The sequence below is a fragment of the Uranotaenia lowii genome, chromosome 2 (assembly GCF_029784155.1).
Source record: "Uranotaenia lowii strain MFRU-FL chromosome 2, ASM2978415v1, whole genome shotgun sequence".
Classification (NCBI taxonomy): domain Eukaryota; kingdom Metazoa; phylum Arthropoda; class Insecta; order Diptera; family Culicidae; genus Uranotaenia; species Uranotaenia lowii.
Genome location: NC_073692.1, coordinates 429,394,604 through 429,519,208, shown reverse-complemented (window position 1 = coordinate 429,519,208; position 124,605 = coordinate 429,394,604). Strand labels below are relative to the sequence as shown.

General features: G+C 35.4%; 2 protein-coding genes across 3 annotated transcripts; one reads left to right on the top strand and one right to left on the bottom strand.

Annotated features, from left to right (window-relative positions):
• Positions 1–13,742: 13,742 nt before the first annotated feature.
• On the top strand, positions 13,743–124,023 carry LOC129743853 (sodium-dependent serotonin transporter). The gene is made up of 8 exons (XM_055736058.1): positions 13,743–14,254; positions 61,444–62,521; positions 96,974–97,415; positions 97,666–97,939; positions 106,808–107,281; positions 122,076–122,276; positions 122,344–122,511; positions 122,581–124,023. The coding sequence occupies exons 2-8, from the start codon at positions 61,975–61,977 to the stop codon at positions 122,659–122,661; spliced, it is 2,187 nt and encodes a 728-aa protein (XP_055592033.1). The 5' UTR covers positions 13,743–14,254; positions 61,444–61,974; the 3' UTR covers positions 122,662–124,023.
• On the bottom strand, positions 49,820–51,368 carry LOC129743859 (coiled-coil domain-containing protein 34-like). Of its 2 annotated transcripts, none has more exons than XM_055736071.1 (4): positions 51,238–51,368; positions 51,019–51,169; positions 50,546–50,939; positions 49,820–50,211 (listed from the first exon to the last, which is right to left on the bottom strand). In XM_055736071.1, exons 1-4 carry the CDS (start codon positions 51,282–51,284, stop codon positions 50,000–50,002), a joined length of 804 nt encoding a protein of 267 aa, XP_055592046.1. In that variant the 5' UTR covers positions 51,285–51,368; the 3' UTR covers positions 49,820–49,999. The 2 variants fall into 2 exon arrangements, with proteins under 2 accessions (XP_055592046.1, XP_055592047.1); XM_055736072.1 differs by having other exon boundaries at positions 50,555–50,939.
• Positions 124,024–124,605: the final 582 nt, after the last annotated feature.

Sequence of the window (124,605 nt, the reverse complement as noted above, 5' to 3'; positions counted from 1 at the left end):
AGTGTTGTGAGATCTGGCGAATGTGGGGTGCCCGAGAAATTGGAAAACGGTTGATATGTACCGAGTGAATTTTAGGAATTATGTTCATCAAGTTATGTTTCTATTCACCTCATCGATAGCTTCGATGAGACGAATCTCAACACTCCTCCTCAACACACGCATTCCGCACCTTCTAACTGCTTCCGGTGGACCCTCCTGAAGATGGGGCTACTCCTCTTAACGCACGCACCGGAATACACTCTAGCCCCTGTTGCAACTCGATGACCTTCCATGGCACCAGTTCGACGACCTCCATCGGGATCTGGCACGACGACCTTCCAGTGGTTTTCGGTCCGACGGCCTCCCAATGGCTCTGGCCCGACGACCTTCAATGACTCCTAGTCCGACAATCTTCCTTGGCTCCGGCTCGTTGTGGTTCCACCGGCTTTCTGGCTGAATAACTGTCCACTCTTGATTCCGATTCCACTTCTCCTCCTTTCCACCAGTGCTGGGCACATGACCTGTTGAAGAAGCACTTGGGCAGTGGAAAGAAGAGATCTTGTTTTGCTTGGAGGTAGAACTTGGAATACTTAATTTCTAATAAGCTTTAATACGAAACCATTTCCATGGTTACAATTACTAATTGTTTATTCATTATAAACAATCATCATGAGTGTGTGTTGCTATTCATCTTATCGATTGCTTCGCTGAGACGAATCTCAACACTTTTGTTCATCCAAATGTGTACTTAGAAGGCTCTTGTTTTAGATATGAAATTATTTTTGTACCTTGTGTTGAACGAATGCCTAAAAAATAACAAATGGCAGTAAGTAGGGACAAATTAAAAAATCCTTTGGAATGTGGTAAAATCAAGTTCACTGGTGTTAGGAGAAAGAGGTAGAAATTTTGACACTTTTGGCACATTTTGAACACTTCAGAGCAAGTTAACTGGTGTTGGGAAAAAGTGGTAGAAACTTCGACATTTTGAAAATTGTACCATGTAAAAACGTTTTCAAGATCTATGGATGTTGTATTTTTTTACAGCACTGTTTCTATTTCAGCCTAATGTGATAGAAATATTTCAATTCTTGCACCACAGCATGCGAAAATAGAACACGTGTAGTAAAAAAAACTGAAGGTTGAACTAAATTGGAGATATTGAAAATGTTTTTCATGGTAAAATTTTCGAAATGTGCCACAAGTGTCAAAATTTCTACCACTTTTTCCCAACACCAGTGAACTTGCTCTCACCATGCGAAAACATTTCAAGATCTGTGGCCTTCAAGAGTTTTTACAACACGTGTTGTATTCTCGCATGCTGTGATGCAAAAATAGCAATATTTCTATCACATACGACTGGAATAGAAACAATGCTGTTAAAAAAATACAACGACCAAAGATCTTAAAAACATTTTTGCAAGGTAAATTTTCAAAATGTGCCACAAGTGTCAAAATTTCTACCACTTTCCCCCAACACCAGTGAACTTGCTCTAAATGTTTAAAAAAAGCTTGTTTGAAATTCTTGTTAGGATTATCTAGCTCACACGTTTTAGGATATACAGGCAACTAAATTTTATTTCAAATTGAAATCCACTTCATCGAAAAATTGATTTATGAAATGGTTTTCGAGAAATATGAAAATCTTAGAATTTATTTTGAAATTTTTGAAGCTCATTTAGAGCAAGTTCACTGGTGTTGGGAAAAAGTGGTAGAAATTTTGTCACTTTAAGCACATTTTGAAAATTTTTCCATGCAAAAACATTTTCAAGATCTGTGGCCCTCAAGTTTTTTAACAACACGTGTTGTAGTTTCGCATGTTGTGATGCAAATCAATACGGCTGAAATAGAAACAGTGCTGTAAAAAATACAACGCCCAAAGATCTTGAAAACATTTTTGCTTGGTAAAATTTTCAAAATGCCAAAATTTCTACCACCTACCCAACACCAGTGAACTTGCTCTTAGAGAGAAATTGTTCCTGCACGTTTTTCGAGAGAAATCAGAGATATTTTATGAAATCGTTCCCCTATTGAATGCTAATTGATGTTTTAAAACAATACCAACTAATTCAAGATATAACTGTATTTTAATTTAGGTGTGAGATTATTTTATTTATTTACATTGTTTTCCATCTCATGACATAACCTGATGAACAGTATTCCTCCATGTGTAAGATATAAAAGGTCATATGAAACAAATGGCAAAAATCAAATTATTATTATTTTTTTAAAGTTATTTCGTAAATTGTTGTTATTACTATAGATTTGAAAATTCTAACAGATGTTGGGAATCTAAATGAATGAACAATGTTTGATAGAAATTTTCATACATTAATGAAATAAATAACAATTTAACAAAATATTCTTCAACTTTGATGAGTCATAATTACCATAAGACTCAAAAAAAAAAACGGTTACGAAATAGTTTTCTGATAAGCTATTTCATTCATCAGTTTTTTATTTATTTTTTTTTACTTTTTGGAATTTTCAGGTATTTTTTTTTTAAATTTCATTTTCGAATTTGGGATAAAATTATTGTAAGTGCAGCAAATTGAATTTCAATCAATTTGCTGCCCAACCAACAGATACGAACTGATTTAGGTTCAATCACCGTTAATCATTGAACTCATAAAACACTACGCCATTTTCATTACCATCATGAAAATCAACAGAAAGTTGCCCAAGATATTTACTCCTTTAAATGCCATTAATTTTTACTTCATCCAATCCATCCAAGTAGGCAGCCGGCCAAAAGTGGTTTCGGTTCGGGGCACTCATGAATATTGACGCATGAAAATGATACTCCTCTTTTCTCATTTGTGCCGAAACGAAATAGCTACAGTCATGATTCGTTGATTGGAAAACACCGCTTCCGGGTGGGATTATCTTGGTTGATGAACGGCATGCTGTAAATTTTGCTTGATGAGCTTCAGGATCTCGCAAATTTCAATTCCAATCAGCGATCCACGAGTGTAAAACCGAAGGAATAAAAACAGGGAAGGTATAAATCGAAGACTCGAGTGGCGATGAGAAGTAACAATTAACACAATATCCATCCCATCCATACTCGCTGACGGTGGTACTAACGTTTTTTCTTCCTTTCGTTGGCTCCTTCCGACATCACAAAATCCAAAGTCCTTTTTCCGCCGTTTTGCCAACCGTTTGTCAGCACATTTTCTCCAGATGCGTATACAGACACTATCGGAGCCTATAAGAATTGGTTTTCTCATCGTTGTTTAGCCTTTGGTTTGGTTTGGTATCCTTTGCTTGCTAGGTTAGGTACTTGCTAGGCTACAAAGTCAACCGATTGCGATTAGTGGAAAGATAGGGATCTAATTCTTCCTGCCATCACTCGGGCAGGATTCGAAACAAAACGAAGAGTAAAATGGGGGTGGTACGGAGGCTGGACGGTAGAACGTAGAAGGCCTTGCTGCTGCTGCTGCTGCTTTTCCCTTGTCTTGTCCGACTGATACGGGTGCCTGCTTTGATATGCTTGATGGCTTACAGCTGGAGACGACGACGCGGTGATGTGCAAACTGTTTTATGAATTTCTAGAGATGAAAAAGTATTTTTGAATTGAATCTTGTTGTAGAAATGTTGTCACTAGAATCTTCAATTTTCATTCTGTTCCAGTTTTTGAGTCAAATATTCCTCTGCATTCTAAGCATTTTAAATATCCGAATTCTTCTTTAAAGTCATTTTGGATTTATTTGGAATAAAGTTTCAATCAGAACTGAAAGTTTGAAGACTTGTAACCGTCTTCATAAATTTTTTATCGTATTTTGATTACATTACCTACTACGATTCGAAAACTACACATTTTATCCAGGTCAGTTGAAATTAATAAAAAAAAAACTTTCCGCTAAGTCCTCTACTCTCTGGAGCCACCACAAAATGTAGAACCGGAACGAAATCCGTACGTCAAATGTCTTGGTTATTTAGCACCACCTTTAGTTTTCCAGTATAGAGGTCACTAGGTTTATCCATCCAATTTGCTACGCCCACAACACTCAACATTCAAATATCGAACCTCCAAACATCCAAATTTCAATGTCTGTCTTAAAATTTTACTTGTAGGTTTATCGCGCCGCAATGCCATTAACGCATTATTATCAATGTAGTTAGTAGGACCAGCACTTAAATATCCAGATACCAATAGAAGCTTAGTATTCTGAGTTCCGGTATCTTTCCGCATTTTGTGGTGGCTCCAGAGAGGAGCGACCGTCCAAAATTCCACTGAAATTAAATTTTTTTGTTCTAATATTAACTTTTGATTCTACTAGTGGAACTTTCCTTAAATTTCCCAGATGCTAGCTTTATTCTTCAAAAATCAGCTTGCGAAATTTTGTCATCATTGGTTGCGTTATTTCTGAGATACTGCAGTTTGTATGGTAACTTAAAATTTGTTGATTTATCTTTTGTTGATAGTTTGCACAAAAAATATCAACAGAGTTGAAAGTTGTGTAGGTTCAAAATTGATGTAAAAGTGTACATTAGGGGGGCATTGGATGTATGTAAATTATTTCACCATCAAATTTCAAAAACCGATTGTTCTGATACGAAACAGGTTAAATTGAACCACCATATTGAACCAATAGGGGCTCAGTTGTGCATCGCCATGCTGCTAGCTTTAACGGCAGTTATGCGCGCCAAAAACATCAGGCATCATCGGCTACGAAGACGATTAATAATGGGTTGAGCCAAAAATGCCTTGGTTCGACCTCTTTTGCAATTATCGTAGTAAGACATCTCAAGTAGACATCAAATTTTTCAATATTTGACATCAAATTTTTTAATATTTTCCTCTCGTTCATATCAGGAACATACAGGTTAGACTTGTCAACGAAAAATTTTTAGCTGGAAATCCATGTGCCCGCTAGACAGTTCGTTTCGCTGTCTGCAAAATTTCAGCTCAATCGGACGTTATTTAGGGGTGCCTAAACGAGTTGAAAGTTACAATTTTTTTTAATATAAAAAATCACCCAAAGAGGGACCAAAGAAAATCAGGAAACTGCAGTTTTAATTTCAATACCAATTGGCTTAGAAATGTCTTAATCGTCTTAAATTTCGTAACCCCAATTTTCTTATTATCCTTCCAACATCTTATTTCAGGCTCGCTGTTATTGCTACAACTTTGGTAAGTATGATTCGGGTAAGTACTTCTATATTTATTTTCTCTATTTAAATTAATTATTTTTTACTTACTATTTTAAAAAGCGTGGCCTAATCTTTCAATTATTTACATAATTCTCTTCGACACCACCTAAAGGACAAAAAGGATTATAAATTATAAAAAAAGTATTAAAATGTCAAATACGATTGTCATACTCAAATAAAATCTTTGTTTTGTCATTGTATTTTTTATTCATTTTTGCCTTTTATTAAATTTTTTTGTCATTGTTTTTGTAATTTATGACCACAACATTTTTTTCGCCAACAAATGTTTTTTCATGATAATACCAGACATCTAGACATTCTTAGACGTTTTTAAGTCCATTAGCATTAGCAATTACCGTGTGCAAATTTCCATCTCAATCCAATGTATTTTAACGTTAATATCGCAAAAACGATTTAGTTAATATGAACGACCTCTTTGGCCGATTCTTTACCTTGAATTTCATAGGTATCTGTAATCGATTGCTCGTTCCTCGAAACACTCATGTGCAAGTTTTTATTACAATCCGACGTATAATAAGGCCAATATCGCTAAAACAATATTTGTCTTGTATGGACGACCCCGTTCAAAAGGGGTCATCCGAAAATCTGAAAACATTTTTCATAACACTGAGTAACAAAAAAAAATTTTTTGAAAATAGTCCAGGGTTTTCCAATTAAATTAGACTAATATTGACGCCCTGAGTCCGAAAATGACCATAGTTTTGTTCAATCAGGTCAGGATATTAGAATACATAAATTTTTAAAAGTCGATTTTTCGCCAAAAAATTCCTCAGCTGAGGACCCCCTGACGATTTTCTCGGTCTTAAGAAATAAAAGTCAACATATGCTAATTCTATCAGTTTTTATTTAATCTAAGAAATTTGATAAGCATATTAGCATAATATTAGTATAAGAATGAGCGTAACGAGACACAAAAGTTTAGAGTTTACGGCATAAATCGCCGTTTCTTCGATTCCCGTTTGTGAGCAGCTGCTGGGTTGTCTCTCTTCAGCGACCAGCAGTAGTCCGCCATCATGACTGCGTCCCACCTCCCCTGGTACCTCTCCTCCATTTGGCGCATATCTTGATGGAACCTTTCTCCCTGCTCGTCGCTCATCGCCCCTAGGTTTTCAGGAAACTTCTCCATATGTGAGAACAAGAAGTGCATCTTTATACTCATCAAACACCCCAGTTTTTGGAAGGCCTCTATCATGCTGCTGACGAGTGTGGCGTGGTTTGCTGCCTTCGTGTTCCCCAGGAAGTTGATCACCACCTGCACAAACGATTTCCACGCAGCGCGCTCTAGTGTGTTCATGGAGTTTTCAAACTCTGCGTCCTTCATCAGCTGCCGTATCTGTGGGCCATCGAAAATGCCTGCCTTCAGCTTCTCAATGGTCAGTCGAGGAAAGGCTTTGCACAGGTAGTTGAAGCATTTCCCATCCTTGTCCAGGGCGCGCCAATATCTTCTCCCGGTCAACAAGAGGTTCGTTTATGATGTTTCTCGCCCCAGGTACTAACTGCTCTCGTGTCGGCCACTCTTTCTTAACATAGTGGTGGGCTCTGTCTCGACTGTCCCACATACATATAAAGCATGGGTACTTCGTGAATCCGGACTGTTGACCAAGTAGAAAGTTCACCATCTTGAAGTCGATACAGATGATCCATTGGTGCTGCTCATATTGGATTTTGTCGAGCACGTACTTCACTGCTTCATAGGTTCCGAGTAGGCCTTGATTGGATGCGGACGCGTTTTCTGTTTTCTCGCTGCGCTGCAATTTTTTTCGGATTTTAGGTTTTTTTTCGGTTTAAGAAATTCATTAAAGTGGAATTTGCAAGAAATCGAGGAGTTGGTAGCTTGGAGTCTGGTCGATTGGTGATTTGTGTTAAAATCAAGCTGTTTTCAAATGAAATCGGGCTCAGCCTTGTTTTTTTTAAGAGCAGTGATTGATTAGTGAGAATCTGGGAGAGCAGAAAAATTCGGGGTTGATTACTTGAGTGAAGAACTTAATATGTGTGCAGGTGCGGAATGAAAATTGAATTAGAAGGAAATAGTTAAAACAAAAAATGGCGTACGTGTTATAAGCGGGCTGACACGAGAGAATGTTCGTGCGTTTTTTTTTTTTGCTGAGGCTATAAGGGTATATACGAACGATAGTTTTGGCGAAAAATTGGCCTCAGCCTTAACCTCAAACTTTGATTTGCTGGCGGCCTCACCAGTGATGCTAGGTGCGTTACTAAAATCAGTATTTGTTTGATTTCAATCAATTATAATATTTCTGAATTGATTAAATTTTTTAAATGTCAACAGCTAAACGTTTGAATTCATTATGAGGCGTCCCAAAATGGATGAAGATTAGCCATATTTTTCTAATGAATTTTCAAGGTGAAACATCTGAAATATGTTTTGCATATACTGCTTGATAGATTCAAAATTGGTTTCTATCTTCTAAACGAATGCCTAATCATTAACTGTTACAAAAAAAGTAATTTAATGAAAGCCCGTCTATGTTGGCTTTGAAAATAATATCCTGCATGCTCTGATTATTATAAACAAATCCACATAATTCGCTACATCGTTTAAGTGTGCGATACAGGCAGTTGTTCTTCCGTTCAGATAAATGTTGCAATCAATTTCTACGCATTTAATTGCATTTCATTTTTTTCTAGAAATCTACGGGAACATTGCAAATTCTCAGTACTTATGAAAAGGTTTTTCTATAACAATGCAATTAAAAAATATAATCATTTTCCAAATATCAATGCACTTGGCAACCTTGATCGCCCAAAAAAATCAAAACACGAACACCGTGTATCGTTTTTCCACAGGGTGAATTTGTCGATATGAGTACCGGAAAAAATGCGTTTATCGTGCGCCCTTCTCAAAAATCGTTTCTGTTCTCCCATGGTTTGAGGTTATGGCTGAGGCCTCCTGCTAAGGTGGTGTTCGTGTAAAACTGTCAATATATCCTAATACGCAGTGGGGGAGGGTTTGATAGCGAATATTTGTGCATTAAAGGACACCGGCTTTCATTAATTGGGACAGTTAAGAGGGTACATCGTGCTGCAGGTTTTGTTGAAACTTCACTTGGTGCAGTTTTTTTGAAGAAAAGGTTGTAAAAATATGGTTCAAAAGTCGAGCAGCTTCTGGAAAGGTGCGGTGAAAATTCGAACAGCCTACTTCGATTGACCGAGCAACACAAGCAACGTGTTCCTTCCTAGGTTTTGCGGTAGGCGGTACACGAGGGATGCGTTTGAGTACCAAGCGCTTGAAGACGGAAAACCACAGCTTAGTAGAAATTTACAATTATTCAAAAATATTCAATTCGCTTTCTATTTCGTTTGAATAGATTAATCTAATTTTAAATGTAGAGGTGTTCACAGTTTTATACAAACGAAGTCTCAGGTTGTATCAAGCTACATAACTCAAAAGGCTGCATTGCAGGTTACAAAGCCGATGGAATTAATATGCTTTGTGTTCCAACCGTTTACTGGAATTTTTCTGATCATTAACCCCTCATACTATCCACAGAGTAGACGGAAATATACGAAGGCAAAATAGCTGATCTACAGAAACCCAAATGTAATATTCTATATTCTAATTATTATTGCGGTGAGTATAATGTTGGTAGGTATCGTAATTTCCTAATTCCTTAACAGCATTTAATGCATCAATATTCCATATATACTTTCCTAAATGACATAAATTCATATTTAGGTATTTCCATATTCAAAATATTATATGAAGCGTTTGGTAGGGATCTCCACGCTTTATTCCGCTTCTGTATCCTGTATCTTTCGCGGTTTTCATCACATGGTTGGCCTGGCCGTAGTAATATCTGCAATGCATAGGAATATGTAACAGGTAATACGCTGAAAAGAAAAATGATAGACGCAAGTCTCCCATTTTCCAGGATGCCTACATGTTTTGGCCATGTTGATGTAAGAAGAAGAAGAAGAAGAAGCACGTACTTCACTGCTTCATATTTCTCTACAAGAGTTGTGGAGTGCGCAAGAGAGATTGAGGCGAACTGGTTCCCGTTGTGGAGGAGCACACACTTCAAAGAGCGCTTACAGCTGTCAATAAACAGTCGCCATTCTCTCGGATCGTAGTGAGGAGCCCCGAGTTTAACAAGAAGACCGGCGACATCTCGGCAGTACACTAGGTCTTCCTCCTGGCAGAAGTAGCCCATGTAGTCCTCATGCCTTCTACGAAAGTTAGTGATACGCGCGTCCTCGCCAAGTAGATTTTTCTCTTTGAGTCTGGAGGCCAACAGCTCGGAGGAAGTCTTTGACAAGCTGAGATCCCGAACAAGATCATTAAGCTCACATTGTGAAAAGGGCTGCGGACCATCTCGTGCTTCATACTCTTCTGCATATCATCCCCTCGTCTGTACTGGTAGTGGTGGCCTCGTCGTCGCTGTGAGGAAGCTCTGTGAACGATGGTACAGGAATTTCTTCGCAGTGAGCAATTGGACGGCGGGCAGATGGAAAGTCGGGGTACTGGAGGCTGTGCCGATTCTTCCGGTTGATACCAGTAGTATTGATTGCGCAGAAGTAACAATCCGATGCATGGTCAGACGGCTCCCTCCAAACCATCGGTATCCCGAACTTCAGTGAAGTTTTCGTGCCCTTCGTCCACCGCCGGAGGTATTCCACGCACGTCTTGCACACCTTGTGCGGTGCCCAGGACTTATCTTGGTCACCCAGCTTGACTGTAAAGTAAGCCTGGTAGGCGCTCTTCACAAAGCCTGTGATGTTCTTCCTGTCCGCTTCCAGCGTGTATTCTCCGCAGATGTAGCAGAAAACGTCAGGCTTATTCATGCATGAATGTCGAGCAGAAGCCATATTGATAACCTGAAATAGTAATAGAAATATGTAGCCTACTTTCAGATAATAAAATTTGTTAATTTTGTTAATAAGTTAATTTTATAATTACATAGATTGAACTCGAAACCCCTATTACTAGCATATTGAAGCGTATATAGCCATATGGCTGTATCTCAAAAAGTTGACCTGATACAGCAAAATCAATGTGATATTCTAACTCAGGACACAAAAATTAGTCTAAATCAGCTGAGAAACCCCAGACTATTTTTTGGCTGTCACCCAGTGTAATCAACTCATGCTTAAAGTAAAAAAAAATGAGCGAAATCAAAATTTAAGCAATGTATAGTTTTGTAGCCTTCGGTCGAAAACTTCGATTTCTATAGAATTTTTGACTAACTTTTCATGGGAAACTAATGTTTTCCAAAAAAAACAGTCTCAAAATTTTCGTTTAAAGTGAAAACGAAAAAAATGATTCGGTAATCGGTTCATTTGTGTTCTAATCAGGGTTACTGAAAATCGCTTCGTTTACTTCAAAATTTCAAATCGTTACCGATGCAACCACAGTAACGGCGCTGTTTAGCATTGACCCACGAACGAATAAAAACATGCAACAGAAGAACGCCGTCTTAGTGAACTATGTACAATGATTTTTCGTTCTGTTTCTGTTGCCTAGGGTTCCTTGTTGATTTTTTCCTCCAGATTTTCAGTCATTGTTTACTCCAGCAATCATTCACTTCGCAACAGAATCAATTCGTTAGCGAGTTGATTCGGCGCGAGTTGATGAAGATGTTGTTGATTCATGCCCAGACTTAGACCCTTAAGGAAGAATGCTACTAGGAGGACAATTCCCGAGATAACGACTAAGACCCATACAATTGACACAACTTGAGAGGAAAATAAGCCAATATTGGTCTAGATTCAGTTTTTGGGCACATCTTGTGTTCCTAGAATCGAATCATTTTGTTTCATGAAGCATTCGTGGTGAAGCATGATCGTCAGCGAGTCGAGACGGCGCCGAATGATACGACGCCGTATTCGCGCAATGTTTTCATCAAGAGCGAATGATGATTGTTTGATGGTTACCGATAGTAACTCAGAAAATAACTGATCACTAGAGATGGGAAGAAAAACAAACTAGGTATGCGTCGTTCGATGCTGAAAAGCGTCGTTTGTAAAGAACTTCTAATGTTTGAATTAAAGTATTTTTCCAAATGGTTTGCACACATTCGTTAACACTTCGATAGATTTAAAGATTTTTCGCTATCAGATTGTTCCTCGCATAACTTTTGATCCTGATCACAATGTTTTTTTTTTTGAAAATTTGCCATATGTTTGTTTTTATTATGTTCGGATAGGTGGCCGAAACTAATTTTCTGTAGCAGATCGGGTGTTTAACAGCCTAAAACAAAAAAGAGCATTTTATTAGTTTATTAGTTTATTAGTTATTTACATAACTCTTATGACTCAATTGAAATTTTCGTTTGATTTTGCAAATAGAGTGAGCAATCCTTGTCAAAATCCGGACAATCTGGTAAGCTTAGTCTAACTTCATTGGGATTCAATATTTGGGACTGAATTACTAACAACAATTGAGAAATTTTCAGAAAAATAGATGTAGAATTGTCGTCCTGGAATGAGATTTTGAGGTTTTGGAGTCGAGATTATTACACTATAGTTACTCATGAATAATTTAAGTTGTTCATCAAAATTTGATTAAAAATTTCAAATTTGTCTTGGAATTTTTAGACCTTTATGGGGGTGGGAGGGGAGGGAATGTTTAACGGTACAATCTACCTTTTTGCTCAGTGAAAACGAAAATTTACCTTTTTTCTAGGTGAAACGAAAAAAGATAGTATTTACTTTTTTCGAAGGTGAAAAAAGGTAAAATTAGCCTTTTCGCTAGATGAATAAAAAAAAGTAAAATTTAGCTCAAAGATGGGTGGAAAAAAATCACCTATGCTTCTCAGTTAAATTTTACCTTTTTTCCGTGTAGGGGTTTATAGTTTCATATGCAGATTTTTTTTTGTAATTCGTTTATTTGAAACGGCTCATACCTTGAGGCTTTAAGGAGCCAAACTCGTTTTTTTTTACAATTGTTTGCTTAGGTCTAGATCACTTTTTTAACACTTTTTGAAGAGAGTAGGAAATAGGGAAATATGAAAATAAAAAGAATTATAGACGGAGATCAATAGCTTTTAGGAAAAGGTATATTTCGAACATATAGTCCAAGTCCATCACAGCTAACACATCCCTCACTGGAACGTCGGGTGGTTTTCCTCGGGCCCGAAGGGAATCTATGAAGTTCGTTCTAGCGACAAGGTGGTCCTCACACGACCAAACAATATGCTCGATGTCATGGTAACCTAGGCCGCAACCGCATAAATTGCTGCCAGCAATATTTATACGATAGAGTACCGCATTCAAGGAATAATGATTGGACATGAGACGGGAAAATAAACGAATAAAATCCCGACTCAAGTCCAATCTATTAAACCAGGGTTTAAGGCTTACCTTTGGGATAATCGAGTGGAGCCACCGACCCAACTCATCCTCATCCCATTTGCGCTGCCAGTTGACAAGAGAGTTTCTCCGAGCCAAGAAGTAGAATTCGTTGAACAGGATTTCACGCTGATAAATGTTGCCTTCCATCGCACCCACCTTTGCAAGGGAATCTGCCCTCTCATTGCCTACTATTGAGCAATGTGAGGGGACCCAGACAAAAGTGATGGTAAAGCAACGTCTTGATAAAGTAGTCAACATATCACTTATCTTCTCGAGGAAGTACGGCGTGTATTTTCCTGGTCTTATTGAACGGATTGCTTCAACAGAGCTGAGACTGTCTGTTATAATATAAAAGTGTTCAATAGATCGTGTGGCGATCAGATTTTTTTTTTAAATTAAAATTGAAAAAAAAATAAAAATAAAAAATAAAAATTGCAATTTCAATGTTAGCTAAATTTTGTTCAAAAACTTCGATATAAACTTGTAGTCACTATATAAGGAGTGTTCTATTGATCGTTCCGAACAACCCAGACCTATACTACCATTACTAGGGTCAGAGACGTCCAGTCTAGGTCTTAAGACAGCTGAGCCTATAGAGGACAAACAAACAAACTCACAGAAATTGCTTTTATATACCTAGATTTTATAAGATTTTGAGAATTTGCAGAAATATTTTTAAACTTTCTCTTTATTCTCAACCATCCTGAGCGCCACTGCCCATTACTGTTTGCTTAGATGTTTTACGCCGGTCGATGGTTGGTTGGTTGATGGCGCCAAGGGACAACAACGGACGAGCCTCCTTCGATTTGTTAAACGAAGGAAGCAATGACGAAAAAAAAATCTCTAGAACAAGTAGCTTCAGAAGAACCCAACCAACAACCAACATGGCCTACTGTTGCGTTGCTTGCCGCCATTAGTATTATCAACCCGTACAGCAGAGCTCCGATGATTTGCCGATGGTGGTTGATGGGTGGGTTTTTCCTCTGGTTCGGTTTGGTTTTTGGTTCACACTTCTTTCGTCGTCGTCGTTTTCCTGATGAGTGGGTGGTGGGACATTCTGCCTGCTGTTGCGCCTCCTGATACGCCCAGAACAGAAGCAACAAGCGACGACTGTGTGGTTGTGTGGACTTCTTTTTCTCTTGTTGCTCCCGGCAGCAGCAGCAGCATCCAGAATAAACGATCCTCTTTTGATGGTACTACCTTCTACAACCTATCAAAGCAAGAGGCCGGAGCTTTTAAGTCAACGTTTGGCACAGATTTCAGTCAGTCGTCGTTGTGCAGCCAGCCGGGTGAGGTCTTGGCTTTTCCTCTTTTGGCGGAAGCAGAAGCTTCTTTCCTATTTTGGCCCTCAGTCCAGAGGGAGCTTTTTAGTTTCTTGGGATGAAAGTGATCTTGAGGACTGTTTGGAAAATTAGTGATCTCAAAGGCTATCCTAAGACTGGGACAGAAATTGTTCAGTTAAAGTGAAATCATTAGAGACTACAACGTTGTTTGGAGTAACCAGATTAGTAGCGATTCGGTGTCGCACGGTTTGATTTGTTGTTTGCATAGTCGGAAATTAATAGTTCCTTCGAAGTGCTCCGGTGCTCGTTTTAATGACCCCGGGTTGGTTAAAATGTGGACATAAATCACTCCCTTAAACTGTGTGTGGTGGCAAAACCGTTCGATAAATCCGCAGACAGAGTGTTTGTGCGTTAGCTAAATGTTTGACTAACTACCGTCAGCGAAGGTGCTACTGACATTCAACAGGGCAACGGTTTTTTTTCCGGTGAGCGATTCCTCTGCCGATAAAGTAAATATCATTTGAATTTTCGCACGATTTGATACCATATTATATTTTAAATCTATTTGATCTGAACTCAGCCGCTTCAAGAAATTTCAAATTTGGATAATCACACGAGATTCAAAATTGAAAATATGATAGCTTGTTTAACCGACGGGGTTTTCATGATTCGTTTCTTCGATTTATGTTACGTTTGAAATAAGTTTCTTAAAGCGATTTTAATTCACTATTACTAGAACTATTTTTTTTTTGGAAACAAAGTTCAATACATTTTTAACCCTTTTTTCACCTTTGAGTGAATCTTGTGGCTTGTGTAACTGTTTATTTTCAGCTGTTTTTTGTACGTGACTGAAGATAATTTGCTCATGTTGCCACCGCATATTTAAATTGACGTCTGGTTTACATTGATTGTATTTCTAAACACAACTTACATCTCCTCTAAACAATCTAATTGTGATAAGCTTGGATTTTTGTTTGTTCAGGTGGAAAACATGCCAAAGCTTTCCCATCCATACTAAATATTATGCTTGAATTTTTATTGACACATCTGTGAAATTAGGAATCAACACTTTTTCCGGATCTAAGTGTGCTGGAAATAGTCTAATTATGAATATTCATCAGTAGTGGAAAACTTTACTCAAAACACTTGATCTAACATAGCCATTAGCCATCATCAGGGAAGAATGAGCATTTGACTCAGTCCATAAGTTCAAAAAAAAAAGAAGCTAAAATTTCAATAAAGTTTTAATCTACTTTTATTTTTAAATAGGTCTTGATTCAAACATCCAGTCAGCGAAACTTTTTGTGGAAAAATGAATTCAACTGTGTAATTTGAAATTTTAGGGAATAAATAGATTAGATGAAATTTGATGTTGAAAAACATGCGAAAAAAATTCGTCTTTTCTCCCGGAGTTTTGTGAAGAAACATGATTTTTTAAATTTTAGCTATTTTTTAGATTTTTAATTATAATCATAAAAATCAGGAAATCATCTGCTTGAATTTAGGAAAGACAGATTTCTTCAGATCAGTATGTTGCTCATTCCAGCTAGATGTATGATCACAGATATGACCTCGATTTCATCATTACTCGAAACTTGAAAAAGGAAATACATTCCGTCCATATGAAGTCCCAAACAAAATTATCTTATATATAAAAATGGAGGCGTTTTCTTTGTAACAACATCACGTATGAATGGTCGGTCGGAATGAAGTGAAATTTGGTATCCGAGGGTTTTTTGGGTCAGAGATGGTTTGTATAACAGTTTCAAGGATCTGCCTTTTTATGGAAGGTGGTCCCAATACAAATTCAACTTTATTTGTTACGATTCCCATAAGAATCTATTCGCGAGCACGTGTAGATGAAATTAAACATTTATTACGATTTATACTTTAGAAGGTAAAACGAAGTTTACCGGGTCAGCTAGTTACACATAAATAACGAACTAAGACAAGGTAGGCATCACACACCCTTAAAAATATTTCGTATAGGTACAATTGATCTCTCAACTCAATCAATATTTTTTCTCGTAAATGACTTGTGATTTTCGCTAAGAAAAACAACTCAGGGGAACAAAAAAAAATCACAAATCTGGCGTCAGTTTTTTTTTCGTCAGTTCTAGTTTCGGTGGTATGGCGTTACAAAATTTAGAAATTTGTCGGTTTAGAGTTAAATTAATCATGAATAACACAAAGCAACAAAAATCATGCTTTTCCGAGATGTAAAACTTTGAGGAGCTCATTATTACTAATTTGGTTGGAAGTGTGGAATTCAAATATGCAATGTGCGTTTTTAGGATAATCTTTGAAATAAGTATAAATTCATTTAAGAAATTTGTGCACTTTTTGGCAAAATTTAAGAACAATACAAAGATTTTGAAAATAATAGCGTCAATTTACGGAGCTTCATTCAGTTTTTTCTTCAGTTTCACTGTGAGATGACATAACTATGGGATTTCAGGTGGGCCTAAATCGAAAAACTGAATGTCATTTTTTTCTATATTTTTTCAAAAAGAAGACATTCAGAGATTTGAAGAATTTTGAAGCTTTAGGAGGTACCATGATCAAGATATCGATAATGAAAATGGCCAGAAAATGATAATTTTTTGGAATTTATTTTTTTAAATATCTTATTTTAAATATTCAGAAACACTTATAACAAAATAAGATATAAGTGTTATACATAGTTGTAAATGTGTTGAATCAAGCTTTCCAATACAAACAGTTTTGTGTGACTGTGGAGTTTAGAAAAAGAAAATATCGCATGGAAAGCAAGAAAATCGAAAATCAAATGGAAATTTCAAATTTTTGGACGCTCTTTTTTGAAGTACTTACTAACACGTTCTGAAGAGTTGAGTTGCGACGAGGAAATTCAGAACGCTTTGAAAGTTGTACCGTATTCGAGTTTTTGCTTCATTTAGGAGAAATAAGCTAAAAAAAATTTTCTTAGCTCTGTGAAAAAAAAAATCTTATATGCACCAAGTTTAAGTCTTTTCTGTGATTGTAGAAAAGATTTACATGAGTATTTGAAATTACATGAAAAATAATCGTTGAAAGTTTTACTGTGATCTGGAGAAAAATGGGGAAGCTAGACCAGTCTTAGCACCAGTGTACGGGCATTTTTAACACTAATTTAGAGGACTAATAAAGCTTAGTTCTTTTAGATATGGGACACTTTCTTTTGCTAATAGCTCATTTCCTAGTAATCAGACATTCAAATTTTTGGTTACATTTTGCTGCCTGCGAAAAGAACTATTCGAACTATTTTTTTTCCAAAATTTAGAATTCACGCGTTTTTGAGATATTTACGATGTAAGAGAAAAAGAAAAATACAATTTTGCACAGTTTCCTTCAAAATCCGTCATTATTAAATCGATAGCTGACAAAACCGTTGAATATTCAAAGAATTACCGTGTGTGAGTGGTGGAAAAGTTTGCCAATGCGGTGAAAAAGTTCAAATCAAGCATTGGAGTGAAGCACATGATCGACAACTACGGTTAAGGGTCATCAGGGAAGTCAAGTCTTATACCAGCATTTTTAATATTGAATAAGCGAAAAACTAAGTGTAGTGAAATGTACAAAAAAAATTCTCCGATAAGCTGAAAAAGTTGCCTAGTTATGAGTCTTTCATACCTAACTTCGACCAACAAAGTTTTGCTTGTTCCAGAGCTCGTACGCTGATTAGCCGGTACCGAAGCTATCTGACAGATGATTTTTGATAAACGACAAAAACCATAATACTAACCGATTTTACTTTAAGTTCAATCTCATGATGGTTTTGCTTCGTTATTGTCAGATTTTGCCAGCAGAAATTTCATTAAAAACGCTTCAAGGGGCTCAAAAATAATCAAGTTTTGTTGATTTCGAAACAGCTATATCCACTAAATTGCCCTCAGTTTCTTTTAAATGAAAAGTATTGTGCCGACCGATAGGAAGTACCAAGAATAAAGTAGAAAAATTCTTCAAAAAAACGGTAAATATTTTTTTCATGAATTGTCATAAGATTACCTACATTTCCTTCATAGAAAGTATTTAGATCAAACGAATGGTTTTTGAGATACACGCATTCGTTACTGTCCCATTTCTAAAAGAACTAAGCTTTAGCATACCTGAATATTATATGAACGCATCCACCGAATCAGAGTTGACAATTGTCGAGACGACTCTAGCTGCTGGCCTCTCTCAGATGTGCTCAAGAAAAAACGTAAACGGTAGAATTCTTGACTTGATCTTTACAAACAGACCTGAAATAGCCGAGATTGTGGATCCCTCGAATTTTATCTTGCCAACTGACCGCCATCACCGACCACATGTTGTTTCACTCGATTGCTTTGAAGAAAATGCTGTAATCGAAGACGAATATCGTCTCGACCTCGATTTTAGAAGATGAAGTTTTCCCCTAATAGTAAAAAGACTAGCATCCATAGATTGGTTACAGCTTATTGGCAGCCTCTATCCCGACGAAGCTATTTAAATTTTATTTGAACAGCTGCTAAGAATGCGCTTCACACTCCAAAGAATTCTTTTCAGGAGATATAGCAATGGTATGGAGAAGGAAGTAAAAGGAAATCCTTCTGGATTCTGGAAATTTATCAAGTCTCGACGTCGTGCCAGCAGTTTTCCGCCGCGAGTATCATTTAACGGGCGACCCTCTGAAACTACCTGTGAGTCTGCAAACCTCTTTGCAGATTTTTTCAAGAGCGTTTATTCAACACAAATGCCACCTGCTACCAGCGAAACCTTCGAAACTCTGCCTGCATTTGACATTAACCTGCACCAACCGCTTCTAACCCAGCTTGAAGTCTTGACAGCTCTGAAAATTATCGATCCGTCGAAAGGACCAGGCCCAGATGGAATCCCACCGTGTACTGGGCATTGCTGGGCATTGCGGAATCACTTGCCGAACCACTGCGAATCATCTTCAATCGATCACTTAACGAAGGTATTTTCTCTAGCATTTGGAAGAGTAGCAATATCCTACTTTCTCGAAATGTGCAATTCAAAACGAAAGAAAAGTAATAAAAGTAAATAGATCCCACTAGTCATAGTTTCCGTTCGTTGTTCATTATTTTTTGAAAGTGTTTTTTCAAGAGTTCGGTTGTGTTTATCCCAACAACGAATTGTTGTTTCTGAATTGCTACTAATGCAGTAGCAAATGTGATTTAAATTGTTTAAATCACATGAAGAATGAAAAAATTTAATTGGTGTTAACTGTTCAGTGAAAACATGAAAACTGATAGTTAATGGATGGTTCGTTGAAAGTAGATAGTAAGATGTTCGTAAAAATTTCTCCACCAGAGCATATTTTTTCCGATTGTGACTTACGGGTTATTGGCGAAAAGTGTGATGATGCATGGTCTACTGCGATCGTAGACATGAGAAAAAACCTACTCCAATAGGAAAGTGATTATTTGCCAAAACTTGTTAATGAAGAAATATAGCTACGTTCAAATTTCAATTGACAAATTCATCAAGATTGTCCGAACGACAGATAATGGCAAAAGCTAAGTATAGCCCAATCTTTCAGTATAGATATTTCATTTATTCAATTTAACATCGAAAAATATGATATTGAGGGTTCTACCGTATAACTATTCCATTTTTTTTTTCAAACCTTTTGAATCCTACCCAGGTTTGAAAGGGTTGTGTGCTGCTAACGTTATTTTTTTTTGTATTTCTTTTCAAAAGCGAGTAAAGGCGCTATAACCTTGGTCGTTGAACTGAAATGGCAGTATACAAGAATCTTAGAATAAATATACAATCATTATACCATTCCATGGAATCCGTAAAGTTGAAAATTCTAATTATTTTTCAAATGTTACTAACTATTTTTTGTAGAGAAATGAATCTTTCAAGTTCTTGCGGTAGAAAATTCAAGAAATTTAAAATAAATTATGAAAATATTAAGTTATTTTTAAACTGCGACCCAGAGATGGGTCTTGACTCAAACATTAAGTAAGCGAAACTTTTTTTTTGTAGAGAAATGAATCCAACTGTGTTAGATGAAATTTCAGGGACTAGATAAGAGAAAATCGATGTTGAAAAACATGCGAAAAAAATTCGCCTTGTCTCCCGGTGAGACTTGAACCCACATCTTGCGCCTCTCCGGGGCCCATGTATTAACATTCTACTACAGGAGACCAACCTGGCGTATGAATATTATACTGGTTGAGTGTCGATGTCTATCGGAATGAAGGGAATAGTTCTCCCATGTGATCATAATCATTTTTCTTGGTTTATTTCTATTCCCATCATTTCATCTTACGGTAGTTGGAATCAAGTTTGGACATTTTTAAGCACGGCAAGATTTGCATTGCCTTCTCATATCCTGCACGGGTTGTCAGTTATGATGAGAAATAATGCGTTTGCCGTATTTGGATATCCAGCCAATTTCGGTGTTTGGCACCGCCTTATTTCTATTTTCAAATTGCGACCCAGAGATGGGTCTTGACTCAAACATTCAGTCAGCGAAACTTTTTTTGTAGAGAAATGAATCCAACTTAGATGAAATTTCAGGGACTAGATAAGAGAAAATCGATGTTGAAAAACGCTGGCTGCAAAATATGTCATTTTCTACCGTTCGAGGATGGCGATTTAAAAGTTTATCATCAAGAAGCAAACTATCTAAGCTCATGCTTCCAACGAAAATTCCCTCGGGAGCGTATGGTACTGGTGGCCCACGCTTCTTCTCTTTCTTTGTTCCTGACGTCTCTGCATTCTCTGCTCCACAGTGGGCCCGGCCGGTTTATGGTTCTATTTTTTTTTAAATATTTTTATGTTAACATAATGGAAAACATGAGCAAAGACAAGAAGAATAATAACAAGCTTATATTATTCTCCGGGATCAGACATAAGTTCTGGCTGTGGAAGTGCGATTAGTGATTAGTGAGTATTTTCTCTAGCATTTGGAAGACGGCCGCTATAACATCAATACACAAATCGTGAAACAGTCATAGCGTGAAGAACTACAGGCCTATCTCGATTCTCTGTTGCTTGTCAAAGGTCTTTGAGTCAATAATCTACGAAAGACTTTACAACGCTGCTAAACCAATAATAACCGAAAACCAACATGGTTTCATGAAAAAAAAAAAAATATCAACGGTTTCAAATCTCATGAGCTACTCTACTCTACCGCACTCCATACTGCTATAAGCAAGAAGCAAGAAGTACATTTACATAGATTTTTCTAAAGCCTTTGATAAAGTTCCGCATGACATCGCAATCAGTAAAACAGAACGCTATGGCTTTCCGCCATGGTCTACAAAATGACTCTACTCCTATTTACTTGACAAGCCGACGAGCATTTGTGAATCTACGAGGAATCAAATCTTGGCCATTTGACGTCCCTTCCGGTGTTCCCCAGGGCAGCCATAAGGACGACTAATCTTTATCCTTTTTGTTTACGATCTTGCTTGTTTACTGCAATCCTCAAAATTGATATACGCAGATGACCTCAAGATTTACCGGATCATCGAATCATCAGTGGACATCTCGACACTTTTGGAGTGGTACAAGTCTCATGGGATAGAAGCTTAATTCAGTAAATGCCGGTGTATAACTTTCTGCAGAACAAGAACTCTGTAAGATTCTGATAAATCCCAGTAGGCTGAGCTTCTTTCCAAGGAACCATAGCAACCCACTACTACCCATTTTCCCCTCATTGTAACCATAGCAATCATTTAGTTACCATAGCTACCTCTAGCAATCGTCGAAGTAGCCTGCGTGTGAATCGCGGGAAATGCGCTCTCTTTCTCTACGAACCAGCGACCGGAACGCACGTACTTTCAATATAGTCGTAAAGGTGAATCAAACTCCATTCCGTTTTGCCTACAAAATGGACCCAGCAGAAATGGAACGAGTAGTTTTGATCAGAAACTAAACCGCAAAAGCCTTTGCCATTTTCGGCTTCATTCGTAGAAACACTGTTGAGTTTGAGGATGTATATTGTCTTAAAGCGGTTTACGGTAAAGAAGTTCCTACGATTTGCACTCCGTTGTCTGCCGTGAAATGATGCCGACTGCAACACGCTCCTTTTTTTAAACTCAAAATTAGGTAGTTTTGGTTCAAAACAGCACTTCAGTGGCAGCCCTCAACTTTGAGTTTGACTAGGCAATCGCAAAACTAAGTTCTGGTAGGCATACTCAATACTAAGTTCGACAGCTGAACTTAAATTGATCCGTTTTATTCGAGATTTGCTTATTTTCAGGGAATTAAACGAAGGTTAAAGTTTTTGTACCTGCATGTTGCTGTTCCGGTACATTGCATTGCAATTACAGAGCGGTGGAAAGTTTTGACACTCCCGGTCAAAGAAAACTTCCGGATGTTACTTCCCACGGGAAGTAAATAACATCCGGAAGTTTCCGGACATTAGAAGCCGCTTACCATATGATGGCAATGACGGACAGAAACACGGTGGACATTCCATTATGAAGTTCCTCATAGTCTTCCGGTAATTGTTCCGGAACGACCAAATTTTGCGTCGTGTTCGTTGGTTGCTGTTCCGGCTCGAACGGAACTCGCTAAGTGTTTTCAGGCCAACAAAGAGAGTTCAATTTTTAGTTCATAAAGTCGAACTCTGCTTTGCTCCCTTGCCGGGGGAAAAAAAGGTCAATCTTGAATCCTCAGTTCGAACTCCGTTTTGAACCATCGCAAGGAGAAAAAGGGTTAACTTTAACTTTAAGTTCATAGAATCGAACTATGTTTTGAACGTCGGTCAAACATAATTTTGAGTTAAAATAAAGGAGCGAGCACCGTATGCCTAAAGCCTAGTCCACACTAGGCAACATGAACTGCGATTTTTGTTATGAGACGAACTTTGTTGTCTGTTGTTGTTGTTGGAAACCTGATCCAGTCTCAGTGTCTCCCGAAGAAAATGGGAGACGCTGAGACCGTCTCGAGACGAACCGTTTCCTAGTGTGGACTAGGCTTAACGATGCAATCTAATAAGTATTGAGACCCTGCGACACAGACGAACATACATACAAAGAATCTTTGTTTTTGATTTGTTAATGAACAACATTGACTGTCCGCCTCTCAACCGACGGGTCGAGGTTTGAATCTCCTGGCTGTACCCAAACTTTTCAAGAGTTGTTCCAGTTGGAAACAATACCTACTTTAAAGTTTAAGAACAAGGCAGGAGGCAATACAACCATGCATACAACAAGTACTTGTGTCCAAAGCAAACATTGCATGAAAGCTTGTATGCAGGACTCCAATTTTTATTCTTTTGGTGATCAGTATCCTATCTGATTGAGATATAATCTTGATATAATGCTATCAAAGGGTGATATAATTTAGTTATTCTTGCATGTCCTTTTTGAAAAAATTTGAGATATTTTAACATCCTACGAGTACTAAACTATATCTCATTTAGATAGGAAAAATTGAATTTCAAAATATCTCATCTTGATATAATTTTGTAACTCACTTCTGATCAGGTTGGAATGAAAGCTTCCAATAAAATCTTTTTCCAAGTAAAAAAATTGAGGCATTAAAAATAACTGTTTGTATCAAATGTGATATAAATTTTTTTTTTCGAAAAAACTTTAACGAAGTTTTTGATATCAAAGCTGAATAAGATAATAATATCTTATTGAGATGGTGATAATGAGCTTAATAGCTTAAGCCCAGAAGCTTTTGGAGAGAAAATCTGTCTAAGTCACTTAGGTCTTTTAGATATCGTTCATCCATGTTGATTAGAGCTTCAGAGGAGTCGGGAATATTCCTATTATTAGGCTGGAACAAATATCAATTTCTTCTTTTGTCAGCCCCCCCCCCTTCGAAATATCCAAAATCCCGAAGGGGGAAATAAATAAAGTTTGAAATATTTAGTGTAAATTTCAAAAAAAATTCAAGAATCCAAAAGATTATAAGACGAAAAAAAAAACAAATTTTGGAAGATGGAAATTATTTCACCTTTTGTATTCTTGATTTTATTGAATTTTTCGATAAAAAATTACTTGTTTTTTAGGTTTTGTGTAATAATATTGTATGCAACTTTGTTGCATACAAGCTTTCGTGAAATTTATTCCAATTTATTTGTTTTTCACATTATTTTTTATTGTCCCCCTCCTCGCGATGCTCCAACTCCGAGTGACAAAAGAAGGATTTGAAATTTTTCCCGGCCTTATTGTATTTGTAACGATATGGTGCTGCAATGTCCTTTATAAAATTTTTGGTGATAAAAGTAGCTCTGTAGGATTTTTTTTTAAAACAATATTTTGTCACACAAGCCTTTATGAAGAAAATTTAAACAAAAAATAATGTCTATAATTTTGTTCAACGCTAGAATAAACTGCAGATTTCAAGAAAATTCATTCCTAAAATAAAAAGTGGAAAATTAAAAAAAAAACAAATATTCTGCATGCTGCCAAAATATTTCTTTCAACAAAATTTTTTTTGAAGTCCATAACAGTGCAAAATGTTAGGTAGGGGAAAAGTGGGCTATATGCGCCTATTAAGCAGGATACTGATTTAATCAAATATTTCATCGAATATGTGTGCAAAAACTATATACACATGAGCAAACATCTGTTTTCTATATATTGGAGTAATTTTTATGTTGAAATCTTCTTTAGTTTTTGAGAAATCGATTTTTTTCTAACTGTTGTCAAAATTGCCGAACCTCAAATCGTGCGGGCTAAATGCTCCTATTTTTTTTTTAAACAATATTTCTATTTTTTTTAAGCAATATTTCAGTATAATTTCATTGGAAATGCTAGAAACTGATGACTTTCATACGACAAAGCTTAAGTTTTATAAAAAAATCTATTTCTTTTATTGTTTTATAGAATTAAACAAAAGTTAGGGTTGCCATATTATGGAGGCAATTCATCCATCAAAAAAACTTTATCAAATCAATTTTCTAGTGGTGTTATTTAGAGCTTAAATTCGAAATTTGAATGATAAAAATCATATTTCTTTTTCTTCTTAACCTGTTATTTTAGGATAGCGGCATTTTACAAACATGATGAGGGCATACAAAAACACTATTTTATTCCACTTTAAAATCATTATGAAACGATCATAAAAGCTTACTTCAAAGGTTCATTTGAATAAGAAACAAAAACCACCCAAGTTTTTGTTTTGAGCTTCTCTACGTATAATTCTTAAAGGTCAAAATATTACATCAAAAGGTATCAAAATCTTGTATGAATTTTTAAATTTTTTCGAGTTGGTTTATTCATAAATTCTTTTTTGCCTTATGTTCAAAGCGTATTGCCTCAAAATGCATTACTTAGATATGTTGTCTTGATAGTCATTTCGTCAAACGGCCGTAGGCGCATTATACTCGATAGGCCCATTTAGGAAACATTTCCCCTACCATTACTTTGATATTGAATAAACATTGAACATTTTCATAGAGTAAAACTCAAGTAAAGAAATTTCAAAGTTGATACAGTTAATCATTAAATAAAAAAACTGACAAAATTAAGTTTCGACGATTTTAGTCAAGAACTTTCGATAGATTTCGCCAAAAAAATGTTTTTCTACAAAATTTCAATTTCCGGCAAAAAAGTTTCTTGTTCATATCTGAATACCTGAACCTTTCCAAAATTTATTCCTCCCATCACTTTTTAGTAATATATACAGTGCCGTTCATAATTGTATAGAAATTGGAAGCACACACACTGTCACTTCGACTTTGAACTTCCATAACTTTTTACTCTGATCTCGAAATTGGTTAAGCGGTTCAAATTCCTTATTTTCATCAAGTGTTTCTTAATGTCCCAGGTTTTTCATTATTCTGATTAAATTCTTCAGGATAGAACATATTTCAAGTCAATCTTCTTTTATTTTTTAAAATTTAATCTCTAATCTCCAGCTTATAAGTGAGTTTGTTTGTTGACAGTGTATGTACCTTTAACTGCTAACTTTGCGACATGTGATAGTAAATCTTCTAAAATATCAACTAGACGTGTCTTACTGGTTGTTCTTATCGTTTCCGGTAAAACAAATGATTTGTGTGATGTGAATCAGAGGCACGTGTTTCCTGACCGCGTGAAAAACAGGCATCCCCAATTTAATAGAGCTATAAATTATGCTTAGGTATCTTTAACGGTGTTAAACTTACTTTTATCTCATTACGCCAAATGTCTGAATTGTTCTATTCAATCGCAAGCCATTTTTAAGCAAAGACAGAAAACATTATCTTGAGATTAAAGTTCCTACCGTTTAAAGTAGTTTTATCGATACACCAACTTTCTAATTTGAATGCGGTTTGCATTGATTCCGGTTTAAAATAGTCACGCCGAATGCGTCTGGACGACTTTTTATGCATGGAGTATGGAGTGAGCAAAAGGTGGCCGACGACGCCGTTCCAGGCAATGATTGTGGCGAGGATTGGCGGGGAGACCTACTATAAGTGAAAATGGCGGAAGGGACATTTCGTTAGTCGGACGTTAGCCAAGTGGTCGTCTGTCGAGCCACCTAATAGTTTAGCTATTAAGGGGGTGCTTGTCTGAGATAAATGGGGGCTTGAATTGAAGGAATTATTTTTAAACTTAAATTTTAGTTGATTTTTAACTTAAATATCTATATGTTAAAATTCAAACTATATTTTTTAACTTTAAAAACCACATGTTTATTCCGAATTTTTGAAAGATAACCTGATACCGCACAACCTTACCGAAAGCAGCTATCGGCCAAATAAGTGGAAGAGTTTATGAACCTGCGTTAATTGAACGGATGCATTTCGTGCTGATTGCTCTCGGAGTTTTGTGTGCATCGGTTTGGCTTTGGGGTGTTGGGTTGGGGGTTGGTGTTGTGTTGTGACGAATGAACTTTATCGACCAAAAACGTCTAATGGCAGTTTTAGTTTTTGCGATTTAAAAAATATAGATTTTGTTCCGGTTCGATGGCGTAGCTGTGCCATGCCGTTGGCTCTCATTTTAAACTAGGGCTTTTCAGCTGTCGCCTTTTCTGTTTACTTTATTGGTTGAAGGAGTAACTGATGCTGATCTCAATTAAATCCTAAGTAAAATCAGGTTTTTGAAGTTAGATTGTAATGACTCAGGTCGCCAGAGCGAGAGGCATTCTAGAACAACTAAATTTATTCATTTTGACTACAAGGGTGCTTAATCGCTTAGCGCACGGCACCCTTCCAAATAAACGCATTTACTCAATCGTTTTGACTAGATAATGCCAAACCATTTCTATGTCTTTGGCTGCTTTTCATAATCAATCTTAATTGAAAATAAAATTGCATTTCTCTCTCTGCATAAACAGTTCTTCAAAACATAAAATTATTGTGATGTTTTATGATGAATTGCAATGCTACTGGAAAGTGGCTCCAGAGAGTTTCCTTTTTTTCTCAGGGATTTTAAACCAAGTTGGTTTATTTATCCCGAATTCCAGAGAGTTTCTTCCTGAGAAAATGTACATTAGAATTCAGTAATTTTCAAATTACGGAAAATATTTTTCAATTGCTCGGGACCTGAGTTCCAAAATGCTTTGTTTTTGTGTTTGGAACGAATAATCGAACGAGTCAAAAATTTTCACTTACGAATATTTGTTTCAAACTTTTTTGAATGTGAAAAAAAAGGTATGAAATACTTTTCCAGAAGTACACCGTTATTAATTCTTCAGAAATAGGATTTGCGCATTGAAACCACTTGACATTTCCATTTTGATTTCTGTAAAATTTTCGATTGTATTTTTTTTATCAGTTTTCTTCAAATGCTGGATCAACTAACAAACGATTATCTCACAAAATTTACAATTTCTGAAATATGTATCCTGAGCATGGCCGTAGGAAGGAGGGGAGGGGGGGTTTGGGCGTTAAACTCCCTCTCCCCATGAGGATCTAAAAAAAAAACAAACGAGGTATTCTTCTCTACACTAAGATTAAGATTAAGATTAACAGTTACAATCTAGACTAAAAACTATTTCCAAAAACTCATGCCAAATTCAAAATTCTCCTACAGGTGTTCCAAATTTTTCACTTGTCCATAGAAATTCAGGTCTGAAAAATAAATTTTAATTTTAATCAAACCCATTTTGGAGGTTCTGATTCCATAATTCCGATAACTATATAAAATTGTAATTTATGTTACTTTGATTTATCGGCCTAGCGGTGAAAAGTGATGTCCTTTTTAGTAGGGACATCTAAAGATTATGAAATTTTTATACAGATGGATAGAAGGTTAGAAGAAATGAAAGATGGTGAAAATGAGCGGGTAGAATTTGTCTAGAAGCATTACCATCACATACCAAATTTTTGTTCCTCACGAGCCTACTACCATGAAGTGGTAGATACAGATAGAGTTGCATCTACCACCACACATTAGTAGGCTTAGCGTGGTCCGCCCCACAAGCGAGAACTTGTAGTGCGGACGAACAAAAAGATGGTATGTGATCGCTCAGATAAGCTCCCTTTAACTCAGAAACGCATCTATCGATGTTTAAGTCTTCTCAGTTTGTTATCTTCGCATTCGTTACATGCGGGGTTTGCATGCGAAACGGTACGGTCGATAGTCTGATAGTGACCAACCACCGATGCTATGATGTCGTGTTTTTTATTTCTTTTTGGCCAAAGTTATTTAATTTTATGAAGAGATTAACCACCGTAATTTTTGTTTGTTACTTTGATTTATCGGCCTAGCGGTGAAAAGTGATGTCCTTTTTAGTAGGGACATCTAAAGATTATGAAATTTTTATACAGATGGATAGAAGGTTAGAAGAAATGAAAGATGGTGAAAATGAGCGGGTAGAATTTGTCTAGAAGCATTACCATCACATACCAAATTTTTGTTCCTCACGAGCAGGCTTGGCAAAACTCATCGTCATGAGGCGTGAAGCTGTGACTGTGAAGCCTCTTGGTCCGTCAAACTCAATTGACTGTTCCTTAACGACCAGTCACTTCGTTTGCCAGTCATTCAACCCCCAGTCGTTTGAAGCTGAAAAAAATTCATAGTCAGCATTTACCAATCGCATTCGAACGAGTCGTCGACCGAGCTGAAGATCGAAAAAGAAACGCATTTATTATTATTGTTGCTCCTGCCAGCAAGCCGAAGACGACCGAAAAGGAACAAGAAAAGCATTTATTATTATTGTTGCTCCTGCCAGCAAGCTCGTTTTCAGTTTTTTATTGCTATTGTTGCTCTCTGCCAGCAAGTCGTTCAATTAGTTGTACCTGCCGTCAGCAGCCGATCGAAGTGTGATGAGATTTGCCAGTCACTCTCAGGAGAAATGTTGACCATGTGTAAGAGCTTCGCCAGTCGATGATGGAGAAATGTTGATTGTTGTCGTGCTTTATCCGTCATGCGAAAAGTGAGGCTCCGTCAATTGAGAACGGTGCCAGTCGTTTGATGAAACAAAACTAGTCGGGTCAAGCGTGACGGGCGAAATTTACCAACACTGCTCACGAGCCTACTACCATGAAGTGGTAGATACAGATAGAGTTGCATCTACCACCACACATTAGTAGGCTTAGCGTGGTCCGCCCCACAAGCGAGAACTTGTAGTGCGGACGAACAAAAAGATGGTATGTGATCGCTCAGATAAGCTCCCTTTAACTCAGAAACGCATCTATCGATGTTTAAGTCTTCTCAGTTTGTTATCTTCGCATTCGTTACATGCGGGGTTTGCATGCGAAACGGTACGGTCGATAGTCTGATAGTGACCAACCACCGATGCTATGATGTCGTGTTTTTTATTTCTTTTTGGCCAAAGTTATTTAATTTTATGAAGAGATTAACCACCGTAATTTTTGTTTGTTACTTTGATTTATCGGCCTAGCGGTGAAAAGTGATGTCCTTTTTAGTAGGGACATCTAAAGATTATGAAATTTTTATACAGATGGATAGAAGGTTAGAAGAAATGAAAGCCTACGAGCCTACTTCATGGTAGTAGGCTCGTGAGGAACAAAAATTTGGTATGTGATGGTAATGCTTCTAGACAAATTCTACCCGCTCATTTTCACCATCTTTCATTTCTTCTAACCTTCTATCCATCTGTATAAAAATTTCATAATCTTTAGATGTCCCTACTAAAAAGGACATCACTTTTCACCGCTAGGCCGATAAATCAAAGTAACAAACAAAAATTACGGTGGTTAATCTCTTCATAAAATTAAATAACTGTGGCCAAAAAGAAATAAAAAACACGACATCATAGCATCGGTGGTTGGTCACTATCAGACTATCGACCGTACCGTTTCGCATGCAAACCCCGCATGTAACGAATGCGAAGATAACAAACTGAGAAGACTTAAACATCGATAGATGCGTTTCTGAGTTAAAGGGAGCTTATCTGAGCGATCACATACCATCTTTTTGTTCGTCCGCACTACAAGTTCTCGCTTGTGGGGCGGACCACGCTAAGCCTACTAATGTGTGGTGGTAGATGCAACTCTATCTGTATCTACCACTTCATGGTAGTAGGCTCGTGAGGAACAAAAATTTGGTATGTGATGGTAATGCTTCTAGACAAATTCTACCCGCTCATTTTCACCATCTTTCATTTCTTCTAACCTTCTATCCATCTGTATAAAAATTTCATAATCTTTAGATGTCCCTACTAAAAAGGACATCACTTTTCACCGCTAGGCCGATAAATCAAAGTAACAAACAAAAATTACGGTGGTTAATCTCTTCATAAAATTAAATAACTTTGGCCAAAAAGAAATAAAAAACACGACATCATAGCATCGGTGGTTGGTCACTATCAGACTATCGACCGTACCGTTTCGCATGCAAACCCCGCATGTAACGAATGCGAAGATAACAAACTGAGAAGACTTAAACATCGATAGATGCGTTTCTGAGTTAAAGGGAGCTTATCTGAGCGATCACATACCATCTTTTTGTTCGTCCGCACTACAAGTTCTCGCTTGTGGGGCGGACCACGCTAAGCCTACTAATGTGTGGTGGTAGATGCAACTCTATCTGTATCTACCACTTCATGGTAGTAGGCTCGTGAGGAACAAAAATTTGGTATGTGATGGTAATGCTTCTAGACAAATTCTACCCGCTCATTTTCACCATCTTTCATTTCTTCTAACCTTCTATCCATCTGTATAAAAATTTCATAATCTTTAGATGTCCCTACTAAAAAGGACATCACTTTTCACCGCTAGGCCGATAAATCAAAGTAACAAACAAAAATTACGGTGGTTAATCTCTTCATAATATTGTAATTTATTTTTCGTATTTTGGATTGTGTATCCAGTTGCAGATTCTTGATTTTCTGGTCGAAGAATCATAAGAAATTATGATTGAAAAGCTGCTTTTATAACCTGGTTCAAATTTTGTTTTGCATTCCATTAAAAGAGACGTCATTTTAATAGTGAATTTAGATTACACAAGAGCTACAAAATTTGAATAATATATTCATGAATGAGGGCTCTAAAACTAGTTCAAAATATTCTGATCTGGAATTAGGATTGTGAAATCGGATTTTTGTACATTTCAGAAATCGTGTAGAAATTCGGATACAGATTCAAAGCTCAATTTTTGAATTCAGATTCAGAATGCAGATCAAAAATCGAGAAAAATATTTAGCCTGTAAATAATTTTTAAATTCTACAGAAATTATTGACGAATTCAAGAGGTCATGAGCTTAAGGTTGCTTGTAAATTAATTTTCCAGATTTTGAAAATTTTATTCAAAGGAAGTTTGTACACACAATTCAGCGGAAAATCACGGAATTGAAGCTCATTTGATATTAATTCAAATCTAAATATTTATTTTGTGTTATGCAAAAAACTCAAATTTCATTTAAAAATCATCCACAGGATTTTTGCTTTGGAATTGATTCTTTATGAAAAATCTTTGCTGTTTAAGAAACATGAACTTGATCTTCACCTAAAAAATCTTCACTAAATTTTATATTTTCTCTCGGTGTCTTGTTTAACATTATTAACACATTAAGGATCGCGAGAATTGTTGAATTTTGTAGAATGAGATATTATTATTAGATTCATTATGAATTCTATTCATAACATATGAATTATGCTTTTTAATGGAGTGTAAAACGAATTTTCTCGTTTTTTTAAAGCCAAATTTCAAACTAAAATCATAATTGGGTACATGTTTGCTTAAAGCAAATTTGATCCGAAATAATTTTATCTCTTATTTTTGTTTTTGAAAGTTTGGTTTATTCTCATCAAAGGTTAAAATCTTTGAATTTGCGAAAGATCTGGGAAGATTTGGCTTATATGATTTGAGTATGTTTTAAAATAAAAGTTATTGAAAATGAAAAATCATTTAGATACAAACATAATTTTTTTTAAATTTATTGTTGCATTCGTGCATTGTTGGCCAAAAAATATAAGTAAAAGTCAGTCACCAACACCCACCCTATGAGTCGGTTCTTCCTACGGCCCTGGTCCTGAGATACAACAGCAGTTCTACCAAAACCGGACTTTTTTTTTACTTTTACCATTTAAATTGAAATATGTCAGAAATTACGCAACGCCTATCATAGAAATAATTTATAGTGATTTCTTAAATATGAAAGATCTATCAAATATTACGCCCGGTAAAATCTTCCAGGCAAAATACGATTTTAAGAGAACTTTGGACGATTGTTTGGATATGTTTGGTGGAGTGAAAATATATTGTTACCAGGATTACACCAATAACTTTTTTTTTCAAAAATTTTACATTATGTAAACTTTGTTTTCCAGAAATTATCATGGAGCCACGCAGAGAGATAGGGCAATAAATATCAATTTGACAAAGTTCATGTATCAGAGTTACACCGTTGAAGAAAAAGTTTAGATTGATGTGATGAGGGTTTTCGAAAACTTTGAACTCTTTGAGGCACCCCTAAATAAAGTTTGATTTAGCTAAAATTTTGCACAATTCAGCTGTTTCAGCCAATCTTCAAAATGTATTATGGTCGGTTTTCGAAATTTTGTCATGACATTTTTCTCATACATGCATTGCCACCCTACTATGCATACTGTAAAAGTGGCTCCACAGAGGCTTCTAAACCATAATTCGCATACAAGTCTATTGTTTCTGCGATATTTGTGCGACTTGGTACTTTTTGGTTACACTTGATATGCAAAACCTCACCAGCACAAGAATATACCCCCTCCAAAGTATAAGCTCATCTTAAATCCGAGTCCCTAAGACTCGAATGAGCACTCAGTGTTTTCAAAAGTCTCTAAAAAAAGTACAAAAAACTACCGAGACAAACTCAAATCATGAGAATAATACTGCTAGCCATCCATCTCATCGAGTTTTATCGAAAATAGAACATTATTGGGTAGCATTTTCTGCGAATTTCTTCTTATTTACTTTAGTTATCTTTGAATTTCCAAGCATGGCTACCTTGATGCCTTTTATAGAACAACCAGTAAATATGTGTCATATGCAAAGCAAGCTTTCTATATTAGAAGCCTCACTCATGGTTGCTTGAATCTTCATAGTAAATCCGGTTGCTTTGATGCATCATATGCTGCAGTATTCAAGAGCTGGAATTATTCTGAAATAATGTCTATCGTTAGAAAAAACAAATTTTGGAACGCAATGAAAATATGTTAAAGAAATATATACCTAACATTTATGGTTGAATCTATGATACATTTATCAAAAAGCAGGAACGGGATGCCATAGTCAAGTCATGAACCAAAAATTGCGACTAGTGACAAATTTTTTTCCTCACATGTCGTTAGTTTGAGATTCTTCGAAATGAAAGCATGCTATGAATTGATTGTTTTGTTGAAGAACGATTTTTCCATCATGTCATTGATCATTCTGATCTAGAATATCTCGGTCATGACATGATGGTTTATTTGGATCATGAGAAAGATCACCAGTGCGATTTTTGGCAATTCAAGGATCTTTTGATTGTCAAGTATTTTATCAACATGCTATACTATCACAAAGCTAGCAATAGTACCTAGCTATATCTATATATAGGGGAGAGTAAGGTAACGTGGGCCACTCTAAATATCACAGCTGTGTGTTGAGATAAAAATCTCAATCCAACTGTCATCGTCGTCGCTTTGAGTAAGCATGTTTTTCTATATGTTGTTTACTTATGTACGTATCATATGCTTCTTTTATTTAACTAGCCTAGAAAAAAGTACTTACATTATTAAACAAGTACCCGAAAAATTGCATCCGTCGTGGGAGACCTAAAGTACATAACAAAAATATGCTCATACCTTTATGATCTTAGTTTAGTCATTTTCTTTCACGTAGAAAAGGAATTTTTTAAGAAACATCAATAAGTCACATAAATGCAGCTTGTGGGGAATCGTGGGCTACATTTTGTGGGGTATCTTAGGCCATCTTTATTTTGGTGTATTTATACACATTCAGAATTCAAAATACGTTTTTCCTACCTGTATAATTTTCTCATCCGAAATAAAGGGTTGTGAAAAATATTTTGTCCATTTTTTCCAATGCGATAGAGACGAACATAATCTTATATATGTATATATATAAGGAATTTTGCCGAAACGTTCGCGAGCTAGCAATTAGTTTTAAATATTCGATTATACACAACTCATCAACTTTGCACATTATCTAGCCAATTTAGTTTAAATGGCCCACGTTTTCCCAAAGTTTTACAAAATCTAAAAAAAATATTTTTTTTTAACCGTCAGAACTCGGAAATATTAAGGATTTTAAAAAAATAAAAAAAATGCCAAATGACACCTTTAAAATGTAGAAAACCTTTCCATTTATTTTTTTTCTTTGTATCTTTTATAATAAAGAAATTTTGAAGCAAAAAAAAAGTGGCCATACGATACCCCACTCTCCTGAATGTTTGTTCGTCTGTCTGTTCCCTGACTCGGGAACTACTGAACCAATCATCGTGAAAATTGGTATCGGAGGGTTTTTGGGACCGGAGAGGGTTTCTATGATACTTACAAACCCTCCGACTTAATAGAGGGTGGGCTCCACTACAAAATTAATAAAATTTTTACACATTTCGAACAATTCTCAGGAGCTACGGAACCGGTCAACGTGAAACTTGATGTGTAGTCATTTTGAAGACCGTGTATGATTTCTATAATATTATCAAACCTCTCCGAATCCAAAAAGAGGGTGCTTCCATACAAAATTTACAAAAAATTGACACAATTCGAACAATTTTCGGGATCTTCTCAACCGACCAACGTGAGATTTTGTGTGTAGTCGTTTCAAGCAAGACCGGGAATGGTTTCTATAATACTTTCAAACCCTTCCTAATCTAAAAAGAGGGGAGGGGGGCTTCCATACAAAAATAGCAAAAATTTGACACAATGCGAGCAGTTTTCAGAAACTTTTTAAGCGATAAACGTGAAATTTGGTATTTGGCCGTTTTCAAGACCCGAAACAGTTTCTATGATACCTTCAAACCCTTCCAAATCCGAACATGGGGGGAGCTCCCATACAAAGTTAACAAAAGTTTGACAAAATTTAAACAATTTTCGAAGATTTTTTGTTCAAAACTGCATTTTTGAGCATTTTGACTTAATAAGATGATTGATCGAATCGACAAATAAGTTTTAACAAAATATAAGGGTACATTAATGAATGAAGACTCTCATATTCAATAAATGTAGCATACTTACATGTTATCATTATAGCAAATGTCTTAGTGTTTTCATAAAGTTTGGCACACGTTTTGATTATGTACAAATTTGCCTGTCTATAAATACTCCTCCAGCGGGCGGTTTTTTAAAAATTAAATTCAGGAATATTGAGAGAAGGTAGCGCCGAAAGTTTACTCTGGTATAACTCATATTTTCAAGAAAAACACATCTAAGAAAAAATTGAAACCAATTTGGTTTGGAATATGTTGTAAGGCCACTATTTAATCATGCTATGAGTTTTCTTGATGTTTTTTTTTATAGACTGAAATGTGTATTATTTTTGATATTGTTATTCAATGCATTGACATGCTTTATAAATAACGAACAAAAATAATAATTTTCCCCTTTCAAAAAATTTATTTGGTATTTAATGGCAGTTCACCTCATTGTCATAGTTTGAATCTTTCATGGTGTACCATATGAATTTCTTATTTGAACAATTAACCTCAAATAAACCATTGTCATATTCGTTATTACTTAATTCCAAAGAAAGATTGTGGTTTGGTTTGAAAAATACTATTTTTGTTAGTTGAATTTTATCAATGATTCAAAACTAAACTGGTTTCAACATTTATAATCAAAATTTTGAACTTTTCTCAATTTTTGCAAATTTAAGTAGGTAAGAACATTTTTAATAACTTCGATCTTCTGAATTAAAGCAAAACCACTCCGACAACTTTTTTAGTATCAGTCTTAAAGAACAATATTTTTTTTAGAATTCTATGTCATTGAAGATAAAAAAAATCTGCAGATTTTTCTTAATTCAGGAAATTTTTCTTATAATAACAGATTATTGGAAATAGTGACGTCACAGCCGCTATCAATACTTAAGCAGGGCTGCCTTGGCACTACCTCCTTAAAATATTTCTTGGATTAATGGATTGATTTATTGTATTGAAGATCCCTCCTATTTTTTTTACTAAAGGATGGCTCTTTCAACCTTCAAACCTTCAAGTTACGTTGAGACTCAAGGCAATCTAGAAACTGAGATGCCAGAAACAATTATCGGCTTTTGAATAGTGTTGAAGTTTAATTTAAAAACAAGTTAATTTTGATCATAATAATTTTAACGAAATCATTTTTTCATGGAAAGGGTAGCAAAGCATACCAGGTCAGTTAGTAATATATAAAACTAGCTGACCCGGTGTGCTTTGCTACACCTTTCAAAATAAAATGAAATTTTCAGAAATTATACAAATTTTTATTGTTTTATTGGCATTATTTTAAATCAAACTATGACATAATTCATAAGCAACCGCTATAAAATGAGAGCTGCAGCTGGAGTTGCGAATTGCAACGCAAAGATAACTTAAACTAATTTTCTGAATCTTGATCTATAAATTTGTGTTAAAGATCTGATAATTTTAATCTGTTTCCTTAAGCTTCACCCTATAAAAAGAGGGTCTCAAATAATTGTACGCAAACAATCTAACTTATAAAATATGGTTGTTTTTGCTTGAAATGTTCTGGATTTATGCTAAATACTGATAAGAGAGCCCCCCCCTGTCCTTCCCTTCACCCCCTGCTGAACAGAGATCGTGATCATTAATAATCATACCCATTTTTATTCGTTCCCAAAAATCCTCTTATATCAAATATAGTTCCATTGGTTAAAAAGTTTATAAGCTTTACTACAAAATGTATATGGAGCCTCCTCTTTTCTTCCCCTCTCTACACTGTAAAGCGTAAGGTTCTATAAAAACTGTAGAAACATATCTCGTAGCCAAATACCTTTCCATGCCATGTTTGTTTCCATTTGTTGGCTTCGTTATCATAAATTGAGAACTTATGCTAACAAAATTTAATTGAGCTCACCTCCCTCCTCCTATGTACCTGCTCACTGAATGGAGGATGGTGTGTTAGAAAATCAAAGAATCATACCAAAATGATTTTCCATGCTAAATTTTGTCCATTTCTCGGATTTTGTAACAAAAAAAAGTAAAATGTAAGCCTCCTCTACCCTTCCTATATTTCCAATTCTATCATCTTACTGCAAGAAAGGAATTGTTTCACATTGAAAAAGTATTTTTCGTACTCAAATACTTTTCGATGCCAAATTTGGTTTCATTTGCTCGATTAATTCTCGAGTTATGCAAAAAAAAAATTGTATGGAAGCCCCCCTTTACCCCTTTATATTTTTCCGCTGAAAAAAGGCGGGGCTTCAATTTATAACAGAAACATTTCTCTTATCCAAATACCTTCACATGCCAAATACAGTTCCCTTTGCTCGATCAACTCTCCAGTTATACTGAAAATTGTAAGGGAGACCTCTTCTCCCCTTTTTCATCCACCTCTTTGAAGGAGAGAGGGATACCAAATATTCACAGAAGCATTTCTCGTACCCAAAAACCGTTCCATGCCAAATTTGGTTCCATTTGCTGTTGTTCTTGAGTTATGCAGTAAAAATTGTATGAAACTCCCCTCCCTCTTCCCTTTCTCCCCGCTGGAAGAAGGAAGGGGTCTCAAACAATCATTAGAACATGTCACGTTCCCAAATGCCAGCCCATGCCAAGTTTGGTTCCATTTGCTTAATTAGTTTTTGAGTTATGTAAAAATATATAAAAAAGCCCCCCCCCCCCCCTGTTGAATCTCCCTACTGGAAAGAGGCACGGGTCTCAAATAATCATAGAAATATTTTCCGTATCCAAATACCCTCCCATGCCAAATTTGGTTCCATTTGCTTTATTAGTTTTTGAATTATGTAAAAAAATATTAAAGAGGCCCCCTCCCCCTTTCCACTGGAAAGAGGGACGGGTCTCAAATAATCATTGAAATAATTTTCGTATCCAAATACCTTCCCATGCCAAATTTGGTTCCGATATCTTGATTAGTTTTCGAGTTATATGAAAAAATGAAAAGTAGCCCCCCTCCCCCCTTCCTATCATCCCACTGAGAGGAGGGAGGGGTACCTAATATTTATAGAAATATTCCTCGTTCCCAAATACCACCCCATGCCAAATTTTATACCATTTGCTTGATTGGTTCTCGAGTTATGCAAAAAATTGTCTTTTGTTTTGGAGGCCCCTCCCTCCCTTCATGAGAGAGGGAGGGGTCTCAAACCACAATAGGAACCTTCCCCGGCCTCCAATACCTCCACCTGCCAAGTTTCACGCAAATCGGTTCAGTAGTTTCCGAGTCTATAGGGAACAGACAGACAGACAGACAGACAGACAGACAGACAGAAATCCATTTTTATATATATACTTAGATGGAAATAAATTTCATTCATTGCCCACTCTTCTCATACGTGAAATTTATTCACCCATGTGAATAATCGAAGTATTTTCATTCACGTGATTGGAATTTTCTGTCATGATGACATGATCCACGACTGATATTTTTTTTCTTTGCCATAGTGATCCAAAATAAATTTCGCTATGAATATGAATGAATTAATATTTTAAAGCTTGTCAATATGAAATAAATATATAGGGTGGTGGTATTTTTGTATCACTCAGTGTAAGAATTAATTGATGACCCTATTCAATAAGTTCGAATACACTTTTTAACCAAACGGTATGGTAAAGCCGTAGCATTTACATCAAACTTTTTTTTTGAGTTATTTTGTGCTATTCTCAGACAAACTATTCCTGGTGTCGAAGAATAATTTTTATTAAGTTTTCGGTTTTATCAGCCTTTTCACACCACAAGTACTGGTACAGGCAAAAAATCCAATTAATTATATAAATAGTTTAGGTACAGGTCACCTATTCTGCCTTCTTTGGTCAAATTCTTATGATATTTGATGATGTCGAGAATAATTCCTTAACTCGTTTCATATAAAATATATTTTCTCATATTATGTGTGAAATGTCGAAAAAGTAGCTACGTGCTAGCTGATTTTTATCAAAAAGCTTATCAACGTGATGGAGCATAGAATAATTGCACATCATAAATAGATGAAAATCATTCAATATGTGCTTGTGTAACCTTGTATTCAGTTTAAATTTGTCATTAATGGATATTTTGGCTAATTTTGCATGTAGTGTTTATTTTTACAGGTCATTTTACACAGAGTAATACAGGTTTTTGGAAATATTGGCTCAAAATGAAAAGTGCCTTGCCCTTCAATTATAGCTCTCTTGGATTTGCTGTCTTAATCTCGTATTTCGCAGCTCAGACACAACTTGTATTCGGACGTCTTCACGTGTAGGTACGCATCATCATCATCATCGAATCAATATCATATCAATAAATTCGATTGTAAAATATTGTCCCCAAACACGAATGATAACACGAGGGCCTCCCGCACATCCAGCAACGCGTTTGGACAATGGCTGAATCAGCAGCCAGTCGACCCCCAGGCTTAATTGACTTAGTGCTGTCGCGAATCGATCAAACCATCAATCGGTCGGGCTCAAAGCGTGTCCGTCGGACTAAGAAAGCAACGAGTGTGACTAACCAAAAACCATCATCATCACCACATTCCGGGTTGCGTAAAATATAGGCCAGATTCGCCAATCAATGAGAGGCAGTTTAATTTAACTACAAGGGATTGAGGGAAGCAAATGTGAAAACGGTGTCGTTTTTGGCCGATGATTGAACGGCTCGTGTCGTCGTTTTGTGAGGCCTCATGGATTAGCTAGTAAGTCCCCTCGGGTTGGGTCGAGTAGTGAGAGTGAAAGTGAATTCGTGTTATTGGTGTAATTAGTTTTCGGTTGCACCGATTCCTGGATGAAGAAAAAAAGTTGTACTCAATATAGGAAAATTTGATTCCTAGGTCAGTTGATGGCCTGGATTAGTTCCAGCTTGGCTCAATCTCTGCGAAGGGCTTTTAATATTTTTTTTTATCGGACTGAATAAGTTTATTAATTAAACCTCGAAAACTGCCCTTCAATGGGGCAACTAATTTCACCAATCGTAATCGTCATCATTCATCGAAACCCATGGCAACTAGCCTTATTCGAGCAGGCCATGATCGGTCAGTGGAGGTTTGCTGTTGGACTAGGGATGCATGCAGCAGTCAATAGTAATAGAGATTGATTTGTTTTTCGCTGTTCTGCGAATTCCAATCCGGTCACAGGTCACTTGATTCTTTTCGAAAGTGGTAAACCGATTAATATTTGCTCGAACGATTTTTCTGTTGCTCGCAATTCCGACATGAAAGCTAGCTGTTGTTTCCTTGGCAACGGGGTATTTTGTGATGCTTTTTTCTAATGGTCGAAATCGGAATGATGTTCAAGTATGGAAATTTATGGTTCAGTTAAGAGAATTCTGTTCTAAACTTTTCAGGAAAGATTTTTATTATTATTTGTTCATATTATTATACAATTTTGCAATAGAGACAATGATAATTTCATACGAAATGAACTCTACTACATCATTTATCATCTCAGTTGTTATTAAAAAAAAGAACAATAACATCTTTTATTTGTAGATTTTGATAAAATCTCTCAAGAGATATCCGTAATTATTCATCAAAAAACAACAACAACGAAGCATCCACTCGTTTCAATTATCTATTCGTTGGGTTTTCCAATCGAATTCCATCTGTTTGGTCGATTATCGAGTACTTGTATGGAATTCCCAAAAAAGCCCTGGTAGCAAAGGTTGTTTGTTATTATGGAGAAACAAATCAATATAGATTAGTCATTAAGATTTATTATAAGATGTATGTTATCTTTCAGGTACAAGGTACAATGTACAAGGTTATACCGTTGTATTATACCATCAAACGAAATATCGGGCAACCGCGGGGTTAGATGCAACATTTGTATACCGCAGTACACATTAAATTTTTAATTTTCTATAATATAATTTTATTATCATATGCTTCTAAAATGTTAATAACATTGTTTGTCTTGCCTAAGACCATTTTTTTAAAGTGTTTATATAAAATCAATAATTATTACTCCTTAATGTATGCAGCACATTTATGCATTTTATTATACCAGCTTTAGTGACAAAAGGTGTTAAATTTGGTTCGGACAAAACCAAAAATACTACAATTAGTTATAATACCTTCATAACACCAGTATGGATAATTTTTCATGGCTTTTCATTAAATTTTGCATTTAAATCAATGTTTCTCTCTGACACGCGAGTCCGCAGATTTAGCAATGTTTCTCTGGGCATTTGAAAAACATATGTTTTGGGTAATCAAAAATATTCGAAGAAACTAATAATATTTCTGATAACGCCGTATGATTATCTGTGTGCATTCCTTTTTAAAAGCAACCAGCTGACCCGGTAAACTTCGTTTTACCTTTAACTTAATAAATCGTTATAAATGTTTAACTTCATCTACACGTCCCTAACTTCTCCGTGTTTGTGAATCAATTTTTAAGATCGTCATCTTAAAAATGTTCGAGTTGTGTCCCTTTTAGGTTTAATTTGTATGGGAACCACCCTTCTATAAAAAGTGAGATTCTTAAAACCATTATAAAAACCACCTTTGACCCGAAAAACCCTCGGACTTTAAATTTCACTTCATTCCGACCGTCCATCTATACGTGAAGGTTAATGTGACATTATTGTATGTATGAGAAAAATTTCAAGATCGAATTTTGAAAACCGATCATATACATTTTGTAGATTGGCCCAAAAAACTGACCTGTGCAACATTTCAGCTCAATCGGATTTGATTCAGGGGTGCTTCAAAGCGCTCAAGTGGCTCAAGGTTCGGTTTTTTTTTACCTCTAAAAATCACCAGAGGAGGACCTAAAGAAATCGAAATTTTAATTTTGATGCCAATTAAAACGATGAGATCAGTTGTATTCTCGAAAAAAAATGTTTAGCTAAAATTTGCTTTTCAAGGTTTTTAGGAAAACGGTCGGTTATCTGTCCCAAAAATTCCCAGAAAGTCGTTTTTTTACCCAAAAATTTGTTTTTGAGCTAACACCAGATCTAAAATTTCATGCATTTCAAAGTGATTTGGCATCAAAATTAAAAATTCATTTTTTTTAGATTTCCTTTGATTTCCCCTAGAGTGTCCTACCCAGGATTTCCCGGGAATAAAAAAATTCCGGGAATTCCGAAAACAATAAAATGTTAAATTACTAAAAATTTCCGCGATCTACATTGGAAAAATTGGGAATAAAAAAATATCCCCGGGTATTCCTGAAATTAATAAAAAGTTAAAGCAGGGTTGGCATAATTCAACGTCATTAGTCAAATGACTGTGACTGTTGAGCCTCTTGGTCCGTCAAACTCATTTGACTGTTCCTTAACGACCAGTCACTTCGTTTGCCGGTCATTCATTCCCCAGTCATTTGAAGCTAAAATATTAACCTAGTCAAGCAATCGCATTCAACCGACCGATGACGAAAAAGAAACGCATTTATTATTATTGTTGCTCCTGCCAGCAAGCCGAAGACGACCGAAGAGGAACAAGAAAAGCATTTATTATTATTAGCTGCGTTCAATCGTAAGTAGCGATTGGTTTCGACTAGTTTCTGTCAAGTGGTCGTTGTTCAACGGGCTCATGTTTTGGTCGAAACATGTCTGGTCGTTGTTCAACGGAGCAAGTTGAATTCGATCGAAACTAGTCGAAACCGATCCAGCTCGGAAACAGGATTCATTTCTACCACACTAACACACATGCAGCGTGTGTGTCAGACAGAGAGCAAGTTTTTGTTTCGTTCTCGCCATTTCATTTTCGTCAAGTGATCTGGGTCTGGCTGGATGTTTGGATTCAGTCGGCAGTCGGCTCTGTGTGTTTCGAGTCGATTGTCGCTGTGCTAACTCTTCCTGCAATTATTCCTGTGCTGTGCGGTAGAAGACGTTTGCACTTGCCCCGGGGGGAATGAATGAAATAAAAACTTGTCATAAAGTTATCTTATTTATGAGAAATTTAATGGTTTTACCTCACGAATGCGTTTGAAACAAGTCCACGCAATTTTTGTTATTCATCTTTTGTTTGCGGACGGCTAAGACCAAGATGGTCTACTAATGTGAACACGTCCACAAAAAGCAAACCGCCAAACTGTCGCGGAACTCTGCAATAAATTCAGATTGTCCCATCATCGCTTGTTCAGTCTCATTTAATATTACGAAATTTTTTATTTCAATACATTTAAGGATTCCATGCATATAAGCTTGTTTTCTAGCCCGTTACGATACGCGTCTCAATTTTCGCGTGATCTGTTTCGGTCTGTCTAGAAATTCGTGTGCAAAACGCACAAAACACGCATTAGTATTGATGTAAGTATGTTCAACGGACGACCTGGTTGAAATCAGTCGAAGTCAATTGGGATTGGGCCTGCTAAAAAGAATAAAGCTTGCTCTTTACTCTTACACAGATTTCCATAAGAATGACAGCTAATCGGAGTGAATTTGGAGTGAAGGCTATTTCTCTCTCTGTTTAACACACGAGAAATCGTATACCAGGACTGCGAGCGCGCCCATCGCCCATTGGAAAGAGACAAATTACCAACTGTCAAAATCCATTCCTACTTGTTTCGACCTATTTCAACCTGTTTCGACTAACTTCCATTGAGCACACATATTGTTGCTCCTGCCAGCAAGCTCGTTTTCAGTTTTTTATTGCTATTGTTGCTCTCTGCCAGCAAGTCGTTCAATTGGGATTGGGCCTGCTAAAAAGAATAAAGCCTGCTCTTTACTCTTAAACAGATTTCCATAAGAATGACAGCTAATCGGAGTGAAATTGGAGTGAAGGCTATTTCTCTCTCTGTTTAACACACGAGAAATCGTATACCGGGACTGCGAGCGCGCCCATCGCCCATTAGTTGTACCTGCCGTCAGCAGCCGATCGAAGTGTGAAGAGATTTGCCAGTCACTGTCAGGAGAAATTTTGACCATGTGTAGGAGCTTCGCCAGTCGATGATGTAGAAATGTTGATTGTTGTCGTGCTTTATCCGTCATGCGAGTAGTGAGGCTCCGTCAATTGAGAACAGTGCCAGTCGTTTGATGAAACAAAACTAGTCGGGTCAAGCGTGACGGGCGAAATTTACCATCACTGAGTTAAAGTACTAAAAATTTACACGATCTAGATTGTAAAAATTGATCAATTCGAAAAAGGAAATGATTGTTTAAAAAAATAATATACACCGTCTTAGCCGATTTAGGGTTCATGGAAGTAGTTTGTAGTTATTTTTTATATATGGCTTAGACTTAAATTTTTTTTCTTAAAACTTGTTAATACATTGAATTTGATAAAATATGTTTTTTAATTCGGAAACTTAGTGAAAAAAAGAAAAACGCCAAAGAATCTAACAATTCCAATAAGGAAACGCTACGAAAAGAATCTGAATGTTCTATTTTGCAATACTCATCATTTAAAACTTCCGTTTCACATACTGTTGACGGAAAAAGTTTATTTAAACAAGCAAATGTATGCTATTCAATTATACATTTGCTTATTACTTTCTGTTTTTGCCTTTGGTAAACATCAGATGCCTGCTGCTGACACACTAACTACACTTATGTAAACACATGTAGTTTTTAGATGTGTTATATTTATTTGAGTATCACACAATACATGATGAAAATATAGATGAATTAACTATATTTATAGTTCAATCATACATTTGTCATACATTTGAAGTTGAATCTATTATATTAACAATTTAATCAATTATACAATTACAGTTGAATATATTATATTCATACTTTATTGAGTTAAGTCAATCATCAGTTTGAAATTGAGTCTATTATATTAAAAGTTGAATGCGAAAACATCAACTACGTATTGATGATTGGTATAGCCAGCTGAAATAATTAGATCAATAGTCGTCTTTTTTCTTCGTGCTGAAAAAGGATTGTCACATTTCCCGATTCCTGAGAATGCTGAAATGGCTGGGAAATGGACAGCCCCCTCTGATGATTTTTGAAATTTGTAAAGTTGATTTGTGAACAAAAATAATTATTTCGAGTTAACACCAAATTTCGATGTTTATGAATTTTAAGTCATCAAACTTAAAATTTCGATTTTTCCGATTTCTTCCCCCCCTTTGGTAATTTTTGAGGTTCAAAAAACCGAAACTTTGAGCACTTTCAGGCAGTCCAGAATTAGCGCTCACTCCAGAATTGAGCTAAAAATTTGGCACAGGTCAGTTTTTTGAGCCAATCTACAAAAATGTATATGGTCGGTTTGCGAACTTCGACATGACCCATTTGAGGTGATGGTGTTACAATGAAAACGCCTCCATTTTTCTATATAGTAGTATGGGATTTGACCTGAACGAACGCATTGGAGGCGCATTTTGGTGCTTTTATTGGAAAAATTCAATGTTGTAGGTAGTGGAAATTGCAAAAATTGCCAAAGTGAACTGCGAGCCACTTTAAAGGGAAAAATGAAAAGCACGTTTTGGTCAAGAAAATTGTTTTGTGCGAAATCATCTTATGTGTGTTGGTTTTTTCGTTTTTAATAGTTCTTGGGCTTGTTAAGAAGTGATATTTGGAAAATTTAATGATAAACAACGTTCTCATGGCTGAAAGCTTCATGTTGCGGATTGTACATATTTTTTACAAATCCAAATCAGCCAAACTGAACCAAATCCCTTGAATTTTCAAAGTGGAGTGGTAGAATTTTAACGTTTAATATTAACGTTTCGCTTTTAAAATGTGTGAATTTTGAATGGCTCGGTTTACTCTGGCTCAACGAAAAAAAAATCAATTTTTAAAGCATCAGCCGTATTCCTTGTGTGCTGCTTATAAAGCGCCTATATTTTGGTTCGACCAGAGTGAATTGAGTGCAAACATATCGTTATTAAAATTCAGCTTTCTGCTAAATGGGCAATCATTAATCGACCAGTATAATCTGGATGCGTTCATAAGAGTTCAAATGTTTTAACGACTCATGAACAAATAAAATATCTAATGAAATGGTATTAATTGGTAGGGCTGTGATCTTTGAACTCAATTCTCCCGAAATCAAGTTTATGGCGTTCAGTTCGGTCTGGTCGAATCCCAACCATATAAGACAAGATAAGATTAAAGTTGAACAATGTTGCATGATACCCTAGTTGGCGGGATTTTTTTTGGAATTTAATTCGGTCATTTTAGTGGGCTGTGCCCAACCTGTGTACACTTTTGAGAAGTTTTATTTTTATTTTTTATTTTAATTTTTTTTAAGGAATTTGACCGCAAGCTGTCATTCTTCCCAAAAAACCCACTTTTGTGAAGGTTACGCATGTCACTATTGCACGTCCGAGTAAAAAACAGGATAATAAACATAAACGAATTATTTATCCTAAAGCATGGATCATCTTAAAACTGGACGCACTGTTTATTATACCACAGCGCTCCAAGTTGTCGGATCTGGAATGTTTTGACAGTAGGTACTTTGTTTTGGAATGTTTCCTCTATCAGTGCTCGAAAATTCATTACGATTCGTTTTGTTTCAAAAAAGTTACACGTGATGGAAGCCGCTAGATGAAAGTAAACGGGGTGGATTTTGTCGAAAAGGACTTCAACCCATCCAACTGCTCTCAATTCGGCCCTATCGAAAAATATTGGGCAATTGTCAAGCAGAAGATGAAGAAGAATGGTAGCACGACTCGAGCGGGATGCAACAGAGATGAAGAGATGATGGAACAAAATGGCCGCTGGGTTCAGCGAACAGGGTGTCCAAACTATGATGAGTGGTATTCCACTAAAAGTTCGAAATTTCACCAAAACCGCATCGGAATATTTTTTTAATTATTTTTCCTTCAAAGTGCAATAGAAACCTACATTTTAAGTACAAAACATTTCCATTTCGTTTACATAGCTCCGAGATATACCCGTTTTAACGCGACCAGATTTAAGATGATCCATGCTTTAGCCAATATGCGTCGCTTAAATTGTATGAAGTGACGTCACTTTTGTTATGGTAACTATGTTTACGAAGAATAAACTTCACTACTACCTCTGCAACCTTTTTTTTCTCATCACCTCTCTTTACACCTCATTGGGCTGGAACGTAAGAACTTTCACTACACAATACGACGCTTAACGTTCTTACTAACTGAACGAAGGATTATGTTTTGATAAAAAAAAAATATTTTAAGAAATGTTGTCAACTTTTTGTGTTTATTTAACATTTTCCGATTTTTTTCGGATATCACCTGGACTTCAGGGAACCACGAATCCGTCCTGGGGATGTGTCATCCCTAGTCACTACATAAAATGAAGCAGTGGTACGTTTGCGGATGCTTCAATATACAGAACAGTATGGTTTGGGTTTTGGCTGAGTTGATTTTTTTTTTCTATTTCTAAGCGTGGTCTTATTTCCTTGACGACAATTGCAGTGCCATCCTCCAAAAGGAAGAACACACAGCCATTCACCGAGAATAGGGATGTCGGATATGTAGGTACGTACAAGCTATATTGTAGAGAACTCATTGGACTGCCTTGCGGAATACCAGTCTGGTTTCAAAATATGCTTGATAACCTTTGCTGAAGAATTATTTTTAACGGATGTGTTAAAAAAAAATCAAACAACTTGAAAGAAGGTTTTTACACACGTTCATCATGCCAGAAATTGATAGAGGCTTTTCGAATCCTAACAAAGCCACGGCAGTATTTGCTCGAACTTAAAAACTTAACTGTTATGACAGTTGTTTTAGTTTTTGAAGTTTGATAAGAATTCTTTTAAAACTAGCTTCTCGAAAACTTTTTCCAACGCCGAGAGAAGGCTGATGGTCGATAGCTTGATTTGAATAGGTCTATAGCGCTGAGCTGCACAAAGGGAATAAAGGTGCAGCTGCTTGATCTAGGGGTGGAGACAAACTGTGATAAACTTACCCCACACAGAAACACATAGGATGCACTTCTCGTCAACCACAGCGATTACCCGGTTTAGGTCCTCTAGAACCCGATCTATTTTCTCCTCGTCCACAAGCGGCGGGTTTCCAATTAAGAGCTTTTCAACGAACCTCCTTCACATCTTTTTGCAGGGTATCTTCACTTATGCTCCCGAATCTTGACATCTGCATATTGTCTTTTGATAACACCGGCGATGTAATTCCTCGTTTCAGAACAAGTTCAGCCAGATTGCCAATCCATGGTCTCACTAGTTGAACTGCTGATTCGAGCAATGTCCAATATTGATAGATCTGTTTATCTAAAAACCGATTCACAAAATTTTTGTGAGTACAAAATCCCGTTCAATTTGCCAGCCAGAGCTTTCTCATCAATTTATTTCTCTTACTTAAAGGCTTCAATTTTGTTGATATTTAACACATTACTGACCGGAGGCCTATTATATAATAGACTTTTGGTTGCCTGACTGTATTGCATTTATTAAAACAATTTAGATGCAACTTTACTTAAGCATGATTATTGCATTACTATTCTAATTTCTACGTGTCCCTTCAATCGAAAAACATTCTAGTGGTAGGTACCAGTGCAAAAAAAAACAAGTTTCGAGAAAACCGTAATGTTTGTTGTTTGGCCATTTTTCATAACTTTTTCGAAATTTTTTATTTTACTTTCGAGCGTTTAAGTATGTAATGAATTTCTAAAAATCTGAAAAAATAAAAAAATTAGTTTAATATACCGAGAATTGTCATTATAAACTGAAAATTTTGCACTGTCATTTATCAAAAACAACTGAGTATGGTCCCAAAAGTCGTCGATTGGTAATGTGTTAAGAAAAAAAACTGTGTGTCTTAAAAAAGGCTAATCAATTTGGGAAATAATTGACAGAAGTTCTCATTTTTTTTAATTCAATTTTCGTAAAAAGTATTACACTCAGAAGGCATTACAGTGGATTTGGGTTGTTGAGATATAATTCCACAATGTCCCCGACGACGAAGCACCTCTTATTTGCAAAATGAATGTACCTAGGTAAAGTTTAAGCCCGTTCTAGTGGGGCACCAAAGGTGAATAAACAAAAAGCATAAGAACGCAAAAATCGGACCAACTGCAGCGAACCGGTTGTTTGTCGCCGGCTGACGGTCACGCCGGAAATGACACCGCTTGGTTGTTATTTGATTGACATTTTTTTTTCAAACTCACCAAGCTTGCTCCCCACCACTTAACGGTTGTAAAAAAGGATAATCACCGATTTGATTGTGATCGGCTGTTGGTCGAGCTGCGAATCACGGTATGATTCGCAGTTCCAATCCGACCAGGTTTTTAGTAAAATTGAAAATCATCGATTTCCACTTTCCACAATGGCAACACGTTTCTTGGCATTGTAAAAAGCGGTAAATCATCGCTGTTTATTAATAGCGGGAAGGCGTTTCAGTCGGCTCACGAAATGAATATTATTCTATCGCGTCTTGCTTGCTTGCATGCCTGGAGGTTTAGTTTTTTTTTGTTGGTCTTTCAAATCCAGGGTGAAGGTTTCTTGGGTGCCAGGATTCAAACCGCTTCCAGAACCGGATACGCTTTATTAGCATAGTGCTCCCGCCGTAAGGCAGCAAAGTCAGGTAAAATAGTGTTCATTTGCGAGCGGTTTGAAACTCAATTGCAGTTCTCAGTCAAAAGAAAGGAAAAGGAAACAGCAAAAAGATTGCAACGGTTGAACCAATAATTCATAAAGGTTTTTCAATTGTTACTTCTGGGTTTTAGAACGGATTACAAACACATTTAAGGCTAGGAAGTTTGTGGGCAGGGTAATCGAAGGAGGCGTTGTTTACCTAATCCATGAGAATATCTCTAAATACAGAAAATTTATTGTCTTTCGTTACGACTAACGTCTAGAAGAAACAATAACGGAAATAGTAGGCGGCTTGCTTGTTAATTGGCAATCACGGCAAGTCGTAAAGGTCGTCGTCGCTTACTGGGATTCTCCTGGAGTTAGACAACCGTCAGCAAAAATGGCCGCGACCTAGTCAATATTGCTCTGCCAAGGTTTCGGATTGATAAACATTTTCGAAATGGAACCCCGCAGCGATTCTGTTCCTTGGTTCAAGGGCACCGGTTTCGGCTTATTTTTGGACGTTTTCAGCCATTCCTCGTAGAACATGGTGGAGAGCTCTTTGCGCTGTTGTTTGAATTCTTCCTCCATCCGCTGCTTTTCAATTTCTCTGAGTTTGGTTTCTGGATAATGTAAATAAGATAAAGACGTTGTAGCTTATTTGGAAAATGGCTCGAGTCTGTTATTTAAATATGAAATAATATAGCAATTACATTTATTGCTTTAGTTTAGTTAATCTTTCAATTCCAAGAAGGTAAATGAACAAATTGATAAATTTAGAATAACAAATTGACTAATGAACAAATTTCAAGAACTCAGGAAGTTTCGAATATTTTCTGAATTTGTCAAAACAGACAAAAGTGACCAAATTGAAAAAAAAAATTGAAACAATTGACAAAATTTATCAAACTGGACCAATTAAATTATAATTATACCAAGGATAACACCAATACTAACGAGCTCTACCTTCGTTCTGTTGTCTCACTCGGCTAAGCCACACTTTAAAATTGGTCTGGCTTTCGTCGCTCGAGATCCACTTGCCGATCGTTTTAGTCTTGTTGTTGTCCTCCTTTTGTACTTTTTCTTTCTGTTTCTGTTCCTTCTTTCGTTTTTCCTGTTCCTTACGCTCGAGCCACCGTTTCATTTTCTCGTCGCTCTCCTGTTTGCGTTTTTCCTCTTCCAGCTTCTTGCGCATCTCTTCTCGCTTTTTCTTGGTGCGTTCGTTTTCTCTGCGCTTCCGGGCGGCTTCATTCTTCGCTTTGAGCCACTTCTTGTAAGCCTCCGGATCGTAGGAACGGGGATGTCGGTGCTTACCAAGTGGAATCGTTGTGCTGGAACTTGAATCTGAATTCTGTGGAGGGGAGAGAAAAAGTGGGAGGTTATGATTTTCCGGAAAATAGTTGTTTGCGATTTGGTTGACGATGGATTACATCTTCATCCCCAAACCCTCCGGGAATTCCGTAAGACGGTCGTAACGTTTCGCTGGTCAATGTCGATATCATCGAGTTTGAATCGCTGTCATCCTCTGAGCTGTCCTTCGAGTAGCGCTCCTTCGAGATGAAGACAGCGTTGTTGACTCGGCTGTATGAAGGGGGGGAAAACGTAACTATTCAACTCTTTCAAATGTATGTAGATTAAACGAAAGTTACCGTGTTCGGTCCTGCTTTTGATCAAATCGATCTTCATAGCTGCTCATATTTTTTTTAGTTGAGAAAAATAATTTAAACACAGATCAACTGACTGCACAAACTTTGAAACTCTGACAAGAGAATGATAACGGATGTAGCCTACTGAGACTTGGTCATAAAAAAGAGTACCTGGTGGTGCAACAATGTTATTTTTTCAAATGTTGGTTAATTCCGAGTTTGAGATTGTTTTTCTGTATACATAAACGTTGAGTGAGAAAATGTTGGAAATCTCCTTTTCAAAGTGCAGTAACTCGTTGAGAAGGTCAAATATGTCTTCCGAAATAAGTTAGTCGTTTATCTTTAAAATATGTTTTTAACCTTCCCCTCACCGCCGAAAGTCAGTATTCACAAATATTTACAGCGTTCATCAAAAGTCTTCCGAGGAATCGGGTTTTCCGTCCTCAGAGGAAGAAAGCTGGGTATCATGTCTTATATTTTTGCCATTCTCAAACCGCACAATCTCTCTCAAGAAAGGAGGAATGGTGTTTGAAATCGAGTTAAAATCTAATCGTATTTCGAACTTTCCAAACAACATGGAACTTGGATCCAAAGAAGGGAGGAATTAAAGGGGTTTTCCGGTCCCGGTTCTACAGTTACAGGTGGCAGGTTGTAGACATTGGGGGAGGTCGGCATTTGCGACTTGTTGCCTTTGGAAAAGAGTTGAACGAGTGAAAACAGGTAAGGAATTTTCTTCTGCCTTCTCGCTCGGCTTCTTAGCACAAAGTCCTAAATGGAAGCAGGAAAAAATCTGTTTTCAGCCAGGAATGCGACCAACCAAAGATATGGGGCATAAATAAAAGGAGCAAGTTGTAAAAGATTTCGGATTACGAGATGAGTCAGTCGTCGGATGATGGTGGGTCGCTAGGTTGTTGGCGCGTCATAGCGTTTCATTGATGTTTGGAGAAGGAAAGATTTTTATCAATATCAATGCGGGGGCTGCGGGGAATTTACTGAGTTCATCCTCAGTGATATAAACATTTGCCGTGTGGTTTGTTGGCCTAGATGAAAAAAGAAATTGTGAAGACACATGAAAACCCGTTAGATCGTTTGGAAATGATTTTTTCTATTCGCCTGTCCAGAGTTCGCTTATTTTCTTTTAAAGAATAATACTGTAAAACCCATATTTTACTTGCTCAACACATTAAAATTTTATTTCCCAGGCGGAAGTAATGATATAATAATTTCATGAACTCAAGCTCTAGATCAGTGGTTTTTAAACTTTTTTACTCACCGCCCCCTTACGCAAAATTTTCGAGCCCAACGCCCTCTTACACAAAATTGTAGAAAATCTCAAGTAATCTTTTCATTCTAGGTGAATTTTGACAATTACTTGAACTGATTGATTAATTTATTTAGATATCAAATTATATATCTTACATTATTGTATATGTTTGAATTAGATTCTAGTAACTGAATTCCGGCAATGTTAGTGATAACCGCCTGTTGAGTCCTTCACACCTCCCCCTGGAAGCTTTCAACGCCCCCAAGGGGGTGGTAGGGATCACTTTGAAAACCACTGATCTAGATGGTTCAGATGGTCAAGAGGGGTTTTTAGTTGACATAACATATAACGGATGTCCATGACCATCAGCTCAGGTGGTAAGCGTTCTTCCGCCTGAGTCTATTTTAAAAAGAGTGGTCACCACCCAACTGGTATACATATCTCAGGTGGCGATAGTTTTTAAAAGTTTTTTTTTGTAAACATTGTAACCATGACAATTCGTGGCGTCAGTTGCATTTTCAAACAAACAACCATCATCGCTGGAACAGGAGAAAATTCATTGCCAACTACTGTTTACGGTTCTTGCCTTAGAGACATAAGCATCCTGGCAAGTGGCGTAGGCTTTGTTTATCTTTTTACTTTTTAAATGACGAGTTCTGGAATAGTGTACGTGTTTGTTCGTTACTTTTTTTTGTACCTCATTGGTCACCACCAGCGTGTACAGCTGTCAAATCTCATGTAAAAAAAACGATTCGCGTAACACTTCATAAAGGCTCCAATCGAGAAAAAACGTGTTTGAGACTTCGGAACATCCAAGAAAAATCTTAATAAAAATTCAAACACCATTAGTTCATTCAACTATTGTTGGTTGATTATCAAAAATAGTGCATTTTTTCAGTAAGTTTCCGTTATTTGTATGTAAAAAAATATAATAAAATAAATTTGTATGGCAACGTTTATTATTTAGGCAACCCTAGGCAAAACAAAGTCAGTAATGAGTAATAGACGTGTCTGAGTGAATCTCTCAGTTTAGATTCATAAGAATCGTAAAATCACGACAATGGCGTAGTTGGTAAGATGAGCACAGATTTGCTAGGTGGATGCTCAGATTGTTTAGAAATTGTTCCGGCTCTGATTAATAAGATGGAGAGGCTGGAAAAGCGTAGATTGTTAAGGCTGCTGCTTTGATTGTTCGTTCGTTCGGTAAATAAGACGGAGAGACTAAATAGAAAGCGGAGATTATTAATGCTACTCCGGTTAATAATACGGAGAGGCTGGAAAGGCGTGTATTAACAATGTCGCTTAAACCAAACTCAGATAAAGCACGTTTCAGAATGCCGTTTCTGAGGGGAAAACCCGGAGAAATTGAAGGGTGAATTTGGCAACAAAAATCAGCTTTTTAAACGATTTCAATATGTGAAATAATTTGTGAAATAATTTATTTATTTACGTCTTTGGTTGTGTAACCGTACAGACTAGTTGCTTAAGCCTAAGAAATTATGCTTAAAACTAATTTAAACCTACGTTTACACATATTAAAATCAAACAAATGACTCAATGAGTTAAAACTTTCACAACATTTATCAATTGGATGGTTCCGGCCATATACAGTACGGTGATAGGGTATCCATAGGAACTGACGTCGCCGTAGTGTCCTCGTGGAAACGTAATATTGACACTTGCAGTATGTATGCGGAGTTAACACGGTGGGTTAAGGTATCAAAAATGAAGGCTTGCTGCAGTTCAATACGATGCTTTTCTAGTGTAGTTAGGCCTATCAGAGCACACCTTTGCTCATAAGGCAGGAGTCGGAGCGGGTCATTCCAGGGAAGACGCCGGAGAGCGTATCTTACGAAGCTACGTTGAACTCGTTCGAGGCGGAAGCATTGAGTGCTCTGAGAGGGAGCCCACACCTGGACAGCATACTCCATGATACTAGGAACGGACGAGCAGTAGATGGCTTTCAGTGCATATATGTCGTCAAAATCCCTTGTGTTTCGGCGAAGAAACCCAAGTGCTGCAAATCCCTTTGCCACGGTTAGCGCTATGTGCTCGGCGAAAGTGATCTACTTTTTCGCATTTGCTTGCATCCCGTTCATCTAACACGAGCTCTCTAATGTAGCGATGTCCGCTTGCAGGGCGAGACAGTCTACAGTGCTGTGAATCTTTCTTAAAATCTTCATATCGTCGGCATACAATAGAGTGTCGGATTGAAAAGTTGAGCACAGGTCGTTCACAAAGATAATGAAGAGAAGCGGTCCAAGGTGACTCCCCTGAGGAAATGCAGGTGGGATGGCAAACGTTTCCAAGCGCGAGTTTTTAATTTTCGTGAAGGCACGCCGGTCCGTGAGATATGACCCAATCCATTCAAGCGCCCATTCAGGAAAACCTAGCATATCCAGCTTAGCTACAAGTATTTTGTGCGGGACACGGTCAAACGCTTTTGCGAAGTCTATATAAACAGAGTCCACTTGAAAACCTTTCTCCATGCTATTATTCAAAGAGCTTACATAGCACATCAGATTGGTTACGGTTGATCTTCGCTTCATAAAACCATGTTGAGCCTCAGATATAAAAGGTTATGCAGCGGCATATATTCGTTCATGCATTAGGACTTCAAAAATCTTAGATATTGAGTTCAAGATTGATATAGGTCGGTAATTATCTACGCAGTTAATATTTCCTGATTTGTGAATCGGTGAGGTGGACGCAACTTTCCATGCTCTGGGAAACGATCTTTCCGATTGTGACCGGTTTATTATACTACAAATCGGGGCAGCTAAAGGTGCTGCGCAAAGTTTAAAAAAAGCGGTGGGTATGCGATCTGGACCAGAACCTTTATTTAGGTCAAGCGAAGACAATTGTTCGTAGATATCCTGCTCAGTGAAGCACGGTAAAGGTAAGTTCATATCGTACGATTGAATAGAGGCGATGTAGTTGCTATCAGTGTCGGTACTAGCTGGACAATATACACTTTGGAAGAAATCAGCGAACATATTAGCCGATTCAGTCGAGTTAGAGGCAGCGACTCCATTAAACCTCATGTCTGCAGGAATAGGTGCGTTCCGTTTTCTTCGATTAAAGTGTTTCCAGAATGACGATGGATCACGTTTGAGGTTTTGTTGAAGCAGAGAAATGTGTTGGCGGAAGAGCAGATCGTTCAGGTTTTTGAATTCATTCTCTAGGGATCTCAAATGGCATCTGCGATTTTCAGAACGATTCTTGTTAAAACTTTTACGTGCCTTTCGTAGCTGATTTCGTAGCCGTCTTAGATCGGAGTTCCACCACTCGTGCTTTATTGGTTTGAAACTCTTCGGGCGTTTCAAGGGAATGTTTTGTCTTAAAACCGAGTGGAGTTTTTCATAGAAATCATTCAAAGCGGAATCCACATTGTTGGCAGCTTCAAGAGAATTCCAATCTATCGAATTGGACGCAGTAGTAACAAGATCGTAATTGCATTTATTGAAATCGAAATCAAACTCTCCAACAGGTTCTTCCTGATCACACACATGATCGAGGATTTCAAGGCATATAGTGTATGGTTTATGATGACGATCCGTTGGAATAATCGAAACAGGTGACTCAAAAAAGTTCAGGTTTTCGGGATTATTTGAAAAAAACGAGGTCCTTAAACCGCATATTGGCGTTCGGTATCCAACAAATTTGATGCATACCTGCAGAAAGAATCCTTTCAGTTAGAGCAATTTCAGCTTCGGACGATGGATTCGACGGTAGTAAACTGTTTACATCGTGGTCAAAGGACCATTGGAGGTGTTGGAGATTATAATCACCGACAACGATGACTGTGTCACTAACAGAAGCTAAGCTCATGATTTCTTGTACGGCAGTGAAATGGCTTTCATGATTTCGGAGGCTGCTGTTAGGTCGAAGGTATATGCAGCACAGGAACAAAAAATTAGAGCCAATATTGACTTTAACAACGGTTTGTTCCAAATGTTCGCAGTGTTCGATTATAAGAGAGGATGCAATAAGTTCTTGTTTTACGGCAATCATCACTCCACCTCCTCGTTGAGCATTGCTCATTTCAGAGGTACGATCACAACGGAACATAGTGTAGTTTGACCTTAGTTCGCTGTTGTGAATGTTTTCATTTAATCAGGTTTCTGTGATCAAAATACAATCATGATCACTTGCGGCAAGAGCGTTGTTAAAAGCAGCGGTTTTGGTTCGCATTCCATTTGCATTCTGGTAGTATAAGGAGAAAGTACGGCGAAAACTCTGGTTTGATGATACTATTCGGTTTGCATACGAAGAAACTGGATCTGCGATCGAAGATACAGTAGGGACGGGAATTATTGTGTCGGAGTAATGTAGGTAAAGCTTAGTTCTTTTAGAAATGGGACACTTTCATTTGCTAATAGCTCGTTAACTAGTTATTGGATATTAAAAATTTTGACAGCATTTTGTTGCCTGTAAAAAGTACTATTCGACCTATTTTTTTCAAAATTTAAAATTTACGCGTTTTTGAGATATGTACGATGTAAGAGAAAAAGAAAAAAATAATTTTGCACAGTTTCCTTTAAAGTTCGTCATTATCAAATTGATAGCTGACAAAACCGTTGATTATTCAAAGAATTACTGAGTTTTTGTGGTGGATAAGTATGCAAACACTGTCAATAATGTCCACAAAGTTCAAATCAAGCATTGTAGTGAAGAAAATGATCGGCAACAACGGTTAAGGATCATCAGGGAAGTCAAGTCTCATACCAGCATTTTTAATTTTCAATAAACGAAAAACTAAGGGTAGACCGCTGAAATATCCAAAACAATTTTCTCCGATAAGCTGAAAGTGTTGCCTAGTGATGACTCATAGAAATCCAACCTCAAACAACCATTTTTTGATAGTTCCAAAGCTCTTAAGCTGTAAAACCGGTACCGAAAAAAAAACGTTCAAAAATGTGGTCAAAAATAATCAAATTTGTTCATTTCGAAACAACTGTATCCACTTAAATGCTTCCAGTTTCCAGTTTCCAGAGAAGTATTGGACCAAAAATTATCAGAAATTGAAGAAGGAGGGTGAAGCCACCTAAAATATAGATTTTACGAAGTATAAGTTGGAGAAACTGATCAATACCATGACTGAAAAAAGTGTGCGCCGGCCAATGGGAGATACCAAGAATAAAGTAGAAATTTCTTTAACAAAAAACGGTAAATATTTTTTTTCAAATTTTTTCATGAAATATCATAACATTACCTTCATTTTCTTCATAGAAAGTATTTGGTTCAAAAGAATGGTTTTTGAGATACAGGCATTCGTAACTGTCCCATTTCTAAAAGAACTAAGCTTTAGTTGTTTGAGCGGTTAGATTCAGAGTTAAAGGCTGCTGCTTTGGTGCCCAAAAAACCTCGCTAGATCCGTTGCCAGTGAATTCTCTGAAACGAATTCCAACCGGCCAAGTCTCAGTGGCTAGTGCTTTGCTTTTTAGATCAACGTGCATATCCACTTTGAAAGACACAAACGAGAGGGTGTTGAGATTCCTTCCACTGGGTACAAGTTTTCTCAACTTCACGTTTTCGTCACCGAGATGTGTATGAATCATTTCCAAAACTCTATCATCTGAAACGCTGGGATGGATTCCTGCCAGATAAAGTGAAAACGTGGGTGCAGTGGCCTCAGCACTCTGTGACGAGATGTCGGTATGCTCTGAGTTAGTACCTTGTGCTCAAATGTGAGGAGGGGGTGGGCGACGAGGAGTTGAACTACGATCATCATCAAATCGACGGTGCTTGGTGCTCTGCACAGGAACATTCAGTTGATGGGACTGAGGAGTAACTTTCGGTGTCGGGAAATTCTTCAAACCGGAACGAATTTCGCTGCGAATCGCTTGAAGAATACTGTCATGAATTTCCATTTTCAAAGACGATTTGAAAGAATCAATAAAATCGTCATTGACCGATGATACATATAACATGGCATTTTTGAAGCGTACCTTCGAGAGCAAATTTTTGCAGCAGGTGCAGATCCAAATCAAATGAGAGGTTTTGGATTTTGCTGCCATAAGGGATTCCGATTAGCCTGAACATCTAACAATTTGACAATTTTGATAATTTTGATAATTTTGACAACTTAAACAATTTTGACAACTTTAACAATTTTGAAAATTTTGTCAATTTCGACAATATTGACAATTTTGACAATTTTGACAATAATGACAACTTTGACCATTTTGACAATGACAATGAAATTATTTTGACAATTTTGACAATATTCGCAGTTTTTAAAACTATGACATTTTTTTTTTTAATTTTAACAACTTTTACAATTTAGACATTTTTGACAATTTTGACAATTTTTGTAATGTTCACAATTTTGACAGTATAAATAATTTAGACAATTTTCGCAATTTTCGCAATTTTGACTTTTTTGACAATTTCAACAATTTTTAAAATTTTGACAATTTTAACAATTTTGACAATTTTAACTGAAACTCGTGAAACTTTCAACAATTTTGACAATTTTGGCAGTTTCAACAATTTTGACAGTTTCAACAATTTTGACAATTTTCGCAATTTTGACCATTTTGACAATTTCGACAAGGCTGCTGCTGTGAATGTTGTTTTGATTTGGTCTTCTGGTTGGAATCACGGAATGGCTTAAGCCTTGTTCACACTAGGCAACATGAACATGCGATTTTTGTTATGAGACGAACTTTGTTCTCTGTTGTTGTTGTTGGAAACCTGAGACGGTCTCAGTGTCTCCCGAAGAAAATGGGAGATGCTGAGACCGTCTCGAGACGAACCGTCTCCTAGTGTGGACTAGGCTTTAGGAAGCGCAGATTTTTAAGGCTGCTGCTGCTGATTGTTCGTTTTGATTTGGCCTCCCGGTGGAAAAAGACGAAATTGGCTTAGGACGCGCAGATTTTCAAGATTGTCGCTGTTGATTGTTTTTTTTTATTTGGCCTTCCGGTGGAAAAACGGATTGGCTTAGGAAGTGCAGATTTTTAAGGCTGCTGCTGCTGATTGTTTGTTTTGATTTGGCCTTCCGGTGAAAAAAACGGAATTGGCTTAGAAAGTACAGATTTTTAAGGCTGCTGCTGATTGTTGTTTTTTTATTTCGCCTTCTGGTGGAAAATGACGAAATTGGCTTACACAGCAAAAAAAAAAAAATCTGAATCCTTAACAACACTGAAATTGTCAACCTTTAATATTACCTGCCATAGATTGCGATTCATTAATGTTAATTAACGGACTAAAAAAATTTGATGTAAATTGTTTGATGTAAATTTACATCACATATGATGTAAATCAAAAGAAGCATCACATATGACGGAATTTGCAGTGCGAATTACGCGAATTACGCGACTTAAATATTTTACATGTTTTCAAATTTAACACGTCTCTTGAAGTTTACAGACATGTAATTTTCAATTCGCACTGAATATGTGATGCTTCTTTTTCATTACATCATATGTTATGTAATTTTCCAAATTTTTTTGTTAGTGTGTAGGAATCGCAGATTTTCAAGACTGTCGCTGCTGATTGATTGTTTTGATTTGCCCTTCGCGTGCTAAGAAAAGGAATTGGCTTATGAAGTGCAGAGGCTGCTGCTGATTGTTTGTTTTGAATTCGCCTTCCGGTAGAAAAGGCCGATTTGGCTTAGGAAGCGCAGATTTTCAAGGCAGCTTCTGCCGATTTTTTCTTTTGGTTTGGCCTTCCGGTGGAAAAAGACTAAGTTGGCTTAGGAAGCGCAGATTATTAAGGCAGCTTTAGCTGATTGTTTGTTTTGATTTGGCCTCTCGGTGGCAAAATTGTTCACGTGGGCATCCGGGGAGGGGGGTAGGGGTTTGCCAAATATCCTCGCTTGTCCACGAAAGGGGTCATGAATCTAATTTTTCTGTTCACGTAATGGGCCCCAATTACTCACTTTAACTTACGAGGCTACGGTCTTCAACAAAGCTGTTCAGTGGAAAAATTCCTTTAATCGGTACAAAATATTCAATTTTCCCATACAAACCTAACAGTTAAAATTTACTCATGTAACGTTACTTAAAAATTAAAAAAAATCGTGGATGAATTTTGAATCAAAACGAATCCTTCAAGACCCCAGTTTTAATGAAATTGTCGATTTCAATTCCCTCAATGATTCAACGATATTAATCCTTTGGTTGGATAAGAGCTGTTTAGTGTATTTAAGATATGTTATTGTGAAATTTTCTGAGAGTTTGGTCAAATTAATGGGATAGCAAGATATGGGTTTATTTTGGAGTATGTCCTTTTCCAGATATTTTAGCCCTAGTAATCAGACTTATTCGTTAAATTAGTGTTCAATATTATCATCAAAAATTGAACTCTTGGTAGTTTTATGAAAGTTAAATATTTTAAGGAGATTGTTGTTTCGGACCAACATTAAACAAAATGTCTCAAAAACGCTGAAGAAAAAAACATTCTACCTTTTCGTCTGAAGCTTTTGTGCGGTTTTGCTGACTTACTGGTTTTCTTCCCTTTTTCCCGAAAGGTGGGTAAGCTTTGTTTTTTCACCACCCTCCCCTCCGAGAAAACGCAAATAGATGAACAATTTTCCTCCTGAACGCACAATCTTGTGGTTTTTTTTCGTTTTTGCTCCTCCTCACTCTATGATGACAATGAATCGGTCGGTTGATGGAATGAATGTCTATAGTATTACACTTTTTTGGACCAGACAAACTCAAGAGAAAAAAAAATAGATACGTAAAGGTAAAAAATGATGACTATGTCATTAACGGAACATCACCGTATCCGGCCGCAGCAAAAGTTTACTACATTCCTAACGGTATTTATTTGTCGGTTTTCCCCTGGAAGGTTTTCCGCGGTTGCTGTCCCAATTTCTCTAGGACACGTTTGGGGGGAAAACGTAGAAAAAGCGAAGCCACATCTTTCAGTAAAACTGCTGGTTTTTTTGCTATTTTTTCTTACTTTAATTTTTCTTTCTTTTCCTTTTTCTACAGATATACATATTTCCCGAACCCCACTCGCAATGACCGCAACCACGGGTAATAATGAAAATCTTTCGACGGAACACGGCCAACGACAAGGGCGGCGAGATTAGAATCTTGACGTGGCCATCGGCAGGTATTTTCTCGTCTCTCCCGTTCCGGAAACTCATTTGCACCGGCCAGGAAAAACGCACCCTGCTGTGGTCAACGATCCTTTCCTTGGAGTCGTTCCTCTTTTAACCTAGCAAAGGTAAAAGAAATCTGTTTCCTAAGCCTTTCCTTCTCCAATAGTAACTGGATTGAAAAAGTTTCCCCACAGCATCTGAGGGATAACCCTAGTTTTTGCTCACCTAAGTTTCGTCTATCCAGCTTAACTTTAAACACTCGAACTTAACTCACGGCCTGCTGAATTGCAAACAACAAAAAGCCATAAAAAATCACATTGTATGCCGACTACTGAGCCTATCGTACCTCCAGTAGAAGCAGACGAAGAAGAAGAAGAAGCAGAAGGTGACGACGAAGTAGGCGGCGCTGCCAGTGAAGATGACCAATGATACGAATTCTTCCAATGTCAACGCTGGCTTTGTTGATCAGGCCAACTGCAAGAAGCGCGAATCGTGGCACACAAATGGCGACGCGGCCGGAGATGGAGCTGGTGGTGCATCCTCCATGGCGGATCCGGACGCGAATCCGGACGACGAATCCGGTGAAGGTGGGCCAGGGACCATCGGCGACCATCAGACGAAGGAAACGGCAGCCCTAAATCCTAAAAGTGGTGCACCACCTCCTCCTCTCGGCGGAAGCAAAGAACGAGCCCTGGTGGTCACCCTAAATGGGGAACGGCGCCGCGAGACTTGGGGTCAGAAGGCCGAGTTTCTGCTGGCGGTGATCGGATTCGCCGTCGATTTGGGCAACGTTTGGCGTTTTCCGTACATTTGCTACCAGAATGGGGGTGGGGCTTTTCTCATCCCATACTGCATCATGTTGCTGTTCGGGGGGCTGCCGCTGTTCTACATGGAGCTTGCCCTGGGGCAGTTCCATCGATGCGGCTGTCTCTCGATTTGGAAGCGCATCTGCCCTGCACTGAAAGGTAAGCAGCGAAACATTCAATTACCTGCTCTATACTTCTTTGGTTTTATTTCGGCAATGTTTGATTTCCCCAGAGGGAGATTGGTTCTGTAAAACTGATTCGGTTTGTTGGATGAGTACAGCTAACGTTGGCTTCGAGTAGTTTAACAGATGAGAGAATAAAGTTGTTTTTGATAAAAGGAACAAAAAACTGTTTTAAATCAAGGATAGAAAGCTCAAGTTTAAAAATTATCATTTTCGGTTTCGATTCATCAACAGGATTTTGAATTCAGTAACAGAGTTGAAAATTTTAACTTGAATGGCTGATGCAAATTTGGGATTGGATAGAGATTAACATGATTAAAATAAGTATATTTTTCTTTTTGCACCAAAGCAGTAGAAATTTAAAAAATCTAATACATCTCCAACAAATATAAATCAACATAAATCCTTCCACTACATATTATTGTATCATAAAATTAAATAAAAGCGATTCTGACTTACGCCAAATTAACTTAACCATAAATCCATCGATTACTACTGATTGTGTCTCATATCAAATGAACTTTTCTGAAGGAATTGGTGCCGTTAAAGATTTTCGTACTGACTAATGGAAATTGTAATTTAAATCAGATTTTTCAAATATTTTGTTTATCATTGTACGTAAACTATATACAAAAGTGATGAAAATTGGACAGCATCCCTGATCAACACTTTTTGCGATTGTCCAACAGAGGTGTCAGTTGGTATTAAAAAAAAACAGGATTTGATTTACTTTCACTAAATTGCATAAACAGATGACGAAAACGCCTTAATATATGCAACAAAAGGGAGCATCTTCTCGGCTGGATTGCAGTTCATATCATAATCATTTTAATATCATCTGAACTGAAGATTCCCAACGATCAAATGGGTACAACTATTTTATTATAGTCATGTTCGATCTCCTCATAACTTCAGTATAAATTTTTGAGATTGTTTTCTTAAATTGGAACAATTCAGGACCATTTTTCAAAAATCAGGACAATTCGAGAGATTTTCAAGACGGTCCACGAAATTTAGAAAAAATTCTGAAACATAGAAACACCTGGCATCTCTGATCAAAGCTCCGATAAAAATCACAGTGTAATTCTTCCTTTTCTGTCGCCAGATAACGCTATTCATGTCTCCCGTTTTTTCGTTAAGTGGTGTATATCGGCTCAAGTATATCTGATTCAATGTTAGAATTTTTTTGAGTTTAGTGCACATCTTATGATTTTTGAATGAAATTTTTTATGTTTGTTTTTCTATACCAATGTCCATACAAAATTCAAATTCGTTGCGCTGAATCTGGACTGAAATAATCGCTTCCTAAATTTCCAGAGATTTTTGGGAGGTGTAATCTGCATGTATATAAAAATGAATTTATAGATTCGGAAACTGCTGAACCGATTTGCGTAAAACTGGGCAATGGGGTTTTTTGAGAGCCGGGGAAAGTTCCTATTATAGTTAAAACCCCACCTAATCTCTGGAAGGGGGGAGCCGGCGTCTTAAACAAAAGAAAAATGGTATGGATCCAAATTTGGTATGGGAGTGTATTTGGTTACGACACTCAGAAAAATACTATTATGTATGCCATAAGATTCTCTTATGAAGTGGCGCCATAAGAAAAATTAATGAAATTCATAAGATTGTCTTATGGAAACAGTAAATCACTTTCTAATAAGAAAAATTCTCGATATTTCATGTTGAAAACATTCACTTTATTGTTTGCCAAATTTGTTTAAAATTAAATCCTTCACGGTCATCATCAGCAGCGCATCAACAGACGGCTCCATCAAAGTTTTTTTTTGCCGCATCTTAATCTTCGACCTTTCGTTTTTTGCCGATCAGCTTGCTGAAAAGTAAACAAATAATGTATTTTAGTTTACTAATATATTCAACGTTCACACCAAAAACATCAAATCGAGCTTACCATTCCGGAGAAAACAATAACATTTAATATTGAAGGAAAACTATAATAACTATTAACTGGCGATTGCTTCGTACTGTTAGATGATGAAAAAAAAAACTGATGCTATGAATGAATGTGTTCATCATTTTTTCACAATGCCGTTTCTTCTATTTTTCATAAGAACATCGTATGAAAATTGAAAGAATTTCATAAGACTCTTATGAAAAATTCGTTTGGACGCAAAAAAGTGGTTCATAAGATGTATCTTATGAAATTTATAATAAGATTTCCTCTGAGTGGAGAAATGTTCTTGAAATGGTTTGGTGCCCCTCCCTCCTTCTAATGGGGAAATAGGAAGCGGGAGGGGCCTACATACAATTTTCCGCTCAATTCGAGAAATAAACAAGCAAACGGAACCAAATTTGGCACGCGGAGGTGTATGGGTAGGAAGAACATTTTAAAGATGGTTTGATGCTCCTCCTTCATTTCAGTGTGGAGATAGAAAAGGGAGGCCTCCCATAACATGTTTTGCAAAATTCGATAACTAATCATGCGAATGAATCCAAATTTCACATATGAAGGCAACGAATTAAGTTTCTACCATGTTTGAAACCCATCTATCATTCCACTGGGGGATAAGATAGGGGGAGGAGGTCTCCTTTTCATGCATTACTCGAGAACTAATCGAAAAAAAATCTAATTTATCAAAAAAGTATATTCGAGTACAAGAAAAGTTTTTTTATGTTTCGAGACCCCTTCCTTTCTCAACGGGATAAGGGAAAGGAGGAGGGAGCTTTTTATACAATATTTTAGGATCACTCGAGAACTTATTATTCAAATAAAATAGCAGCGGGTATATGAGTAGATTTTTTTTCTATGATTGTTTAAGTATTCTTCCTCCTTTCACTGATTCGGGGAAGCTGCCTTTCAATTTTTTTTGCATAATTAGATAACTATTCCAGGATCCAAATTCGGCATCGGAGGGTATTCTAGTACTAAAATTCTTCTCCTTCTACGGGGAGCTATAAAGGTGAAAAGAGGGCTTCCGTCCGTACACATTTTTTTCATTTAATTAATCGTGCTGTTCCCTTACAAGTTTATGCATAACTCAAGAAGCAAATGGAACAAAATTTGGCATGGGATGGAATTTTAATACGATAAATATTTCTGTGATTGTTTGAAAACGTTCTTTTCTCCAGTAGGAGGATATGATTTAGAATATAGAAAGAGAGGAGGAGGGCTTTGATACTTTTTTGGCATAGCCCGAGAATTTATCTAACAAATAGACAAAATTTGACATGGGAAATTGTTTTGGTATAGTTCAATGATTACTTAAGACACTTACTTCCTTTCAGTGAGTAGATAAATTTATTATGATAGAGTTTTGGAGTACAAAAAAAGGGGTTGATTCTTTGAGATCCCTTCCAGCAGGGAAGGGATGGGAAGGACAAGGGTCTCCCTTATCAGTTTTTTGGCATAAATTGAGAGCATATTCAACAAAAGGGACCATATTTAAAAGATAGGTTGTTTGCGTACGAATAATTTGTGTACCTAGCAGGGAATCCAAAAATCGTTATCCTCCGATAGAATGTGCCGATCAAAACACCCGTGAGAGAGATTTTCATCCGCAAGAACACTGTACTAGCGCTTATCAACTTCCATTTTGCTCTCGATAAGTTGTGCGTTCCGATTCAAATTTATCGTCTCTTGTAACGTTAAGGATAAGTTCTCGCTCCCAGACGAGAGAAAATTTCTCACTATTTTGCATGGAGTTTAGAGCGCGGAGAGTCAGAATGGAAGTAAATAGCAAGAAAAAGCACTCTCTGATCATTTGTTTGTTCGTTCGCTTCCAGTTTTGTCAGAGAATAATCTCAGAACTAGAACTGACCGAGAGAAAATAATTTCGGTCGAGTTATCTTGATCGGCATTGGAAAGGGATCAGAAGTCATCGCTTTCTCATATTTATCGCTAAGTGTTACACAAGCGATAAACCAGTTATCATTATCAGATCTGCTCATTTTGCTTCCCTGGTACCTAGGCAATGAAACAAATGATTTCTGATGGACGAAAAAAGGGTCCCTAGAAGATTAAAACATGTATTTTCTTTTAAATATAATGATTAGCTAAGACTCTGCTCCTTGAGCTTGAGCTTGAGCTTGAGCTTGAGCTTGAGCTTAGATAAACCGTACATTTCAGTAGTTGCTACTCCGTGATTGACAAGAACCAGGGCCGTAGGAAGAACCGGGTCATGGGGGGGGTTTTGATGACAATTTTTTTCCTATAACATTTTTGCTTGAACAATGCAAACACAAGTGAAAAATGTATGTATGTATATATAAGTACATATTATTCAAGTTAAAGGTATTTTGTATTAATAATTATTTATTTTTGAAAATAAGTCTTAGGAGATGCCATTTTTTTCATGAAGCTTTAAAAAATAAAGCGACTTGTGATATACAGTTGGGTTCAAAAAAAAAAAATTAAATCGCGGGAAGCTGCGCACTCTTTTCTAACTTTGACAAGCTGTTACCATACAATTTTCCGTCCAAAAAGGAACGAAAAGCTGTATTTTGTTCAGTCATTGTAAACACTTCAAATTTTGTATAGCGTTAGTTGGATAGTTGAACAAGATTGTGTTAAAATTTCATGAAAAAATATCAACCGAGAGAGAGATGGCAGCATGTCAAAGTTGAAAGAGAGTGGGCAGCTTAACGCGATTTCATTCTTTTTCTAACGTAACTGTAGCTCAGTTGATAAATCAGTTGCCTTCTGAACTTATGTCCGTGAGTTTGAGCTCAAGAGTAAACATCGAACACAGTTGATTCGGATAAATTTTTCAATGACAGGTGTGCCAAATGCATCGTTGAGAAAAGTCGGGAGTGGCATAATGATTTAGAAACAACTATCCTAATCGGAACCAAAAAAACAGGATTTTGAAAGCTTCATTTAGAAAAAAAAACTTGTTTGCTTACTTACGTTAGAATGCCTATTCTTTTGAACCACACGCATAACCATTTTAAGTATGGGTGAAAATGTATCAAATATTCCGCAATAAATGTAAAAAATCAGGTTTATTTTCAAAACTTAAATCTTAATAAAAAAAAAATCTTTGATATAAATCCAGATATTTCTTTTTTATATGTGATTTTCACCAGGTTTGTGCTTCTAAACTGACTTTGATTGAATTAAAAATTTTATAATGAAACAAGAATCAAGGTTATGAAACTGCTATCTCTTTCAATTTGAATCCTTAATGAAATTTAAAGATTGATATTTTAATATTTATTAAAAAACTTAAATTTGAACTAAATCTGAATACATACTTTGGATTTTAGTTCCACGTCTAAATTCTGCATTTTGAACCCAAAATCAAAACCTTAATCCATATTCTAGATAATAAATTCTACGAATTTGAAACCCAAAAACGAAATTTGTATCAAAACCCTTAACGAACCAGAAATATATTTTTTTGATTCTGAATTTATGGTTTTGAATATGAATTGTGTTCCAATTATTTATTCGTAATTGAACTTGTAAATTTGAATAAAATTGTGAAGGATGCAATTGTTTCACATTTTGTAATTCTGGACTTTCTTATGTTCCAATTTTGCAGTATTCTATACCAAAGATGATCCAATCTGAAAATTAAGAACAATAAACTGGATACTTACTAGATAATTTTTCCCAAGTATCCAGGCTGGGCAAATCCTGGCTATTTTTTGCTAAAACTTTGCGAAAGTAGAGCAAATCCTGCCAACTTGCAGGAAAATTTCGGAATTATTCCATTAAAATAAAAGAAAACACATGGAAACTGTTTTTATTGAATCGAAACACATCAGCCGATTAAAATCATGTTTGAAGATTCCAAAACAACATTTATGTTTATTTTGACGAAATTTGTTTAAAATAAATTGTTTGGACGCGAGATACATAATTCTTATGACTCAATTGAAGTTTTCGTTTGAATTGACAAATATAAGGAGAAAATCTGGTTAAAATTCAGACAATCTTATAAGTTTAGTCGAACTTTTTTGGACTCAATCACTATCAACAAGTAAAAAACTGCTGTAGAATTGTTGTCCTGGAATTCGAGGTTTTGGAGTTAAGATTTTTGCACTATTGTCACTCATGAATTATTTCTGTTTTTCATCAAAGTTTTATTAGAAATTTCAAATTTTATGTCTAGCAAAAAAATATCACTTGGCATTTTTGGACCTTCATGGGGGGGGTTTAACCCCCAAAACCCCCCCCGTTCCTACGGCCATGACAAGAACCATCAAAATTGTACATAGATCAAAATAAATGGAGCTTACCATTTTCTGTGTACACGTTTCGAAGGTTCCTTATCTTATATGGTCAATAACGGCGCCGGCCACGTCCTAACGGTTCGTCGGGGGAAGGGAAGGATTCCCAAGTCGCGACCAAAAGTCGCGTTTTCACTTAAAGACGGAACTCCGAAGTTCACATTTGGCTGAAAAAATGTTTTACGCGAGCTTCAGGTGACTCTTGTCACGTGAAAGTTACTCAGGAACTTTCATCGCCCTTTGAAAAGTTAAATTATCGATAACGGAACTTCTAAGCGCTTTTAATGCAACTTCTTTCAAGAAGGTCGATTACGTTCGCTTTACAATTTCTAACGCACCGTTAACATACTTCTAAAGGTTTTAAAGAAGCTTTATGGGAATTCGAAACGACATGTCAAAAATGTCTGTCAATTGCTTGTCATGGTATTTGTATTTTTCATATCAGCACTGATATTTACAAATGAAAATCAAGAATTTTTCAAATTTTTCTTATCAATGTTAAGATATTCGAATTAATTTTTGATGATGTGAATTTTTGTTTTTATTAATGAAATGTACTGAAAGTCCTTTAAACGAAATAAGGTACAATTTATTGACCAACCCATTCAACCATCTCAAATGACATTAAGCTTAAACACTAACTATTACAGTGGCAATGAGCTATTGCTTGATTGGTCGAGAGGCTGGTGAGTTCATTGCAACCTAGAGAGCAGCAGTTCAATTCTCTAATGACTCTTTCTCTGAGACTCTGCTCCTGTGAAAAAACAACAATTTCCAAAACAAAAACTTTGGTTTTCGCTGTTTTTAAAAGTTTTTCAAAAGTACCCTTGTATGTATATTTCGCAACCTACAATCTGAACTTACCGATTATACTTTAAGTTCCATGGTTTTACTTCGATTCGTAACTGTGTTATTACTAAATGAACTAAGCTTCAGTTTTTATTAATATTAAAAATAAATTTTTGATTTTTTTTTGCAACACTGTAGGATATTTCTGTTCAAAACTAGAGGTGGCAATTGAAATCGGTCGAGCTCATAGTGCTAAATTCTTTTTAAATCAACTTTAACTTTATTCTGAGAGGTTAACGTTACTCGCCATCTCTGAAAATGTTGACTTTTATTTAGAAAACCACAAATAGAAAAACCGAATATAATTTTTCCGTGTTGCATGAATATTTAGGTTGACCTTACTATGAAAATCTTGTGTCACTAATGATTTTTGAAAACTAATATGAATTTATTCTAAATTGTTGCAATTTACATAGTTTCCGTAACCCTCGATAGCAATTTGGAAGAATCTGTTCTAAAATTCATCACCAGCTTTGCCGAGAACAATCACCAGAGAATTTAATCACTAGATTGGCCTTTTTTCTTTTCCCGTTCCCTTTTGTGAGCGTAAAGCGTTTAACTTCTTCTATTTTCACAATTCTATTCACTACAATTGTGGAATTTTTCACCATGTCCAAAAGTTATTTATTGAAAATTTAATCAAAACGAACCATAGAATATTGAATCTTCATTTGGTTTTGTGATCTCTTTTTTGAAAAACAACAAATCAAGTTTGTTCAAGGACCAATGTGGCTCTTTAGCATTTTATGGTTGTTTTGCGGCCTCTTAGTTACAACATTATATTTGATCGAGTCTCTAGCGAATCCTTCTAAATATGTATTAGGCGAAATTGCGTGTATCAGTCACTGAGTCGACTTGGGGTCATTTTCGAATTTCTCAAACCCTGGGGATAAGTTTAGCTTTAGTTCAAAACTCATCCATGATTTTTTTGCAGAATTTTTACGTAACGTTTACATGAGTGAATTTGAACTTTTATGTTTGAATGGGAAAATTGAATGTTTTGTACTAAAAAATCAAGATCATGTCATTTGGCAATGAAAAACAATAAATTCAATTGACATCACTGCTGGGACAAAGAGACGAAATGTCATGATTGGAATTTTTGATTTTCTGTCAGTGTCATTCCAATCGAACAAAACAAAGCAGTCTTAAAGGCAGTCCTACAGCAGGGTTGCTTATTATTCCAAAAGGGATCAGATTGCGCCTCTTTGTTTACTCTAGTTTCTTTAGAGGTATAGCATGACTACTTTACTGCAAGAATTCGCGAGGTTCCAGTAGTGATGTCAATTGAATTTATTGTTTTTCAATGCCAAATGACATGCTCCTATTCAACTTATAATAACTTTTTTGTCTTATAAGATACGAAGTTATGATCTTCGGTTTCACAGAAGAAACAAAAATGATGTTGATTTTTCAGTACAAAATATTCAATTTTCTCATACAAACCAAAAGACTTGCTATGATTAGTGGAACAAATTTTCAAATTTTGGGAATGATCTGCCCACCCCTCGTCTCAAGGTTTTCACTCCTATTTTTTACGATTTTGAAAAGATCACCATTTTTAACATGCAATTTTCTAAGTCCGAGGCGATTGTATCCCATTTACCCGAAAACCATTGCCCAGAATGAATTTTTCCCAGAATGACAAATGCCCGAAATCAAACCCCAGAATGAACCATTTCCCAGAAAAAAATTCCCCAGAATACACCATTTACCAGAATTTTTTTTCCCAGAATGGACCATTTCCCAGAATTTTTTTCCCCAGAATAGAACATTTCCCAGAATGGCACAAATCCCAGATTTTTTCCTCTTGTATTTTTATTTATTTTTTTTTTTCTAATGAATTCTTGTAAATTTCATATGATTCGAAATGCATTTTTTCAAAATGATTTTTTTAAAATGAAACTACAACTTTGAAATTTTCCAACTAAATTTATTTTAGAACCATTGTGCTTTGTTTATGGTTTATGGTACTTGAATTGATTCAATGCTTACCATGGTCCTTTAAAAAACCGTTTTGGTATCCGACTCCTCACGCTGCGCGTTCGAACTTGAAAGACGTTTTGTCCTTCACGCTGTTGCGTGGCGGACGGGGCTAAGGGATCACCCCTAGCTTTCACGCAGACCTAGGAAGCCCCGGCAGACCTAGACCAATGTAATGGGGCCGCCGCTTCCGACGGCGCACAGTGGTTCAAAATAAAAAAAAGTGGGAAAAAATTAATAAAATGCTATTTTGTTAAAGATTACAGGCGGAAAGTTGAAAAAAATAATAAATTGGAGTTTTTTTCAAAGTTTACTATTTTTTTCAAAAGTTTCTAAAACGGGGTTTGAGCTATACTGGGAAATTAAATATTTTTCAATTAACTATGACTATTTTTGGTAAAATTAAGTTTGGGCTCCTAAATTCCTGTAGGTTAGTTGGATAAATATTAAAACTGTTGTTTAAAGGTGAATTTGCATTTGTATCGAAGCAACCGATGCTTGGATAGCTCTGTATAAATACTTTAAAATTTGCATATTTAAACCAAACAGCGTTCCACTCAATGACACCGTATTCAAAATATAGCAAAAACTAGCAGCTGCTTTTAAGATATGTTTTTGATGAGGTTTTCACCTATCTAACGGTGTATAATTTACCACGGCGATCGGCAGCGCAAGCTTTATTTTGGCTTCCGAATAATAAATAGAGTAAATTGAAAAAAAATTATCATCTAATTTTGGGTTTCCAATGAAGCGAAACTTTATTAGTTCATGATATTAAGGACGTCTTTTATCTCTAAACTGTGAATAAGATTATAATACATCACTTCTGTATAAAAATTTATAAATTTTTAAAGATTTATATGCTTTTTTAAGTTGTTTTGGGCTGAGAATAAAAAATCCTATTTTTAATTCTTGCGTTAAAGTTGTCGTTCATGTTTGTTTCATAGAAGGTGTAAAAAAGGTCCTAGAAAATATCTAAATACATCATAACGTTCCTAGAATATTGGAGAATCGATTCCAACATAAAAAATTTAGTTGTCGCCCACTTGAAAAATGGACTTTTTTCCGGCTTTTTGGGGATTTGAACCACTGTGCGGCGGGTCGGCGGCCACCTCGGATTTGGGAGCTTCGGCGGCTTTGTGCCGCCTCAGCCCCTTCATCCTCGTTGGTTGCGGCTTTGCCGCAAAAGGATTAAGTTATGAAACCCCATTTTTTTGTAACAATTCCTTTTTTTTTTTATTAATTTCTAGTAAGGATAAATGTTTTCAATTTTCTGGGAGATGGTTCTTCTGGCGAAAAAATTTCTGGTAAATGGTTCATTCTGGTGAAAAAATTTCTGGGAAATGGTACATTCTGGCGAAAATTTTTCTGGGGAATGGTTCGTCTGGGGAAAAAAATTCTGGGGAATGGTTCTTTCTGGCGATTGAAATTCTGGGGATTTTTCATTCTGGGCAATAGTTTTCGGGTAAATGGAGTACAACCGTCCGAGGCCTCTTAAAATGACAAAATACTCGTTGTCTTTACGTTGTCGTACTTAGTTGGTTCGCGTTAAAATATCAGAGTGCGTGCCGTCACATAAAACAACAACTAATTGAATTGGTTTTCTCTTTAACTGGAATTCGGAGTCCACAAAAACAAGGACTTGCCCTTCCCCACTTGCTCAATAATATTTTCGGTGTTTTTAAAAAAGTTAAAATAATTGAAATGATGTATTCTACCTACATACATTGTAGAACTTACAGAATGATTTAAATTTTATAATTAAAAACGCTCGGGTTGTTTCAGCCTTCGACTAGAGAAATGCGGTGCTGATAAGATAACCGTTAAATATGTTCGTTCTTTCTATTCCAAATCGACAGGATAGGAGCAATTCAGCAAAATTCAAGAAATATTATCATTTGAAGCCGAAGATTCAACAGCGATACGAACGTGACATTTTCCAATTTCTTCCCAATTGTACCGACTCGGTTTTTTTCCTTCTTTTTCTCCATTACTTCTCAGTGGTATCTTTCTAATAGATCTGCACAAAAGCAGGTAGACATATCGGTTTCTTGTTCACAGTTGCGATTTGATGATGGCTTGGGTTTTTTTTTTCTATCTTCTATCTCTTGTGTTAGACCATTTATTTTTTCTATCTCCTTTTGATTCTTATCGACTCCTCACTACTTGGCTGCAGAACGAAGGAATAAAGACATAACGAAGTAGAAGGCACGGCACTCATTATGGAATGATTTACTGCATCCCCACCGAGGTCCTTTTTCGTTTGAAAACTAGAGTACATTTTGAAAATGGTGAATGACCGTCCGATTTCCATGAAAGTTTCTGCTGGATTTCGAATGATCAGAGGTTTGAATCCGGTTACCAAACCATCCATAAGTCCTTTCCAAATATTGTTCCCGAAAAAAAATCTTTCCATCTTAGGGATTTGTTCAAACATCGCAAACTCACTAAACGAATGTAGGTATGTTCTACCCGGAGATTTCTCCGATATAAACCTCACGTAATATTTTCCCGATTTCAGCTTTTCCGCGAGCGCGTTTGGCGAAATGAGGAAAATCGCAAAATCAAAACGCATCAGAACAAAGTTTTCTGATCGCTCGACTAACTTTTTCTTTCACTTCTCGGAATGTTAAGCGCCAGTGTGTCGTCGACTATCTCTATTCAGCAGCCGGAGTTATCAGTTAGTGACTTCTTGTGTCAGCGCTTGCAAGGTGCCAACAAACCGACTGTGATATCAAAGGTAAATATTGAAAAAAAAACCCCGTCGAAGGAGGGGGCATTTTTCCCGAGAGCTTAGGACAGCCTCACAGCCAACTGAGTTTGGGTGCCTACCGTTTTGCTTTTGATATGGCCCCTTGGTAGAATCCTTGCTTCATCAAAGGAGGCAATAAAACACGTTTCAAATATCGGTTATCTATCGCTTGCTGGGATCTTTTCGTTCTTGGTAGGAGAGAAAAAATGGAAAAAAAACTCGTTAACGTTGATTTTGTAATGAATCTAGGGCGCAGAAAAAATATTTGATTTTGCCTTTTTCGATCACGAGCTTCAACTTCAAAATAATTTTGCATACCTACCACAGGAATGTTGTTTGATTGATTTGGCCTCGTTTGAATTAGGGATTCGTTATTCTTTCTTTAGATCTTTCTAAACAAATGCCCACACTTCTCAACAGGTTTAAATTTTTCAAAGGATATGGATAGGGAGAGGATAAGGAAATTTTAAAATTATCTGGTTCATTTCGATTTCCATCTCATATTCTTTAATACTGCGACGTCTCCAGTTACAAAATAGTAAGATTTGAATAAAAAAAGTTTTTATTTTGTCATGAAAGTCATTTAAATTGAATTAGATAAATGCTCTTTTTATCGTTACAATCGCAAAGCAGGTCAATTTACATTAAATTTGACGAATTTCTCTGATGTTTTATTTTTATTACAAAAGGTTGTGAAGATTTAATAACAAAATTAGTTTTAAACCAAAAGTTTTTTTTTAAATTTAATTGTTTATCCCAAACCACCAATTCTCACCAAAGAAAAATAATCCTGCTCGATGACATGATAATTTCATATAAAAAACGTTTTAAGCAACTTTTGTAACTTTGGAATGCATAGATGAAATTTGAAAAAAAAATCAGCGAATCTACCTTTTAAAGTAAAGATATCAATTTTTTCAACTTTTTCTGTCCGTTTTTCTTCGGAAAATCCAGGCGAAATAAGCCAACGGATTTTTTTGGGTGGAGATCTGCCAGATGTCCTTTGAAAAAATCGTTTCGCAGTCCATTTAAAAAAATTTCAAAATTTCACTCCGCTAGTCGTGCAACTGTTTTGCGTACGATTTGACCACCGTAAATAGATGATTTCATAGAAAAACGTTCTAACAATTGGTTTGTATAAAGAATGTACTCAAAAAAGAAAGCAACACGTTGTATTTTGATTGATTTGGAATGAAAAAGAATTGAAATTGGAAATGAAAAAAAAAAAAATCATCGAATCTACCTTGTAATGATAGCGATTGTTTCAACTTTTTATTCTCTGTTTTCTTCGGAAAATTCAGGCGAGATTTGAGGACGAAAATTTCTGAATGGGGATCTGACAGATGTCCGCTAAAATAGTTGTTTCGCAGTCCATTTCGAAATTTTTCAAAATTTCACTCCCTTAGTTGTCCAACTATTTTGCGCACGACTTAACCACCGTTTTTTTTTATTCAACGGTGGACAGCTTTTAAAACATGTACACATGAAATTCGGCTGGTTTCTTTGCCTTTGACATTGTCTTTGAAAGAATCAGGCAGAAAAATTGTTCTTTTCTTCCACTTTTTTCAATAACAAGGAATTTGCTTGATTAAACTCCTCACATTTCTTACTTTTATGGAATTCGTCATCAGGCTTCGGATTCATTTGAGAGCAAACACCCACGGAGCTAAAATTTGCTCCCACTCTTTCAGCGGCAAGAAGGAATGAGAAAGAGTGACCATTTGCCTCGAAGATGCAATGCTCCTAGGGAGTTCTTTTTGCCTCTCACTCTGCTCTTAAAAGAGAAATGAGCGCTCTACGGGAGTAGCTCCCTAGGAGAACGCTATGAGGCAACCGTTATGTGCTGGAAATCTGCCTGGCCCGTGTTCGTTTGTTTTGGTTTGCGCCGGCGGTGTCATTTGGAAATGATTTAATATGAATAGCAAGAGCTAGAACGTGTTCTCGCTGATTAGTTTGTTAAGTAAAGTGGCCCAAATAAGCAGATTGTTATGTGAAGTTGACATGCAAAATTGGGGTCCGACAGCACAAGAAGGGATTGCGCAACGAGCTTCAAGTTTGTAAAGAAATTTAAGATATTTTGTTCGGGTAGCATCAATAACCGCCTAACGGGGCATCTTGCAGCAGCAGGGTTAGATGCTACATTTTTATACCACAATACTTTTGCAATGTTTACTGAAATTTAATGTAATAAAGTTATCATTTATTGATAACAAAATGATGATGTCTAAGTTTCTTACATCGTGAGATAGATTTTTAAAGTTTTTGATTCTAATAGAAAATTAGAAAAAAATTGACAATAGATGTACTATTTTTTATATTTTTCGATGCATTCATCAAAATGCAAATCACCTTCTAAATCTCGATTCCATATGCTGAGATATGATTGTTTTGCATCACGCGTTTGTTGTTTTCAAAATTTTTATCTATCATAACATGAACTTTTATGTTGTAAGCTAGTTGATTTTTAGTATTTTTTACCCCTAAATTTATGTAGCACCTTTTTGGTTTTTTCTTCAAAATCATTTTTGAAATAATTGTTTTGCATAACGCGTTTATGAATTTCAACAATTCAACTATCATAAAATGAACATTTATGATTTATGCTAGTTGATTTTTTATAATTTTACCCCTAAGTGTATGCAGCAGCCTTTTCTTTGAAATTATTTTTAACATGATTGTTTTGCATCAAGCGTTTGAAAATTTCAAAATTTCATCTATCATAACATGAACTTTTATTATTTAAGCTAGTTGATTTTTAATATTTTTTTACCCCTAAATGTATGCAGCACCTTTATGCTATTTCTATAAAATAATTTTTGATAAAATTTTTTCGAACAAAACCAAAATTTACTGTAATTAACTTTTCATTAAAAGCAAAGTTTGTTGCAATTTTCCTCTCTTTTTTTAGTAAGATGAAAATCGCATGCTTTGTAAATTTAATAATAACTGAGGAAACCAATAATTTTTCTGGCTAGGTTAATTTGATGTTCCATCAACCTTAAAACTTTTGATGTATAAGCAGAATGATTATATGTGAACGTTAAGTTTTTAGAAGCCATTTAAGTTGAAAAGTGTTGTATGATGCCCCAGTTGACGGTGGGACAAACGTTTAACATGAACATTGAATGAAACTTAGAGTAACAATGTAAACGTTGTTAAGATTCAAAAATAGTCTAAAATTTGTTGTGCTTACATCGCCGCACAGCCTCCCCATCAGCCAGCCAGCAGCTGTGAGCTACTTGAAGCAAGCAAATATGTACCTATTTAACTAGAACACAACTCTGAATCGTCACACGCAAATTGATACCTCCCAGGGAGGCCTCTTTGGGAGGAGCGCTGAGCCTCTGAGGGAGCAAAGAGTGACTTGCGCTCTTAGCGATTCTGGCGGTAGGAGAAGCGAGAAAGAGTTATTTGCGACTGCCAAGAGTTTGGGAGTTCCTCCTCTATGAGTGGTACTGCTCTGCCTTTTTTGAGTCGCGCCTCAGGATCCGTCCGAAGCCTGTTCGTCATCTTCGCTATTATCAAACCTTTATTTCACAATTAGATCCTTCAGGTCATACGATTTTATCGCACGAATGTTGGCCAAATAGTCACAAAATTTTGTACAGATGAGCATTACATTACTAGGTATTTTCACAAAAAATTCAAAAAATTTTATCCCATACATTTCCAAGAGTTAGTCACAAAAGAAGGTGCGGCATTTTTCGGAATACAGTCCTTAAGTTCTAGTTTGTCTTGGAACTTTTAAACTACTCGCACTTCCCACGAAAAATTATCAGCCTAACTCTTGGAGATTTGTTATATTTCTATTAACAGGAACCTCTTTAAAACTTTTCACTGGTTGTTAATTAAGAAAATTTTTCAGGGCATCTCCGATCAAAGCTCAAAAAACATAGGTGGCATATCGCTCCCAGCTTATTACAACACGGACAAAAAACACGACAGTTGTTCTAATCATTTCAGCTGTATGATTGATTGTAGGCATTCAACTATAAATATATTTGATTCAACTACAAACTGCTGATTGACGTTACGTTATCAATTATGAATGTAAAAGATTCAATTGTAATGGTATAATTGATCAATTGTAATGGCATAATTGATCAATTGTAAATATTACAAATTCAACTGGAATTTTATTATTGATTTTAGGTATACAACTATAAATTTAAAAGATTCATCTTTACATTCCTGGTTGACCTCTCACATTGAACTATTAACATGATTGGAACAATAGGAATGGTATAATTGATTGAACTGCAAATATGATAAATTCAACTACAATTGTATGATTGATTTTAGACATTCTACTATCAATATAATTGATTCAACTATACATTTCTGGTTGGCCTCCAACATTTAACTATAAGTAAGATATATTCAACCGTAGTGGTATAATTGGCTCAATTGTAAATATGGTAGATTCAACTACAAAAGTATGATTGTTTCAAGGTATTGAACTATAAATATAGTAAATTCAACTATATTTTTATAATTGATTGTGTGATACTTGAATAAATACATACACATTCAATCACTACATGTGTTAATATAAGTGTAGTTTATGTGTCAGCAGCAGGCAGCTGGTGTTTATCAGTGCCAAAAATAGAAGGTAGTGAGCAAAGGTATAATTGAATAGCATACATTTGCTTGTTTAAATAAACTTGTGACAAAAATTTCCTCCATATAGGTCAATTCCACCTAGATGCGGCAGCAACTCAATTCCGAACGAAGGAATCGCTGCCTCCAGAGAAATCGTTGGACATCTCGGTTGGGTGGCACCGAATGGCGTTTCATCGGAAAGTAGAAACTTATAATAAATTGACGAAATATTTAGAAAACCAAAATGAAAAAAGATTAATGCAGAAAAAATACGAAAAAAACGGCTGTTAATATATAGTTAAACGCAAAAAATCGATCATAGAAGTATGATTGATTTAGTCATAATTATAGTTAAATCAACCATAGCACTACAGTTGAATCTACAATATATAAAGTTTATTGCCCAACACCAATCAGCATATTATAGTTGAATTTATTATATGTATGATTTAATTAATCATACAATTGTAGTTGAACCTATCATATTTATAGTTGAATGTAAAAAAACAATCATAAAATTATAGTTGAATATTTAATAAATACAGTTGGTCGAGAATCAATCATCAATATGATTGGATATAGGCGGAATATTGTTGGTTAAACTATACTTTTTCTCCTTGAAAAAAGCTATTTCCATTTTTGAAACATCCTTTTGTTTAAAATACTTGGTAAAAATCTTTCCAAAACTTTACAAATTAAATTTCATTTTATTAGAAAACTGAGTAGAAGTTCTACATAGTTTTTCTAGAAAAAAATATACGCCGGCATAATTAATCTTCTCCTTATTTCTTAAAAAATCGATTTTATCTTATAAATATTGCACATTGTTCACTGTATGATTCGAAAGTTTAAGAATGTCCTTTCTACGTAAGGTTTTTAGTTTTAGCAAGAAAATTTTATAGTGCGTTTGGTCTCGTTTGCAAAATTTCATTTAAATGTAACAAATGAAAACTGTTATCAAATAAAAATAAACCGATTTCCAAAAATTTCCTGCAACAGCAACAACAACAACAACAACAATCTCAAGGCTAACCCGATGGATGACGACCGACGACGACGACGCCTCCTTCGTGTTGTGTTGTGACCAAGAATAATAACTTTAAATTGTTTATGAATAGGCAATTTGCGCTCGTATTTATCCTTTTTCCCATTTCCCAGTGAGAGTGAGTGTGAATTGAACGAATTTTGTCGGTTGTCGGCGTCATAAAACGAAAGAAGAAGAAACTGTCTCGAAGAGATCGGTTCCTCTGCGCTAGTTATACCCAAAGTTGTCAAGTATTGATTGCCCAGATTGAGATGGTACGAAATTGGATTAAATTTTATGTGTTACACAGTAACGAGCTGCTCCCAGGGAAGGTGGTGCTGGTTCGGGTGCGATTGTCGGTGGGCCAAGTTTCCGAATACCGGATGTTCCGTAAATTGTATCATTCGAAAGGATCTCTCAAGAAGATGGTCTGGTATAGATAAAAATAAAGAAAAATATCTCAATCGATTTCCTGCTAAAACTGAACCATCATACTAATTCCTAGTTGGCAGTTGGCAGTACAAAAGTTTTGTACATAGCAACCGTTGCTGGGATTTAATTGTACCCTTTAAAAGGCGTAAACCTTGAATGAAAACCTCCTCTCGAAATATGGGACAACATTAATGGGAAAGTCCCGGTAGATATCGAGGGACTAGGGCACAGAGATAACGTCAAAAACAAAGACGACATTGTAATCAGGAATAATTTCAAACAGCCGGCTCTCTTCGTGGCTTGGCATGCGGGCAGAATGAATGTCGGAGCCGGAGCTTAAAATCTTCGAGGTCAGTTTTATTCTGCGTTAAATTTAATCAGCTGGCTGACGAGGGCTTGTATTGGAAGTATCTTTTAGAGCAATTAATCTAAGTTTGAAAAATGGTTCTGTCATCGAGTAAGATCATAGTAAGTTGGCTGTCATCGTTGCTAATCGCAGCAGACCATGGAATTGTGCTGGTCGAGAAGAAATTTGCTGATTAATTGATAGTGTGCAGGATAATCCTGACAATCGAAGTTGGCCACCCAGCAGTATCGAAATAATGCCACCGACAACGATAAGCCGATCCGTAATCTCTGCCGAGGGACATGCATGAAGGCACGAGGACACTCCTCACTTTTCGACAAGTGGATGGAACATTTTGAGAAGACGCTTGCCCCAATAATGACAACGTGTTGAGTCGTTAAACAACTCTCTCCCTGCCTTCACCACTTTAGGACTCGGTCCAAGGATCAACCGGAACAGGAAAAAAACGGGAAGCACGCAAACGGAACACACCAAACAAACACATTTTACGCTCCCTGCGTTTCGGCATTTTGCTCGTTAAGCGGCTCGTTCAACACTTGAGCAGGGAAAATTGCGAATCAAGGGATACATAAAGAAAAATCCGAATCCCCATCATCGAAGTCGGCCATGGAAGAGATCTTCTTCGCCGGACAAAGGGAATGGGAAACTCATTTGTTTCACCCCGCCGTAGTCGTTTGTAGTTGAGGTTAGCCCACCAGTATCGGGAAAAACAAATGTGTGCCATCGTGTCCATGTGTCCCAAAAGAATCCTTTCTTTTCCTTTACAAAAGTAGCGGTAACCAGCATTCAACAAGTGGAAACCCTCGGGATTTCCGTCTCACACCCTTTCATCTGCCCGATGACAACAACGCCATCAATCGCGAACCGGAACACTGAAATGGTAAAGGTTGTAACTAGAATGGGGGGCTATAAAAGGGAGGAAGGACATCGCAAACGCTAGTCGACAGGCTTTGTTGATGAGACGACTGTAAACATAAGACAATGGAAACATCGAGAAATGTTTGCCCGCAGGGGTTTAGCCAAAGAAGAAGAAGGAGTTCATTCTTTCTTCAGTTTTTGTGGGCTGCGAAAATGCTCTATTTGTTCTTGGGATTAACACTAAACGTGCTTTTTTGTGCTTAATTTACGACGAATTTCCTGTTCTAGGATCAAATGTATGTAGGCGAATCGATGCATTAATTTTATGTGGATTTCAGTGAACGGAACTAAAAGCTATGATAAAGCTTTCTCCTTAAGTTTTAGAATTCTGAACGTACGAAAAAAAATGGAGCATAAAAAATCCTCATGACTTATCTCAGCGTCTTTTGAACAGCTTTACATTTTGGAATGGTTTTGGTACGTTAAACAGTGGACTTAAACAAGTCCAATCGTACATTCAAATAGTATCCACAAGTTTTTTAATTGGCCTATGCGTCCATTCAAAATCAACAAAAATGGGTTTTGAAGAAAAAACATGGTTCATAATTTAATTATTTGAACTTTACATTGCCTAATAATTTTATTCAACGAAAGCCATTCATATTACTAATAATTGATTCAAGAGAAAAAAATTATTTAAACTGTCATAAAATTCTCCATTTTTTAATACTGTGTAACAGTTGTGCAATTGCGTTAAAATTGAAGAATCATTCTTTGTGATGAAAGCATTGCTTCAAGAATAAGGTACGTTTCATTAAATAGTCTTCGGAGATCCGACTTCAGCGAATTATTTTTTCGGTAGGGGAGAATAGGGATACTTGATCCCATTTTCTTATCTTCATCATACTGTAAAATGGGGTGAATCGGGACACAAATGGGAAAACTTGTTGTGATCCAAATATCAAGCAATCTCTTCCTTCTCCTTCCTTCCTTATTTTACCAACATAGTCAAAACATTTAAGCATCCTGGAAAACGAAAGACTTGCGTCATCCAATTTTTCTTTTCAACGTAATCTCTTTCACATTTAAACATGCATTGCAAAGATCACTGCGGTTACTGGAACAAGGGAAGGAATAAACGGTGGAGTTCCCTGCCAAACGCTTCATATAGGTTTTTTTTTTCAAAAAAATAATACAATGTAAAATCACTGATAAGCTGATATAACTTCCCCTGCTTAGGAGAAAATTATTCATCGCCCAGAGCTCCTGGCGCCAACTAGCTCATCATTCCCTAAGCTTCGTTTCCCGATCATGTTATGATACCAATAGCTAAATTTCGATTTTCTCGTAAATCATTCAATTTTTATTTGACAATTTGAAAATATATTATATGAAGAATTATGTTACTCAGTTACTCTAAATTTTAGTTTCAATGTATCGGATCAATTCTATTCTCGTTGATAAAGAGTGTATGATCTTTTAAAAATTGTATCGAAAGGGGAAATTTGAAGAAATTTCAGATGATCTAAAACGTATATTCTATACCTAATAAAATGCCTAAACTACATCGTTCATCAGAAGATCCTTTTTTAAAGAACTGCGATTTTTTCCTCATTATGATAAAGAACATTTTTGCTTTGAAAGTCTTTAAATCTATAAGTTTTGTTCATTTGCTAAAATTTATTCTTGAAAACTTTTTAACTGTAATTCAATTAACGAAATTATTTTTTAAATTTTAATATCCTATTAATTGGAATAGTTTTTTTTTTAATATGAAAAATTGATTTTCATATGTAGCAACGTTTCAAATTTTGTTCCTCAAATTTCAAAGCTCAATGAATCTAGTACATTTCAATCATCGGGACCTTTTTTCACTGGGAGCAAAACATAACAAAAATTGAACACCATAGCAACTTATACTTTGGCACGCAAAAAAATTGAATCAGGCTAAAAATGCTTGGTAGATCAGGAAATTTCTATATATTTTTCTACGTGTCATAAGAACACGTGGAGAAATTTTTGAATGCTAGCGCCCCATCACAACCAGTGTATTAATCACTTACTAAGCAGTTAAGACACGAACCTTTGGTTGATGGAAATGTGGTGCAGAGTTATATCAGTTTATCAGTGGTAAAATCTTCAACTGTAAATGGGTTAGATCTTACAAAATAAGTTGTCATCGAGGGGATACATTCTTCACTGATTCGGATCCGTTCCTCTTCAGTTGGCAGGAGCAGGGCTGAAAATATTTTGATACTATGTCCTATTGCAATCGAAACTTCTGATGCCGTTTTGCCGCATCTCGCGTCATTCCGGTGTATTTTCCCCTTTCACAATTAGTTCACAATTTTCACATTCGCAATTATAATCAGCTGTATTTCATGTCCAATAATTGAACTTATACTATTTTTAACTTCTAGAAAAACGCTTATCTGACGGAGCGAAAACTTTGACGTCCTTGCAAGGCAACGCCTACTTGTACTCCAAGTATCAATAATAATACCGTGTGATCCAAATATCAAGCAATCTACACGTTATTTTTCAGGACCAAAACGTTCCTTGATTTTCTGCTAAAAAGCAAATAACTGTTAAATTTATTTTATGTTGCTTGAAAAATATCAAAAATTGTTTACTTGAAGCAGAAAAAAACGTCAAATTTATTATCATGACAAGTGTTGTTTGAAAACACAAAATTATGATGTGTAATGCCTGCAAGTTAGATATACGAATATGGATTACAGTGAAAAAAGAATGACAAATAATTCAAACAGCTTCAAATCGTCACACATTTTAGCAAAATATTGCTTGGGCCATGCGCGGATCTACGGGGGGGGGGGGGGGGGGGGTGATGGGGGTGATCACCCCCCCCAGGTGGAAAAAAAATCGTCTGTAAAATGGTCACAAATTTTTTAACTCAATTTAGATGAAATATAATTTGTCCATGTTTCAATATATCTTAACATTGACATTACCATTTTTAGGCGTGCGTAAGAATTCAATAGCTGCTTAAAAATATTCTTGAATTGAGTACCCATAAACGATATGCGCGTGTATAACTTCGTGTTGGCTTCGGGCGTGCGAAAAGGATAAAGCTTGTACCTCACTCTTTAAAGAATTTCCGTAAGCATGACAGCAGATTGTTTTTTTAATTAACCGATATCCAGAGTTGTTTTAAGCGCCAGTACCAGAAACGTCGTTTAATAATCATAACTCTAAGAAACAGATAAAGGTGCTGTTCCAAAGGCTCATCCTAAACCTAACTCATTTATTGATGATATCACAAAGCTTAACATTTTAACTAGACACTGGGTACCTCCACCACAATTTTCGTTTCCATACTCCGAGCATTTGAAAAGTCGAAGTGCTGAAAAAGAAAAACGATACGCAAATGCAAAGCATTTGGAAACATTCAGTTGACTAGTTTTTTTTCAAAACTGAGCAAGGTTATCTTTGTAAAGTCTATTCGCTCTTTGTAGTCAACCTCACTGATGGAGTGAATAAAACTGTTCAATTGTTAAATCTTGCTACTAAGCCATTGACTTGTTTTTCAAAACTCCCAGCAAAAAAAAAAACGCTGTAAGTATTCAATAAGATATAAAGAGACGAATTTATTCAGCGAACCTCTTTACTAAAATTAAATATAATGATAAGCAATCTATATTTTATTTGTTTGGATACGTGCTTATTTGTGTTTTAAATGATTATTTGTTTTAGATTGTTTTTTGATTCACGTCTTTAAATTGATATTTTAATGGAACTTCAAGTGAAAAACATGTAAAATTATTGAATAAATCTCGGCGACGGGCATTGACGGGTTTTGAAAAGTAATGAAGCAGCATACGGTTTAAAATTGGATCTCAAAAGAGAAAATATTTCAATTAAATATAATTGAAACTTGTGTTAATGGCTTTTTTACCCGAATATTGTAATAGATTCAATATAAATAAGACGTAGTTTTAACCATAAAACCAGAGATGCTCATTTGTGTAAGTTGAAATCATACCAACAGATTTATTTTTGACTGAAAATAAATAAAGTACGATTTTCAAAGTTAAATTGCTCATGGATTTCTAATCTGATAAAAATAAACATTCCATGGTCATTCCATATCCCCAACTAGATAAATAAACGTAAATTCAATTTCATACCAGTGAAAAAACATTTGTCTGCGTTTTACCTAAGACTTATCCAGCCACAAACAGATGTACAGAATTCTTTGAACAAACTTTTTTTTTTAAATTGTCTTCAACATTATTTACATGCTGCTGAATTCTCTTAATCTTTATCATCAACATTTTTCCTGTCACAGTTTTTATTTTGCCCAATCACTGAAAAATTTTGGCCATATTTTTTGAAAATTTACTAAATCACCCCCCCTAAGAGCAATCTCTAGATCCGCGCCTGGCTTGGGCTCACTAATCGTGAGGTTGATCGGGACATGTAGAAAACAGTGTCCCTAGGATCGATGAAAATAGTGTAAAACAGAAGAAAATAAACTTTCAAGATAATCTCAGAAGGATTTAGCTCTCCACTTGCGCTGGATAAATATAAACATTTTTTAAAAATTTCTTGACTATTTTCGCCCCTGGAATTTGGCACCACCTTCAACATTTCTTCGAATAAAAGTGTGGGTGATGAAAAAGGTGATTATTGGGGATTGGCAAAGTAAAAAAAAAAATCTTCAAAGTGAAAAACTGTGCACTGATTTGCGTTTTAAATAATGGAAGCTAAAATGAGAATATTTTAATTGTTGGACAGTTAGTTAGCACATGAGTTTCTCAATAAATAAGCAACTGTCTCGGTAGGCTGTGCTCGTAGGTGGCAGAAGTGTTTTTTTAGAGCTGAAATTTATTCTTCAATTGAATAAAAGAAAATATGTTTGAATAATTTTCTTAAAAATAAAGCAAGAAAAGTATTCAAAGTTGAAATTAGAGTCAAGAAATGGACTGGACATCAAGACCAGGGAATTGTAGTTTCAAAGGTAAAGAAGCGGCCCAAATGCACCAATATCGTGTGATATTTGATTGGATGGATTCGTTTCAGTTCTGAAGTGACAACACTGGTTCTATTATACCCCATGGTTATCAGCAGCATCTCGAGTTAAAACAAAAAACTGGTGAGTTCTTTCCTTTTTCATTTATATATTTATGAACATTACACTATTTCCTAATTCATCACTCCTATCTGTCAAGTAGGATTTCCCATCAAAACGAATAAACCTTCCTTTTCCTGCCTGAAGCAGCATATTTATACATACGTATGAGTTCTCTGCACCTGAAAAGTTTATTTAGCTGTTCAGACTATCCCTTTATGATTACATTGACTTGCGGTACCACACTGATTCTCAATAACAACACTTGAAATGAATATTGAGTCCAGGTTCTCATTTTGGCATCTTGTATTGATTGTCTTGGCTGGATTTTTAGTTGTACCTCGTGTATTAGCCAATGCAAGATCTGTGTAGGTTTTTAGAAAAAATTAATTACGGAAAAAATAATTTTAGTCAATCATTTTCGATAAAGGTTCAATGTCCAACGCTTAAAGAATGATTTCCGAAGAAAAATATACAATTGTTCTAAACATTACAAAGGCCTTGACAAATTGTTGTTTTTGTTAAAAAAAGCAAATAAAATGATGCCGATTGGAAGAACAAATTTATCCACTAACTTAAATTTAGTGATTTACCTTATCAATTTGAGCTGGTATTGTCTGCTTAGTATATGAAAAATCGTGTTAAAATTAAAAAAAAAAACATTTCAATTAAATAATACACGAATTAATTTATTCTCAACTTTTTCAGTTTTTATTCGTGAAAAATTTGTTATCATAAAAGAACGAAGTTTAATTTCAATACTTCTCTATAACTTTCCTTGAAGCTTCACAAATTGCACAATGGCAAAAAATGTATAAACCGCGAATCAAAACATTCCCTCTTACAAGAAACAAATCCATGAAAAAGTACCTTCCTGTAGTGAAAATGTTCAGAGAATCGGTTGGACGTAGTTTTAGACGCCACACAAGCTTACGATCGGAGTTATAGTATCTTTTCAAACAATCCAGAAAAACAATTTATTTAGACTTAAAAATTTTGAGGAAAATTTAACCCATTTTGTGCAATTTTCTCTGAGGAATCCAATGAAGGATGTTTGAACTACCGCACGCTTCAGAAAATGGAGTTATGGAAGTTTTACCCTCAATTTCCCGAAATTTTTCAAATAATCAAGAAAACCCGTGTTCAGACTTAAATATTTTGAATAAAATAAAACATAGCTTGTATGATTTATTTCCGTGGAATCCAACAAAGGCTTTTTGAGTCACCGCACGGATTGGAAACTGGAGTTATGGCTGTTTACCCTAAATTTTCCAACATTTTTCAAATAGTTCACAAAAAACATGTTCGAACTCGAAAACTTTGAACCAAATGAGACGTATCTTGTGTGACTTTTTTCCGAAGAGCCCAATGCAGCCTAATAAGCCATCAAACGCTTCGGAAAAAGGAGTTTTGGCTGTTTTTACCCTCAATTCCCTTAGACTTTTTCATTATTTCAGAAAAAAAGCATGTTCGGACTTGAAAATTTTAAACAAAATGGAACGTATCGTATATGATTTTTTTTGGAAGAATTCATCGTCTCCAATGGATTCGTTCGCACCTGATCGAAAGAACGCAATACGTCCAATTGAAGAACGTGAGATCTGTACATTCTCGGTCAACAGTGGTGTTTCATGAGGGAGTCCCTTGGGACCCTTTCTTTTCATCGCTGTTATGACCGAATTTCCCGAAATTGCTGACTGATGTGTTCGCGCTGTTCATGCCGATGATTTAAAAATGTTTTTGTCTATTCGTCACCCGAAGGATTGCGTGACACTGCAAAATGCCTTGCACAGATGCACTTAGGTGTGGAGTTGGACGCGGAGTTGACTTTTTCAATACACATCGAAAAAGTTGTAGCAAAGGCAAATTCTATGTTCGGAATGGTTAGTAGAATCTGTCACGAGCTGGATAATCCCTACACGATTGTCCCAATCTACACTGGATTAGTTAGGACCGTCATTGAATATGCTGGCATTGTGTGGCGACCGTACTACAACATACACAACAATAGACTAGAGAGAGTTCAGAAGAAGTTCTTGAAGAAATACGCTTTGAGAAACCTTGGGTGGCAAGCAGAAATTCCGGAATATCGAGTCTTGTGCATGCTGGTAGGTTTGGACACGCTGGAAACCCGAAGAAAATCATTCGACGCACTGTTTCTAAAGGATTTAATCTGTGGAGGATTTCATTCGCCGTATTTATTATCTTGTATATCTCCGTACGAAGGCCGCAGCAGTTTACAAAGCGTAAGGCCGTTTCAACTAGCTAATCGGATCCAGAACTACGCCAGAAACGAACCAATGTATCGAATGATGTCATTTTACAACGCAAACGTCGATATTATTCAACTAAGCATGATCAGAGATTAAATCAAAAGTAGAATTGTGCAGTGCTCTTTTACAAATTAACAATTACTGTAGTAATTAATTGTCATTTATGTTATAGAATAAGATAAAGGGCTGAGACCTAGGATCTAATCAATAAAACTGAAACTGGACGAAGCCTATTTTAGTCATCATACGCATTGGAAACAGGAGTTATGGCTGTTTTACTCTCAATTTCCCAACATGTTTCAATTTATTCAGAAAATTGAGGGTAAAACAGCAACTGTTTCCAATCCGTGCGGTGGCTCAAATCGGCTTCGTTGAATTTCTCGAAAAAAAAAATCACATACGATACGTTCCATTTTGTTCAAAATGTTCAAGTCCAAATATGCTTTGTTCTGAAATAATAGAAAAATGTAAGGGAACTGAGGGTAAAAACAGCTATAACTCCTTTTTCCGAAGCGTTTGGTAGCTTAAATATGCTTTATTGTACTCTTCGGAAAAATCTCATAAAATACGTCCCATTTGATTCAAAATGTCCAAACCCGAACATACTTTTTCTGAACTATTTGAAAAATTTTGGAAACTTGAGGGTAAAATTGCCATAACTCCTGTTCCCAATCCGTGCAATGGCTTAAATAGCCTTCGTTTGATAACTCGAAAAAAAAAATACATAAGATACGTCTCAGTTGGTTCAAAATTTAATTCGAACATTCTTTTTTATCTGAAATATTGGAAAATATAAGGGAATTGGGGGTAAAAACAGCCAAAACTCAATTTTCTGAAGAGTGTGGTGGCTCGAACAGCCTCCATTTTATTGTTCAGAAAAAATGCACAAGATAAGACTATTTTTGTTCGAAATTTTAAGTCTCAATTTTTTTTCCTGAATTGTTTTCAAAATATAGGGAAATTAGGGGTTTAAACAGCCCCGGAGTTTATATAAGCTCGTGTGGCCTGAAACTACGTCCTATTGACTTTCTGGATATTTTCACTAAAGGAAGTATTTTTTTTTAAATAAATTTGTTTACTGGGAGAATATTGCATTTCTTCGCAGTTTATACACTGTTTTCCCCATTTTGCATTGGTTCAAAAGGTTACTTACCCCTGTGATATGAGCATAGCATAGCATTGGGTGACTACACACATCTTGCATTGGCTGATACACAAAGTACAACTCAATAACCAAAACAAACACAAGATGCCAAAAACGAGTTTCTGGATTAAAAACTCATTTCAAGTGTTAGTTTTGAAAATAAGTGTGGTACGATAATGCACACCGTGACAAGTCAATGTAATCATAATGGGGATGATCTGATACAGCTAAATGAACTATTCAGGTGCAGAGAACTCATACGACCCAGGGTGCTGTATTCAGATAGGTTGGGGAAGGGAAATACACATGGGAAATCCTACTTGGCCAATAGGACTGATACGCAAAATAAATTTAATATGATGTAAATGCATGAAATCAAAAAATCGAAACGATCTCACTAAAGTCCATCAAAAGGTGGTGTTTTTCAGCCGGTGCTGTATCTATTCTTCCTGATTCCAGTCATTTTGAAATAGGTTGCTTCCAAATCCAAAATCCCAGCTCATCGTCTTTCTCCGCGGCTAGTTCAATTTTGATCGACAGAATGGCTGTTTTCGATCTCAGGCAATTGAATTGCGCGAAAAATATGAAAAACCGTACGCTTGACTTGCTTTTTGAAAACGACACTGTCTCTCAGAACTGTTTGGTTGGGACAGCTCTTGAGCCACTGGTCCCCATCGATAATCATCACCCTGTAATTACCGCCGACATCGTTTTAGATTCTACAGTTTTTTACTGTGAACCTCCACTTGAACAGTCTTTGAACCTTAAAAGAATTGATTTTGTAGCTCTCAATGCCGCATTACAAAATATAGACTGGCAGTTTATTAACAATACCACATCAATCAACGAGGCAGTGTCCATCTTTATTAGCAAGATAAATCAGCTAATCGAATCTTACGCACCACCCCGACGAGCTCGTCCCAAGCCCCCGTGGTCGAATCGGAACTTAAAAATGCTGAAACGTGTAAGAGCCGCGGCTTTGAGATATTACAGCGTTAATAAAAATGCACATATAAAATCTGCATTCATAAAAGCTAGCAATGAATACAAAAAATATAATAGAACACTTTACGCTAGGTACTCGATCCGTATGCAAGAAAACTTGAAACAAAATCCAAAATTATTTTGGTCTTTCGTCAACGAAAAAAGAAAAGAAAGCGGACTACCTAGTAGGATGTACTTGGGGGACATAGAATGCGACACTTTAGACGGTCAGTGTGAACTCTTCGCCAGATATTTCTCTAGTGTTTTTACCCCGGATACGCAAACAAACGACGACGCAGCTCTAGCATATGTTCCAGAAAATGCAACAAATATCTCGTTACCGCACTATTCTGCCGAAGAAATTCTCTCCGCTATCGAGAAATTGAAACTGTCATCATCACCAGGCCCTGATGGAATCCCCGCTTCTGTTTTCAAAAATTGTGCCCACAATCTCTGCGCACCATTGATGATTATATTCAATCGCTCACTGACCACAGCCACGTTTCCAGCAGTATGGAAAAAATCGACTATGTTTCCAGTTTACAAAAAAGGTAACAAGCGAGATGTACAAAACTACAGAGGCATAACATCTCTCTGTGTTGGATCAAAATTATTTGAAATTTTGATATCTCAAACAATAATGAACAATGTCAAGTCGTATATCTCCATCGACCAACATGGGTTTTTCCCTGGTCGATCGATAAGTACAAATTTAGCTCAATTTACTTCTTTCTGCCTTAAGTCTATTGAAAAGGGATTTCAAATTGACACTGTCTATACAGATCTCAAGGCTGCGTTCGATTGTGTTAGCCATAATTTGCTTCTAGCCAAAATTAGTAGGCTCGGCTTTGCGGACACATTTGTCTTGTGGCTGGCATCATATTTGAAAGAGAGACAAATGTCGGTCAAACTTGGTTCCCAAACTTCTTCCGCTTTTTGTAATTGCTCGGGCGTACCACAAGGCAGCAATTTAGGGCCTCTCCTATTCGCAATCTTTTTTAATGACGTGCTTTTAATGTTACCGGATGAATGCCGACTAGGCTATGCAGATGATCTCAAACTCTTTCACAAAGTCAGAACTGAGGATGACTGTTTGATTCTACAGAATTGTATCGATAAATTTGCCAACTGGTGTAAAATGAACCATCTAACCATCAGTACACCAAAGTGTGCTATTATCTCATTCACACGAAAGCCTAATCCTATCACATGGAACTATCGAATATCCGGTGAACCATTAGAAAGAGTTTTTTCCTTCAAGGACCTTGGAGTCACTCTTGATGAAAAAATCACGTTTCAGCAGCATTACTCTAGCATCAGGTATCAGAAAAGGGGTAGGCTTGATAGCGGCACGTTATCCAAACAAACGGGAAAATTGTGCCTAGCCTTTTTTTTACAGATTTCATCATATACCTGAGAAACCTGAAAACCATAAAAGGATTAGAAAATAAATAAATATTTAGGGCATAAAGCCGATCCACGGAGGAATTTTGAAGCATTGAAGCTTATAACCATATTGGGTGAAAAATGACAGATTGTTATTTTAGTTTAAATTCTTAGAATGAGATACACTTATATCAGGATAGGCGAGAGTACATAAAAGCTTTCTAGCAATCGAAAAACAGGCATATATGAGCTACAAGAATCATACATTATTGATTCACAACTACAAAATTCAGGAGATTTGAGTTTACAATGATCAGAAAATGTTCTAACCAGGATGCTACAATGAGGGCAAATAAACGATTTTATAATGGCAAAGTTGGCATTTAGCCTGTCCACATAGGGATTTTTAAGCAATGAAGCTTTTTTTCAATCAAAATATTGGAAATAAGGACTTTTTTAACTTCCTTTGTTAAATTCTGACATACATTAAAAAGAATGAAGTCGGGCAAAAGAGGGACATGTACACACTAAGTGGAAGGTAAATATAGGTACAATAGTACCTCTGAATCATAGCTTAACCATACAGGAGATTCAGAACATAAAGTCTTGATTTTATATATTTTTATTTAACTGACCAGTTAGCGCTCTGGTTAGACGACTACAATGAGCTTCTGTGACGCCAAATTTGATACAAGCGATATTAACACTGCACGAAGCTGTAGCAGTGGATTCCAGAACCAGGATTGACGTATGATACGAAATATCAGAGTACGATATTAAAGGAGCTTTGATTCTTCTTAACACTATAACCATTCTAAAGCTAAGGGAACATGTGTCAATACAAGAGAAGTGACATATATTAAGTGAAACAGATATGACTGTCGACATGCGATACAAGTTTTGATCAAAAACTTGATTTAATAGGGAATATTGAAGCCTTTTGGCAACCCTAAAAAAAAAAAAATATTTTTTTTAATTTTTATTTTCCACGGAAACGATATTTGTACGGCTTCAATGATTGAATAACCATGATGCAATTTTTACAATTAAATATCTTTATATGAACGGACATTTACCTCCACAAAATTCTGTTGCCAATCCAAAGATAGAAGGGACTGAAAACTTGTCCACTATAAGGAAAATACACTTATTTTGCGCTTGACGTAACAGATATAACTGATGTAATTTAGATCATATTCTTCTATGATTTCAGAAGCAATGGGACCGTAAGCGATGCGTTTGCGATTCACATTTGAACACTTGTGAAGAGATTTTATTGAACGGAGTTACTAGGAGAGCAAAGAGATTTGTTGAATGAAAAATCATATTCCAAATTGGTAAAACGAGAAAATATGGAAGAATACAGCTTGTGCAAATGCATGTACTACATATGCACTATTGGCATACCCTTCTCGAGAGAAAATACGTACAAAGGTCAAAAAATACTAGCAAGAATTTAAAACTGATTCAGATTCAAAACATTTCCTTCCAATGTTTTGAACTTGAAAAACTTCTGAACTCTGCATGCAATAATTTACCTTGACCTATTTTCTCCCCCGCCCAGATACAGCCTCATTGATTTCCAATAGACAGAAATATGAGATAAACGTATCTGGGAAGTACTGGATTAGTCGCCTCGTACGACATGGACCAGTATCCCAGTGGCAGTATTCTTTAGGCCGCTGCCACACAGCATGCAGATGATCTCAAACTCTTTCACAAAGTCAGAACTGAGGATGACTGTTTGATTCTACAGAATTGTATCGATAAATTTGCCAACTGGTGTAAAATGAACCATCTAACCATCAGTACACCAAAGTGTGCTATTATCTCATTCACACGAAAGCCTAATCCTATCACATGGAACTATCCGGTGAACCATTAGAAAGAGTTTTTTCCTTCAAGGACCTTGGAGTCACTCTTGATGAAAAAATCACGTTTCAGCAGCATTACTCTAGCATAATAGCCAAAGCTAATAGAAATTTCGGATTTATCACTAGAATTTCTAAGGAATTTAGAGATCCATATTGCCTACGATCTTTGTACTATTCTTTGGTGAGATCCGGGCTCGAAACAGCTTCAGTTGTTTGGTGTCCCTACACGGCATACTGGGCCAAACGTATTGAGGCAGTTCAATCAAGGTTCGTCAAATATGCCCTGCGATTCCTACCTTGGAACAATCCTGATGCGCTTCCTGATTACAAACATCGTTGCTTGCTGATTGGAATGGAGACACTAACTGAAAGACGCATAATCGCAAGAGCCATCTTCGTGAAGAAACTCATCGACGGAGACATCGATTGTCCAGCGTTGCTGCGGCAGTCCATATGAACATCAGACCCCGACTCTTCAGAGGAAGTGAATTCCTACGAATTGATTTTCAGCGAACCAACTACGGCCAACAAGAACCTCTGCGTGCAATGTTTAAAGTGTTCAACAGTTTCTACAACTTGTTTGAATTCCATATTTCAACTAATGTTTTTAAAACAAGAATTAGAAAAAGTAGGCAGCTAAGTCGTCTTGCGACCTTTGAGTAAACACAAATTGTTTTATATAATGTAGAGTTAGAACTAGTTATTAAATTCATGAAGACAATACTGTCAGATGAAGTAAAAATACAAATACAAATACAAATACAAATACAAATATGTTGTTTAAATATCTGTTGCCTATGAAAAACGCGCATCGCAGCAATCAGGAAAATCACGCTGTCGTTTGCCCATCGCGGCTTCAACTTTTTCTCACTTTCATTAACCTTTAACTCAAGCTGCGCCACGACAATATCTATTTGCCAAATCCTTCATATTTTTTTACACCAACTTATTCTGGCTTTACCAGCATTCGACCACTAAAACACATTATTGTACCAGGGCTTCGTTGAATTTTGCACTGCGCAAGTGAAAAACAGATCACACCGCCAGCCATTTTTCTTTGCTTTTCTATCAAGCACTATTTTTCGAATAAAAATAAATAAATCCCGGCTAGCTGCTCTCAAAACATCACATATAAATATACTTTTCTTCACTATATCCTTTTCAATGTACAAAGTTCAATCCACAATTAAAAATTTGAAGTAGTTATGAGAACGCGAGACGGAGCGCGCTACCGAAAAAAACACGACCGTATTCGTCCAAGGCCAACTGCGAACTCTCAAAAAGTGTTTAAGAACATCGTATTTTGTTGTAATATTCAAGTCTTATATAGAAGAACATACCAAATAACACCAGGTTGCTTACCCCTGTGATATGATATGGAAAATTATTTCGGTATCGATTTTCGACTGTTAAATATGTTTTTTCGGGGTGAATTTTTCGGCTATCAGTCAACTTAAATAGCAAAGACGACTATTTATTTAAGATCCAACGTTTCGACCCTTATAGGATCATCATTAGGGACGAAAAAATGTCGTCTTTTTGTTTTGGATTGATTCGGCTGATCAGATAAAGCTGTCTTGTATATTGTGTACAAAGTTCTGCGGTTGAAAAACCGTTTTGTCCTACAATTTTTGGATTTATTTTCACTAGCATCTGAAAGTTGTCACACAGTTTTCACTTTCACTTTCCAACTGATTTTTTATCTGATCACGACGAGTGTGTATTAGGTGGTGTCTATTACATGTTGTTGGGTGTGTGTTTCTGTATTTGTGTTTTTATGTTGTGATTTAATTTTTCTGTTACATATTGTTCTAAAAATACATACGGAAATATTTTTAGAACAATATGTAACATAAGAAAAATTAAATCACATCATAAAAACACAAATACAGAAACACACACCCAACAACATGTAATAGACACCACCTAATACACACTCGTCGTGATCAGATAAAAAATCAGTTGGAAAGTGAAAGTGAAAACTGTGTGACAACTTTCAGATGCTGGTGAATATAAATCCAAAAATTGTAGGACAAAACGGTTTTTCAACCGCAAAACTTTGTACACAATATACAAGACAGCTTTATCTGATCAGCCGAATCAATCCAAAACAAAAAGACGACATTTTTTCGTCCCTGATGATGATCCTATAAGGATCGAAACGTTGGATCTTAAACAAATAGTCGTCTTTGCTATTTAAGTTGACTGATAGCCGAAAAATTCACCCCGAAAGAAGAAAATTATTTCTGGATTCTATTGATTTATGTTGATGAATCAAAAAAAAAATCATAATGGGGAAAAGTGACCAACGATTTAAACGATAAATTTTATAATCATCATATAATCGAATACGATAAAGCCGCGGCTGAAGCGATGAACAACGTAGGAGTTGCTCCAGTCAACATTGTACTCATCCAATCCAATCGAAATTATTTAACGTTTAAAAAAGTCCTTCGTCCCATCTCCCACCTCGTTACTGTATGCAATGATGCAACGTAAACATTTACTGCTCCTCGCCGGCATTTGAATGTAACACGACTAACGAAAAAAAAACCCGTTCCGGATGTGACCGGGAAACTGTTCTGTTCCTGTTTCTGTTTCTTCCGCAAACACACAGGTGTGGGCTACGCAATCTGCCTGATCGACATTTATATGGGCATGTACTACAACACGATTATTGGCTGGGCGGTTTATTATCTGTTCGCTTCATTTACCACGGAACTGCCCTGGACCAAATGCGGTAATTTATGGAACACCGAGGCCTGCACACCGGTCACATCGTTGGCCAATCTGACCCGTCTCGACGCGGCCAGAAGCACCATGGAATCGATTACAAATGCAACGACGCTGACGACGACGACGTCAATTGTGGGGGCCTTCGGAAACTTTACGACCCTGGCGGGACTCAATCGGACCGGATCGACGGCTACGACGGTCATCGGCGGGTTGCTGGGGAATGTCACTTCGACTGTGGCCAGCGTCGTTGCGGCTACTGGCGCGGGAGCTGCCCACGCCGTCCCGGAAATGGTTCGAACAAGTCCGGCGAGGGAGTTTTTCGAGTAAGTCCTACCTATGTACCCCTATTATTCTCTTTGTAAATTTTTCAAGTTTACGACGCGGTTTCGATTTTAACGATGGCCGAGTGACAAATCCGGACAAAATCTCCCATTCGAAAACATTACTTGTTGTGTTGTTAATACGATTCTATGACGCTGATTTTACGATCGAACAAAAATCGAATGACCACCCGTCGTCATCATAACACATCATCATCATCATATTCTTGAATCCTCTCCTCTCAATCCACAGGCGCCAGGTTCTAGAGCAGTACAAATCGGACGGGCTGAACTTTATGGGTCCGGTGAAGCCTTCGTTGGCCCTCTGCGTCTTCGGGGTGTTCGTGTTGGTGTATTTCTCGCTGTGGAAAGGTGTTCGGAGTGCCGGAAAGGTAGTGTGGGTGACGGCCTTGGCTCCCTATGTGGTCCTGTTGATTCTGCTGTTCCGTGGAGTGACGTTACCTGGGGCGGCCGAGGGAATCCGGTACTACCTAACACCGGAGTGGCATAAGCTGAAAAATTCTAGGGTAAGAATCGATGATCAAAAATAAGAGACAAAAATGTATACAAATGACGAATGTGACAAAAAATGACTAGAATGACAAAAATGGCAGAAATCACAAAGATAAAAATTTCAAAAAACATCATATAAAAATAACAAAAATGAAAAAACGACAAAAAAGACAAAAATGAAAAAACGACAAAAAAGACAAAATGACAAAAATGACAAAAATGACAAAAATGACAAAAATGACAAAAATGACAAAAATGACAAAAATGACAAAAATGACAAAAATGACAAAAATGACAAAAATGACAAAAATGACAAAAATGACAAAAATGACAAAAATGACAAAAATGACAAAAATGACAAAAATGACAAAAATGACAAAAATGACAAAAATGACAAAAATGACAAAAATGACAAAAATGACAAAAATGACAAAAATGACAAAAATGACAAAAATGACAAAAATGACAAAAATGACAAAAATGACAAAAATGACAAAAATGACAAAAATGACAAAAATGACAAAAATGACAAAAATGACAAAAATGACAAAAATGACAAAAATGACAAAAATGACAAAAATGACAAAAATGACAAAAATGACAAAAATGACAAAAATGACAAAAATGACAAAAATGACAAAAATGACAAAAATGACAAAAATGACAAAAATGACAAAAATGACAAAAATGACAAAAATGACAAAAATGACAAAAATGACAAAAATGACAAAAATGACAAAAATGACAAAAATGACAAAAATGACAAAAATGACAAAAATGACAAAAATGACAAAAATGACAAAAATGACAAAAATGACAAAAATGACAAAAATGACAAAAATGACAAAAATGACAAAAATGACAAAAATGACAAAAATGACAAAAATGACAAAAATGACAAAAATGACAAAAATGACAAAAATGACAAAAATGACAAAAATGACAAAAATGACAAAAATGACAAAAATGACAAAAATGACAAAAATGACAAAAATGACAAAAATGACAAAAATGACAAAAATGACAAAAATGACAAAAATGACAAAAATGACAAAAATGACAAAAATGACAAAAATGACAAAAATGACAAAAATGACAAAAATGACAAAAATGACAAAAATGACAAAAATGACAAAAATGACAAAAATGACAAAAATGACAAAAATGACAAAAATGACAAAAATGACAAAAATGACAAAAATGACAAAAATGACAAAAATGACAAAAATGACAAAAATGACAAAAATGACAAAAATGACAAAAATGACAAAAATGACAAAAATGACAAAAATGACAAAAATGACAAAAATGACAAAAATGACAAAAATGACAAAAATGACAAAAATGACAAAAATGACAAAAATGACAAAAATGACAAAAATGACAAAAATGACAAAAATGACAAAAATGACAAAAATGACAAAAATGACAAAAATGACAAAAATGACAAAAATGACAAAAATGACAAAAATGACAAAAATGACAAAAATGACAAAAATGACAAAAATGACAAAAATGACAAAAATGACAAAAATGACAAAAATGACAAAAATGACAAAAATGACAAAAATGACAAAAATGACAAAAATGACAAAAATGACAAAAATGACAAAAATGACAAAAATGACAAAAATGACAAAAATGACAAAAATGACAAAAATGACAAAAATGACAAAAATGACAAAAATGACAAAAATGACAAAAATGACAAAAATGACAAAAATGACAAAAATGACAAAAATGACAAAAATGACAAAAATGACAAAAATGACAAAAATGACAAAAATGACAAAAATGACAAAAATGACAAAAATGACAAAAATGACAAAAATGACAAAAATGACAAAAATGACAAAAATGACAAAAATGACAAAAATGACAAAAATGACAAAAATGACAAAAATGACAAAAATGACAAAAATGACAAAAATGACAAAAATGACAAAAATGACAAAAATGACAAAAATGACAAAAATGACAAAAATGACAAAAATGACAAAAATGACAAAAATGACAAAAATGACAAAAATGACAAAAATGACAAAAATGACAAAAATGACAAAAATGACAAAAATGACAAAAATGACAAAAATGACAAAAATGACAAAAATGACAAAAATGACAAAAATGACAAAAATGACAAAAATGACAAAAATGACAAAAATGACAAAAATGACAAAAATGACAAAAATGACAAAAATGACAAAAATGACAAAAATGACAAAAATGACAAAAATGACAAAAATGACAAAAATGACAAAAATGACAAAAATGACAAAAATGACAAAAATGACAAAAATGACAAAAATGACAAAAATGACAAAAATGACAAAAATGACAAAAATGACAAAAATGACAAAAATGACAAAAATGACAAAAATGACAAAAATGACAAAAATGACAAAAATGACAAAAATGACAAAAATGACAAAAATGACAAAAATGACAAAAATGACAAAAATGACAAAAATGACAAAAATGACAAAAATGACAAAAATGACAAAAATGACAAAAATGACAAAAATGACAAAAATGACAAAAATGACAAAAATGACAAAAATGACAAAAATGACAAAAATGACAAAAATGACAAAAATGACAAAAATGACAAAAATGACAAAAATGACAAAAATGACAAAAATGACAAAAATGACAAAAATGACAAAAATGACAAAAATGACAAAAATGACAAAAATGACAAAAATGACAAAAATGACAAAAATGACAAAAATGACAAAAATGACAAAAATGACAAAAATGACAAAAATGACAAAAATGACAAAAATGACAAAAATGACAAAAATGACAAAAATGACAAAAATGACAAAAATGACAAAAATGACAAAAATGACAAAAATGACAAAAATGACAAAAATGACAAAAATGACAAAAATGACAAAAATGACAAAAATGACAAAAATGACAAAAATGACAAAAATGACAAAAATGACAAAAATGACAAAAATGACAAAAATGACAAAAATGACAAAAATGACAAAAATGACAAAAATGACAAAAATGACAAAAATGACAAAAATGACAAAAATGACAAAAATGACAAAAATGACAAAAATGACAAAAATGACAAAAATGACAAAAATGACAAAAATGACAAAAATGACAAAAATGACAAAAATGACAAAAATGACAAAAATGACAAAAATGACAAAAATGACAAAAATGACAAAAATGACAAAAATGACAAAAATGACAAAAATGACAAAAATGACAAAAATGACAAAAATGACAAAAATGACAAAAATGACAAAAATGACAAAAATGACAAAAATGACAAAAATGACAAAAATGACAAAAATGACAAAAATGACAAAAATGACAAAAATGACAAAAATGACAAAAATGACAAAAATGACAAAAATGACAAAAATGACAAAAATGACAAAAATGACAAAAATGACAAAAATGACAAAAATGACAAAAATGACAAAAATGACAAAAATGACAAAAATGACAAAAATGACAAAAATGACAAAAATGACAAAAATGACAAAAATGACAAAAATGACAAAAATGACAAAAATGACAAAAATGACAAAAATGACAAAAATGACAAAAATGACAAAAATGACAAAAATGACAAAAATGACAAAAATGACAAAAATGACAAAAATGACAAAAATGACAAAAATGACAAAAATGACAAAAATGACAAAAATGACAAAAATGACAAAAATGACAAAAATGACAAAAATGACAAAAATGACAAAAATGACAAAAATGACAAAAATGACAAAAATGACAAAAATGACAAAAATGACAAAAATGACAAAAATGACAAAAATGACAAAAATGACAAAAATGACAAAAATGACAAAAATGACAAAAATGACAAAAATGACAAAAATGACAAAAATGACAAAAATGACAAAAATGACAAAAATGACAAAAATGACAAAAATGACAAAAATGACAAAAATGACAAAAATGACAAAAATGACAAAAATGACAAAAATGACAAAAATGACAAAAATGACAAAAATGACAAAAATGACAAAAATGACAAAAATGACAAAAATGACAAAAATGACAAAAATGACAAAAATGACAAAAATGACAAAAATGACAAAAATGACAAAAATGACAAAAATGACAAAAATGACAAAAATGACAAAAATGACAAAAATGACAAAAATGACAAAAATGACAAAAATGACAAAAATGACAAAAATGACAAAAATGACAAAAATGACAAAAATGACAAAAATGACAAAAATGACAAAAATGACAAAAATGACAAAAATGACAAAAATGACAAAAATGACAAAAATGACAAAAATGACAAAAATGACAAAAATGACAAAAATGACAAAAATGACAAAAATGACAAAAATGACAAAAATGACAAAAATGACAAAAATGACAAAAATGACAAAAATGACAAAAATGACAAAAATGACAAAAATGACAAAAATGACAAAAATGACAAAAATGACAAAAATGACAAAAATGACAAAAATGACAAAAATGACAAAAATGACAAAAATGACAAAAATGACAAAAATGACAAAAATGACAAAAATGACAAAAATGACAAAAATGACAAAAATGACAAACATGACAAACATGACAAAAATGATAAAAAATTACATTTTGATCTTTTTTGACATTTTTGACATTTTTGACATTTTTAACATTTTTGACATTTTTGACATTTTTGACATTTTGACATATTTGACATTTTTGATGTCAAAAAATTGACATTTTTGACATTTTTGACATTTTTGTCATTTTTGACATTTTTGACATTTTTGACATTTTTGACATTTTTGACATTTTTGACATTTTTGACATTTTTGACATTTTTGACATTTTTGACATTTTTGACATTTTTGACATTTTTGACATTTTTGACATTTTTGACATTTTTGACATTTTTGACATTTTTGACATTTTTGACATTTTTGACATTTTTGACATTTTTGACATTTTTGACATTTTTGACATTTTTGACATTTTTGACATTTTCGACATTTTTGACATTTTTGACATTTTTGACATTTTTGACATTTTTGACATTTTTGACATTTTTGACATTTTTGACATTTTTGACATTTTTGACATTTTTAACATTTTTGACATTTTTGACATTTTTGACATTTTTGACATTTTTGACATTTTTGACATTTTTGACATTTTTGACATTTTTGACATTTTTGACATTTTTAACATTTTTGACATTTTTGACATTTTTGAGATTGTTGACATTTTTGACATTTTTGACATTTTTGACAATTTTGACATTTTTGACATTTTTGTCATTTTTGACATTTTTGACATTTTTGACATTTTTGACATTTTTGAAATTTTTGACATTTTTGACATTTTTGACATTTTTGACATTTTTGACATTTTTGACATTTTTGACATTTTTGACATTTTTGACATTTTTGACGTTTTTGACATTTTTGACATTTTTGACATTTTTGACATTTTTGACATTTTTGACATTTTTAACATATTTGACGTTTTTGACATTTTTGACATTTTTGACATTTTTAACATTTCTGATATTTTAGACATTTTTGATATTTTTGACATTTCTGCAATTTGTGACGTTTTTAAAACTTTTGACATTTTTGGCATTTCTGACATTTTGATGTTTTTGACATTTATGTCAGTTTTGACATTGTTCATATTTTTGTCCTTTTTGATATCCTTGGCATTTTTTAAATTTTTGACATTTTTGATATTTTTGACATTTCAACATTTTTGACATTTTTTTTCATTTTTGGAGTTTTTGAAATTATTGAAGTTTTTTGCATTTTTTATATTTCTTATATTTTTTATCTATTTGACATTTTTTAATTTTTTTTTGATATTTATAAGTTTTTTTTCTTTTTTTACATTTTGTGAGATTTTTGATATTTTCTAAATTTTTGACATTTTTTACATGACTGACATTTTGGAAATTTGGGACATTTCTGAAAGTTTGGACATTTTTGATATTTCTGAAATTTTGGTTATTTCTAAAACTTTTGACATTTTTGGCATTTTTTGCATTTTGAAATTTCTGACTCTTTTGACATTTTTGATATTTTGGCCTATTTGACTCATCTGACATATTGACATTTTAATGTTTTTGAAATTTTGGTCATTTCTGTCAGTTTTGACATTTTTTACATTTTTGTCATTTTTTCATTTACTTGACATATTTGAAATTTTCAATATTTTTGACATTTCAACATTTTAGATGTATTCTGTACATATTTTACAATATTGCCATTATTTACATTTTTAATAATTTGACCATTTCTGTAATTTTCGACATATTCCACATTTTTGACATTTATGATGTTTTTTACATTTTTTTTAAAGTTTTGTTATTTTTGACGTTTTTGTTATTCTTGTTATTTTCACATATTTATCTATATTTGACATTTTTGACATTTTTTGACATTTTTTGACATTTTTGACATTTTTTTTCTTAATTTTACATTTTTGACATTTTTGACATTTTCAAAATATTTGACACTTTCGACATCATGACATTTTGGACTTTTTGGACATTTCTGAAATTTTAAACAATTTTGATATTTTTGACATTTCTGCATTGGTCGTTTCTAAAACTTTTGACATTTTGACGTTTCTGACATTTTCGACATTTTTGTCATTTTTGACGTTTTTGTCATTTTTGATATATTTTACATTTTTTACATTTTTGTTATTTTCGCCTTTTTTGACAGTTTTGACATTTTTGATTTTTTTTTTAATTTTTGATGTTAATGACATTATTGACATACGTGACAAAATTGACATTTATGATATTATTGACATTTTTGAATGTTTTGATTGTTTTGTTAGTTTTGATATTTATGACATTTTTAACATTTTGGGTATTAATGAAATTTTCAACATTTCTGATATTTTTGACATTTCTGAAATTTTTCACATTTTTTACATTTTTTTAGCTTTTGTCTTTTTTTACATTTTTGATATTTTTAACATTTGTAACATTTGACATTTTTGAAATTTTTTACATTTTTGTTATTTTAGACATTTTTGAACATTTTACATTTTTGACTTTTTTTATCTTTTTGTCATTTTAGACGTTGTTGACATTTTTGTCATTTTTGACAATTTTTAACATTTTTGAAATTTTTACATTTTTGACATTTTTGTCATTTTTGTCATTTTTGACATTCTTAACATTTTTTACTTTTTTAATATTTTTGACATTTTTGCCTTCTTTGAAATTTTTGACATTTTTGTCATTTTTGACATTTTTAACATTTTTGACATTTTTGATATTTTTTATATTTTTGGAAATTTTTGACAATGTGGACATTTTTAACAGTTTTGACATTTTTGGCATTTTTGTCATTTTTGACATTGTTGAAATTTTCGATATTTCTGTCATTTTTGACGTTTTTGAAATTCTCTACATTTCAAATGCATTCTGCTTGACTTTTTAAAGTTCAGCTTTTAATAAAAACGCATTCTACCTTGTGGGAAATTCGTTTTATCGCACACTCATTTTTCACATTCATTTTCAGCTGAACAGATGATTGATAATTCTAATTCTAATTAATCTGGTCGTTTTGAACTATAAGGTAGTTGATTTTGCTGTATTTTTCATATCTGATATAGATTTCTTTACTACGCACTTGATGTTATCTAATGATAACAAACAATAAAATGATTGAAAACATAAAATTTATTAAAGTTCATGTTTGTAGCAAGGTTGCAGAAAAATATGTAATGTCACAGAATTTTGAGCAAATTACAGAATCTGTGTACCAGAACACAGAATTTTTAGAATATTGACAGATTTCATAGATTTTTTAAATTTCATACGTATTTTCACAATGTGAATTTTTGATGTCAATATAACTTTAGAATTTCAAAGTGTTGATTGCATAAATATGATAAGATTATTAAGGTTAATTTTGCTCAAGTAGAATGTAAAAAAGATCAATTTTTTTATGATTTTTCAATGAACATAAGGAAATATCGTCACAGAAAACCATCATAGAATTGTTGGGTTAAATTACAGGAAACCAGGTAGGTTTGTAGGAGGAACATTTGTTAACGGAAATTGAAACATTCAATTAATTGTTGAGTCACATGGAGTTTCCAGAATTTTCGAGTAACCTATCTTAATGAATATTTAATATTGTTGCACGTGTTTACAGCTTACGAATATGAAATGAGCCGAATTGTCGACAATTTTGGTAGATATGTTAAGTAATCTGATAGATTTTCAATAGGATTCAGGTCAAGAATAAGGGCTGAAGATTTTTCTGACACTTAGGAAAACCAAAAAAGTTAAACGTTTTTTGTTGAAAAGATCTGAGAACTATGGTATCAGAAAAACACCTGAAATGTAACCGAATCACCAACTTATTGAGACAATAAGCTCATTTGTTCAGAAATCCCTGAATATTCTGGATCTGGCTTGATTCTTGAATTTATAAGGATCAAAACATTCTGTATACTACAGAAAAAAGGTAACCCGTCTCAGTCTTACTTTAAAACAAATTGAAGTAAGAATGGCCTTCGATGAAAAGAAATATTATCTTGATAGTTCAGACTGCGCATAGTTTAGTTACAAGATTATCGAAAAGATCTTAAATCGCTTCAGAGGAAGCAGTCTTTTGGTTTGGATAGCATTCGCTCTTTGAACATAAATTTTTATAGATTTTATATTTTTAATTCCTTGTTTTTATTAAAAAAAAAAAAACATCAAGTGTTTAAACGATATTTCACCTCAAAATGTCCCTTTCAATCTATTTCAGCTATGAAGTATACAGCAAAATCGACTTATAGTCCTATATGAACGATGTGTTTGCTGCACTGTATTAGCATATTGAAGACTTGAAAAAAATCATACATCTAACTCCTTATCTTACTTTATACTCCAGGTATGGATCGATGCCGCCTCGCAGATATTCTTCTCCCTCGGTCCCGGATTTGGGACCCTGCTGGCCCTCTCGAGCTACAACAAGTTCAACAACAACTGCTATCGTGACGCTCTGCTAACAAGCAGTATCAACTGTTTGACCAGCTTCCTGGCTGGGTTTGTGATCTTTTCCGTTCTCGGGTACATGGCCCAGGTGCAGAACAAATCGATCGAGGACGTCGGCCTGGAAGGACCGGGACTGGTGTTTATCGTCTATCCGGAAGCGATTGCCATGATGAAGGGATCGGTGTTTTGGTCGATCATCTTCTTCCTGATGTTGATCACGCTTGGGCTGGACAGTACTTTCGGTGGACTGGAGGCCATGATAACGGCCCTGTGCGACGAGTATCCGAGGACAATTGGACGGCGAAGAGAGCTGTTTGTTCTGATCCTGCTGGGACTGATCTACATTTGTGCACTACCGACCATGACCTATGTGAGTATACCTGGGACTGTTGTGAAATTATCTTAAAATTTTCAAATGACATATTTTTATTTTTGTTTTGACCAAGAAAAATTTGAAATCCATTGTTTTAAACATTCTGTAATAATTTTGTCAGTGAGTTGTTATAAATTATGAATTGCAATTCAAAGAAATGAACGAAATTAAAATGAAGTTACAATGATGATTGTTTTTAAAACGTTACTTTACGAGGAATAACTCGACCAGTTGACTTCCCTTCTGATTCTAAATACAACCGAGTTTCAGACTTATTCAATGGACTTCCGGTTCCAAGACAAACTTCCGACCAACAAGTTTCCAGTTTACCAGCTTGAGAAATCGTTCTTGAATTTCCAAATCCTATAATACATATTTACACCAGAACGCGCTTAACAGCTGATGAATGTTTCATGAGAATGAGAGAGAGTGAGTGGCCTGGCTTGGGGTTCCTTTTTATCATATGTGACTGACCATTTGCTAGGAAATAGACCTAGTATTTTTCTTCCGATGTTGATAAATGGTTCATCGTTTAGTCTTGTCGAGCCTACATCTTGTGGGCGGTATGTAGCCCGAATTCCGAAGGGTAACATATAATATGCAAAATATGGAGGGAACACAACGTGAAGTTTAATTTATGAAAAAAGCTCTTACATGAGAAGTTTTATTTCCGCATGGTTCAACTCTTTTTTTCCTTTTTCTAACATTGTCATTTTTCCATTCTTCGAAATTTATTTTTTTTTCATTCTTTTCTTGAGCAAAGAAAACCTCAAAAAGATATTATCGTGCCAATTAGAAAATATGTAGACTTGGCTTTCAGGGAAAAATCATATTTCAATCTCTTAAGAAATTGCAACGCGATTTAAAACAATTCCGAGATAGTGAAAAGGGAGTCTCTAACTGAACGATCACAGTCGAGTACATCTGTGGAAAGTGGGGCAGCAGAATTCGCAATATAACTGGTATAAAAATTGAGGAACTTACCAGGGAGCCTGCGCTCCCGTTCGCTGCACCTCAGAAACGTCGGGACTCGTGCTTTTCTGAGTGCGAAAGGAGCGCTTCTGGTGTTGCGTTCTCTGAATTCGAATCAATACAAGTTGCTTAGTAAATATCGAAATCGTCAAGCTCGTTCTCTTCGTCAGGAACAACATCTTCGATAGGACTTTTGGCAACGACATCGATATTGCCATGGCTTTGTCCTAGAACTTCAAGCTCATCCCCCTCTCGCTCGGAAGGGAGATGCACGACCAACGGTGACTTGGAGATTCTCTTAACTTTGGCCGACTTATGGATACCAGCACTCGTCAACTTTCTCAAAAAAAAAACAAGTTATCCCACAGTTTTTTCCCGCTACTTTGGCAACGATTGTTGGCCTTCCTTAGCACGGTCGATAACGACGGGATTTTCAAACGGTTAGATTCGAAAAAATCGTTATCGCTGTTGACCAGTTGTTCACTCGATCCGGAACCCAGCTTAAAGATAAACCTGCCTTCCTGCCGTGCCTCCACGGTTTGCCACAAAACTCACCGCCTTGCGCTGACTCGTAGAATTGGGATCGTTCGCAACCTTTTTTCGGCAGTCCATCTGAAGATGGCCTCGCTTGCCGCATTTCTGTTTGAATTTTCCTACCTTCGGGATCTTTTCACTCGAAAATGCTGCAACCTTGCTTGTGCTTTCGTCTCCATGTCGATCAGTCCGATTCAAACCCCCAACAGCAGTCATTCTTTTACAACTTGCGGCGCCAAGTTTTCCAGAGCCTTCACCAGAGGATCGAACGACTCAGGAAGTGTCTGAAACAAGGAAATAACGGTTTCCGCTTCTTCGAGTTTAGCACATGCTGTCTTCATCTGCCGGGTGAGATCCACAAACGCGATAATGTGCTCCCTTATCGAATCGCCGTCTTTGAGCTGTATTCGATTGAGCTGCTTCCGAAGTAAATTCTGGGTACCGAGTACCGATGGACTTCTCGGCAAACGTGTTCTCGAGCGCTTCCCTCGTGGCCTTCGCAGAGTTTTTCTTCCTGACAACCTTTCAAACACTCGTTGGCAAGGAAACTCACGATGTGGAATTTCACTTTACGATCATCTTTTTCAAACCACCTTCTTCCCGCTTCATCCGCTCAACGTCATCAGTCCAGCCGAGCCCAGAAATGTTCTGACGCGAAAACTCCAGTGTTGGAAGCCCGGACCGCCGTTGAATTGCGGAATTCCGCACTCAGTGTTTGCAGTGTCTTGTATGTCAAGAATAAAACGTTTGAAGTTTGAAGCTTTTTTATTCTTAGACGTTTGTAATGTTACTGGTGAGTGGGAGTTTATTGCCTCAATTTTATAACAAACTTATAAGAGCAAGTCCAATGGTGTTGGGAAAAAGTGGTAGGAATTTTGACGTCTGTAGCACAGATGGGAATTTTTCTATCATGAAATATAGACCAAAAAGCTTGGCCGTCCACCGGTGTGATAGAATACGAAGGTATAAAATTGAAAGCAACCAGCGATGCCAAGTGAATTTGCTTTTCAGTAATTTTACTGACTTTTTGTATTTTGAATTCACCGTTTGAAAATTGAAATCAAATTCATTTTACTTGATCATTAACTTGAAATAGTAGTGTCAATATGAAAATTTTATTAGTTATATGTATGAATAAGTATTGTTTAAGTTATAATGCATCCCAATATTAAAATGTATTCTGCAGAATTAGGAGTTTTGTATTGGAGTGCATTTGATTACACGAGTTGATAAAGTTTTTGAACTCTTTATAAAACTTTCATTTTAAAAGTGATAATTAAGTAAGTGACAAATATAAAGTATAGATATTTCAGACACAAGCTGAATTTTACTCCCGATACGACGCCTTACGTTTGATATGATTGACACTTGTCGAATCAACAGCGAGGGTTCCGTTTTCTTAAGATGATGGATGGACTTGTTACCGGACATTCCGACGGAATATATTTTTAAAATAAAAAATCGAAACAGTTTCCTACTCCCGAAAACCGCTCAAACAAAACATACAAACAGAATTTATTTATTCACACAGCTATCTGGTATCTCTGCGCCTCAAAATGTATTCGATTGGCAAGGGCATTAAAAAAATTGGCTGTAAGTTTTAAAGAGTTGATTAACTTCATTGCAATTCGTATCAATTTAAGTGATAAAAGATTAAAAAAAAAGAAAATATCACTTTATGTATAAATCCTGAAATTGCTCAATTTCCTCTATTTTCCCCACAACTGAGGTTTTGAGCATAAGATAGATGGCAGCACCTAAGCGTTTCATGCACGAATACTGTATTGCAACGCCGACTCTATCACTCGGTTCGGTGTTGCAAAACATCGTGTTTTTATATCACCCTCAGCCAAAAAGTGTTATACGATACAAATTTTGCAGCGCGAAACTGTTCGAATATCTGATTTTCCCAACACCGGTGTACGGCAAATGTGTTGTGATGTGTTGTAAACCTTCGAAATTTCCAACTCCATCTCAACCAGTGAACTTGCTCTAAGTCACTGATTGCTATGATATGGTAGGGAACTCCACATTTCACACCTCCCCTTGTTCCAGTATTTTTTGCGGTATTTGCCACAAGCTGGGCATGATCGTAAATAGTAAGCTATGCATATTCAAATGCAAACAGAGATTGCGTTGAAAAGAAAAATAAAGGACGCAAGTCTTCCATTTTCCAAGAAGCTGACACATGGCTATGTTGAAAAAAAAGAGAAAAAGAAAAATATATTGTCAGAAAAAGCAGGAAAATTTCTATTGATTTGGGAGAAATTTTAATTTCTAGCTTCAAAGAATTTTTTTATACTTATCACATTAAAACATAAATTTTGATTGTTTGATTGAGTCTAAGAGTAATTCGTTCAAAATATTAATCTTTACCTTAAAAAATCATTATATTACCGTGCGCATTAAAAATTAGACTTTTTCAAATGACGTATTAGAAGAAATCACTACAGATAATAAAGTCTTATACATTTTAAATAAAAGGTGTATGAACTTTCATGCAAAAATATATTTTTCACTTCCGAGTGGCCTTGCGGCGTTTAAATTTTGGCCAAACCATTTGGAAAATGTACAGTTATCTACCCAAAATCGACCGTCCCTATAAAGCACAAAAATATGCGGAAAGTAGAAAAAAAATATTTTTGATTTTTTTCAGTTCTCTTTTTTTATAATTTTCAAAACGAGTTTGGAGCTTCAAACTGGAAAATTTAATATTTTTCCATCATTTATGAATATTTTTTTTAAAATCAAGTATGGGTTTCAAAATTCTTCTACGTTAGTTGTATGAATACTTAAACTGATGTTTCGGTTAGTTGTTTCGTTTAGTGAATTTGCTTATATATCGATTCAAACAATGCTTGGTTGAGTGAGTGTATTCACTTAGTTTTGTTAATAACGTCTGCGTGCATGAATAAAAATTAATGAAACTTTCAATGGTTTATGAGATATTGTCCAATACAGAAGGTCATTGAATACATTTTGTAGTGTCCGGCCATAGACAACACTTTCGGAAATAAGTGAAAACTAACATGAAATGATTTCTCTTACCACATGAATATGTTGTAAATTTTTTTTTTTCTAATATAGTTCATTGATCATAATATTGATACTCTTCAAATCAATAGAGGAACCGATATTTACAAAAAATCTATTTTTGAAGCTATAGCTTAAAAACCTTAAGTGTCCGGTAGTTGACGACTTCCCCTATTCCGTGAACATTTTGAGTAAAAACGAGGGAACTCGTTGAAAAAAGTGTTTTCCACAAATGCCAATAATTTTTCATTATTTGAAATCACTTAACTGCTTCAAAAGCTTAATTTTTTAAACCCTCATCCAAAGCCACAGAACTAAACTGGGTTGCTAATTTGCGCTGGTGTTTATTCAATACGCGCCGTAGAGCCGAACACATCAATACTAAAAAACTTTTTGACTAGAAACAAAAATCAAAATGGACTAAATGAAATTTAGAAAACAATCAAAGTTGATTTATTTGGGCAGAGTTATTCCAGAGAAGTAGTTTTTACACTTTTGGTTCACTTTGAATGAAAATATGCCGTTTTGAAAAATAATGCTATTTTCAGCATTTTATGGGTGACACTTTATAACGAGCCCAAGGGCCGTGACAAAACATACCCATAAAAAACATATTTTAGCGAGTTTTGTGTGATTTTTCACATCAAATCATAATTTAGATTATTTTCTACCGGTATATCATAAAATATTTTCAAATTAATTTTTCTTCGCTAAATTACACCTTATTCAAAGTGTCTTAAAATGTATAAAAGATGAAGAAAAAAACTATTTTTTTATTTATTTATTTATTTTTTCCTCGGATAGGGAAAGCCCAGTGGAGTAAAGCTTCTTCCAAGCCTCTTCTCCGACAGGCACAAAACCCTATCAAAACAGTTTAACAATTCATTTCAATACAATTTTTTTTTTTCACAAAATGTAAAACCATTCCAGTGAGCAAATTGTGATATTGTTACGAATCAGGGACATTTTAAGAAAAAAATCATAATTGCCATGGCAAATCAGAGCATTAAATACAAATTGGTAGTATTTCACAGGCTTAAAATGTTACAGTTTCTTGAAAACACGACTGGCGCGTATGGGGCGTTATATGAACTTTCTCCCAATTCGATATCAAATTTAGGAACTTTTTCTCCATTCGCTTTTTTTTCGGAACTTTCAGGCGAGACTTTTCAACGAACAATTTCGGTCTGTAAATCTGCTAGGTGGTCGCTAGAAAGTTCATATCGCTATCAATTAAGAAATCTTCTAAATTTTATCCCGCTGGTGGGTTGTTCAGCTTTCTTGCACACGATTTGACCACCTTTTTTTTAATTCTTTAGAAAGACAATAAATACTCTATAAATATATTTTATCTGCTTCTTGTTTTTGAACTACTGTTATTTTAGGAGTTTTTTTTTTGAAGTTGAATAAGTATAATTTATTTTATTTTGACTAAAATGCTAGTCTGGAATAAAAATCTACTGTTTTTAAAAAATCGTCAAGATTAATTTAAAATATATAAACATATTTACACTTACTTACACTTTAACAAATATTTATAATTTGATTTCATTTCATTTTCATTTATTTATAGCGTAAGATTCTACATCTTTTCTATGCTACAACGCGTAGTATTGTGTATCATTAATATGCAACGCAAGAAAAAAAAAGTTTATCTCTCATTACACTATTTGTTCAAAAAACATTTTAATTACGATCAAAACTAACCAAACATTGCTTCTTAAATGTATTCAAAATCATATTAGATTTTAAGTGACTGGGTAATGAATTCCAATTTTCAACAATTTTCTAACAAAAAAAGACCTACCGTATGACGCAGTCGTGTAAGAAGGAATCAAAAAATGTATAACACGCGAACTTCGAAAAGGCTGCAATTTTGAATGCAAATATTTGGGACATTTTGTAGTTATTATTTGTTTGAAAATTATACACGATCGAGCTTTTATGAAATCGTAAAAAGAGAATCCCAAAAGTTTATGTTGCAGATGTGAGACTCTATCATATCGAGAAAGGTTGTAAACAAAACGCACACAGTTATTTAAAGCAACTTTGATTCTATCAAGTGTTTGCGCTGTAACGGAAGGCAGAAGAAAATCGATGGATATAAAGTATGGTAATATAAACGATTTAAAAAGTTTTAGCTTAACATTCTCATTTTAAAGGTCTGCTTTTAGTCGTAAGTTTCTCAACGTGCCGTAAACTTTTCCGCACTGAACAAGAGCATGGTTATCCCATGAAAACTTTTTGTTTATTGTAAACCCTAAGCTGATTGCTTTTTCGACGAACTCAATACGATCATTTCCTAGTTTTATGGTTGGGCTTTCTGATTCGTTTCCACGCGTGATAAATAAGGCATTAGATTGGAAGTCATTTTAAGTTAAGAAACGAGCTGATGCCCAAGAACGCAGTGATTCTAAATCGTTATTTACAAGACGACTTATATCGTGAATATTCGCATCTTTGCAAGATATATAAAGCTAAATATCGTCTGCAAAAATGTGTATTGAACAAAACTGGATTTTGTTAGGAAGGTCGTTGATGTATAGGCTGAATAACATTGGTCCTAGAACAGAGCCCTGAGGCACTCAGGAACTCACTGATAGAAAACTAGATATTTTGTTGTTACAAAAGACAGCTTGTTGTCTGTTTTCTAAATAGGAAGAAATCAATTTAACAGCCGATGGCAAAAAATTAAAATTATTGTTTAGTTTTTCACTCATTTTTCTATGAGAAATAGTATCAAATGCTTTTGTGCAGTCTAAGAGCACGAGAATAACATTATTTCCTTCGTCAAGAGATTTTAGAATATCATCGCATATTTTAATCATAGCTCCTTTAGTGCTTTGTCCAGATCTATAGCCTGACTGATTTTCATTGAAAAGATTGTTATTTTCTATATAAAGTACAATTTGTCTTTCTACATTTCAAATATAGAGCAAATATAGAGTTCAACAAACATTCCTATCGAGCATCTTCCACTGCTCGGGGCACGAACGGGCCCCAGATCTTCATGCATTTAAACATGAAATTGATAGTAAAGCGTAACTGTTGCTTCCTCTCAGTTCCGGCTACGAGTGATTAAATTAACACAAACATTATTTATCCCTTTACGTCTGTCTGTCGTCGCCTTACTTCCACTGCCATTGGCCTTTGTCCACTCGGCTGTCTTCCACCTTACCGGAGTTGGGGACCAAACATTCGAAGCAGCATCAGCAGGATACTTGGCAGCAAAAAAGTGGATAAAAGAAGTGAAGGGAAACACACCCACAACCTCACAATCCTACCGGGGTTCTGTCCTAGTTTTCCGGCTCTTATCTGTTAACAATTCAAATCGTTTGGACGGCAATCGCCGGCGGTTTTCTCACGAGACTCACTCCTGCCTGGCCTGTCTTTCTTTCGTACTTTCTTCAACAAACTTCTTTCTCAAGAGTCCGCTCGATGCTGCTTGTTGGAGCCGGAGCCGGAACCTCTCCAAGATTCGAGATTGAATTGATTCTTCTTTACCGATTGGACGTCGCAAAGTAGCTTCCACTATAAGATAGTGAGAGCGGTTAAGTTTTATTTATTCTGCTAGATTTTTCTTGATTCTTCTATAGGTACACGGAAGAAAACCCCCCTTCACGGTTCGGCTTTTCGAGTGTGACTCGATTCCTTTTACCCCCTCCTTATCGTTAACAGTATCCGTCTTGTCCAGTTTGGATTCTCCCTGGAAGGAGACAACCTTGATGGACTTTCAATGTTCGGGATGCTAAACGATTCTTCCCCTTTCTCCAACAAACGGTGCTACATCCGCAAGAGCTACTGTTGTTTGCCATTCGATCTGGAAATCGGAAATCTACAAAAACCGCATACCGCAACGCATTGAGATTCTTCCGACTCTTCCAAGCAGGGCTGGGTGAAGATTCTTTCTTTTGTTGCGCTGTCCGGGGTTTTCCTGTTTTCTGCAGGAAAAAACAAAGGGAAGCTTCAAATCGTGCGGATAATTGACGGGTGTTTGAGTCGATGGAAGAGACGCTAATTGAAATTGAGCTGATTAACGAGGCTGATAAGTGTTGAAATACATAGGAGGTGTTGATTGTTCGGGGAGCCAGGCGATTTGTGGTGACATCAATGCTTCGGTAGGAGAGAAAATTTGATCGGTCCGGCAAAATAAAGACGATCATAGTCCCGAATAACGAAAAATGTATTATAAATTATGCTAAGAAATTGATAAACTCTGTTACACGTACTAAGATACAGTACCGTTATATTTGTATAGAAAAAGGGCAGCAACATCGGTAAATTTGGAATCTAAATGTTGTTTAAATTTTCCATTGACTGTCACAAAGATTGATATGTATTAGGTTTTTCGGATTTCTGAAGGACCGTTATACTGTTTTAATTTTTATTAACAAAAACGTTGCTCCTGTAAACTACTAACAGTTAGCTGTTAGCTAGCTTAGAAATGTTGCAAAAACACCATTAGGGTTTGGGTTTTGTTTATGTTTTTAATCGCAATGAAAGGAGTTTCTTAAATTAGATTTTGATAATTGCACTGCACTGGTTAACAGATTACTTTTCATGTGATGTTGAGAACTCAATGTAAAATTCTTTAAAAGTTAATATAAATCACGTTGTTTTGGATCCTTAAAAGAGTCAGGGGGTAGACATGACCGTTACGAAGTGTTGCGTTGGTAAATTTAGGTCACAAATATTTTATAGATTTCAAATTTTTTGAAATGATTGTTTGTTAGTTAGAAAATTTGAACAAAAAATATTATCAAAATAAATTTTTATGAAGGTTCAGAGGGGAAGTTTCAGTGCGCATGCATCCCATTTCTATTGAAAAATTAACGGTACTGTGGATGGACTTTTAAAAAGCATTTTATACCCTTTTTTACTTTCAGAAAAAAAATCATTCGTCAGATTCGATTATCCGTTTCGATGACAGCTAAAGTTTTAACGAAGTTAGTCTGAAAACATACGACGCCATCACGGAGTCAATTGTTAAGCGCTATGGAAACTCATTAGGAAGAATAGGAAATAAAGTTGTTTATTATTTACAACAAATCTAGTGTTAGTTTTGATAAGGTTGTATGAATCAATAGAAACAAAATTGAGTAATTCCATTGCAACTGCAAACCATTGATACACATGTATTCTATTATGGCCAAAAGCTGGTTTAATTTCATCAATAAATAAGTTTAACGCCATGGTTTGAATTTAAGACGTAAGATGACTTTCTCATTTTTAATGCAATTAGGTTTTTCCGTCGTTCTGCATTGCCTTGTTTTACCGTGTTGCAAAAGATCGAAAAACAAAGGTTCGGCGAATTGGTTCTAAACACGTTTGGCATCGGCTCTAAAATTACTTTTAAAAGTTGTGAAACTTAAAATAACTTCCAAATAAAACTGTCTGGAGGAGTATCTTAGCTATCTGCGAATAAAAGATGGCTTTAATTTGTTGCTGGATAAGTATAATAAGCTTTATCTTTGACTGTAGAAAATTGACTAAATATTTTGCGTTTTCATTACACAGGGAGCTAAAAAAATTGAAATCGATGGATAGTAGTCTTCCTTCCGCCAAACAAGTTTTTTTTTCGCTTAATATTCAAAGAAAAAAAACAGAATACGTTAAATTACTGCATATGTGTGCTTCAAGTATAGATTCATCTTAGTAAGAAATTTTTGTTCAATGATTTTTTTAACGAATTCTCTCAAACGATTTGCAACCTTCATTATTAATTCCATAAATGTCAAATCGTCGTCCATTACACAAGTTTTTTAAGTTTACCAGTCTCCCTGAAAATGTTTCAAATTAAAATAAAAAAATTACATGGAATGGAATTGTTGAAACATTGTACCGTTTATAACCTTTCGACATTTTAAAGATTATTTACAAAAAAATATTTAAAGCAGAGGAGGTCGAGTTGAATCCAAAAATTTACTTTTTTATTGCACACAGAAAAAAAAATTCCAGGTAGTAAGCCATGAGTTTTGGGCGACGCACTCGTTTGTGTTTTCGTCCGTTCCGTGAGAAAATGCATAAGTTTACTATGTTAAAAATGTAAATTATGAAGAAATTTGAAATGAGTAGCTTTTACCGAATATCCCACGAATGTGTATCGTGCCAGAGAAAGTTCGATGTGAAAACTGATATCGTTTTATAGGGTTTTTGCCGAGCGCTGTTTTTGTTTCAACTGCAAGGGGGACGGTTCGCCGGAAGTTTCTCTTTTTAGTATCATCAGGAGAGCTGTTTGTTTGCGAGTCTTTGAAAAAATAGATATTTTAAGATTTTGAAATTAGATTTTTACTAACAGGAATAAATTTCAAAAACAATCCAAGTTTTGCCTATTTGATACTCAATTAATAGGCTTTCAAACGTAGAAAACATTTTTCAAAAATTCAAACTATAAACTGAGTTATTGATGATAATGTGGAAAAGTTTATTGTTGGTCAAGTTTACCCCGGTGATCAAAATTATCCCGTTTTACGGTAACATATTTTCATATATTCTAATTTTTAAATTATAAATTTATCAAAATTGGTGGACACAAAAAGAGTTCCATGAATGTTTGGAAATTCAATTGGTTTTGGTTGATGGAATCGAAAGTGGTAATACGGGTTTTTTTTTGCATAAAATTATATTGATTATTGTCAAGTTCGTCATTTGTTTTGCAGAAATTTAACTATGAAGGAAGGAAGAATGTTTGTAGATTTCAAAAATATCGCGAGAGGTAGGAGGGTGTGGGGAACAATAAAAAATAATGCGAAAAACAAATAAATTGGCATAAGTTGCATGGAAGATTGTATGCAACTCAATTGCATACTATATCATTGCACAAAACCTATGAAACAAGTAATTTTTTATCGAATGATTCAATCAAATCAAGAATACAAAAGGTGAAATAACTCTCATCTTCTTAAATTTGTTTTTTGATCTTGTAATCTTTCAGATATTGGAATTTGTTTTTGAAATTTACATAAATTTCTTCAAACTTTATTTATTTCCCCCTTCGGGTTTTTTGGAAATTTCGAAGAGGGGAGAGGGGAGAATTTATATTTGTTCCACCCTTATTGGTCTTTGTTTTTTTTTTCTATTTTTAATGAAAAGGTACGCATATGGTAATATCATTTTTATGATTTTTACCATGAAATCTTTTGAAAGAGTAAGTTTCAAAAGATTATATGAAGGTTCTAATTTTTTTCTGTTTCTAATGTTTCCAGTAATGGCCGCTATGTCCAAGGTCGAAGACCATTAATGAGGTACAGAGAAATTCAAAATTTACAAATTTAAAATCTGAGGAAAATATTAACATATGTTTTTTGATGTTTAATACAGAACATTTTTTTATCAAGTACTTTAGATTTTGAGTTTCTGTGTGAAATAACCTCATTTCCATACGAATTGAGAAAGAGTAATCAAGGACCGGCATCCAGAAACACGTTACTTTCTAGCAAATGAGCTCTCAACGATAGACATAACTTATCATGGAAACGTATAGTACAGTTGTCCACGATTCTTCCTCCCCTGTGTTCCAGTTTGTCTCTGCGTTTAATACTGCACAGTGGGCCTGGCCGTGTAAAGATGAGTAGTAAATGTACTTTTACAACTCACCGGGGTGTTGACAAGATCTGGCTGTGTCTGTGTCATAAGCATAAGCACAGAAAAAAAAAATTTCAGTGGAATTTTTCATGATACCAAATTTTGATTTGATATGGGTATCGGGACATTAAATGAATTCTATTAAATATTTAAGAACACGTTATTAATACTAAGCTATTGAAAAATGGTTTAATTTTCTTAAATATATCTTTTGCGAGCAAAAAAACAAATGTTAAATACTTGCATTCCAGAGTTTCAGGTATTTAAATAATAAGCAAATGTTGTTAAATTTTGATGGATAATCGATGTCTTTAAAACAAACTTTTTAAAAATTAATTTTAATTATGGACTGAATGTAATTCGGAGAATTTTTAAAGTTTGATACGATCTGTTTTTCTGAGGCCCCACAAACTCCCCAAAATTGAAGGTAGAGTCCGTTCGTTTGAACTCATAACGCTCAAACAACTGTGGAGACCACTTAAAAACCAATGCATGTTATAAAAAAAAGATTATCGGAAAAATGGCCAATTATGTGATGGAAAGTCCAGATAACACAAAGCAACAAAATTTACATTTTCTAAGGAGACTATAGGAGCTAATTTTCACTAATATGATTCTTGTTTTCGAAATAACTCTTATTAAAAATTCATAAAATAAATTTGTGAACTTTTTTGGCAAACAATATGGAATATTTAAAAGATTTTGAAAACAAAATTTTTAACTCAATGAACAACTTTTCAAAAGACCGCGTAAAATTTTGTAATCTGTGAAAAAAATTACAGTAGTTTTCTTTTTGTCAATTCTTTTCAATCCTGCAGAAATACGGTAAATTTGATGGAATTTTAAATAAAGGTTTAAGCCAATTTGGATCTTTTATTTTTAGGCATACGTCGAATCGTCTGCAACCAAGTTATTAAATGATTGAAAACCTTCAATTTCAAATACTCAAAGACTTTTTTGAATAATGTTAGAAATAGTTGTAATCTCATCTATTCTAAATTGTAAAAATTGTAAAATTTTATTTTTTAAACGTATCTCTGAAACAAATAGCTAAGCAAGATCTGAATCCGTGATTGAATAAAGGATAATAATCAAATTTACAGATGGTTTTAGTTTCACGTAGCTTTAATTTATTTATTAGTTATCAATGATCGATTTTACTTAAAACTAATGAATTTTAAATTTAGATGTGATAGATTGAATCTGACAAATAATTTATATTCAAGACGCCACAATCTTCTAAAATCAGTTATTAAAACATAGGCTGCAAAAATGCTGTTTCCTGCTGTAAATGCGAGAAATATTGTACAATTTTGAGAATTTGAATACTTTGATTGGAATTGTAATTGATCCTTTGTTCAGTGATGGTAACCTTTTTGTAAAATTACATCATATCAAATCAAGGTCTTCCGACTTTCATTTCGAATGAAGTTGATGATGATTTATGTAAATTTTTGTTCAAATGGTGTAAACCAAGAAAAACATACAATTCTGAGATCATAGTAGTTTCAAAAAGAGCTTGGCTGGCACCAATAAAACAGCCGCGGGCCAAATGTGGTCGACAGGTCATAGTTTGGTCATCCATGCTCGATGGCAGGCCATAATCCCGGTCAATGAAAAAACTCAAATGCCCTTGCATGGCAACCTCTGCTTGATATTTGATCGGATTATTGTTTTTAACGCTCAATGAGCATAGTTCAAAATTATTTCTCGAAGATTTTAGCTAATTAAATAACAAAAAGACGTTTGCGCAAATGTGATTGAAATATGTCGTATGTACATGTTCGTTCGAGGAAACTATGTTGATTGTGATTTTTTGAATCAATGAAACATTGTCGGTGAATGACGCTCATGATCGTTTGTGACGTAGCAAACAAAACATTGAAAAAAACTGATTAATTTGATAAAATAAAAAATGATCGCCTTAAAAAACTTAAATTATTTTATATGGGACTCCCCCCCCCAGTTATTGATGTGGGAGGGATGTCCTTTCTTTTAAAATATCATCATGTCAAGATGTCCTAAATTTCTGAAAATCGCTTCAAAATTATTAGAACTGCAAGAGTTTTCCGTATCTCTCCCATGGATTAACGGATATTAGTAACATCGGCGTCAAAATGGCACATTCGCCCCTTTGTTTTTCTGAATTTACTCGAAAACTATATGGAATATCAAAAAACTGTCCAGAGTATTTGAAAGCTTTAAAAAAACTGTGAAAAATGGCGTCAAAAAGTTACAACAGATAAAAATGGAAGTTCGTCACTTGGTCACATCACGGCAGTGGAGTGATCCTTTCTAAGGGATTGAAGATGCATCCTGTTTTCATGAAAGCTGGTTTCAAAGATGTATAACTGAAGTCTACAAGGACATTTTGAAGAACCAAGTGCTTCCGCGAATTCGGGCACACTTCGGTGAACCCGAGAATGTCGTTTTCCAACAATATGCTGCCCAAGTCATACCTCGAAATGGACCCAAACATGGCTGGAAGAGAATATGAAAGTTTTCTGTAGGATCTTTAGCCCCCGAACAGTCTGTATTTGAACCTTCTCGATTATGTATTTGATATGGGCGTATTTTTAAGCCTGTTTAAGCCTGTGAATCCCCTCACCCGAGTGTAGATATTGGGTCATACTGTAAATTGTTAATTTCTAAACATTTTCCCTTCCAGGGTGGCGTTTATCTGGTCAACTTCCTGAACGTGTACGGGCCGGGGTTAGCGATCCTGTTTGTGGTGTTTGTCGAAGCGGCTGGCGTGTTCTGGTTCTACGGGGTGGAAAATTTCTCCGCCGACATCGAACAGATGCTGGGCAAGAAGCCCTCGCTATTTTGGCGCATCTGCTGGAAGTACATCAGCCCAACGTTTTTGTTCGTAAGTTGATGAGCGTTTTTCAAACAAAAGATTCTACTGATTTTGATGAATTTGTTTTCTTCCTTAGTGCATCCTCGTCTTCTCCCTGCTGGGTTACGAATCCATGCTCGAAGGCGAATATACGTATCCGGAGTGGAGTACTGCCGCAGGTTGGATTCTGACGTTATCGTCGGTGTTATGCATTCCATTGTATGTTATCTATAAATTTATGAGAAGCAGAGGAAACTGCAAGGATGTGAGTATTGGAAGCTTTGTTGATCAAATCGAGTGACTCATGTATCGTTACTTTCTTTAACACATTTAGCGTCTCCATCAAACGTTCAAGCCGGAACCTTTGATACAGTCGGCCATACCAGGGCAGACGTACTCGGGCACGGCCGTCTGACATGATTGCCCCAGGAAAACGAGTGACCGCGAGGCGGCTTATCCGGAACGTCAACCTCGTCATTGTTGCTGCTGCCATTGTTGCTGCAGCTGCTGCCGTTATAACTATTGCTTTAATCGTATCGATTCACCAACGAACTGTAGTTGTTCCCCGAAGTACTACTATTACTGCTACAATTCCAACCAGAATATCACTAATCTCAGCATAGCTACTACTACCAGTAAGCATAGTCATAATAACCATAATGGTGTACGTCGTTCTTCTAGCGGTACTGAGTATGATACAAACGAACAACATAAACTAGGAGATAATTTGCTATTAGATGTGGACGCTGCAAGCTACTGCAAGCCAAAGATAACAAGAAAGCCTAGTGATACTGATAGTGTTTACCAAAGCTACCACTGTAGGAATAGTGAGCATGATAACGGATTATATGCAGGATTTCGGATGACTAAACTGTCCTTCCCGCTGGCCACGGAGTGGTTGGTTTAAGTTTAAAGTTTCCGAACCTCAATCGTACTTACCATTACTTCTGATGATTTAACAGATGATACCTTCTTATTTTGTTTTGAATTTCTTCAGAACAGAACAAACTGTGCCAGCACAGCCAACTGAGATGGTTTGTTCGCGTGTTGCATTTTAAAAATTCTTCCCTTTTACTTTTCATCAGAATCGAAATTTTCATTCCCTGTAGGAGAAAAGTTGGACAGCTAGCATGAGTAAGAGATTGAGCGAAAGAAAGAGAAAACTACTTACTGTTATCGATGAAATCGTGTTACTCTTTAGCCAAAGTGTTGTTTGGAACGGGATTCCCCCTTTAAATCAAGATTCGCGTTATGAGGTGCAACTTTTATATACACCTGCAAAATGTAGATGATATTCTATATATACATTCGTGGATCACTATATACTTAAGTATAAAAAAGAAAATGGCGATATATTATATATTTAGCAAATCAGATAAGGTAGTTTAGCTTAAAGTCAGTCGTTAGTGTTTGTATATGATGTGCTTTAGAACAAAAAATGGAAATGAACAAATCAAATATATTAATAGCTTGTAAGAAACTTGCATCCTGTACAACGCATTCGGTAAATTTCGGTTACTGAATCAGATAGTAAATGGAACTTAATATCAAAATTCCGGTAGCGCCCCGCATTGGATCAACCCTCGAAAAGTCACCACACATGTAGAGTGTTTGAGTGGTAAGCAGCCATTTACGGTTTGAACATTCGTATCCTCAGTCAGAGTAATTGTGGTGATATTTGAAGATTCAGCCAAGTGTTACCGGAACGATTTTCATCAGTTCTGTCGATGCAAAAATTAAGACAATAAAATGATTTCGTTTTTATTTTCTATCTAAACATTGCATTTTTACTTTACTTTTACCGAAATGCCTTAAGTATTTCCTCATGTTAGCGAGTGGGCCGGGCCTGGATAAAGGTAGAGAGTCATATCTTTTAACTATTAAGCTTAACCTCATTCTGATAGATCATTTCCAATAACACGTTGACCATTTGATCGCTGGAAAACCTACCTTTTTTCGGTATTACTGGAGATTTTATCATTATCATATTCTGTTTTGCAATGTAAATAAGAATAAAACGATTTTCTGAGCTAACTTACTCGTCTCATCACAGAAGTTTTTTCAAACTTTGAACCCTCCCTTCTTCATAACTTACTTCTTTACTTAATGGTCCCTCGTCGATTCTCCGGTGCATAGGGCCGTGGTAAAAGACCTCCACTGTTAACGATCCGGGGCTAGCATATTCCCTTGGTCCCAGTCAAGACTCTCGTCGACAGTTCGTATTTTGGCGGCTAGTCTTCGCTGCCACGAGTTTCTGTGTCTGCCTTTCCTTCGGTTTTCCCTCTAGATTCCATTCATGCGCCTCTCTGCAAATCTCGTTCTCATCTTTTCGCATTGCGTGCCCAATAGACTGAGTCGA

Excerpts from the sequence above, each read along its gene's own strand:
- LOC129743853 (XM_055736058.1), top strand. The coding sequence starts at position 61,975 with ATGACCAATGATACGAATTCTTCCAATGTCAACGCTGGCTTTGTTGAT. Across the intron at positions 62,522-96,973 it reads CATCTGCCCTGCACTGAAAG|GTGTGGGCTACGCAATCTGC; the intron begins GTAAGCAGCGAA and ends GCAAACACACAG. Across the intron at positions 122,277-122,343 it reads TCAGCCCAACGTTTTTGTTC|TGCATCCTCGTCTTCTCCCT; the intron begins GTAAGTTGATGA and ends TTTCTTCCTTAG.
- LOC129743859 (XM_055736071.1), bottom strand. The coding sequence starts at position 51,284 with ATGAGCAGCTATGAAGATCGATTTGATCAAAAGCAGGACCGAACACG. Across the intron at positions 51,170-51,237 it reads CAAAAGCAGGACCGAACACG|CCGAGTCAACAACGCTGTCT; the intron begins GTAACTTTCGTT and ends CCCTTCATACAG. Across the intron at positions 50,212-50,545 it reads ACAGAACGAAGGTAGAGCTC|AAACCAAACTCAGAGAAATT; the intron begins GTTAGTATTGGT and ends TACATTATCCAG.